The 138,769-nt window shown below is 43.5% G+C and overlaps 79 non-coding genes across 79 annotated transcripts; all 79 read right to left on the reverse strand.

Annotated features, from left to right (window-relative positions):
• Positions 1-21,242: 21,242 nt before the first annotated feature.
• trnam-cau (transfer RNA methionine (anticodon CAU)) lies at positions 21,243-21,314 on the reverse strand. The gene has a single exon. It is a non-coding gene; the product is annotated as a tRNA-Met (tRNA).
• A 280-nt stretch (positions 21,315-21,594) lies between these two features.
• On the reverse strand, positions 21,595-21,666 carry trnam-cau (transfer RNA methionine (anticodon CAU)). The gene has a single exon. It is a non-coding gene; the product is annotated as a tRNA-Met (tRNA).
• Positions 21,667-22,649: 983 nt separating this feature from the next.
• On the reverse strand, positions 22,650-22,721 carry trnam-cau (transfer RNA methionine (anticodon CAU)). Its single transcript has one exon. It is a non-coding gene; the product is annotated as a tRNA-Met (tRNA).
• Positions 22,722-23,353: 632 nt separating this feature from the next.
• trnam-cau (transfer RNA methionine (anticodon CAU)) lies at positions 23,354-23,425 on the reverse strand. The gene has a single exon. It is a non-coding gene; the product is annotated as a tRNA-Met (tRNA).
• Positions 23,426-24,020: 595 nt separating this feature from the next.
• On the reverse strand, positions 24,021-24,102 carry trnal-aag (transfer RNA leucine (anticodon AAG)). Its single transcript has one exon. It is a non-coding gene; the product is annotated as a tRNA-Leu (tRNA).
• Positions 24,103-24,529: 427 nt separating this feature from the next.
• Positions 24,530-24,601, reverse strand: trnam-cau (transfer RNA methionine (anticodon CAU)). The gene has a single exon. It is a non-coding gene; the product is annotated as a tRNA-Met (tRNA).
• Positions 24,602-24,874: 273 nt separating this feature from the next.
• Positions 24,875-24,946, reverse strand: trnam-cau (transfer RNA methionine (anticodon CAU)). Its single transcript has one exon. It is a non-coding gene; the product is annotated as a tRNA-Met (tRNA).
• Positions 24,947-25,226: 280 nt separating this feature from the next.
• trnam-cau (transfer RNA methionine (anticodon CAU)) lies at positions 25,227-25,298 on the reverse strand. Its single transcript has one exon. It is a non-coding gene; the product is annotated as a tRNA-Met (tRNA).
• Positions 25,299-25,893: 595 nt separating this feature from the next.
• trnal-uag (transfer RNA leucine (anticodon UAG)) lies at positions 25,894-25,975 on the reverse strand. The gene has a single exon. It is a non-coding gene; the product is annotated as a tRNA-Leu (tRNA).
• Positions 25,976-26,570: 595 nt separating this feature from the next.
• trnal-aag (transfer RNA leucine (anticodon AAG)) lies at positions 26,571-26,652 on the reverse strand. The gene has a single exon. It is a non-coding gene; the product is annotated as a tRNA-Leu (tRNA).
• Positions 26,653-28,450: 1,798 nt separating this feature from the next.
• trnal-uag (transfer RNA leucine (anticodon UAG)) lies at positions 28,451-28,532 on the reverse strand. The gene has a single exon. It is a non-coding gene; the product is annotated as a tRNA-Leu (tRNA).
• Positions 28,533-29,127: 595 nt separating this feature from the next.
• Positions 29,128-29,209, reverse strand: trnal-aag (transfer RNA leucine (anticodon AAG)). The gene has a single exon. It is a non-coding gene; the product is annotated as a tRNA-Leu (tRNA).
• Positions 29,210-31,000: 1,791 nt separating this feature from the next.
• trnal-uag (transfer RNA leucine (anticodon UAG)) lies at positions 31,001-31,082 on the reverse strand. The gene has a single exon. It is a non-coding gene; the product is annotated as a tRNA-Leu (tRNA).
• Positions 31,083-34,226: 3,144 nt separating this feature from the next.
• On the reverse strand, positions 34,227-34,308 carry trnal-aag (transfer RNA leucine (anticodon AAG)). The gene has a single exon. It is a non-coding gene; the product is annotated as a tRNA-Leu (tRNA).
• Positions 34,309-36,458: 2,150 nt separating this feature from the next.
• trnal-uag (transfer RNA leucine (anticodon UAG)) lies at positions 36,459-36,540 on the reverse strand. The gene has a single exon. It is a non-coding gene; the product is annotated as a tRNA-Leu (tRNA).
• A 648-nt stretch (positions 36,541-37,188) lies between these two features.
• Positions 37,189-37,270, reverse strand: trnal-aag (transfer RNA leucine (anticodon AAG)). Its single transcript has one exon. It is a non-coding gene; the product is annotated as a tRNA-Leu (tRNA).
• Positions 37,271-37,918: 648 nt separating this feature from the next.
• Positions 37,919-38,000, reverse strand: trnal-aag (transfer RNA leucine (anticodon AAG)). Its single transcript has one exon. It is a non-coding gene; the product is annotated as a tRNA-Leu (tRNA).
• A 1,446-nt stretch (positions 38,001-39,446) lies between these two features.
• Positions 39,447-39,528, reverse strand: trnal-aag (transfer RNA leucine (anticodon AAG)). Its single transcript has one exon. It is a non-coding gene; the product is annotated as a tRNA-Leu (tRNA).
• A 2,150-nt stretch (positions 39,529-41,678) lies between these two features.
• On the reverse strand, positions 41,679-41,760 carry trnal-uag (transfer RNA leucine (anticodon UAG)). The gene has a single exon. It is a non-coding gene; the product is annotated as a tRNA-Leu (tRNA).
• Positions 41,761-42,408: 648 nt separating this feature from the next.
• Positions 42,409-42,490, reverse strand: trnal-aag (transfer RNA leucine (anticodon AAG)). Its single transcript has one exon. It is a non-coding gene; the product is annotated as a tRNA-Leu (tRNA).
• Positions 42,491-43,138: 648 nt separating this feature from the next.
• On the reverse strand, positions 43,139-43,220 carry trnal-aag (transfer RNA leucine (anticodon AAG)). The gene has a single exon. It is a non-coding gene; the product is annotated as a tRNA-Leu (tRNA).
• A 1,446-nt stretch (positions 43,221-44,666) lies between these two features.
• trnal-uag (transfer RNA leucine (anticodon UAG)) lies at positions 44,667-44,748 on the reverse strand. Its single transcript has one exon. It is a non-coding gene; the product is annotated as a tRNA-Leu (tRNA).
• A 648-nt stretch (positions 44,749-45,396) lies between these two features.
• On the reverse strand, positions 45,397-45,478 carry trnal-aag (transfer RNA leucine (anticodon AAG)). Its single transcript has one exon. It is a non-coding gene; the product is annotated as a tRNA-Leu (tRNA).
• Positions 45,479-47,276: 1,798 nt separating this feature from the next.
• On the reverse strand, positions 47,277-47,358 carry trnal-uag (transfer RNA leucine (anticodon UAG)). The gene has a single exon. It is a non-coding gene; the product is annotated as a tRNA-Leu (tRNA).
• Positions 47,359-48,006: 648 nt separating this feature from the next.
• On the reverse strand, positions 48,007-48,088 carry trnal-aag (transfer RNA leucine (anticodon AAG)). The gene has a single exon. It is a non-coding gene; the product is annotated as a tRNA-Leu (tRNA).
• Positions 48,089-48,736: 648 nt separating this feature from the next.
• trnal-aag (transfer RNA leucine (anticodon AAG)) lies at positions 48,737-48,818 on the reverse strand. The gene has a single exon. It is a non-coding gene; the product is annotated as a tRNA-Leu (tRNA).
• Positions 48,819-50,264: 1,446 nt separating this feature from the next.
• trnal-uag (transfer RNA leucine (anticodon UAG)) lies at positions 50,265-50,346 on the reverse strand. Its single transcript has one exon. It is a non-coding gene; the product is annotated as a tRNA-Leu (tRNA).
• Positions 50,347-50,994: 648 nt separating this feature from the next.
• On the reverse strand, positions 50,995-51,076 carry trnal-aag (transfer RNA leucine (anticodon AAG)). Its single transcript has one exon. It is a non-coding gene; the product is annotated as a tRNA-Leu (tRNA).
• A 1,798-nt stretch (positions 51,077-52,874) lies between these two features.
• On the reverse strand, positions 52,875-52,956 carry trnal-uag (transfer RNA leucine (anticodon UAG)). The gene has a single exon. It is a non-coding gene; the product is annotated as a tRNA-Leu (tRNA).
• A 648-nt stretch (positions 52,957-53,604) lies between these two features.
• On the reverse strand, positions 53,605-53,686 carry trnal-aag (transfer RNA leucine (anticodon AAG)). Its single transcript has one exon. It is a non-coding gene; the product is annotated as a tRNA-Leu (tRNA).
• Positions 53,687-54,334: 648 nt separating this feature from the next.
• trnal-aag (transfer RNA leucine (anticodon AAG)) lies at positions 54,335-54,416 on the reverse strand. Its single transcript has one exon. It is a non-coding gene; the product is annotated as a tRNA-Leu (tRNA).
• A 1,798-nt stretch (positions 54,417-56,214) lies between these two features.
• Positions 56,215-56,296, reverse strand: trnal-uag (transfer RNA leucine (anticodon UAG)). Its single transcript has one exon. It is a non-coding gene; the product is annotated as a tRNA-Leu (tRNA).
• Positions 56,297-56,944: 648 nt separating this feature from the next.
• Positions 56,945-57,026, reverse strand: trnal-aag (transfer RNA leucine (anticodon AAG)). The gene has a single exon. It is a non-coding gene; the product is annotated as a tRNA-Leu (tRNA).
• A 648-nt stretch (positions 57,027-57,674) lies between these two features.
• On the reverse strand, positions 57,675-57,756 carry trnal-aag (transfer RNA leucine (anticodon AAG)). The gene has a single exon. It is a non-coding gene; the product is annotated as a tRNA-Leu (tRNA).
• Positions 57,757-59,554: 1,798 nt separating this feature from the next.
• trnal-uag (transfer RNA leucine (anticodon UAG)) lies at positions 59,555-59,636 on the reverse strand. Its single transcript has one exon. It is a non-coding gene; the product is annotated as a tRNA-Leu (tRNA).
• Positions 59,637-60,284: 648 nt separating this feature from the next.
• On the reverse strand, positions 60,285-60,366 carry trnal-aag (transfer RNA leucine (anticodon AAG)). The gene has a single exon. It is a non-coding gene; the product is annotated as a tRNA-Leu (tRNA).
• A 1,798-nt stretch (positions 60,367-62,164) lies between these two features.
• Positions 62,165-62,246, reverse strand: trnal-uag (transfer RNA leucine (anticodon UAG)). The gene has a single exon. It is a non-coding gene; the product is annotated as a tRNA-Leu (tRNA).
• A 648-nt stretch (positions 62,247-62,894) lies between these two features.
• Positions 62,895-62,976, reverse strand: trnal-aag (transfer RNA leucine (anticodon AAG)). The gene has a single exon. It is a non-coding gene; the product is annotated as a tRNA-Leu (tRNA).
• Positions 62,977-64,774: 1,798 nt separating this feature from the next.
• On the reverse strand, positions 64,775-64,856 carry trnal-uag (transfer RNA leucine (anticodon UAG)). Its single transcript has one exon. It is a non-coding gene; the product is annotated as a tRNA-Leu (tRNA).
• Positions 64,857-65,504: 648 nt separating this feature from the next.
• On the reverse strand, positions 65,505-65,586 carry trnal-aag (transfer RNA leucine (anticodon AAG)). Its single transcript has one exon. It is a non-coding gene; the product is annotated as a tRNA-Leu (tRNA).
• A 648-nt stretch (positions 65,587-66,234) lies between these two features.
• Positions 66,235-66,316, reverse strand: trnal-aag (transfer RNA leucine (anticodon AAG)). Its single transcript has one exon. It is a non-coding gene; the product is annotated as a tRNA-Leu (tRNA).
• Positions 66,317-68,114: 1,798 nt separating this feature from the next.
• Positions 68,115-68,196, reverse strand: trnal-uag (transfer RNA leucine (anticodon UAG)). The gene has a single exon. It is a non-coding gene; the product is annotated as a tRNA-Leu (tRNA).
• Positions 68,197-68,844: 648 nt separating this feature from the next.
• On the reverse strand, positions 68,845-68,926 carry trnal-aag (transfer RNA leucine (anticodon AAG)). The gene has a single exon. It is a non-coding gene; the product is annotated as a tRNA-Leu (tRNA).
• A 648-nt stretch (positions 68,927-69,574) lies between these two features.
• trnal-aag (transfer RNA leucine (anticodon AAG)) lies at positions 69,575-69,656 on the reverse strand. The gene has a single exon. It is a non-coding gene; the product is annotated as a tRNA-Leu (tRNA).
• Positions 69,657-71,454: 1,798 nt separating this feature from the next.
• Positions 71,455-71,536, reverse strand: trnal-uag (transfer RNA leucine (anticodon UAG)). Its single transcript has one exon. It is a non-coding gene; the product is annotated as a tRNA-Leu (tRNA).
• Positions 71,537-72,184: 648 nt separating this feature from the next.
• On the reverse strand, positions 72,185-72,266 carry trnal-aag (transfer RNA leucine (anticodon AAG)). Its single transcript has one exon. It is a non-coding gene; the product is annotated as a tRNA-Leu (tRNA).
• A 1,798-nt stretch (positions 72,267-74,064) lies between these two features.
• trnal-uag (transfer RNA leucine (anticodon UAG)) lies at positions 74,065-74,146 on the reverse strand. The gene has a single exon. It is a non-coding gene; the product is annotated as a tRNA-Leu (tRNA).
• A 648-nt stretch (positions 74,147-74,794) lies between these two features.
• Positions 74,795-74,876, reverse strand: trnal-aag (transfer RNA leucine (anticodon AAG)). Its single transcript has one exon. It is a non-coding gene; the product is annotated as a tRNA-Leu (tRNA).
• Positions 74,877-76,674: 1,798 nt separating this feature from the next.
• Positions 76,675-76,756, reverse strand: trnal-uag (transfer RNA leucine (anticodon UAG)). The gene has a single exon. It is a non-coding gene; the product is annotated as a tRNA-Leu (tRNA).
• Positions 76,757-77,404: 648 nt separating this feature from the next.
• On the reverse strand, positions 77,405-77,486 carry trnal-aag (transfer RNA leucine (anticodon AAG)). The gene has a single exon. It is a non-coding gene; the product is annotated as a tRNA-Leu (tRNA).
• Positions 77,487-79,284: 1,798 nt separating this feature from the next.
• On the reverse strand, positions 79,285-79,366 carry trnal-uag (transfer RNA leucine (anticodon UAG)). The gene has a single exon. It is a non-coding gene; the product is annotated as a tRNA-Leu (tRNA).
• A 648-nt stretch (positions 79,367-80,014) lies between these two features.
• Positions 80,015-80,096, reverse strand: trnal-aag (transfer RNA leucine (anticodon AAG)). Its single transcript has one exon. It is a non-coding gene; the product is annotated as a tRNA-Leu (tRNA).
• A 772-nt stretch (positions 80,097-80,868) lies between these two features.
• On the reverse strand, positions 80,869-80,940 carry trnam-cau (transfer RNA methionine (anticodon CAU)). The gene has a single exon. It is a non-coding gene; the product is annotated as a tRNA-Met (tRNA).
• A 1,299-nt stretch (positions 80,941-82,239) lies between these two features.
• Positions 82,240-82,321, reverse strand: trnal-uag (transfer RNA leucine (anticodon UAG)). Its single transcript has one exon. It is a non-coding gene; the product is annotated as a tRNA-Leu (tRNA).
• Positions 82,322-82,969: 648 nt separating this feature from the next.
• On the reverse strand, positions 82,970-83,051 carry trnal-aag (transfer RNA leucine (anticodon AAG)). The gene has a single exon. It is a non-coding gene; the product is annotated as a tRNA-Leu (tRNA).
• Positions 83,052-84,849: 1,798 nt separating this feature from the next.
• Positions 84,850-84,931, reverse strand: trnal-uag (transfer RNA leucine (anticodon UAG)). Its single transcript has one exon. It is a non-coding gene; the product is annotated as a tRNA-Leu (tRNA).
• Positions 84,932-85,579: 648 nt separating this feature from the next.
• trnal-aag (transfer RNA leucine (anticodon AAG)) lies at positions 85,580-85,661 on the reverse strand. Its single transcript has one exon. It is a non-coding gene; the product is annotated as a tRNA-Leu (tRNA).
• A 772-nt stretch (positions 85,662-86,433) lies between these two features.
• On the reverse strand, positions 86,434-86,505 carry trnam-cau (transfer RNA methionine (anticodon CAU)). The gene has a single exon. It is a non-coding gene; the product is annotated as a tRNA-Met (tRNA).
• Positions 86,506-87,804: 1,299 nt separating this feature from the next.
• trnal-uag (transfer RNA leucine (anticodon UAG)) lies at positions 87,805-87,886 on the reverse strand. Its single transcript has one exon. It is a non-coding gene; the product is annotated as a tRNA-Leu (tRNA).
• A 648-nt stretch (positions 87,887-88,534) lies between these two features.
• On the reverse strand, positions 88,535-88,616 carry trnal-aag (transfer RNA leucine (anticodon AAG)). Its single transcript has one exon. It is a non-coding gene; the product is annotated as a tRNA-Leu (tRNA).
• Positions 88,617-90,749: 2,133 nt separating this feature from the next.
• On the reverse strand, positions 90,750-90,831 carry trnal-uag (transfer RNA leucine (anticodon UAG)). Its single transcript has one exon. It is a non-coding gene; the product is annotated as a tRNA-Leu (tRNA).
• A 648-nt stretch (positions 90,832-91,479) lies between these two features.
• trnal-aag (transfer RNA leucine (anticodon AAG)) lies at positions 91,480-91,561 on the reverse strand. The gene has a single exon. It is a non-coding gene; the product is annotated as a tRNA-Leu (tRNA).
• Positions 91,562-91,988: 427 nt separating this feature from the next.
• Positions 91,989-92,060, reverse strand: trnam-cau (transfer RNA methionine (anticodon CAU)). Its single transcript has one exon. It is a non-coding gene; the product is annotated as a tRNA-Met (tRNA).
• Positions 92,061-94,063: 2,003 nt separating this feature from the next.
• Positions 94,064-94,145, reverse strand: trnal-uag (transfer RNA leucine (anticodon UAG)). The gene has a single exon. It is a non-coding gene; the product is annotated as a tRNA-Leu (tRNA).
• Positions 94,146-94,793: 648 nt separating this feature from the next.
• On the reverse strand, positions 94,794-94,876 carry trnal-aag (transfer RNA leucine (anticodon AAG)). The gene has a single exon. It is a non-coding gene; the product is annotated as a tRNA-Leu (tRNA).
• A 779-nt stretch (positions 94,877-95,655) lies between these two features.
• On the reverse strand, positions 95,656-95,727 carry trnam-cau (transfer RNA methionine (anticodon CAU)). The gene has a single exon. It is a non-coding gene; the product is annotated as a tRNA-Met (tRNA).
• A 2,355-nt stretch (positions 95,728-98,082) lies between these two features.
• Positions 98,083-98,164, reverse strand: trnal-uag (transfer RNA leucine (anticodon UAG)). Its single transcript has one exon. It is a non-coding gene; the product is annotated as a tRNA-Leu (tRNA).
• Positions 98,165-98,812: 648 nt separating this feature from the next.
• Positions 98,813-98,895, reverse strand: trnal-aag (transfer RNA leucine (anticodon AAG)). Its single transcript has one exon. It is a non-coding gene; the product is annotated as a tRNA-Leu (tRNA).
• A 427-nt stretch (positions 98,896-99,322) lies between these two features.
• On the reverse strand, positions 99,323-99,394 carry trnam-cau (transfer RNA methionine (anticodon CAU)). The gene has a single exon. It is a non-coding gene; the product is annotated as a tRNA-Met (tRNA).
• Positions 99,395-101,397: 2,003 nt separating this feature from the next.
• On the reverse strand, positions 101,398-101,479 carry trnal-uag (transfer RNA leucine (anticodon UAG)). The gene has a single exon. It is a non-coding gene; the product is annotated as a tRNA-Leu (tRNA).
• Positions 101,480-102,127: 648 nt separating this feature from the next.
• On the reverse strand, positions 102,128-102,210 carry trnal-aag (transfer RNA leucine (anticodon AAG)). The gene has a single exon. It is a non-coding gene; the product is annotated as a tRNA-Leu (tRNA).
• A 779-nt stretch (positions 102,211-102,989) lies between these two features.
• trnam-cau (transfer RNA methionine (anticodon CAU)) lies at positions 102,990-103,061 on the reverse strand. Its single transcript has one exon. It is a non-coding gene; the product is annotated as a tRNA-Met (tRNA).
• Positions 103,062-105,064: 2,003 nt separating this feature from the next.
• Positions 105,065-105,146, reverse strand: trnal-uag (transfer RNA leucine (anticodon UAG)). Its single transcript has one exon. It is a non-coding gene; the product is annotated as a tRNA-Leu (tRNA).
• A 648-nt stretch (positions 105,147-105,794) lies between these two features.
• On the reverse strand, positions 105,795-105,877 carry trnal-aag (transfer RNA leucine (anticodon AAG)). The gene has a single exon. It is a non-coding gene; the product is annotated as a tRNA-Leu (tRNA).
• Positions 105,878-106,656: 779 nt separating this feature from the next.
• On the reverse strand, positions 106,657-106,728 carry trnam-cau (transfer RNA methionine (anticodon CAU)). Its single transcript has one exon. It is a non-coding gene; the product is annotated as a tRNA-Met (tRNA).
• Positions 106,729-108,064: 1,336 nt separating this feature from the next.
• On the reverse strand, positions 108,065-108,136 carry trnam-cau (transfer RNA methionine (anticodon CAU)). The gene has a single exon. It is a non-coding gene; the product is annotated as a tRNA-Met (tRNA).
• Positions 108,137-110,491: 2,355 nt separating this feature from the next.
• trnal-aag (transfer RNA leucine (anticodon AAG)) lies at positions 110,492-110,573 on the reverse strand. Its single transcript has one exon. It is a non-coding gene; the product is annotated as a tRNA-Leu (tRNA).
• Positions 110,574-111,857: 1,284 nt separating this feature from the next.
• On the reverse strand, positions 111,858-111,939 carry trnal-aag (transfer RNA leucine (anticodon AAG)). The gene has a single exon. It is a non-coding gene; the product is annotated as a tRNA-Leu (tRNA).
• Positions 111,940-113,737: 1,798 nt separating this feature from the next.
• On the reverse strand, positions 113,738-113,819 carry trnal-aag (transfer RNA leucine (anticodon AAG)). Its single transcript has one exon. It is a non-coding gene; the product is annotated as a tRNA-Leu (tRNA).
• Between the last annotated feature and the right edge of the window lie 24,950 nt (positions 113,820-138,769).

Consider the following 138,769-nt stretch of genomic DNA (forward strand, 5'->3'; position numbering starts at 1 on the left):
CTAGCTGAGAGAGAGAGAACAACTATGCAGGCAGGCCTTTTTATGCCTTCTGGAAGCCCAGCCCTATTGGCCAGGTAACTAAGCCCCTTCCAGCTCCTCCATCTCCCAGAGACTGCAACAAAGAGCAAAGTGAGACGCATGCAAGGGGAGGAAGAGGAGGAGGATTGGGAGGGGTTGTCACATTACTGTCATTATTTACTCTAAGTTTGATGTTCATTATTTTATTCAGTTATCATTATGGACAAATTATGTGCAAAAATGCAATCAGTCTTTTAAAAACATTTGTTTCTATTTTCTGATACATTAACACTACTTCGTCTAACTTCAAGTTGGAAATTAGCATCATCCTGCCTTAATGAAATCTAAGCCTTAACAGCAATCAGAATTCATGTAGCTCAAGCAAATCCAAAATTAGTTTTCTCTCAATTGTTTTTAAAGAGTTCTTCAAACTGCAAAAGCAAAGCACTGGTCAACCAAACAAAGATCTATTGTCCATAAATCCAGGAAATTAAGTCCTTTACTTACATATATGCAAAAACCTGTGGACCTCAGGAAACAGGCCAATAGTCATATTCATGGTTGGGACTCCTGGGGTCATGCTGTTAGCAACCATGATCACATTTTTTTAAGTAATTGCACTGATAAAATGACAATGACATTTGATACTGATATTTGTGTCCCCCATGGGATGAATTATAACAGCTTTGGTGACCCCCTGACTTTTCCTCTGATACCATCATCAGCTCAATAATTCATTTTTTCTGGTACTTTGGTTTGTGACCAAATCCCTGTATAACTGACATTACCATCAGCCTAAGCTGTATTTTGTGTTTAGTGCTAATTAGCAGATGGCGAGCATGTTCAAGTACTGAAAACACATTTAGTCATTTCCTTTTGCTGTCAAAAATCATGCCAACTTGTTTTCAAATGTATTGTTTAAAGTTTTTTATTATTATTGAAGAGAAGAATAGGGTCTTTGGCTTACATGCCATGGGCAGACAGTGCTATTGAAAAGTAAGGGCCATGGCAGTGTCTAAGTGGACTAATCCTTTCAGCTCATTCTTTTGGTTACGGCCGGTAACTTCACTGCTCTGGTTCACTCTCATCAGCATCAGCTGCTGCAGAGGCTGTTTTCAGTGAAAAGCCGTACAAACTGTGTACCTGCTCAACACCAAACAGCAGGCAGACACAGTTAGGGACTGGATGGTAAGCATAGTGGAGCATTTTGCATCTGTAAAGACAAATATACCCCTCGTGGTAGAGACCAAAAAAACAGAGCTAAAAAGGAGAGTGAATGTTTGACTTAAGGAAGTAATAATATCTACATATCAAATTTAAAAGGTGATGACATGTCAATGTTCAGCTTCTCCAAATGGCCAAAATCAATAATTGCAGATTCAAATGGTAAATTGACTGCACCTGTGTAGCACTACTCAAGGCACTTTTTCACTATATGGCAGGAGTTAGCATGTGCCAACCTGCTTAACCAGAAGAACTAGCACACACACACACACACACACACACACACAAGGACACTTCAACATATAGACCGGAGAAGCCAGGGGTCTAACCACCAACATTTTGATTAGAGGACAACCTGCTCTCCCTCCTGAGCTACAGCCTCCCCTAACGAATGCATCAGGACACCAGCAATCTAAATGAATTTTTAGCTCAGCTGAGTTTTCTGTCAGCCGCTTTAACACAGTTACACACAGTACTGATGCTGTGAATGCTGGATTTCCTCCTAAAGCAGCAGGTCAAGTCTGAAGAACAGCACCATCTACTGGCACTGTTCGTGTCTAGTCCAAAACGTGCAATCTGTCATGTGCAAGGGAGAAAAACTATTTCTGCATGAAGAAGAAAACATAAAACTAAAAAGGCATAATCTCACATCTCTTACATCAGTGAACTTTTGCAGCAGAAGCGTTTTTTCTTGGCTCAGTATGCATGCGCCATTACTTATACAGTACCCAAACATTCTATGTGTGACACAGATTTCTTTTTCACTAAAGGATATGTCTTTTTTTTTTTTTCTCTTGAAACTTCTCTGCATGAGCCTATCAAATTACAGTAGAGAGTGACAGGAAACACTGTGGAAAGTCAATTACATCTGACAGGCCATCCAGCTAACGGCCTGACGCCACAGGCTGCCTGACTCAAACGTGTTTCCAGTTCATTTCAGGTTAGCTCTCATGTGCGGGGATTAAATCGGAGTCATCGTTCCCTTAAAATGTTAAATGATTTCGTGAAAATGTGTTTGTTACGGTGCGCGTGGGTGGTGTTGGTCATGGGGAGATGCAGAGTGAAGATTAACAAAGACGCTGAACTAATGGGACGGGAGGTAAACTAAATGTTGTCCCATGAATATCTCCACTAAAGTATAGTGCGTGTATAGAGGGAGACAGAAGCATTTGGTAAAGTGTAGTCCGTCCATGAGTGACATGTTAGGACACCTTGAGCAAATGTTTCCAACATACTGTTCTGAAACGACAAAACAAGGACATTATATCCCCCAAGACACATTATGGCGTGTCAGCGAGGGCAAGCATGTGTCTGGTTTAATACATTTCCAAATTATGACAAACATCTTGGAGCAAGCATAATTCCAGACAAAAAAATAAATAAATAACATAATAAATAACACAGCAGGGCAGCGACAAAGATAAGCAGATACAGCAGCGAGCAGGCCTGTTGTCCTGGCTCCTCCTGGGGGCTTCTTTTCAGACTCACTATGGCAGAATATTAAGATGTCCAGCTATCTCTGGTCTTTGGACTGGCTTTAGGCTCCGGCTGAGAAAGTGAATGCTGTCTGAAGAGGGGGACTTGACCTCAGGTCCTGAGGCAGACTGTATCCTTGCCTGGAATCAGCAGGTCCTTGCTGAGCGAGTCTCAGGGGCTGCCAATGTGCTGGTGGCTCCATACGCTTGACTGTTTTATACTTGTACGCAGCAAGTTTCAGAAAAGCTAAACTAAATGAATATTTTTATATTATTGTAATTCTAGAAATGTTTAAAAGATGTACCATGAAGATATTTAGGTGAAGAGGTGACAGCTACAGCTGGCTCTCTGGGTAACGCTCTGGATGTATTCGTTTTGTTTTTGTCAGTTTTATATAGATTTTCAATGCTGTTGCAGGGACATGTTTTTGTTTTTTTTTGTTTGTTGGTTTTTTCCTAAGGAGAATTGTTTGCCGAGTCACTGGAAAAATGAAATGTGATATTTTGAGGAGTATATAGTATACTTCTTGTTCAGTCCTGAACGAAGATGGGTTTTTTTTAAACTTATGGGCACAAGCTAATAACTTTGGGGTTGAGGTCTCTAAAAAAGAAAAAAAGAAAATATATATATATATGTTCCTTATATCTCCTAATTTACGCACAGCAGGCGGCTACCTTAATAAGTTCTCTAAGAACTTTGATTCATCTCTCATACATAATGCTGGATGAAGAGCATGTATGAAACATGTGGCTACACTCGTTATGAAAATTCTGTATTAAATTCTGCAGTAACGAATCAATGGAGTAACCTTCATGTTTCTTGCCTTCTCATTTAAAATCTTCAAACTAATTACTGCTCACATACCTGGGACCTGCAACACAAGCGCACTAATGTGGCTCAGCAAGTAGAGCAGGCTGACTACTGATGCTCCAGTTCCACCACTTTCACAAGAAACTGATCGCAGGTGGTCATTCAGGCTGTGTTACATTGGGCTGCATAGTTCTTACTACTTTTAAGGTGTGCGTTGCAAGTTTGGAGCGAGTGAGAGAGTGACTAAGAATGGGAGCGAAGCAGTGGAAAACTATTGGCATTAAATGTACAGTTTATTAAGAATTATGCTAACCTGTTGAGGACCCGTTTGAATTACAGGCCCACAACGATGTCTTAACTTGCATCTAAAGAAGTTGCTCACTAATTTAGTAGGGTATTTTTTTAAGATACTTTTTTTAATATCACTCAAGTAATTTTTGGGATTACTTTTATTTCTACTCGAGTTAAAATCATTTTGAAGTAACAATACGTCTACCCACCACTGTAGGCCAATACCTTGCATGGCAGCTCACTGCCTTTGGTAAATATATACAGCAAATTGTAAAGTGGACAAAAGTCCCGTATAAATTCAGTTCATTTATTGTCTAAAATGACACTGTAAATTGTTGCATTGAGCAGCCTGGTCTAAATCATGAAGAATATCAATAAAGGTGCTGTATGCTGACCATTTAGTGTACTTATGAATGCTTTAGATTAAATAAGAATGTTACCTGTTTAAATAAGAGGCAAGAAATAAAGCTAAGCATTTGCTATTAAGTACACTTGGCTGCAATATATTTGTAGTATGGTATTTGTGTGTCATCCTACTTCTTCACTTACTCTTGGTGTGCTCTGTATCCACTTTACTGAGTGCTCAGTGTTTGCATGTTGGTGTATGTGTGTGTGTCATGATGACATATTGGTTTACACATTTAATGCACCCTGTAATCAGTCTTATTTGGCAGTATCCTGATTAGCGGGCATGCTCGCAACAAGTTTTGTGAGACGATGTTGTGAAGCCTCCTTAGCGCTCTCACTGCCTTGCTGCCTCTGAACACTCTCGGAGTGCGTGTTGCTGCCACGGATGATCATTTTTCATGACGAACGTGTATCTTTAAACATTTCCTACGCTTGCCCCAACATTCTCGTGTCACTCCACAAAACTGTAAGATGGGAGTTTGTGTGCGAAGCCTGAATGAGCAAACACGCTCTATGTTTGAGTGTGATGTGTCAATTTACTTTGACTAAAAAAAAAACTATGATTTTGAACAAAATAGGAAAGGATCTTCTTGGGATCTTATGGACACAATTGTTTGTTGGATGTGGGATAAATTAACTGTAATGTGGGTATCAGAAGGTGGTCAGCATCAGTACCATAGGATGAATTTAAATAGATTTTTGTATCATTGCATTATTTTTGTCAGTAACCAACAATGCTACTGCACCCAGGAGGGTACAGCTAGTGTTACAATTTACACCCAGATGCTCATCCTCCTGAGATATGGAAGACAGAAGGTGGTGTACATGTTTATTTTTCTTTAACATAATTCAAGCAACTGGAAAGTAAGAAATACATCCTAATGTTTTTTTTTTTTTGTCAAAAAATTACTTTCATATGACAAGAATATTAAATAAATCTTCCTTTCCTGATCCTCATCTGATCTGGACACCGTAATACACTGCTGCACCAATGTTTCAGCATGTGCTCAGAAAATGATGACCCATGAAAACAGCCTCAGTACAAGGTTAATTTATCAGCTGTTCTGGTTTAGGGTTGGGGTTAGGTTTTTAGCTTTTGACTCACAGGACTATGACAACTGGACAATTCCACCTGCTAATGAGAATGTTGGATGATGGAAAGATGCAGAATATCCAGTGATTTTACATTGTGGTTCAATTGTTTTCTCAAGTTCAAGGATAGGATAGGTTCAGCTTTTCAAGTCTGTCATTAAATTATGTGACATAAGAGAGAGGGACAGGTCACTGTGACCATTCCTATTCCTCTCTACACACACCAAAAAAACATCATCATCATCATCATCATGCTCAGAAACAGTTAAAATATCACCCAGTAATATCGCTGGCTCCAGTTGCTTAAATGACAGCAAGCTATCCTGGCCATTGTTTTTGGAACAAGACATACATTAAGAGAACCATCTTGTTTTTCTGTGGACTGTAATAGAATAAAGACCTGGCAAAAGTCTTATCTTAGATGTGAAATGGGACAGTGTATGACCATTGATTCAATGGCCCTCTCTCTCTCTCTCATTGTGAAGATCCACTCAAAGACAAACTGTCCGGGAAGAATATTATAGAATAAGGAAACCATGAAGACATTTATAAAATATAGGTATATCTAAAAAGAACAAAAGGTGAGCTTCAAAATGCTCAGAACAAATTGAATGGTAAATGGACTGTACTTGTATAGTGTCTGTCTAATCTGTCTAAACACTAGCTAATGAGGTTTCTCCTCATTCTCAGTCCAAGAACGTACATAAGCCCAAAGTATTCAAGTATTCTACAGAGCTGAATTGGCTTATTGTTGAAGGCAGAACTTAATTATATATATATATATATATATATATATATATATATACACAGGGTTCACAAAAAGTTAGGGATATTCGACTTTCAGGTGAAATTTATGGAAAATGTAAAAAGTGAATGCTACAGTGATATTATATCATGAAAGTAGGGCATTTAAGTAGAAGCATGCAATGGTAGTTTCTTCATCTTAAACAATTTATTGAAAGAAAATCTAACAACAGTGGAGGGTAAACGAGGGTAAACGTAAAATTGGGACGTGGCCAAAGGACGTCCACTCCTCTCCTTTCTGTGACTCTTCCAGTCACTCTGTATCACTCTTACAACCTCCTGATGACACTCTGTGACCCTCTAAGCTCAGTGGACACTTCTGTCTGAGGACCTGTTTGAAGCCTCCAGTGTTGAGGTGCTGCTGATCAATAGTTAGGTGTCGTCTTGGTCTCATGATGTCAGAATGTGAACAGCAGGATGAGGAGGACTGTTTAAATACCAATTCTAACTGAAGCAGGAAATGTATTGGTGGTGGTTCATCCTGAAATTTCACCTGAAAGCCGAATATCTTAACTTTTTGTGAGTAGTGTGTGTGTGTATATATATATAAATAATAGACTTATTGTGATCAATAAGATTTTACAGGGTAGATGTCCAGCTTATTTCACTGGGTATTTTCAGTATGTTATGCACACCCACAACCTTCCGGTCTCTTAATGGTTTTACAAAAACAACTGTATGCCGTCTAAGTATACTGTGTAGTGTAGCGTCTTTCAGGTTTTGACATGTGTCAGAATTTCTGTGTTTTTTTATTTTCATGACTGTATAATATTGGTGCTATTTTATTACGTATATAAGTGTAAAAATGAGTAGCATATGCATGTCACTGTCTTTTCGACCCCTAGCTTAGACTCCAGGACTACAGTAGAAATAAGCCATGTGACTTTTTTGCTTCATCCTCATGAATGTTATTACTGTATGCACATGTGTGGATTATATTTTAATTTATCAAATAAAATCAATCAATAACCCTACACTCAACCCGAGAAGGTTGTTTATGACGCAAAACAGCAAGGTTCACATTCGTCTTACACCCTTAGTCGATGTTAATTTATTTTAACCACGGCAATGATTTTTACGTAACTTCCTAACAAGACAGGAAGCAGATTAGAAAACAAAGCCATTTATTTCTTTTGTTCTAGTCATATGGCTTTATTTAATAGCTGTCCTGCTGATTGCAGGCCTACTCAGACATAGAAAAATACATGAAAAGTTGGAACACTGGGTAAAATACTTAGATGGGTTTACCAAAGTCAATTCTGCATGTGCAAGTAACAATCAGTTATCTTCAAGCAGAAGTCTGGGTACTTTTACAATTTTTTGTTGAGTCACAAAGTGGGAGTAAGGAAACACATCAGCCCATGCTACTGCTTATTTTCCAATTCAAACAATCAAACTCATGCAAGCAAGCCAGCAAAACTAGACAAAACTACGCTGTGAGAGCACAGATGTATGATCAACAGGAAGCAGAGTGCACAACCATCAGGCCATGCTCTCAATTGCCATTATGATGCTTGTGCGACACAAGTTTTGGCTCTGCAAGGTGGGAAGTTTCACAATTGGGGCAGTATAAGTATACAGTACATGCACTGTACCACAGTGTACAGAACCATCACCCTGCTTTTTTAATTCTCTGTCTAATTGTCTCTAATAGCTATTATCATCACTGTTCCAATCCGATAGTCATCTCAGTTACAGCTCGAAAGACCTAATTACAGTTGGCATTTACTTCTAGAGGTGACTTGCATGTCAAAGCCAAATTATCAAATATTGTTTTGGTATGTGACAGGGGTGTGAAATTTGGATCTGAATCCCATTTGGAATATTAAACTGAGAGAACAGTCAGTGGTTTAGCAGCAGCCAGTTAAATCATTTTCGCGTCCAGAGCTCAAAATGATAAATATATCTTTGGGTTTGTTGATTGGTATAATGCTGCATACATTTCTTGACCTGAGGATTCTGGTGTTTCCCTTAATATACCTGGCCCACAAAAGTAATACGGTTTCTGTGCTCAGATTAGATTAGATTAAACAGTTTCTGTTAATGCAAACATAACACTTCCTCTTGCTGCTTTACAAATACTGTAAGGCTTCCCATCAGCCATCTGTCTTTGTGCTGAATTTCACAGAAATCTATTCAATAGTTGTTGAGATATGTCACTCTGGACAGACATTCATACCCCCCCTCTGGATAAACTTTGGTCTTTCATATAGCACCATCATCAGATCAAAACTTCTTTTTGTTCAGTACTTCACTTGGTGACCAAATACCTGCAAAACTAATGACATTCCCATCAGTCTCAGTTGTACTTTGCAGTAAGTGACTACACCTGGTATACATCAACATGCTAGCATTGTCATTGTGAGCGTGATAGCATTTAGTACAAAGCACTGCTGTGCCTATACAGCCAGACTGCACTGTGCCGTCTACTCTGCAGTCACTGGAACAGGTAAGTCATTCAAATTAGGATGTTTTACAAATAATATAACCTGAAACCAAATCCTACACAATAAGCTTGAGTGTCTTGCATTCTATCTCATTCAGAGACCTCCATGAAAATCCAAAGAATACTCTAAGACACAACTATATATTTTGTACTTTGGGGAAAAATAATGGCCCTGAGAAAGATCTATTTCAAATAAACATTAGGTGAGGTATTGTCTGTTTTCTGGTAGAAGCAGGTGGCCTATCAGAATTATTGGTTAGTGGTTGGACCTAATACATACAGTATTGAAAGAAAGACCATTATCTACTCCATATAGCAATCTAATGACAGTAAGTAACACTCTAAGTAACACTCATAGACACGACTACAGCTACACCATCAGAAAGAGATATATGCTGCTTGTACCTTTAGGAGTAACACAAGTTTGTTCCTGAGGTCAGTTCATTATATAAGTGCTACCCTTTGTACCTGTAAACTGTGTGTTCTATGCAGTTCACTTATGTCCTTACAGCCTAACTGATACAGCTGAATCTGCTTCCTCTCCGCTTACTACAAAACTGTATAATTTCTTAGGTAATATATTCCTACAAAAATGAGCTATGATGAGACTGTATGTTGTTCGATGTTTACTCTAGCTTTCACAGTACAATTACTGCCTGGCTGCACCAACTGCTCATTTAGAAATTCAAAACGCTACGGCCCATGTACTTAAACAAACGTGACATTTCTTTTTATTCCTTGCATCTGAGTAAAAATAGCTGGTTGCACGTTCTTCTCTTGCAGCAGTGCTGAATTTCTCAGCTAGAGTCAAAAGATCAGTCACTGTGTCTGCTACAACTATAATTTTTGTCAAAACAAATATGCAGTTTCTCATTCATTCATTGGATGCTGTTGATTGTCTTCACCGAATGTCTCCCCCTAAACTTGTAGAAATGCAGTCATGTTTAACAATTGTGAAATATTTAAATTATTTTACATTAATAAAGTTTATATGACAGATAAGAATATATATATATATACTATTTTATGATGTTTTGATGGTCACAAACTGGAATGCTGAAGAGGCTCCTCATATCTGAAAGATACATGTCACTCATTCCCTTTTGACCATGGTATTTGGGGAGCTGAAAAGCTAGAAGCAGCTTAGCTAAAGGCTTGTAGGACTGGTATTAACCTGGAGAATGAGCTAAGCTAAGTAGCTAACTTCAAAAAAGTTACTGTGTCTTGATTTTTTCCTTTGTTTATATGTTTAGTTTAGTTTCCAGTCCAGTCCAGTCACATGCTCAGACATCATACATCCATGATATGAACAAAAATGACGACAAGCATGGATGCGATTGATGCAGTTGTGCAGGTTTAGGGGTAGTTGGTAAGGTTTAGTTGCTACGATTACTGAAAATATCATCTGCAGCAAGGATACAACTCGCAACTGATTTACTAGGGCAAAACAAACCAAAGAAACTCTCTAGACAAAAATGTTCATTAATTTAGCCTGTATTTATTTAAGCCAGTTTGTCTTTAGTATAATTTTCTGGCTTTGTAATTTAAGCTATGTCACTCCTCTTTCCTTTTGAACAGGCTCCAGTATGATAGCACATTACCGAGACACAAGACTGTGCTTCTCTGGCTTTTCGCACTGAGCTTCCGTTCATTTAATGAGATTATTTCTGCCCCCAGAATAACTTTGCCTCCCACAAATGTTTGTACAACTCAAACTCCAATCTGCATTTACACCAATGAGCTCAGCACCATGGACAGACTAAAACATGAGTTTTAATGGGGCATTAGCTGCTGCCACCCAACCAGAAGAAGAGCTACGTTCAGTCCACTAAACTATTTCACCATGACAGACAGAAAAAGAGTTGTGGGATTCCCTCTAATGCTTTCACTGAGAAGAAAACATAGGCCATCAGTAGTTTTCAGCGGAATTCGTCTGAGCAGAATTGCTCTGTAGTGAATGTGAGCAGTGAACTGGTAGCTTAAAGAGCAGAAAGGCCTGGCTCACAGGCTTCATAGCCATCTTTTCATAGTCAAGTCAGTGAGCACGGAGAAGCTTGAGAGGTGACAGCCACTTTTTGGCAGTTGCTGCAGTAATGCGACATAAGGAGCTGGAGTGAAGAATTATTGAAGCACAAACATCAAAGGGGGGTTTCTTGAATTCTGTCAGTCTGGGACTCCAAGGAGCAATATAGCATTACCCAGGAACCAAGGCACATGAAAAAGTATTGCTCTCTCTCTCTCTCTCTCTCTCTCTCTCTGGGTTATTTTATATCATTATTAATGTTATGACTGCGTATAAATCTGAACTGTGTATGCAGCATGAATTTACTTCTACTGGAAATATAAATATAAATATACTGCATGTAGGGCTGACCCCCAATCGTAGCTGTGGCATGAAAATCTGGTTATGACTCAAAAGATCATTCCATGTAGGGGTGTTGAAAGTCTGATTTTACATGGAATTTCTTGTGAAATTAGTACAGTCTGTATCATGTCTGTACAAGATGATGTCCCTGGACTACAACAATATCAAAATGAAAAATAACACAGAACCAATGCTCTACTGTGTGCCAAAATATTACCTTTCATATTCTATGTCATAGCAACCAGAGTACCTCAGCTGAAAACTGTTTTGGAGAGGATCGTCTGATGTTTTGAGTTTTAAAAAACCAACAACATTAGCTGCTATGTTACAACCCAGTCTCACAGAGGTTTGTTAAATAATTACGAAAATTAATTGAATTTGTGGGCATGGATTTCTCTTTTTTTTCATGTCCCTGAGCACAATGTATTTCTATGGAATTATCTTTTCGTTTCTATATCTTGTCTTTTTTCCTGTCAGTAGGACTTCTGTAGGACCTCTGAGTACAGAAGCTGTGCTGTTATTTCTCATTTTATATTAATTTTTAACTATTACTGCTACATTACTCAGCATTAACCACAAGATTTTATCCTTGTTTTCCTGTCTTTATTTTATCAACACACATTATTCCGTGGCTGGTCTGGAGGGTCTTACTCTGTGATTATGATTATGTTATTAACTCGTCTATGGAAAGAGCTATAACATTTAATAATGAGTTCTGATATTTTTTTATTTTTTATTTCATCATACAATACAATGGATTGTCAAGTTAATATTTAGCCCATAAAGAATGTTTTGTAGAATTTGTCAATACTTTCACATCTTATTCCAAGGCATGGTAATACAAGAACACTTTCTTTTCTGCAAATCAGGTTTTCCTTTAAAGCTGCACCAATTATTATTTATGGATGGAGTTTTTCCTGCCCCTGTTGCCTAATATAATATCTGATGCTGCTCATGTGGGGATTCTTGAATCCTTAATTTTGAATTCCTTAATCGTCTCTCTCTTAATTAAAGAGTTTGGTCTAGACCTGCTCTTTATGAAGAGCATCTTGAGATAATGCTGTTATGAATTGGCGCAATATAAATAAAGATTGATTGACTGATGCACAGAGTATCAAATGATTATATGCAATGTGTGACAGAATTATTAACTCTGCAGTTGACCTCAGCTCTACAGAGAGCTCTTTTCAGGTATTTGTGCACAAAAGAAGTGTAGTACTATGCAAAATGTGTTTATACGTCATTGATGGGATCTTTCATGTGAACCTCAACAAACCTCTCATCCTAATTCGATGTTACTATTTATTATTTTTATTATCTTGTCTTTGGGGAAGATCTGACTACAAGGCTACACAAACAAACTGTATTTCAAGTTCTGTTGCATAGTAGTGATTGGGACATACAGGAAAAAAGCAAGACAGATGTGGCAGTTGCATAGTGATGGATGATGCAAAAGCGTGACTTGCTAAAGAAGAAAAATCAGTGATGTGCCGTTTTTTCCCCCAAAGGAAATAAATCGGGTTTAGTAGCTACATAAAATATAATGTCGAAACTTGATTATGCATGCTGACAAAGCATACGTTGTGCAGTAAGTGGGATCTTGAGATGAGGCTGAAAACAAATAAAGTTGATAGAGTAAATATGGTAATATAGTAAGGAGGTTCAATGGTGCAATACACTGCACAGGGAATGGAGATCACAAGATGAATGCAGTAAGGATGTTAAGTGTTGGGAGGATTTAGTTTAGACAAAATAAACAAAAAGCAAGTCAGAAACTCAACACAGACTAGTTTTGTAGTGTAGTCAGTATAGTAGTACAGCAGCAGGAACATAACCTAAGTAATGACTAGATGGTACAACAGCGTGAAAAAGACACGACTGTCAACATTCTGTGATATAGTGGCATTGCGAAGGTATTATTTGTATTGCACAGTCAAAAAGCGTCTGCTGAATGGCTCTTCAGAAGAGCCAGAAAAGGGGGAAGACAGATGAAGAATGGTACGACAGACAGATGTGCCTGATCACACTGAGCGTGTTCTGAAGGCTGAACAATGCAAGGTGCTCTGCATCGCTTTTGTCGTTGAAGAAAGTACAGCAAAGCACAGAGCTCTGCTTGGTTTTTAGTGCTGTGGTTGCTAGGTGAACCGTGACAAGCACAATCAGCTGTCAGTCAATAAACTTTTTACTGCGCTAAGTAGAGAAAGGCCAACATGGGGTTTAAAAAGTATATACAAAGTATTTTAGCTATTAATATTGCTATTCAAAACAGAAATTTGGGGGCATTCTGATTGCCTTGGGGTTAAGGCACCAGCCATAAACCATTCCTTCATCTCTCAGTCATCTCTCTACTGTCAACTATCATATAAAGACATTTGTCGTGTTGCTCTAATTTGTGTCCATCCATGAGTTAGTGGACACTTACATTACGTACATTTATACCTACACTAGCGCTCCTAGGTCTTTTAACAACTGTCTCGCTTTTTCCACAGTTTAGCTTAGTGCACCACCACCTATTTCACGTCTCTAACCAATTCTCCCCACTCAGCAACACACCTGCTGAAAGTTTTCTCTGGTCCCCAGCCTAATCTGACCAGTGGTGACACGTATATTCGCATGCCATCATTCAACTGCTGGCTGTCGAGGTGGTGCCCAGCAAACAATGCTGGCTTCATAGATAATTGGCAGTCTTTTTGGGGAAGACCTGGTCTGATTAGAGGAGATGATATCCATCCCACTTTGGAAGGAGCTGCTCTCTTATCTAGAAATTTGGCTGATTTTTATTAGTCCCAAAACTTGACAATCCAGAGTTGAGACCACGAGGCAGAGCTGCAGTCTGCCACCCGACTATTATAATCATTTCAATCTATTGAGTCTGTTAAGCCTAAAGTTAACAGAAAAAGGTGTTACACATAAAGATTTATTAAAATTAATAGGATAGGAAAGTTAAATGTGGACTTTAATAGTCATATTAATACCCACATTCCTCAAGATTCTGAAATTCTGAAGCCAGTTCTATTTGTGAGTGTTTGGGCCCTCCTGGCCTGTACTCTAAATTTCTGAGTTCCATTGAAATTTAGTCCTTAATACAGATTAAGTAACAGGTATCAGGTGACTTTAATATCCATGTGGATGATAATAATGATGGTCTAAGCACTGTTTTAATCTCATTTTTGGAGTCAATTGGCTTCTCTCAAGGTAGAAATGAACCCACTCACTGTTTTTCAGTGTGTACATGTTAACAGTGAAATGAGGTTCCACAAGGTGCAGTGCTTGGACAACCATTCACCTTTTACATACACTTCCTCTGGGTAATATTACCATCATCCATTAATTTCCATTGTTATGCACGTGATATCCAATTATACTTACCAATAATTCCAGATGAAGTCAGTTGACAGAAAGCCAAAAGAAACCTGAAAAATGTAGCCTTTCCTACTCTGTCAATCCAAAAATGATATTGCATTTTCCATTCCTGAAGCACTTGTCATTCATCCTAAGCCAAAAATGAGACCACAATAGGCTTGATTCACTTGGAAACCTTCTTAAAGCACTTTTTTTGAGCTTTTCATTACTGGAAATGAGACCGCTTCCCTTCTTTCCGTTTCCTTGCCCATACCTCCATCTTCATTTTTTTAGTGCCCATCTCTACCACATTCCAACTGCTTCTCTCTGTTCCCCATCCACGCTTCTCTTTCATCCACTATCTCTCTTGTCTCCAGCTGTTGCTGGCTCAGCAGATCTGCAGAGCCCTCTTTAGATTTCTTTGCTAATAAAACTCTAACACTTCATAGACAGCTGCATATTAACTCAATTACTGCATGCACATGTGTTGCTTGGCAGCTGTGGAATTTTATGCTTAGTACTGAGTGCTGAATAGACCACATCCTATTTGTGGGTGTATTTTTCATATGATAGCACAGTTAGAGAAGGACAATCATTTTCACGTTTACTCTAATTTTCATAGTGAAATAAGTGCTTCTGATTCATCACCATGAGCTGTGATGTTGTGGATGATTTAAAATTATATCATCAAGGCAGGAATTACAGCCACAACTATTAAAATGAGAACCAGGTTGTGAAAATGGTAGGATAAGGACAGCTTACGGTGGTTTAATATTTTTGTATTTGGGATTGTATTTTTGCTTAGTGTGATAACATTTGATTTCTTGTTCATATCTTCAAAATGGTTCATATCTCTAAAATCTGTACAATGTAAGTTAAAAGATTTTGTAAGTCAAGAAACAATAAAAAGGTAAAAGTATTGAAATTGTGTCACAATTAAAAAAATACAAAAACTGACATGTCCTTCAACTAAATAAACTAAATAAATACCCCAAACATATTGATCCAGAACAATTGTGATTTAGACATGAACAAAGAAATGTCTTAACACTCCATTTGTCATTTGAACTGTATACATTTTTAGGTTTTGAGATATGCTCATGTTTATGAAAATAGTGCTAAGGTGTTTTGATTTGCAAGTATTTCCCTTGTGGCTACATTGATATTTTTGCTGATAGTGATGTCATTTTCAAGATTGTGTTCAAATGATTCAGGGAGAGACACAAAATGAGAAATTCTTGTCCATGGACACAAATTAATAGGTTAAGTTTCATGACTATTTCACAAATCTTTGAGACTGAGTTGGTACAACATAAGCTAAAAGTCAATAAACCTTAATGACAAACTATAGAATCTGCATCATAAAGTTTAAAAAGTACAAAAAATATGGCATGTTTATCACATTTGAATAAATAAAAACACAAAATATTCAGCCAAATTATGTGAATGTGGAAACATGACCAAAATATTTCTCAATATAACTATCCTCATTTGAATGATCTAGGAATGTTGTCACTATTATGATTTTTATTTCAGATGAGTTTAAAAAGCCACAGGAGGTCCTTTTTTCATCTGGTAAAGAAAAGGTAGTATGACTTCATGTGGCAAACTACTCTCTGTAGTCCTCGTCTATTCAGACATCACTCTCTGCTATAGCAATTACAGTATATCTACTTTCAGAATGGAATGACCTGTGCTCTCGAGTAAAAAAAAGGGGGGGGAAAAAAGAGAAATATGGTGTTTCTTTAGACAGATGATCTTGTGTATGTAGCCAATATCAGTTCATTTCATTTCAAACCGTTATTGTTCAATCGCTGGTCAGTAACACTTGCCAAAGATCTGCTCAGACTTAATGCAATGCAAGGGTGTGGACACGACTAGAATTTGCCGCGGTTGGTTTGAATTGCCAGAGTTGAAAATGATGCAACTTGACTAGTGGTATATCTACCAAAAAACCTCAACATCACTTCAGTTCAAAGGACAGCACATACTACCAGTCTGAATTTATCAATAAACAGGATTTTACTCTGTGGCAGAAAACAGTTTGCAATAGAGACAAACATATAGGTGAGTAAAAAATGTCTAATTCTTTACTCAACTAACCCTTACCTAACTCCTGTGTGTTTCTCAGTGACAAACTATCCAGTTAAACCCAAATTAAATACCAGTTAATGTCTACCCATCTGTTTCTTACTAACCTGCCAATGACAATGATAAAAGTAGATTATTGTCACATTTTCTGCCTTACAGAATACACAAGTTAGCATTTCAATTAATTTAATTTGATTAAATATTTTATAAACAAAAAGAGTGTGGTATGAATATGATCTTATAAGCTTCATAATAAGGCCCCTTTTCTTCAATAAAGTCACTGACAACAGAAAAATGATTTTTGGAAATTCAGTGGGACTTCACGAAATACTTAACTCCAAATGTGACCTTGATATATTTTCTAAATTGACACTTTTTGGAGGGGATGAAAAACATCCTCATACCCCTGCTGTTCTCAAACAACATGGTCCCTGTCAGTTCACCATACGGTTTGTCAGCCAGGTTAAAGCAGTCGTCCCTGGAGAAGCACAAAGTATTTAACCAACAATGTGACCCTGCTCTGTTGGCCATAAGGTTTTCAAAGCAGTCACCTGTTAGTGAACGGTGCACCTGCTATGGCAGCATCTGTCCTTCTGATATGCACACACAAGTTGTACACACTCTCCCACATGTCCATAGATTCTCATTACCATGTTGCAAAAATATATGTTTAATGAATAGTTTTGCTTTCCTTTTTGGGTGCCGTTTCTAAAGGAAAATCTTGAATTTTATAATAGTGTGATATTGGTGCTATCAGTTTAAGTCGTGAGCTGAGGGTCAACCTATACAAATGGCTTAGGGGCAGTAAAGAACTTTTCTGTGGACTTTGTCAAGGTTAATCCCTGAAGGAAAATAACTTACTCGCTTTCCTAAAAGATATTATTTTAATTGTGTCAGTTGGTGTGAGATTGTGTGTTTATTATCATTTTTAGGGGTCAATCTACCAAGATAACGCATGCATTCCATGAAAACTATACATAGAACCATGAAATGCAGCCATACATGGAGCCATGAAAACAATAACAGTCACTGAAATCTGGAACAAATCATATCCACTGTGTGTCTATGACCTTGATGAGCCTCAGCAGTGTCTTGACCGTAGGGCCTCAACTTAATACCTTAACTTCAATAAAGTTAAAGCTTCTATAATCATTAACTTATATTTGGATCATATTTGAAGTAAAAAGTATTTGCAAACCTGTCTGTCATTCTATAACACACAGTTGTACAAAGAGATGCAAGTTGTAGTCCCATTTGCTACTTAAGAAAATATGTATTGCTAGCCAGGCGGTAGGAGGGGTGGGGATCATCGAATAATTCACGATATGAGACTATCCTGATACACAGTCCTCAACAATGATGGTAAGATGGCATGATGTGTTCTCCTAGGATTTCCTGATACTTCATTGAATTAATTTTTTACCTCCAAACGCCGCTGGTTTCCAGTGCCAGAAGAAGCAAAGCTGCCCCAGATCATCACTGACTCACTGCCATGCTTCACTGTAGACAGGATGTTCTTTTCAGCTATATGTCATTCTTCCTCCTCCAGACATATCACTGATCCATAGACCCGAAAAGTTCCAGTTTTGTTTCATCGCTCCACAAAACAGAATCTCAAAACCTCTTTGGCTTATTTATACGGTTTTGATCATATTGTCTTGTGCTTTTGGGTCAGTAGTGGTGTACATCGGGCGTGGAGGCCTTCAGCATTTAATATGCGCCTTACTGTAGAAACCGAAACCTCAGTACCTGCTGCCACTGTGGGGGTGTGGGCTGGTTTTGAGCTCAGCTGCAACGGAGAGAGGTGCAGGGCTGGCCCAGGAGATGGCGCAGGAGAGAGGTAAGTAGCACCAGCGCACCTGGAAACAGATGCAGTAAATTACCTCTCTCCCTATTTAAGGAGTAGCACGCCGGGACCCGAGAAGGGAGGAGCAGACGCGTGGCCAGAGCAGGAGCTAGCGGCCGGAGTGTGTGTTTTGTTGCGTGCAAAAAATAAAGACATTGGACTGTGAACCGTGTCCGGGCCTTGGTGTACGTGCTGGGAGAACCCACCAGAGACAGTCTCTTGTTACAGCCACCAAGTCTTGCTGCAGGTCTTTTGCGGTCATTCGACTGCTTTTCATTCGTCCACCTATCTCCTCAGTGGCAGCTGTTGATAGCTTCCTCTTTTGCCCACTTCCAGGTAGTGCAGCCAGTGTTCCTTTAGCTTTGAACTTTCCAACTATGCTTCCAAAAGTATCTCTAGGAACATTCAGTGCCTTTGCTATCATTTGTATCCTTTTCCTTGTTTGTGTAAGGCAGTGATCTCCTCTCTTGACTTACCCATATTTCTAACATGCAACCAAACATCACTAGGTACAAACCCCTTGCCAGTCTGGGTATTTGATGTGTTCTATCTCAAGCACACCTGATGCAGCTAATGAGGGCCTTAATTAGCTGCATCAGGTGCGCTTCAGACAACACCTGATTTGCAAATGAGTGCTTATGAGGGATTCTGTTTAAGGGGCTGAATAATTTTGAGATTGCAGTAGTCATTAAAAGTGGCATATTGTGTTGAATTTGGAGAAACCACCTGTAATATTAATTGTGTTGAGCTATGGCAATTGTATATTCTATATTTAGCCACTACCTAATTTGCAATGGGGGTTGAATAATTTTAGATCTATCTATCTATCTATCAAACATGTCCCCACCATTTTGGTGGAGGCCCAACATATGTATATAAGTATATACAAATGTATGGACTGACCCTAAAGCTGCAACCATTGCCATGGCAATCACGTCCAAGTCAGTATTCAAATGGTACTTATCAGCTTCTACCAGACTTCTACTGTACCAGACACTGTCAAAATGTGTGAGGAGTCTGCGTATACAGTGCTGGCGGCTTTCGACATTCAGGCCTAGAGTGGTGGAGGTATGACCACCAACCTGGACTGTCTGGGATCTGTTTGTGAGAAAGTCCAATATCCAATTGCAGAGTGCTAAGTTTCATGGCAGATGTCACACTGAATGCTGAGCTGAAATCAATGCATAGTATACTGATGTAGGTGTTGGCGGCTAGTTGTATGTGGAAGGGGCTGCTTGTTCTAATTAACCCATAGAGAATTATCACCCGGTAGTTTTTTTTAACAGTCTTTGTTTTTCTGACCATTCAGATTCTGTGTCTTGTTGGACTACTGCAGCTACTCACAGCAGATCTCTTGGTGATCAGCATATTCAAATCATGCCAAATACTATGAGTATGAAAATAAAACCCAGGTTGTATGAAAATAAATGAATAAATAAAAGAATTGGTCTTATCACTGAACAGGTCATTCCAATAATCTCCATCTCACAATGATATCATACCAGATACAGAATGTGTGAGTGTTTAATGTCAGTACATTTGTGGCAGCAGTTGGTAATTCTATTCACTCTCCACCAACTACTATCCCCATGCTAACACACACACACACACAACAGCTGCCATTCAGCAGATGTCTGCTGACTCTGCTTGATGTGACAGAGTTTAGCCGACTGTCTCTACATTCGTTTGAGTTGACATAAGTCATTTTCATATTATTATGCTTCTAATACAGAGTGTGTGTTCGTGTGTGTGTGAGTTTGTGTGTGTGGGCTGCAGCACCTGCTGTGGATGGTAATGTTTTTGCCCACGCTTTTAACTGTCATTTACCGCAGAGTGAGCGAAGCCTGGCTCTGATGAAGGGGCTGTGATCAGCAGCTCCTCACATCTGCACCCACAGAGGGGGGAAAAAATGGGGAAAACACATCAACTCATTTACTGTCTATATGATTCTAACAGAAAACAAATGACTCAGCACTCAATATTATTGTCTAAGCATGCTCACTTAACTAATCCCTTTGATTATCTTTTAAAGTTGAAGTACAAGTTAAAATGTCACTCCATTATAGGAGAAAGACAGTTCAGTAAATAATTGTTAAGACATAAAAAAAACTCAAAGTCTGAATCAGGAGCAATGCATCATTCCTTTGAACAAACCTGCTGTGAGAAAAGAGAGGGTGTTACTCTGATGTCATCGATGGATTTGGATATATTGGCTTTGAGGGGTTAAAAGTTTAAGCTGCATTTGTTAAGTAAGTCACTATCAGCCACACATGAGCATAATCTATGCTTCAACCTTACTGGATATCTAATGGGTCCTACTGATCACTAAGTTTTGCTTAATGTGCTACTTTTACACAGGGGAGGGACATGAGAAATGATTAGCTATGTCACTTAACATGGGACAGTTTGATTCATATTATGTTACAAGTCACCAGGGACAACAGCTTTAGCTCAGAGTAGCGACACATGCTGTATGACTTTGTATGAATGTAAAACTGGAAGAAATGAGTGAGAAGTTAAAACCAACCTTGGGACTTCAACCCATGCCTCCTGAGAAACTGGAGCCTTAATCCAGCGCCTTTGACCACTCGGCCACACTACCTGACAAGGAGCGTCTGTCATCACTAACTCAGTGACAAAGTGAGGAAGCCACACAGGGTGGATCCACGGAGATGTTTCCAAACATAAAATACCGATATTATTGCAAGGTATTACTGAACGACATAAGGTACCTGAAATGTGAATTTTGTGTCCACAGCACTGGAGAAGGAAGTCCAGCCCTAGACGCTTGTGATATTAAGCCCCTGTTCACATGAAAACATCTAAATGACAATGTGCGTGACAAACCTGGAACAGCACAGATGGGACTTGACACAATAAAGTGCTTGCAAAAATCGTAGTGAACCATTTGGCATACTGTAGAATAAACTCCATCCTATGGACATTGCCCAGTTTACTCAAAGAATGTTGAATGTAAATCCAGGAAATTGGGACAGCATGGTGCTTTATCATTCCATACAGCTCACAGTTAGCAGAGGATGGTTTCGATCCATCGACCTCTGGGTTATGGGCCCAGCACGCTTCCGCTGCGCCACTCTGCTCTCCCATTTGCTGGTTAGGGCTTGCCCACCAGTCACTTATTAACCATTTATGTCTGATAAGATATTGGAAGTCACGGCAAAACGTATTCCTTGTGTGAAAACATTACATTGCGATGCTGATAGTCTAACATATTGACTATGAAAATTGCAGTGAAGCATTTGGCATACTGTAGAACGAACAGCATCCTATGGACATTCCCAAGTTCACTCCCAGAACTTTGAATGTAAATCCAGGAAATTGGGACAGCATGGTGCTTTACCATTCCAAATAGCTCACAGTTAGCAGAGGACGGTTTCGATCCATCGACCTCTGGGTTATGGGCCCAGCACGCTTCCGCTGCGCCACTCTGCTCTCCCATTTGCTGGTCAGGGCTTGCCCACCAGTCACTTATTAACCATTTATGTCTGATAAGATATTGGAAGTCACGGCAAAACGTATTCCTTGTGTGAAAACATTACATTGCGATGCTGATAGTCTAGAATATTGACTATGAAAATAGCAGTGAAGCATTTGGCATACTGTAGAACGAACAGCATCCTATGGACATTCCCAAGTTCACTCCAAGAACTTTGAATGTAAATCCTGGAAATTGGAACAGCATGGGGCTTTACCATTCCAAATAGCTCACAGTTAGCAGAGGATGGCTTCGATCCATCGACCTCTGGGTTATGGGCCCAGCACGCTTCCGCTGCGCCACTCTGCTCTCCCATTTGCTAGTCAGGGCTTGCCCACCAGTCACTTATTAATCATTTATGTCTGTAACGATATAGGAATTCACGGCAAAACGTATTCCTTGTGTGAAAACATTACATTGCGATGCTGATAGTCTAGAATATTGACTATGAAAATCGCAGCGAAGCATTTGGCATACTGTAGAACGAACAGCATCCTATGGACATTCCCAAGTTCACTCCAAGAACTTTGAATGTAAATCCAGGAAATTGGGACAGCATGGTGCTTTACCATTCCAAATAGCTCACAGTTAGCAGAGGATGGTTTCGATCCATCGACCTCTGGGTTATGGGCCCGGCACGCTTCCGCTGCGCCACTCTGCTCTCCCATTTGCTGGTCAGGGCTTGCCCACCAGTCACTTATTAACCATTTATGTCTGATAAGATATTGGAAGTCACGGCAAATGTATTCCTTGTGTGAAAACATTACATTGCGATGCTGATAGTCTAGAATATTGACTATGAAAATTGCAGTGAAGCATTTGGCATACTGTAAAACGAAGAGCATCCTATGGACATTCCCAAGTTCACTCCCAGAACTTTGAATGTAAATCCTGGAAATTGGGACAGCATGGGGCTTTACCATTCCAAATAGCTCACAGTTAGCAGAGGATGGTTTCGATCCATCGACCTCTGGGTTATGGGCCCAGCACGCTTCCGCTGCGCCACTCTGCTCTCCCATTTGCTGGTCAGGGCTTGCCCACCAGTCACTTATTAATCATTTATGTCTGTAACGATATAGGAATTCACGGCAAAACGTATTCCTTGTGTGAAAACATTACATTGCGATGCTGATAGTCTAGAATATTGACTATGAAAATTGCAGCGAAGCATTTGGCATACTGTAGAACGAACAGCATCCTATGGACATTCCCAAGTTCACTCCAAGAACTTTGAATGTAAATCCTGGAAATTGGGACAGCATGGGGCTTTACCATTCCAAATAGCTCACAGTTAGCAGAGGATGGTTTCGATCCATCGACCTCAGGGTTATGGGCCCAGCACGCTTCCGCTGCGCCACTCTGCTCTCCCATTTGCTGGTCAGGGCTTGCCCACCAGTCACTTATTAATCATTTATGTCTGTAACGATATAGGAATTCACGGCAAAACGTATTCCTTGTGTGAAAACATTACATTGCGATGCTGATAGTCTAGAATATTGACTATGAAAATCGCAGCGAAGCATTTGGCATACTGTAGAACGAACAGCATCCTATGGACATTCCCAAGTTCACTCCAAGAACTTTGAATGTAAATCCAGGAAGTTGGGACTGCATGGTGCTTTACCATTCCAAATAGCTCACAGTTAGCAGAGGATGGTTTCGATCCATCGACCTCTGGGTTATGGGCCCAGCACGCTTCCGCTGCGCCACTCTGCTCTCCCATTTGCTGGTCAGGGCTTGCCCACCAGTCACTTATTAATCATTTATGTCTGTAAAGATATTGGAATTCACGGCAAAACGTATTCCTTGCGTGAAAACATTACATTGCGATGCTGAATGCATCCGCTGCGCCACTCTGCTTACAGTTTTAGGGTTTGGGGCTTGCGCACTAGGATTTACTAATCTGTTGTGATTGTGCAAAAATCTCGTGATTCACGGGAACTACAGATGCAAGACAGAGAACAATGTTAGCAATTGCTTCTTTTTGGATAAAACTGGTGAGCCTCAGCTTCAGCGCTCAAGACCATTCAGCCGCACTGCCTCCATTTCCAGAATTTTATATTGGTCGTCAATAGGTCTTTTGTCAACGATGGGCAAAATAGTACATTGTCTTTGTAAGCAAACAGATGAACGTGCTGCCGTCTAGTGGTTCTGAGGAAAAACTGTTCCATAGTTTGCTTCAGGGCCGGCTTTGCTAATTCACAACCAATCAAATGCTTGCCTATACTTTACACAATGTTACCATAGGCTTCAGCCCTTCCAAGCCTGGTCCTGCTTTAGAAGAGCAACAGAGGTTGCCTTCATTTTCAAGTGGCAGTGGTGGGATTCGAACCCACGCCTCCTGAGAGACTGGAGCCTTAATCCAGCGCCTTTGACCACTCGGCCACACTACCTGACAAGGAGCGTCTGTCATCACTAACTCAGTGACAAAGTGAGGAAGCCACACAGGGTGGCTCCATGGAGATATTTCAAAGCATAAAATACAGATATTATTGCTAGGCATTACTGAACGACATAAGGTACCTGAAATGTGAATTTTGTGTCCACAGCACTGAAGAAAGACATCCAGCCCTAGACGCTTGTGCCATTAAGTCCCTGTTCACTTGAAAACATTGAAATGACAATGTGCGTGACAAACCTGGACCAGCACAGATGGGACTTGACACAATAAAGTGCTTGCAAAAATCACAGTGAATCATTTGGCATACTGTAGAACGAACAGCATCCTATGGACATTCCCAAGTTCACTCCAAGAACTTTGAATGTAAATCCTGGAAATTGGGACAGCATGGGGCTTTACCATTCCAAATAGCTCACAGTTAGCAGAGGATGGTTTCGATCCATCGACCTCTGGGTTATGGGCCCAGCACGCTTCCGCTGCGCCACTCTGCTCTCCCATTTGCTGGTCAGGGCTTGCCCACCAGTCACTTATTAATCATTTATGTCTGTAACGATATAGGAATTCACGGCAAAACGTATTCCTTGTGTGAAAACATTACATTGCGATGCTGATAGTCTAGAATATTGACTATGAAAATTGCAGCGAAGCATACTGTAGAACGAACAGCATCCTATGGACATTCCCAAGTTCACTCCAAGAACTTTGAATGTAAATCCTGGAAATTGGGACAGCATGGGGCTTTACCATTACAAATAGCTCACAGTTAGCAGAGGATGGTTTCGATCCATCGACCTCTGGGTTATGGGCCCAGCACGCTTCCGCTGCGCCACTCTGCTCTCCCATTTGCTGGTCAGGGCTTGCCCACCAGTCACTTATTAATCATTTATGTCTGTAACGATATAGGAATTCACGGCAAAACGTATTCCTTGTGTGAAAACATTACATTGCGATGCTGATAGTCTAGAATATTGACTATGAAAATCGCAGCGAAGCATTTGGCATACTGTAGAACGAACAGCATCCTATGGACATTCCCAAGTTCACTCCAAGAACTTTGAATGTAAATCCAGGAAATTGGGACTGCATGGTGCTTTACCATTCCAAATAGCTCACAGTTAGCAGAGGATGGTTTCGATCCATCGACCTCTGGGTTATGGGCCCAGCACGCTTCCGCTGCGCCACTCTGCTCTCCCATTTGCTGGTCAGGGCTTGCCCACCAGTCACTTATTAATCATTTATGTCTGTAAAGCTATTGGAATTCACGGCAAAACGTATTCCTTGCGTGAAAACATTACATTGCGATGCTGAATGCATCCGCTGCGCCACTCTGCTTACAGTTTTAGGGTTTGGGGCTTGCGCACTAGGATTTACTAATCTGTTGTGATTGTGCAAAAATCTCGTGATTCACGGGAACTACAGATGCAAGACAGAGAACAATGTTAGCAATTGCTTCTTTTTGGATAAAACTGGTGAGCCTCAGCTTCAGCGCTCAAGACCATTCAGCCGCACTGCCTCCATTTCCAGAATTTTATATTGGTCGTCAATAGGTCTTTTGTCAACGATGGGCAAAATAGTACATTGTCTTTGTAAGCAAACAGATGAACGTGCTGCCGTCTAGTGGTTCTGAGGAAAAACTGTTCCATAGTTTGCTTCAGGGCCGGCTTTGCTAATTCACAACCAATCAAATGCTTGCCTAGACTTTACACAATGTTACCATTGGCTTCAGCCCTTCCAAGCCTGGTCCTGCTTTAGAACGGCAACAGAGATTACCTTCATTGTCAAGTGGCAGTGGTGGGATTCGAACCCACGCCTCCTGAGAGACTGGAGCCTAAATCCAGCGCCTTTGACCACTCGGCCACACTACCTGACAAGGAGCTTCTGTCATCACTAACTCAGTGACAAAGTGAGGAAGCCACACAGGGTGGATCCAAAACGTATTCCTTGCGTGAAAACATTACATTGCGATGCTGATAGTCCACAGTATTTGCTATTAGGAGAGGATGGTTTCTGTCCATCGACCTTTGGGTTCCACGCCAGAATGCATCCATTGCGCCACTCTGCTTGCAGTTTTAGGCTTTGATTCACGAGAACTACAGATGCACGATAGAGAACAATGTTAGCAATTGCTTCTTTTTGGATAAAACTGGTGAGCCTCAACTTCAGCGCTCAAGACCATTCAGCCGCACTGCCTCCATTTCCAGAATTTTATATTGGTCGTCAATAGGTCTTTTGTCAACGATGGGCAAAATAGTACATTGTCTTTGTAAGCTAACAGATGAACGTGCTGCCGTCTAGTGGTTCTGAGGAAAAACTGCTCCATAGTTTGCTTCAGGGCCAACTTTGCTAATTCACAACCAATCAAATGCTTGCCTAGACTTTACACAATGTTACCATTGGCTTCAGCCCTTCCAAGCCTGGTCCTGCTTTAGAACGGCAACAGAGATTACCTTCATTGTCAAGTGGCAGTGGTGGGATTCGAACCCACGCCTCCTGAGAGACTGGAGCCTTAATCCAGCGCCTTTGACCACTCGGCCACACTACCTGACAAGGAGCGTCTGTCATCACTAACTCAGTGACAAAGTGAGGAAGCCACACAGGGTGGCTCCATGGAGATATTTCAAAGCATAAAATACAGATATTATTGCTAGGCATTACTGAACGACATAAGGTACCTGAAATGTGAATTTTGTGTCCACAGCACTGAAGAAAGACATCCAGCCCTAGACGCTTGTGCCATTAAGTCCCTGTTCACTTGAAAACATTGAAATGACAATGTGCGTGACAAACCTGGACCAGCACAGATGGGACTTGACACAATAAAGTGCTTGCAAAAATCACAGTGAATCATTTGGCATACTGTAGAACGAACAGCATCCTATGGACATTCCCAAGTTCACTCCAAGAACTTTGAATGTAAATCCAGGAAATTGGGACAGCATGGTGCTTTACCATTCCAAATAGCTCACAGTTAGCAGAGGATGGTTTCGATCCATCGACCTCTGGGTTATGGGCCCAGCACGCTTCCGCTGCGCCACTCTGCTCTCCCATTTGCTGGTCAGGGCTTGCCCACCAGTCACTTATTAACCATTTATGTCTGATAAGATATTGGAAGTCACGGCAAAACGTATTCCTTGTGTGAAAACATTACATTGCGATGCTGATAGTCGAGAATATTGACTATGACAATTGCAGTGAAGCATTTGGCATACTGTAGAACGAACAGCATCCTATGGACATTCCCAAGTTCACTCCAAGAACTTTGAATGTAAATCCTGGAAATTGGGACAGCATGGGGCTTTACCATTCCAAATAGCTCACAGTTAGCAGAGGATGGTTTCGATCCATCGACCTCTGGGTTATGGGCCCAGCACGCTTCCGCTGCGCCACTCTGCTCTCCCATTTGCTGGTCAGGGCTTGCCCACCAGTCACTTATTAATCATTTATGTCTGTAACGATATAGGAATTCACGGCAAAACGTATTCCTTGTGTGAAAACATTACATTGCGATGCTGATAGTCTAGAATATTGACTATGAAAATCGCAGCGAAGCATTTGGCATACTGTAGAACGAACAGCATCCTATGGACATTCCCAAGTTCACTCCAAGAACTTTGAATGTAAATCCAGGAAATTGGGACTGCATGGTGCTTTACCATTCCAAATAGCTCACAGTTAGCAGAGGATGGTTTCGATCCATCGACCTCTGGGTTATGGGCCCAGCACGCTTCCGCTGCGCCACTCTGCTCTCCCATTTGCTGGTCAGGGCTTGCCCACCAGTCACTTATTAATCATTTATGTCTGTAAAGCTATTGGAATTCACGGCAAAACGTATTCCTTGCGTGAAAACATTACATTGCGATGCTGAATGCATCCGCTGCGCCACTCTGCTTACAGTTTTAGGGTTTGGGGCTTGCGCACTAGGATTTACTAATCTGTTGTGATTGTGCAAAAATCTCGTGATTCACGGGAACTACAGATGCAAGACAGAGAACAATGTTAGCAATTGCTTCTTTTTGGATAAAACTGGTGAGCCTCAGCTTCAGCGCTCAAGACCATTCAGCCGCACTGCCTCCATTTCCAGAATTTTATATTGGTCGTCAATAGGTCTTTTGTCAACGATGGGCAAAATAGTACATTGTCTTTGTAAGCAAACAGATGAACGTGCTGCCGTCTAGTGGTTCTGAGGAAAAACTGTTCCATTGTTTGCTTCAGGGCCGGCTTTGCTAATTCACAACCAATCAAATGCTTGCCTAGACTTTACACAATGTTACCATTGGCTTCAGCCCTTCCAAGCCTGGTCCTGCTTTAGAACGGCAACAGAGATTACCTTCATTGTCAAGTGGCAGTGGTGGGATTCGAACCCACGCCTCCTGAGAGACTGGAGCCTAAATCCAGCGCCTTTGACCACTCGGCCACACTACCTGACAAGGAGCTTCTGTCATCACTAACTCAGTGACAAAGTGAGGAAGCCACACAGGGTGGATCCAAAACGTATTCCTTGCGTGAAAACATTACATTGCGATGCTGATAGTCCACAGTATTTGCTATTAGGAGAGGATGGTTTCTGTCCATCGACCTTTGGGTTCCACGCCAGAATGCATCCATTGCGCCACTCTGCTTGCAGTTTTAGGCTTTGATTCACGAGAACTACAGATGCACGATAGAGAACAATGTTAGCAATTGCTTCTTTTTGGATAAAACTGGTGAGCCTCAACTTCAGCGCTCAAGACCATTCAGCCGCACTGCCTCCATTTCCAGAATTTTATATTGGTCGTCAATAGGTCTTTTGTCAACGATGGGCAAAATAGTACATTGTCTTTGTAAGCTAACAGATGAACGTGCTGCCGTCTAGTGGTTCTGAGGAAAAACTGCTCCATAGTTTGCTTCAGGGCCGACTTTGCTAATTCACAACCAATCAAATGCTTGCCTAGACTTTACACAATGTTACCATTGGCTTCAGCCCTTCCAAGCCTGGTCCTGCTTTAGAACGGCAACAGAGATCACCTTCATTGTCAAGTGGCAGTGGTGGGATTCGAACCCACGCCTCCTGAGAGACTGGAGCCTTAATCCAGCGCCTTTGACCACTCGGCCACACTACCTGACAAGGAGCGTCTGTCATCACTAACTCAGTGACAAAGTGAGGAAGCCACACAGGGTGGCTCCATGGAGATATTTCAAAGCATAAAATACAGATATTATTGCTAGGCATTACTGAACGACATAAGGTACCTGAAATGTGAATTTTGTGTCCACAGCACTGAAGAAAGACATCCAGCCCTAGACGCTTGTGCCATTAAGTCCCTGTTCACTTGAAAACATTGAAATGACAATGTGCGTGACAAACCTGGACCAGCACAGATGGGACTTGACACAATAAAGTGCTTGCAAAAATCACAGTGAATCATTTGGCATACTGTAGAACGAACAGCATCCTATGGACATTCCCAAGTTCACTCCAAGAACTTTGAATGTAAATCCAGGAAATTGGGACAGCATGGTGCTTTACCATTCCAAATAGCTCACAGTTAGCAGAGGATGGTTTCGATCCATCGACCTCTGGGTTATGGGCCCAGCACGCTTCCGCTGCGCCACTCTGCTCTCCCATTTGCTGGTTAGGGCTTGCCCACCAGTCACTTATTAACCATTTATGTCTGATAAGATATTGGAAGTCACGGCAAAACGTATTCCTTGTGTGAAGACATTACATTGCGATGCTGATAGTCGAGAATATTGACTATGAAAATTGCAGCGAAGCATACTGTAGAACGAACAGCATCCTATGGACATTCCCAAGTTCACTCCAAGAACTTTGAATGTAAATCCTGGAAATTGGGACAGCATGGGGCTTTACCATTCCAAATAGCTCACAGTTAGCAGAGGATGGTTTCGATCCATCGACCTCTGGGTTATGGGCCCAGCACGCTTCCGCTGCGCCACTCTGCTCTCCCATTTGCTGGTCAGGGCTTGCCCACCAGTCACTTATTAATCATTTATGTCTGTAACGATATAGGAATTCACGGCAAAACGTATTCCTTGTGTGAAAACATTACATTGCGATGCTGATAGTCTAGAATATTGACTATGAAAATCGCAGCGAAGCATTTGGCATACTGTAGAACGAACAGCATCCTATGGACATTCCCAAGTTCACTCCAAGAACTTTGAATGTAAATCCAGGAAATTGGGACTGCATGGTGCTTTACCATTCCAAATAGCTCACAGTTAGCAGAGGATGGTTTCGATCCATCGACCTCTGGGTTATGGGCCCAGCACGCTTCCGCTGCGCCACTCTGCTCTCCCATTTGCTGGTCAGGGCTTGCCCACCAGTCACTTATTAATCATTTATGTCTGTAAAGCTATTGGAATTCACGGCAAAACGTATTCCTTGCGTGAAAACATTACATTGCGATGCTGAATGCATCCGCTGCGCCACTCTGCTTACAGTTTTAGGGTTTGGGGCTTGCGCACTAGGATTTACTAATCTGTTGTGATTGTGCAAAAATCTCGTGATTCACGGGAACTACAGATGCAAGACAGAGAACAATGTTAGCAATTGCTTCTTTTTGGATAAAACTGGTGAGCCTCAGCTTCAGCGCTCAAGACCATTCAGCCGCACTGCCTCCATTTCCAGAATTTTATATTGGTCGTCAATAGGTCTTTTGTCAACGATGGGCAAAATAGTACATTGTCTTTGTAAGCAAACAGATGAACGTGCTGCCGTCTAGTGGTTCTGAGGAAAAACTGTTCCATAGTTTGCTTCAGGGCCGGCTTTGCTAATTCACAACCAATCAAATGCTTGCCTAGACTTTACACAATGTTACCATTGGCTTCAGCCCTTCCAAGCCTGGTCCTGCTTTAGAACGGCAACAGAGATTACCTTCATTGTCAAGTGGCAGTGGTGGGATTCGAACCCACGCCTCCTGAGAGACTGGAGCCTAAATCCAGCGCCTTTGACCACTCGGCCACACTACCTGACAAGGAGCTTCTGTCATCACTAACTCAGTGACAAAGTGAGGAAGCCACACAGGGTGGATCCAAAACGTATTCCTTGCGTGAAAACATTACATTGCGATGCTGATAGTCCACAGTATTTGCTATTAGGAGAGGATGGTTTCTGTCCATCGACCTTTGGGTTCCACGCCAGAATGCATCCATTGCGCCACTCTGCTTGCAGTTTTAGGCTTTGATTCACGAGAACTACAGATGCACGATAGAGAACAATGTTAGCAATTGCTTCTTTTTGGATAAAACTGGTGAGCCTCAACTTCAGCGCTCAAGACCATTCAGCCGCACTGCCTCCATTTCCAGAATTTTATATTGGTCGTCAATAGGTCTTTTGTCAACGATGGGCAAAATAGTACATTGTCTTTGTAAGCTAACAGATGAACGTGCTGCCGTCTAGTGGTTCTGAGGAAAAACTGCTCCATAGTTTGCTTCAGGGCCGACTTTGCTAATTCACAACCAATCAAATGCTTGCCTAGACTTTACACAATGTTACCATTGGCTTCAGCCCTTCCAAGCCTGGTCCTGCTTTAGAACGGCAACAGAGATTACCTTCATTGTCAAGTGGCAGTGGTGGGATTCGAACCCACGCCTCCTGAGAGACTGGAGCCTTAATCCAGCGCCTTTGACACACACTACCTGACAAGGAGCGTCTGTCATCACTAACTCAGTGACAAAGTGAGGAAGCCACACAGGGTGGCTCCATGGAGATATTTCAAAGCATAAAATACAGATATTATTGCTAGGCATTACTGAACGACATAAGGTACCTGAAATGTGAATTTTGTGTCCACAGCACTGAAGAAAGACATCCAGCCCTAGACGCTTGTGCCATTAAGTCCCTGTTCACTTGAAAACATTGAAATGACAATGTGCGTGACAAACCTGGACCAGCACAGATGGGACTTGACACAATAAAGTGCTTGCAAAAATCACAGTGAATCATTTGGCATACTGTAGAACGAACAGCATCCTATGGACATTCCCAAGTTCACTCCAAGAACTTTGAATGTAAATCCAGGAAATTGGGACAGCATGGTGCTTTACCATTCCAAATAGCTCACAGTTAGCAGAGGATGGTTTCGATCCATCGACCTCTGGGTTATGGGCCCAGCACGCTTCCGCTGCGCCACTCTGCTCTCCCATTTGCTGGTCAGGGCTTGCCCACCAGTCACTTATTAACCATTTATGTCTGATAAGATATTGGAAGTCACGGCAAAACGTATTCCTTGTGTGAAGACATTACATTGCGATGCTGATAGTCGAGAATATTGACTATGACAATTGCAGTGAAGCATTTGGCATACTGTAGAACGAACAGCATCCTATGGACATTCCCAAGTTCACTCCAAGAACTTTGAATGTAAATCCTGGAAATTGGGACAGCATGGGGCTTTACCATTCCAAATAGCTCACAGTTAGCAGAGGATGGTTTCGATCCATCGACCTCTGGGTTATGGGCCCAGCACGCTTCCGCTGCGCCACTCTGCTCTCCCATTTGCTGGTCAGGGCTTGCCCACCAGTCACTTATTAATCATTTATGTCTGTAACGATATAGGAATTCACGGCAAAACGTATTCCTTGTGTGAAAACATTACATTGCGATGCTGATAGTCTAGAATATTGACTATGAAAATTGCAGCGAAGCATTTGGCATACTGTAGAACGAACAGCATCCTATGGACATTCCCAAGTTCACTCCAAGAACTTTGAATGTAAATCCTGGAAATTGGGACAGCATGGGGCTTTACCATTCCAAATAGCTCACAGTTAGCAGAGGATGGTTTCGATCCATCGACCTCTGGGTTATGGGCCCAGCACGCTTCCGCTGCGCCACTCTGCTCTCCCATCTGCTGGTCAGGGCTTGCCCACCAGTCACTTATTAATCATTTATGTCTGTAACGATATAGGAATTCACGGCAAAACGTATTCCTTGTGTGAAAACATTACATTGCGATGCTGATAGTCTAGAATATTGACTATGAAAATCGCAGCGAAGCATTTGGCATACTGTAGAACGAACAGCATCCTATGGACATTCCCAAGTTCACTCCAAGAACTTTGAATGTAAATCCTGGAAATTGGGACAGCATGGGGCTTTACCATTCCAAATAGCTCACAGTTAGCAGAGGATGGTTTCGATCCATCGACCTCTGGGTTATGGGCCCAGCACGCTTCCGCTGCGCCACTCTGCTCTCCCATTTGCTGGTCAGGGCTTGCCCACCAGTCACTTATTAATCATTTATGTCTGTAACGATATAGGAATTCACGGCAAAACGTATTCCTTGTGTGAAAACATTACATTGCGATGCTGATAGTCTAGAATATTGACTATGAAAATCGCAGCGAAGCATTTGGCATACTGTAGAACGAACAGCATCCTATGGACATTCCCAAGTTCACTCCAAGAACTTTGAATGTAAATCCAGGAAATTGGGACTGCATGGTGCTTTACCATTCCAAATAGCTCACAGTTAGCAGAGGATGGTTTCGATCCATCGACCTCTGGGTTATGGGCCCAGCACGCTTCCGCTGCGCCACTCTGCGTGAAAACATTACATTGCGATGCTGATAGTCCACAGTATTTGCTATTAGGAGAGGATGGTTTCTGTCCATCGACCTTTGGGTTCCACGCCAGAATGCATCCACTGCGCCACTCTGCTTGCAGTTTTAGGCTTTGGGGCTTGCGCACTAGGATTTACTAATCTGTTATGATTGTGCAAAAATCTCGTGATTCACGAGAACTACAGATGCACGATAGAGAACAATGTTAGCAATTGCTTCTTTTTGGATAAAACTGGTGAGCCTCAACTTCAGCGCTCAAGACCATTCAGCCGCACTGCCTCCATTTCCAGAATTTTATATTGGTCGTCAATAGGTCTTTTGTCAACGATGGGCAAAATAGTACATTGTCTTTGTAAGCTAACAGATGAACGTGCTGCCGTCTAGTGGTTCTGAGGAAAAACTGCTCCATAGTTTGCTTCAGGGCCGACTTTGCTAATTCACAACCAATCAAATGCTTGCCTAGACTTTACACAATGTTACCATTGGCTTCAGCCCTTCCAAGCCTGGTCCTGCTTTAGAACGGCAACAGAGATTACCTTCATTGTCAAGTGGCAGTGGTGGGATTCGAACCCACGCCTCCTGAGAGACTGGAGCCTTAATCCAGCGCCTTTGACCACTCGGCCACACTACCTGACAAGGAGCGTCTGTCATCACTAACTCAGTGACAAAGTGAGGAAGCCACACAGGGTGGCTCCATGGAGATATTTCAAAGCATAAAATACAGATATTATTGCTAGGCATTACTGAACGACATAAGGTACCTGAAATGTGAATTTTGTGTCCACAGCACTGAAGAAAGACATCCAGCCCTAGACGCTTGTGCCATTAAGTCCCTGTTCACTTGAAAACATTGAAATGACAATGTGCGTGACAAACCTGGACCAGCACAGATGGGACTTGACACAATAAAGTGCTTGCAAAAATCACAGTGAATCATTTGGCATACTGTAGAACAAACAGCATCCTATGGACATTCCCAAGTTCACTCCAAGAACTTTGAATGTAAATCCAGGAAATTGGGACAGCATGGTGCTTTACCATTCCAAATAGCTCACAGTTAGCAGAGGATGGTTTCGATCCATCGACCTCTGGGTTATGGGCCCAGCACGCTTCCGCTGCGCCACTCTGCTCTCCCATTTGCTGGTCAGGGCTTGCCCACCAGTCACTTATTAATCATTTATGTCTGATAAGATATTGGAAGTCACGGCAAAACGTATTCCTTGTGTGAAAACATTACATTGCGATGCTGATAGTCGAGAATATTGACTATGACAATTGCAGTGAAGCATTTGGCATACTGTAGAACGAACAGCATCCTATGGACATTCCCAAGTTCACTCCAAGAACTTTGAATGTAAATCCTGGAAATTGGGACAGCATGGGGCTTTACCATTCCAAATAGCTCACAGTTAGCAGAGGATGGTTTCGATTCATCGTCCTCTGGGTTATGGGCCCAGCACGCTTCCGCTGCGCCACTCTGCTCTCCCATTTGCTGGTCAGGGCTTGCCCACCAGTCACTTATTAATCATTTATGTCTGTAACGATATAGGAATTCACGGCAAAACGTATTCCTTGTGTGAAAACATTACATTGCGATGCTGATAGTCTAGAATATTGACTATGAAAATTGCAGCGAAGCATTTGGCATACTGTAGAACAAACAGCATCCTATGGACATTCCCAAGTTCACTCCAAGAACTTTGAATGTAAATCCTGGAAATTGGGACAGCATGGGGCTTTACCATTCCAAATAGCTCACAGTTAGCAGAGGATGGTTTCGATCCATCGACCTCTGGGTTATGGGCCCAGCACGCTTCCGCTGCGCCACTCTGCTCTCCCATTTGCTGGTCAGGGCTTGCCCACCAGTCACTTATTAATCATTTATGTCTGTAACGATATAGGAATTCACGGCAAAACGTATTCCTTGTGTGAAAACATTACATTGCGATGCTGATAGTCTAGAATATTGACTATGAAAATCGCAGCGAAGCATTTGGCATACTGTAGAACGAACAGCATCCTATGGACATTCCCAAGTTCACTCCAAGAACTTTGAATGTAAATCCAGGAAATTGGGACTGCATGGTGCTTTACCATTCCAAATAGCTCACAGTTAGCAGAGGATGGTTTCGATCCATCGACCTCTGGGTTATGGGCCCAGCACGCTTCCGCTGCGCCACTCTGCTCTCCCATTTGCTGGTCAGGGCTTGCCCACCAGTCACTTATTAATCATTTATGTCTGTAAAGCTATTGGAATTCACGGCAAAACGTATTCCTTGCGTGAAAACATTACATTGCGATGCTGAATGCATCCGCTGCGCCACTCTGCTTACAGTTTTAGGGTTTGGGGCTTGCGCACTAGGATTTACTAATCTGTTGTGATTGTGCAAAAATCTCGTGATTCACGGGAACTACAGATGCAAGACAGAGAACAATGTTAGCAATTGCTTCTTTTTGGATAAAACTGGTGAGCCTCAGCTTCAGCGCTCAAGACCATTCAGCCGCACTGCCTCCATTTCCAGAATTTTATATTGGTCGTCAATAGGTCTTTTGTCAACGATGGGCAAAATAGTACATTGTCTTTGTAAGCAAACAGATGAACGTGCTGCCGTCTAGTGGTTCTGAGGAAAAACTGTTCCATAGTTTGCTTCAGGGCCGGCTTTGCTAATTCACAACCAATCAAATGCTTGCCTAGACTTTACACAATGTTACCATTGGCTTCAGCCCTTCCAAGCCTGGTCCTGCTTTAGAACGGCAACAGAGATTACCTTCATTGTCAAGTGGCAGTGGTGGGATTCGAACCCACGCCTCCTGAGAGACTGGAGCCTAAATCCAGCGCCTTTGACCACTCGGCCACACTACCTGACAAGGAGCTTCTGTCATCACTAACTCAGTGACAAAGTGAGGAAGCCACACAGGGTGGATCCAAAACGTATTCCTTGCGTGAAAACATTACATTGCGATGCTGATAGTCCACAGTATTTGCTATTAGGAGAGGATGGTTTCTGTCCATCGACCTTTGGGTTCCACGCCAGAATGCATCCACTGCGCCACTCTGCTTGCAGTTTTAGGCTTTGGGGCTTGCGCTCTAGGATTTACTAATCTGTTATGATTGTGCAAAAATCTCGTGATTCACGAGAACTACAGATGCACGATAGAGAACAATGTTAGCAATTGCTTCTTTTTGGATAAAACTGGTGAGCCTCAACTTCAGCGCTCAAGACCATTCAGCCGCACTGCCTCCATTTCCAGAATTTTATATTGGTCGTCAATAGGTCTTTTGTCAACGATGGGCAAAATAGTACATTGTCTTTGTAAGCTAACAGATGAACGTGCTGCCGTCTAGTGGTTCTGAGGAAAAACTGCTCCATAGTTTGCTTCAGGGCCGACTTTGCTAATTCACAACCAATCAAATGCTTGCCTAGACTTTACACAATGTTACCATTGGCTTCAGCCCTTCCAAGCCTGGTCCTGCTTTAGAACGGCAACAGAGATTACCTTCATTGTCAAGTGGCAGTGGTGGGATTCGAACCCACGCCTCCTGAGAGACTGGAGCCTTAATCCAGCGCCTTTGACCACTCGGCCACACTACCTGACAAGGAGCGTCTGTCATCACTAACTCAGTGACAAAGTGAGGAAGCCACACAGGGTGGCTCCAAAACGTATTCCTTGCGTGAAAACATTACATTGCGATGCTGATAGTCCACAGTATTTGCTATTAGGAGAGGATGGTTTCTGTCCATCGACCTTTGGGTTCCACGCCAGAATGCATCCACTGCGCCACTCTGCTTGCAGTTTTAGGCTTTGGGGCTTGCGCACTAGGATTTACTAATCTGTTATGATTGTGCAAAAATCTCGTGATTCACGAGAACTACAGATGCACGATAGAGAACAATGTTAGCAATTGCTTCTTTTTGGATAAAACTGGTGAGCCTCAACTTCAGCGCTCAAGACCATTCAGCCGCACTGCCTCCATTTCCAGAATTTTATATTGGTCGTCAATAGGTCTTTTGTCAACGATGGGCAAAATAGTACATTGTCTTTGTAAGCTAACAGATGAACGTGCTGCCGTCTAGTGGTTCTGAGGAAAAACTGCTCCATAGTTTGCTTCAGGGCCGACTTTGCTAATTCACAACCAATCAAATGCTTGCCTAGACTTTACACAATGTTACCATTGGCTTCAGCCCTTCCAAGCCTGGTCCTGCTTTAGAACGGCAACAGAGATTACCTTCATTGTCAAGTGGCAGTGGTGGGATTCGAACCCACGCCTCCTGAGAGACTGGAGCCTTAATCCAGCGCCTTTGACCACTCGGCCACACTACCTGACAAGGAGCGTCTGTCATCACTAACTCAGTGACAAAGTGAGGAAGCCACACAGGGTGGCTCCATGGAGATATTTCAAAGCATAAAATACAGATATTATTGCTAGGCATTACTGAACGACATAAGGTACCTGAAATGTGAATTTTGTGTCCACAGCACTGAAGAAAGACATCCAGCCCTAGACGCTTGTGCCATTAAGTCCCTGTTCACTTGAAAACATTGAAATGACAATGTGCGTGACAAACCTGGACCAGCACAGATGGGACTTGACAGAATAAAGTGCTTGCAAAAATCACAGTGAATCATTTGGCATACTGTAGAACGAACAGCATCCTATGGACATTCCCAAGTTCACTCCAAGAACTTTGAATGTAAATCCAGGAAATTGGGACAGCATGGTGCTTTACCATTCCAAATAGCTCACAGTTAGCAGAGGATGGTTTCGATCCATCGACCTCTGGGTTATGGGCCCAGCACGCTTCTGCTGCGCCACTCTGCTCTCCCATTTGCTGGTCAGGGCTTGCCCACCAGTCACTTATTAACCATTTATGTCTGATAAGATATTGGAAGTCACGGCAAAACGTATTCCTTGTGTGAAAACATTACATTGCGATGCTGATAGTCGAGAATATTGGCTATGACAATTGCAGTGAAGCATTTGGCATACTGTAGAACGAACAGCATCCTATGGACATTCCCAAGTTCACTCCAAGAACTTTGAATGTAAATCCTGGACATTGGGACAGCATGGGGCTTTACCATTCCAAATAGCTCACAGTTAGCAGAGGATGGTTTCGATCCATCGACCTCTGGGTTATGGGCCCAGCACGCTTCCGCTGCGCCACTCTGCTCTCCCATTTGCTGGTCAGGGCTTGCCCACCAGTCACTTATTAATCATTTATGTCTGTAAAGATATTGGAATTCACGGCAAAACGTATTCCTTGCGTGAAAACATTACATTGCGATGCTGAATGCATCCGCTGCGCCACTCTGCTTACAGTTTTAGGGTTTGGGGCTTGCGCACTAGGATTTACTAATCTGTTGTGATTGTGCAAAAATCTCGTGATTCACGGGAACTACAGATGCAAGACAGAGAACAATGTTAGCAATTGCTTCTTTTTGGATAAAACTGGTGAGCCTCAACTTCAGCGCTCAAGACCATTCAGCCGCACTGCCTCCATTTCCAGAATTTTATATTGGTCGTCAATAGGTCTTTTGTCAACGATGGGCAAAATAGTACATTGTCTTTGTAAGCTAACAGATGAACGTGCTGCCGTCTAGTGGTTCTGAGGAAAAACTGCTCCATAGTTTGCTTCAGGGCCGACTTTGCTAATTCACAACCAATCAAATGCTTGCCTAGACTTTACACAATGTTACCATTGGCTTCAGCCCTTCCAAGCCTGGTCCTGCTTTAGAACGGCAACAGAGATTACCTTCATTGTCAAGTGGCAGTGGTGGGATTCGAACCCACGCCTCCTGAGAGACTGGAGCCTTAATCCAGCGCCTTTGACCACTCGGCCACACTACCTGACAAGGAGCGTCTGTCATCACTAACTCAGTGACAAAGTGAGGAAGCCACACAGGGTGGCTCCATGGAGATATTTCAAAGCATAAAATACAGATATTATTGCTAGGCATTACTGAACGACATAAGGTACCTGAAATGTGAATTTTGTGTCCACAGCACTGAAGAAAGACATCCAGCCCTAGACGCTTGTGCCATTAAGTCCCTGTTCACTTGAAAACATTGAAATGACAATGTGCGTGACAAACCTGGACCAGCACAGATGGGACTTGACACAATAAAGTGCTTGCAAAAATCACAGTGAATCATTTGGCATACTGTAGAACAAACAGCATCCTATGGACATTCCCAAGTTCACTCCAAGAACTTTGAATGTAAATCCAGGAAATTGGGACAGCATGGTGCTTTACCATTCCAAATAGCTCACAGTTAGCAGAGGATGGTTTCGATCCATCGACCTCTGGGTTATGGGCCCAGCACGCTTCCGCTGCGCCACTCTGCTCTCCCATTTGCTGGTCAGGGCTTGCCCACCAGTCACTTATTAATCATTTATGTCTGATAAGATATTGGAAGTCACGGCAAAACGTATTCCTTGTGTGAAAACATTACATTGCGATGCTGATAGTCGAGAATATTGACTATGACAATTGCAGTGAAGCATTTGGCATACTGTAGAACGAACAGCATCCTATGGACATTCCCAAGTTCACTCCAAGAACTTTGAATGTAAATCCTGGAAATTGGGACAGCATGGGGCTTTACCATTCCAAATAGCTCACAGTTAGCAGAGGATGGTTTCGATCCATCGACCTCTGGGTTATGGGCCCAGCACGCTTCCGCTGCGCCACTCTGCTCTCCCATTTGCTGGTCAGGGCTTGCCCACCAGTCACTTATTAATCATTTATGTCTGTAACGATATAGGAATTCACGGCAAAACGTATTCCTTGTGTGAAAACATTACATTGCGATGCTGATAGTCTAGAATATTGACTATGAAAATTGCAGCGAAGCATTTGGCATACTGTAGAACAAACAGCATCCTATGGACATTCCCAAGTTCACTCCAAGAACTTTGAATGTAAATCCTGGAAATTGGGACAGCATGGGGCTTTACCATTCCAAATAGCTCACAGTTAGCAGAGGATGGTTTCGATCCATCGACCTCTGGGTTATGGGCCCAGCACGCTTCCGCTGCGCCACTCTGCTCTCCCATTTGCTGGTCAGGGCTTGCCCACCAGTCACTTATTAATCATTTATGTCTGTAACGATATAGGAATTCACGGCAAAACGTATTCCTTGTGTGAAAACATTACATTGCGATGCTGATAGTCTAGAATATTGACTATGAAAATCGCAGCGAAGCATTTGGCATACTGTAGAACGAACAGCATCCTATGGACATTCCCAAGTTCACTCCAAGAACTTTGAATGTAAATCCAGGAAATTGGGACTGCATGGTGCTTTACCATTCCAAATAGCTCACAGTTAGCAGAGGATGGTTTCGATCCATCGACCTCTGGGTTATGGGCCCAGCACGCTTCCGCTGCGCCACTCTGCTCTCCCATTTGCTGGTCAGGGCTTGCCCACCAGTCACTTATTAATCATTTATGTCTGTAAAGCTATTGGAATTCACGGCAAAACGTATTCCTTGCGTGAAAACATTACATTGCGATGCTGAATGCATCCGCTGCGCCACTCTGCTTACAGTTTTAGGGTTTGGGGCTTGCGCACTAGGATTTACTAATCTGTTGTGATTGTGCAAAAATCTCGTGATTCACGGGAACTACAGATGCAAGACAGAGAACAATGTTAGCAATTGCTTCTTTTTGGATAAAACTGGTGAGCCTCAGCTTCAGCGCTCAAGACCATTCAGCCGCACTGCCTCCATTTCCAGAATTTTATATTGGTCGTCAATAGGTCTTTTGTCAACGATGGGCAAAATAGTACATTGTCTTTGTAAGCAAACAGATGAACGTGCTGCCGTCTAGTGGTTCTGAGGAAAAACTGTTCCATAGTTTGCTTCAGGGCCGGCTTTGCTAATTCACAACCAATCAAATGCTTGCCTAGACTTTACACAATGTTACCATTGGCTTCAGCCCTTCCAAGCCTGGTCCTGCTTTAGAACGGCAACAGAGATTACCTTCATTGTCAAGTGGCAGTGGTGGGATTCGAACCCACGCCTCCTGAGAGACTGGAGCCTAAATCCAGCGCCTTTGACCACTCGGCCACACTACCTGACAAGGAGCTTCTGTCATCACTAACTCAGTGACAAAGTGAGGAAGCCACACAGGGTGGATCCAAAACGTATTCCTTGCGTGAAAACATTACATTGCGATGCTGATAGTCCACAGTATTTGCTATTAGGAGAGGATGGTTTCTGTCCATCGACCTTTGGGTTCCACGCCAGAATGCATCCACTGCGCCACTCTGCTTGCAGTTTTAGGCTTTGGGGCTTGCGCTCTAGGATTTACTAATCTGTTATGATTGTGCAAAAATCTCGTGATTCACGAGAACTACAGATGCACGATAGAGAACAATGTTAGCAATTGCTTCTTTTTGGATAAAACTGGTGAGCCTCAACTTCAGCGCTCAAGACCATTCAGCCGCACTGCCTCCATTTCCAGAATTTTATATTGGTCGTCAATAGGTCTTTTGTCAACGATGGGCAAAATAGTACATTGTCTTTGTAAGCTAACAGATGAACGTGCTGCCGTCTAGTGGTTCTGAGGAAAAACTGCTCCATAGTTTGCTTCAGGGCCGACTTTGCTAATTCACAACCAATCAAATGCTTGCCTAGACTTTACACAATGTTACCATTGGCTTCAGCCCTTCCAAGCCTGGTCCTGCTTTAGAACGGCAACAGAGATTACCTTCATTGTCAAGTGGCAGTGGTGGGATTCGAACCCACGCCTCCTGAGAGACTGGAGCCTTAATCCAGCGCCTTTGACCACTCGGCCACACTACCTGACAAGGAGCGTCTGTCATCACTAACTCAGTGACAAAGTGAGGAAGCCACACAGGGTGGCTCCAAAACGTATTCCTTGCGTGAAAACATTACATTGCGATGCTGATAGTCCACAGTATTTGCTATTAGGAGAGGATGGTTTCTGTCCATCGACCTTTGGGTTCCACGCCAGAATGCATCCACTGCGCCACTCTGCTTGCAGTTTTAGGCTTTGGGGCTTGCGCACTAGGATTTACTAATCTGTTATGATTGTGCAAAAATCTCGTGATTCACGAGAACTACAGATGCACGATAGAGAACAATGTTAGCAATTGCTTCTTTTTGGATAAAACTGGTGAGCCTCAACTTCAGCGCTCAAGACCATTCAGCCGCACTGCCTCCATTTCCAGAATTTTATATTGGTCGTCAATAGGTCTTTTGTCAACGATGGGCAAAATAGTACATTGTCTTTGTAAGCTAACAGATGAACGTGCTGCCGTCTAGTGGTTCTGAGGAAAAACTGCTCCATAGTTTGCTTCAGGGCCGACTTTGCTAATTCACAACCAATCAAATGCTTGCCTAGACTTTACACAATGTTACCATTGGCTTCAGCCCTTCCAAGCCTGGTCCTGCTTTAGAACGGCAACAGAGATTACCTTCATTGTCAAGTGGCAGTGGTGGGATTCGAACCCACGCCTCCTGAGAGACTGGAGCCTTAATCCAGCGCCTTTGACCACTCGGCCACACTACCTGACAAGGAGCGTCTGTCATCACTAACTCAGTGACAAAGTGAGGAAGCCACACAGGGTGGCTCCATGGAGATATTTCAAAGCATAAAATACAGATATTATTGCTAGGCATTACTGAACGACATAAGGTACCTGAAATGTGAATTTTGTGTCCACAGCACTGAAGAAAGACATCCAGCCCTAGACGCTTGTGCCATTAAGTCCCTGTTCACTTGAAAACATTGAAATGACAATGTGCGTGACAAACCTGGACCAGCACAGATGGGACTTGACAGAATAAAGTGCTTGCAAAAATCACAGTGAATCATTTGGCATACTGTAGAACGAACAGCATCCTATGGACATTCCCAAGTTCACTCCAAGAACTTTGAATGTAAATCCAGGAAATTGGGACAGCATGGTGCTTTACCATTCCAAATAGCTCACAGTTAGCAGAGGATGGTTTCGATCCATCGACCTCTGGGTTATGGGCCCAGCACGCTTCTGCTGCGCCACTCTGCTCTCCCATTTGCTGGTCAGGGCTTGCCCACCAGTCACTTATTAACCATTTATGTCTGATAAGATATTGGAAGTCACGGCAAAACGTATTCCTTGTGTGAAAACATTACATTGCGATGCTGATAGTCGAGAATATTGGCTATGACAATTGCAGTGAAGCATTTGGCATACTGTAGAACGAACAGCATCCTATGGACATTCCCAAGTTCACTCCAAGAACTTTGAATGTAAATCCTGGACATTGGGACAGCATGGGGCTTTACCATTCCAAATAGCTCACAGTTAGCAGAGGATGGTTTCGATCCATCGACCTCTGGGTTATGGGCCCAGCACGCTTCCGCTGCGCCACTCTGCTCTCCCATTTGCTGGTCAGGGCTTGCCCACCAGTCACTTATTAATCATTTATGTCTGTAAAGATATTGGAATTCACGGCAAAACGTATTCCTTGCGTGAAAACATTACATTGCGATGCTGAATGCATCCGCTGCGCCACTCTGCTTACAGTTTTAGGGTTTGGGGCTTGCGCACTAGGATTTACTAATCTGTTGTGATTGTGCAAAAATCTCGTGATTCACGGGAACTACAGATGCAAGACAGAGAACAATGTTAGCAATTGCTTCTTTTTGGATAAAACTGGTGAGCCTCAGCTTCAGCGCTCAAGACCATTCAGCCGCACTGCCTCCATTTCCAGAATTTTATATTGGTCGTCAATAGGTCTTTTGTCAACGATGGGCAAAATAGTACATTGTCTTTGTAAGCAAACAGATGAACGTGCTGCCGTCTAGTGGTTCTGAGGAAAAACTGTTCCATAGTTTGCTTCAGGGCCGGCTTTGCTAATTCACAACCAATCAAATGCTTGCCTAGACTTTACACAATGTTACCATTGGCTTCAGCCCTTCCAAGCCTGGTCCTGCTTTAGAACGGCAACAGAGATTACCTTCATTGTCAAGTGGCAGTGGTGGGATTCGAACCCACGCCTCCTGAGAGACTGGAGCCTAAATCCAGCGCCTTTGACCACTCGGCCACACTACCTGACAAGGAGCTTCTGTCATCACTAACTCAGTGACAAAGTGAGGAAGCCACACAGGGTGGATCCAAAACGTATTCCTTGCGTGAAAACATTACATTGCGATGCTGATAGTCCACAGTATTTGCTATTAGGAGAGGATGGTTTCTGTCCATCGACCTTTGGGTTCCACGCCAGAATGCATCCACTGCGCCACTCTGCTTGCAGTTTTAGGCTTTGGGGCTTGCGCACTAGGATTTACTAATCTGTTATGATTGTGCAAAAATCTCGTGATTCACGAGAACTACAGATGCACGATAGAGAACAATGTTAGCAATTGCTTCTTTTTGGATAAAACTGGTGAGCCTCAACTTCAGCGCTCAAGACCATTCAGCCGCACTGCCTCCATTTCCAGAATTTTATATTGGTCGTCAATAGGTCTTTTGTCAACGATGGGCAAAATAGTACATTGTCTTTGTAAGCTAACAGATGAACGTGCTGCCGTCTAGTGGTTCTGAGGAAAAACTGCTCCATAGTTTGCTTCAGGGCCGACTTTGCTAATTCACAACCAATCAAATGCTTGCCTAGACTTTACACAATGTTACCATTGGCTTCAGCCCTTCCAAGCCTGGTCCTGCTTTAGAACGGCAACAGAGATTACCTTCATTGTCAAGTGGCAGTGGTGGGATTCGAACCCACGCCTCCTGAGAGACTGGAGCCTTAATCCAGCGCCTTTGACCACTCGGCCACACTACCTGACAAGGAGCGTCTGTCATCACTAACTCAGTGACAAAGTGAGGAAGCCACACAGGGTGGCTCCATGGAGATATTTCAAAGCATAAAATACAGATATTATTGCTAGGCATTACTGAACGACATAAGGTACCTGAAATGTGAATTTTGTGTCCACAGCACTGAAGAAAGACATCCAGCCCTAGACGCTTGTGCCATTAAGTCCCTGTTCACTTGAAAACATTGAAATGACAATGTGCGTGACAAACCTGGACCAGCACAGATGGGACTTGACACAATAAAGTGCTTGCAAAAATCACAGTGAATCATTTGGCATACTGTAGAACGAACAGCATCCTATGGACATTCCCAAGTTCACTCCAAGAACTTTGAATGTAAATCCAGGAAATTGGGACAGCATGGTGCTTTACCATTCCAAATAGCTCACAGTTAGCAGAGGATGGTTTCGATCCATCGACCTCTGGGTTATGGGCCCAGCACGCTTCCGCTGCGCCACTCTGCTCTCCCATTTGCTGGTCAGGGCTTGCCCACCAGTCACTTATTAATCATTTATGTCTGATAAGATATTGGAATTCACGGCAAAACGTATTCCTTGTGTGAAAACATTACATTGCGATGCTGATAGTCGAGAATATTGACTATGACAATTGCAGTGAAGCATTTGGCATACTGTAGAACGAACAGCATCCTATGGACATTCCCAAGTTCACTCCAAGAACTTTGAATGTAAATCCTGGAAATTGGGACAGCATGGGGCTTTACCATTCCAAATAGCTCACAGTTAGCAGAGGATGGTTTCGATCCATCGACCTCTGGGTTATGGGCCCAGCACGCTTCCGCTGCGCCACTCTGCTCTCCCATTTGCTGGTCAGGGCTTGCCCACCAGTCACTTATTAATCATTTATGTCTGTAACGATATAGGAATTCACGGCAAAACGTATTCCTTGTGTGAAAACATTACATTGCGATGCTGATAGTCTAGAATATTGACTATGAAAATTGCAGCGAAGCATTTGGCATACTGTAGAACAAACAGCATCCTATGGACATTCCCAAGTTCACTCCAAGAACTTTGAATGTAAATCCTGGACATTGGGACAGCATGGGGCTTTACCATTCCAAATAGCTCACAGTTAGCAGAGGATGGTTTCGATCCATCGACCTCTGGGTTATGGGCCCAGCACGCTTCCGCTGCGCCACTCTGCTCTCCCATTTGCTGGTCAGGGCTTGCCCACCAGTCACTTATTAATCATTTATGTCTGTAAAGATATTGGAATTCACGGCAAAACGTATTCCTTGCGTGAAAACATTACATTGCGATGCTGAATGCATCCGCTGCGCCACTCTGCTTACAGTTTTAGGGTTTGGGGCTTGCGCACTAGGATTTACTAATCTGTTGTGATTGTGCAAAAATCTCGTGATTCACGGGAACTACAGATGCAAGACAGAGAACAATGTTAGCAATTGCTTCTTTTTGGATAAAACTGGTGAGCCTCAGCTTCAGCGCTCAAGACCATTCAGCCGCACTGCCTCCATTTCCAGAATTTTATATTGGTCGTCAATAGGTCTTTTGTCAACGATGGGCAAAATAGTACATTGTCTTTGTAAGCAAACAGATGAACGTGCTGCCGTCTAGTGGTTCTGAGGAAAAACTGTTCCATAGTTTGCTTCAGGGCCGGCTTTGCTAATTCACAACCAATCAAATGCTTGCCTAGACTTTACACAATGTTACCATTGGCTTCAGCCCTTCCAAGCCTGGTCCTGCTTTAGAACGGCAACAGAGATTACCTTCATTGTCAAGTGGCAGTGGTGGGATTCGAACCCACGCCTCCTGAGAGACTGGAGCCTAAATCCAGCGCCTTTGACCACTCGGCCACACTACCTGACAAGGAGCTTCTGTCATCACTAACTCAGTGACAAAGTGAGGAAGCCACACAGGGTGGATCCAAAACGTATTCCTTGCGTGAAAACATTACATTGCGATGCTGATAGTCCACAGTATTTGCTATTAGGAGAGGATGGTTTCTGTCCATCGACCTTTGGGTTCCACGCCAGAATGCATCCACTGCGCCACTCTGCTTGCAGTTTTAGGCTTTGGGGCTTGCGCTCTAGGATTTACTAATCTGTTATGATTGTGCAAAAATCTCGTGATTCACGAGAACTACAGATGCACGATAGAGAACAATGTTAGCAATTGCTTCTTTTTGGATAAAACTGGTGAGCCTCAACTTCAGCGCTCAAGACCATTCAGCCGCACTGCCTCCATTTCCAGAATTTTATATTGGTCGTCAATAGGTCTTTTGTCAACGATGGGCAAAATAGTACATTGTCTTTGTAAGCTAACAGATGAACGTGCTGCCGTCTAGTGGTTCTGAGGAAAAACTGCTCCATAGTTTGCTTCAGGGCCGACTTTGCTAATTCACAACCAATCAAATGCTTGCCTAGACTTTACACAATGTTACCATTGGCTTCAGCCCTTCCAAGCCTGGTCCTGCTTTAGAACGGCAACAGAGATTACCTTCATTGTCAAGTGGCAGTGGTGGGATTCGAACCCACGCCTCCTGAGAGACTGGAGCCTTAATCCAGCGCCTTTGACCACTCGGCCACACTACCTGACAAGGAGCGTCTGTCATCACTAACTCAGTGACAAAGTGAGGAAGCCACACAGGGTGGCTCCAAAACGTATTCCTTGCGTGAAAACATTACATTGCGATGCTGATAGTCCACAGTATTTGCTATTAGGAGAGGATGGTTTCTGTCCATCGACCTTTGGGTTCCACGCCAGAATGCATCCACTGCGCCACTCTGCTTGCAGTTTTAGGCTTTGGGGCTTGCGCACTAGGATTTACTAATCTGTTATGATTGTGCAAAAATCTCGTGATTCACGAGAACTACAGATGCACGATAGAGAACAATGTTAGCAATTGCTTCTTTTTGGATAAAACTGGTGAGCCTCAACTTCAGCGCTCAAGACCATTCAGCCGCACTGCCTCCATTTCCAGAATTTTATATTGGTCGTCAATAGGTCTTTTGTCAACGATGGGCAAAATAGTACATTGTCTTTGTAAGCTAACAGATGAACGTGCTGCCGTCTAGTGGTTCTGAGGAAAAACTGCTCCATAGTTTGCTTCAGGGCCGACTTTGCTAATTCACAACCAATCAAATGCTTGCCTAGACTTTACACAATGTTACCATTGGCTTCAGCCCTTCCAAGCCTGGTCCTGCTTTAGAACGGCAACAGAGATTACCTTCATTGTCAAGTGGCAGTGGTGGGATTCGAACCCACGCCTCCTGAGAGACTGGAGCCTTAATCCAGCGCCTTTGACCACTCGGCCACACTACCTGACAAGGAGCGTCTGTCATCACTAACTCAGTGACAAAGTGAGGAAGCCACACAGGGTGGCTCCATGGAGATATTTCAAAGCATAAAATACAGATATTATTGCTAGGCATTACTGAACGACATAAGGTACCTGAAATGTGAATTTTGTGTCCACAGCACTGAAGAAAGACATCCAGCCCTAGACGCTTGTGCCATTAAGTCCCTGTTCACTTGAAAACATTGAAATGACAATGTGCGTGACAAACCTGGACCAGCACAGATGGGACTTGACAGAATAAAGTGCTTGCAAAAATCACAGTGAATCATTTGGCATACTGTAGAACGAACAGCATCCTATGGACATTCCCAAGTTCACTCCAAGAACTTTGAATGTAAATCCAGGAAATTGGGACAGCATGGTGCTTTACCATTCCAAATAGCTCACAGTTAGCAGAGGATGGTTTCGATCCATCGACCTCTGGGTTATGGGCCCAGCACGCTTCTGCTGCGCCACTCTGCTCTCCCATTTGCTGGTCAGGGCTTGCCCACCAGTCACTTATTAACCATTTATGTCTGATAAGATATTGGAAGTCACGGCAAAACGTATTCCTTGTGTGAAAACATTACATTGCGATGCTGATAGTCGAGAATATTGGCTATGACAATTGCAGTGAAGCATTTGGCATACTGTAGAACGAACAGCATCCTATGGACATTCCCAAGTTCACTCCAAGAACTTTGAATGTAAATCCTGGACATTGGGACAGCATGGGGCTTTACCATTCCAAATAGCTCACAGTTAGCAGAGGATGGTTTCGATCCATCGACCTCTGGGTTATGGGCCCAGCACGCTTCCGCTGCGCCACTCTGCTCTCCCATTTGCTGGTCAGGGCTTGCCCACCAGTCACTTATTAATCATTTATGTCTGTAAAGATATTGGAATTCACGGCAAAACGTATTCCTTGCGTGAAAACATTACATTGCGATGCTGAATGCATCCGCTGCGCCACTCTGCTTACAGTTTTAGGGTTTGGGGCTTGCGCACTAGGATTTACTAATCTGTTGTGATTGTGCAAAAATCTCGTGATTCACGGGAACTACAGATGCAAGACAGAGAACAATGTTAGCAATTGCTTCTTTTTGGATAAAACTGGTGAGCCTCAGCTTCAGCGCTCAAGACCATTCAGCCGCACTGCCTCCATTTCCAGAATTTTATATTGGTCGTCAATAGGTCTTTTGTCAACGATGGGCAAAATAGTACATTGTCTTTGTAAGCAAACAGATGAACGTGCTGCCGTCTAGTGGTTCTGAGGAAAAACTGTTCCATAGTTTGCTTCAGGGCCGGCTTTGCTAATTCACAACCAATCAAATGCTTGCCTAGACTTTACACAATGTTACCATTGGCTTCAGCCCTTCCAAGCCTGGTCCTGCTTTAGAACGGCAACAGAGATTACCTTCATTGTCAAGTGGCAGTGGTGGGATTCGAACCCACGCCTCCTGAGAGACTGGAGCCTAAATCCAGCGCCTTTGACCACTCGGCCACACTACCTGACAAGGAGCTTCTGTCATCACTAACTCAGTGACAAAGTGAGGAAGCCACACAGGGTGGATCCAAAACGTATTCCTTGCGTGAAAACATTACATTGCGATGCTGATAGTCCACAGTATTTGCTATTAGGAGAGGATGGTTTCTGTCCATCGACCTTTGGGTTCCACGCCAGAATGCATCCACTGCGCCACTCTGCTTGCAGTTTTAGGCTTTGGGGCTTGCGCACTAGGATTTACTAATCTGTTATGATTGTGCAAAAATCTCGTGATTCACGAGAACTACAGATGCACGATAGAGAACAATGTTAGCAATTGCTTCTTTTTGGATAAAACTGGTGAGCCTCAACTTCAGCGCTCAAGACCATTCAGCCGCACTGCCTCCATTTCCAGAATTTTATATTGGTCGTCAATAGGTCTTTTGTCAACGATGGGCAAAATAGTACATTGTCTTTGTAAGCTAACAGATGAACGTGCTGCCGTCTAGTGGTTCTGAGGAAAAACTGCTCCATAGTTTGCTTCAGGGCCGACTTTGCTAATTCACAACCAATCAAATGCTTGCCTAGACTTTACACAATGTTACCATTGGCTTCAGCCCTTCCAAGCCTGGTCCTGCTTTAGAACGGCAACAGAGATTACCTTCATTGTCAAGTGGCAGTGGTGGGATTCGAACCCACGCCTCCTGAGAGACTGGAGCCTTAATCCAGCGCCTTTGACCACTCGGCCACACTACCTGACAAGGAGCGTCTGTCATCACTAACTCAGTGACAAAGTGAGGAAGCCACACAGGGTGGCTCCATGGAGATATTTCAAAGCATAAAATACAGATATTATTGCTAGGCATTACTGAACGACATAAGGTACCTGAAATGTGAATTTTGTGTCCACAGCACTGAAGAAAGACATCCAGCCCTAGACGCTTGTGCCATTAAGTCCCTGTTCACTTGAAAACATTGAAATGACAATGTGCGTGACAAACCTGGACCAGCACAGATGGGACTTGACACAATAAAGTGCTTGCAAAAATCACAGTGAATCATTTGGCATACTGTAGAACGAACAGCATCCTATGGACATTCCCAAGTTCACTCCAAGAACTTTGAATGTAAATCCAGGAAATTGGGACAGCATGGTGCTTTACCATTCCAAATAGCTCACAGTTAGCAGAGGATGGTTTCGATCCATCGACCTCTGGGTTATGGGCCCAGCACGCTTCCGCTGCGCCACTCTGCTCTCCCATTTGCTGGTCAGGGCTTGCCCACCAGTCACTTATTAATCATTTATGTCTGATAAGATATTGGAATTCACGGCAAAACGTATTCCTTGTGTGAAAACATTACATTGCGATGCTGATAGTCGAGAATATTGACTATGACAATTGCAGTGAAGCATTTGGCATACTGTAGAACGAACAGCATCCTATGGACATTCCCAAGTTCACTCCAAGAACTTTGAATGTAAATCCTGGAAATTGGGACAGCATGGGGCTTTACCATTCCAAATAGCTCACAGTTAGCAGAGGATGGTTTCGATCCATCGACCTCTGGGTTATGGGCCCAGCACGCTTCCGCTGCGCCACTCTGCTCTCCCATTTGCTGGTCAGGGCTTGCCCACCAGTCACTTATTAATCATTTATGTCTGTAACGATATAGGAATTCACGGCAAAACGTATTCCTTGTGTGAAAACATTACATTGCGATGCTGATAGTCTAGAATATTGACTATGAAAATTGCAGCGAAGCATTTGGCATACTGTAGAACAAACAGCATCCTATGGACATTCCCAAGTTCACTCCAAGAACTTTGAATGTAAATCCTGGACATTGGGACAGCATGGGGCTTTACCATTCCAAATAGCTCACAGTTAGCAGAGGATGGTTTCGATCCATCGACCTCTGGGTTATGGGCCCAGCACGCTTCCGCTGCGCCACTCTGCTCTCCCATTTGCTGGTCAGGGCTTGCCCACCAGTCACTTATTAATCATTTATGTCTGTAAAGATATTGGAATTCACGGCAAAACGTATTCCTTGCGTGAAAACATTACATTGCGATGCTGAATGCATCCGCTGCGCCACTCTGCTTACAGTTTTAGGGTTTGGGGCTTGCGCACTAGGATTTACTAATCTGTTGTGATTGTGCAAAAATCTCGTGATTCACGGGAACTACAGATGCAAGACAGAGAACAATGTTAGCAATTGCTTCTTTTTGGATAAAACTGGTGAGCCTCAGCTTCAGCGCTCAAGACCATTCAGCCGCACTGCCTCCATTTCCAGAATTTTATATTGGTCGTCAATAGGTCTTTTGTCAACGATGGGCAAAATAGTACATTGTCTTTGTAAGCAAACAGATGAACGTGCTGCCGTCTAGTGGTTCTGAGGAAAAACTGTTCCATAGTTTGCTTCAGGGCCGGCTTTGCTAATTCACAACCAATCAAATGCTTGCCTAGACTTTACACAATGTTACCATTGGCTTCAGCCCTTCCAAGCCTGGTCCTGCTTTAGAACGGCAACAGAGATTACCTTCATTGTCAAGTGGCAGTGGTGGGATTCGAACCCACGCCTCCTGAGAGACTGGAGCCTAAATCCAGCGCCTTTGACCACTCGGCCACACTACCTGACAAGGAGCTTCTGTCATCACTAACTCAGTGACAAAGTGAGGAAGCCACACAGGGTGGATCCAAAACGTATTCCTTGCGTGAAAACATTACATTGCGATGCTGATAGTCCACAGTATTTGCTATTAGGAGAGGATGGTTTCTGTCCATCGACCTTTGGGTTCCACGCCAGAATGCATCCACTGCGCCACTCTGCTTGCAGTTTTAGGCTTTGGGGCTTGCGCTCTAGGATTTACTAATCTGTTATGATTGTGCAAAAATCTCGTGATTCACGAGAACTACAGATGCACGATAGAGAACAATGTTAGCAATTGCTTCTTTTTGGATAAAACTGGTGAGCCTCAACTTCAGCGCTCAAGACCATTCAGCCGCACTGCCTCCATTTCCAGAATTTTATATTGGTCGTCAATAGGTCTTTTGTCAACGATGGGCAAAATAGTACATTGTCTTTGTAAGCTAACAGATGAACGTGCTGCCGTCTAGTGGTTCTGAGGAAAAACTGCTCCATAGTTTGCTTCAGGGCCGACTTTGCTAATTCACAACCAATCAAATGCTTGCCTAGACTTTACACAATGTTACCATTGGCTTCAGCCCTTCCAAGCCTGGTCCTGCTTTAGAACGGCAACAGAGATTACCTTCATTGTCAAGTGGCAGTGGTGGGATTCGAACCCACGCCTCCTGAGAGACTGGAGCCTTAATCCAGCGCCTTTGACCACTCGGCCACACTACCTGACAAGGAGCGTCTGTCATCACTAACTCAGTGACAAAGTGAGGAAGCCACACAGGGTGGCTCCAAAACGTATTCCTTGCGTGAAAACATTACATTGCGATGCTGATAGTCCACAGTATTTGCTATTAGGAGAGGATGGTTTCTGTCCATCGACCTTTGGGTTCCACGCCAGAATGCATCCACTGCGCCACTCTGCTTGCAGTTTTAGGCTTTGGGGCTTGCGCACTAGGATTTACTAATCTGTTATGATTGTGCAAAAATCTCGTGATTCACGAGAACTACAGATGCACGATAGAGAACAATGTTAGCAATTGCTTCTTTTTGGATAAAACTGGTGAGCCTCAACTTCAGCGCTCAAGACCATTCAGCCGCACTGCCTCCATTTCCAGAATTTTATATTGGTCGTCAATAGGTCTTTTGTCAACGATGGGCAAAATAGTACATTGTCTTTGTAAGCTAACAGATGAACGTGCTGCCGTCTAGTGGTTCTGAGGAAAAACTGCTCCATAGTTTGCTTCAGGGCCGACTTTGCTAATTCACAACCAATCAAATGCTTGCCTAGACTTTACACAATGTTACCATTGGCTTCAGCCCTTCCAAGCCTGGTCCTGCTTTAGAACGGCAACAGAGATTACCTTCATTGTCAAGTGGCAGTGGTGGGATTCGAACCCACGCCTCCTGAGAGACTGGAGCCTTAATCCAGCGCCTTTGACCACTCGGCCACACTACCTGACAAGGAGCGTCTGTCATCACTAACTCAGTGACAAAGTGAGGAAGCCACACAGGGTGGCTCCATGGAGATATTTCAAAGCATAAAATACAGATATTATTGCTAGGCATTACTGAACGACATAAGGTACCTGAAATGTGAATTTTGTGTCCACAGCACTGAAGAAAGACATCCAGCCCTAGACGCTTGTGCCATTAAGTCCCTGTTCACTTGAAAACATTGAAATGACAATGTGCGTGACAAACCTGGACCAGCACAGATGGGACTTGACACAATAAAGTGCTTGCAAAAATCACAGTGAATCATTTGGCATACTGTAGAACGAACAGCATCCTATGGACATTCCCAAGTTCACTCCAAGAACTTTGAATGTAAATCCAGGAAATTGGGACAGCATGGTGCTTTACCATTCCAAATAGCTCACAGTTAGCAGAGGATGGTTTCGATCCATCGACCTCTGGGTTATGGGCCTAGCACGCTTCCGCTGCGCCACTCTGCTCTCCCATTTGCTGGTCAGGGCTTGCCCACCAGTCACTTATTAATCATTTATGTCTGATAAGATATTGGAAGTCACGGCAAAACGTATTCCTTGTGTGAAAACATTACATTGCGATGCTGATAGTCGAGAATATTGACTATGACAATTGCAGTGAAGCATTTGGCATACTGTAGAACGAACAGCATCCTATGGACATTCCCAAGTTCACTCCAAGAACTTTGAATGTAAATCCTGGAAATTGGGACAGCATGGGGCTTTACCATTCCAAATAGCTCACAGTTAGCAGAGGATGGTTTCGATCCATCGACCTCTGGGTTATGGGCCCAGCACGCTTCCGCTGCGCCACTCTGCTCTCCCATTTGCTGGTCAGGGCTTGCCCACCAGTCACTTATTAATCATTTATGTCTGTAACGATATAGGAATTCACGGCAAAACGTATTCCTTGTGTGAAAACATTACATTGCGATGCTGATAGTCTAGAATATTGACTATGAAAATTGCAGCGAAGCATTTGGCATACTGTAGAACAAACAGCATCCTATGGACATTCCCAAGTTCACTCCAAGAACTTTGAATGTAAATCCTGGAAATTGGGACAGCATGGGGCTTTACCATTCCAAATAGCTCACAGTTAGCAGAGGATGGTTTCGATCCATCGACCTCTGGGTTATGGGCCCAGCACGCTTCCGCTGCGCCACTCTGCTCTCCCATTTGCTGGTCAGGGCTTGCCCACCAGTCACTTATTAATCATTTATGTCTGTAAAGATATTGGAATTCACGGCAAAACGTATTCCTTGCGTGAAAACATTACATTGCGATGCTGAATGCATCCGCTGCGCCACTCTGCTTACAGTTTTAGGGTTTGGGGCTTGCGCACTAGGATTTACTAATCTGTTGTGATTGTGCAAAAATCTCGTGATTCACGGGAACTACAGATGCAAGACAGAGAACAATGTTAGCAATTGCTTCTTTTTGGATAAAACTGGTGAGCCTCAGCTTCAGCGCTCAAGACCATTCAGCCGCACTGCCTCCATTTCCAGAATTTTATATTGGTCGTCAATAGGTCTTTTGTCAACGATGGGCAAAATAGTACATTGTCTTTGTAAGCAAACAGATGAACGTGCTGCCGTCTAGTGGTTCTGAGGAAAAACTGTTCCATAGTTTGCTTCAGGGCCGGCTTTGCTAATTCACAACCAATCAAATGCTTGCCTAGACTTTACACAATGTTACCATTGGCTTCAGCCCTTCCAAGCCTGGTCCTGCTTTAGAACGGCAACAGAGATTACCTTCATTGTCAAGTGGCAGTGGTGGGATTCGAACCCACGCCTCCTGAGAGACTGGAGCCTAAATCCAGCGCCTTTGACCACTCGGCCACACTACCTGACAAGGAGCTTCTGTCATCACTAACTCAGTGACAAAGTGAGGAAGCCACACAGGGTGGATCCAAAACGTATTCCTTGCGTGAAAACATTACATTGCGATGCTGATAGTCCACAGTATTTGCTATTAGGAGAGGATGGTTTCTGTCCATCGACCTTTGGGTTCCACGCCAGAATGCATCCACTGCGCCACTCTGCTTGCAGTTTTAGGCTTTGGGGCTTGCGCTCTAGGATTTACTAATCTGTTATGATTGTGCAAAAATCTCGTGATTCACGAGAACTACAGATGCACGATAGAGAACAATGTTAGCAATTGCTTCTTTTTGGATAAAACTGGTGAGCCTCAACTTCAGCGCTCAAGACCATTCAGCCGCACTGCCTCCATTTCCAGAATTTTATATTGGTCGTCAATAGGTCTTTTGTCAACGATGGGCAAAATAGTACATTGTCTTTGTAAGCTAACAGATGAACGTGCTGCCGTCTAGTGGTTCTGAGGAAAAACTGCTCCATAGTTTGCTTCAGGGCCGACTTTGCTAATTCACAACCAATCAAATGCTTGCCTAGACTTTACACAATGTTACCATTGGCTTCAGCCCTTCCAAGCCTGGTCCTGCTTTAGAACGGCAACAGAGATTACCTTCATTGTCAAGTGGCAGTGGTGGGATTCGAACCCACGCCTCCTGAGAGACTGGAGCCTTAATCCAGCGCCTTTGACCACTCGGCCACACTACCTGACAAGGAGCGTCTGTCATCACTAACTCAGTGACAAAGTGAGGAAGCCACACAGGGTGGCTCCAAAACGTATTCCTTGCGTGAAAACATTACATTGCGATGCTGATAGTCCACAGTATTTGCTATTAGGAGAGGATGGTTTCTGTCCATCGACCTTTGGGTTCCACGCCAGAATGCATCCACTGCGCCACTCTGCTTGCAGTTTTAGGCTTTGGGGCTTGCGCACTAGGATTTACTAATCTGTTATGATTGTGCAAAAATCTCGTGATTCACGAGAACTACAGATGCACGATAGAGAACAATGTTAGCAATTGCTTCTTTTTGGATAAAACTGGTGAGCCTCAACTTCAGCGCTCAAGACCATTCAGCCGCACTGCCTCCATTTCCAGAATTTTATATTGGTCGTCAATAGGTCTTTTGTCAACGATGGGCAAAATAGTACATTGTCTTTGTAAGCTAACAGATGAACGTGCTGCCGTCTAGTGGTTCTGAGGAAAAACTGCTCCATAGTTTGCTTCAGGGCCGACTTTGCTAATTCACAACCAATCAAATGCTTGCCTAGACTTTACACAATGTTACCATTGGCTTCAGCCCTTCCAAGCCTGGTCCTGCTTTAGAACGGCAACAGAGATTACCTTCATTGTCAAGTGGCAGTGGTGGGATTCGAACCCACGCCTCCTGAGAGACTGGAGCCTTAATCCAGCGCCTTTGACCACTCGGCCACACTACCTGACAAGGAGCGTCTGTCATCACTAACTCAGTGACAAAGTGAGGAAGCCACACAGGGTGGCTCCATGGAGATATTTCAAAGCATAAAATACAGATATTATTGCTAGGCATTACTGAACGACATAAGGTACCTGAAATGTGAATTTTGTGTCCACAGCACTGAAGAAAGACATCCAGCCCTAGACGCTTGTGCCATTAAGTCCCTGTTCACTTGAAAACATTGAAATGACAATGTGCGTGACAAACCTGGACCAGCACAGATGGGACTTGACACAATAAAGTGCTTGCAAAAATCACAGTGAATCATTTGGCATACTGTAGAACGAACAGCATCCTATGGACATTCCCAAGTTCACTCCAAGAACTTTGAATGTAAATCCAGGAAATTGGGACAGCATGGTGCTTTACCATTCCAAATAGCTCACAGTTAGCAGAGGATGGTTTCGATCCATCGACCTCTGGGTTATGGGCCTAGCACGCTTCCGCTGCGCCACTCTGCTCTCCCATTTGCTGGTCAGGGCTTGCCCACCAGTCACTTATTAATCATTTATGTCTGATAAGATATTGGAAGTCACGGCAAAACGTATTCCTTGTGTGAAAACATTACATTGCGATGCTGATAGTCGAGAATATTGACTATGACAATTGCAGTGAAGCATTTGGCATACTGTAGAACGAACAGCATCCTATGGACATTCCCAAGTTCACTCCAAGAACTTTGAATGTAAATCCTGGAAATTGGGACAGCATGGGGCTTTACCATTCCAAATAGCTCACAGTTAGCAGAGGATGGTTTCGATCCATCGACCTCTGGGTTATGGGCCCAGCACGCTTCCGCTGCGCCACTCTGCTCTCCCATTTGCTGGTCAGGGCTTGCCCACCAGTCACTTATTAATCATTTATGTCTGTAACGATATAGGAATTCACGGCAAAACGTATTCCTTGTGTGAAAACATTACATTGCGATGCTGATAGTCTAGAATATTGACTATGAAAATTGCAGCGAAGCATTTGGCATACTGTAGAACAAACAGCATCCTATGGACATTCCCAAGTTCACTCCAAGAACTTTGAATGTAAATCCTGGAAATTGGGACAGCATGGGGCTTTACCATTCCAAATAGCTCACAGTTAGCAGAGGATGGTTTCGATCCATCGACCTCTGGGTTATGGGCCCAGCACGCTTCCGCTGCGCCACTCTGCTCTCCCATTTGCTGGTCAGGGCTTGCCCACCAGTCACTTATTAATCATTTATGTCTGTAAAGATATTGGAATTCACGGCAAAACGTATTCCTTGCGTGAAAACATTACATTGCGATGCTGAATGCATCCGCTGCGCCACTCTGCTTACAGTTTTAGGGTTTGGGGCTTGCGCACTAGGATTTACTAATCTGTTGTGATTGTGCAAAAATCTCGTGATTCACGGGAACTACAGATGCAAGACAGAGAACAATGTTAGCAATTGCTTCTTTTTGGATAAAACTGGTGAGCCTCAGCTTCAGCGCTCAAGACCATTCAGCCGCACTGCCTCCATTTCCAGAATTTTATATTGGTCGTCAATAGGTCTTTTGTCAACGATGGGCAAAATAGTACATTGTCTTTGTAAGCAAACAGATGAACGTGCTGCCGTCTAGTGGTTCTGAGGAAAAACTGTTCCATAGTTTGCTTCAGGGCCGGCTTTGCTAATTCACAACCAATCAAATGCTTGCCTAGACTTTACACAATGTTACCATTGGCTTCAGCCCTTCCAAGCCTGGTCCTGCTTTAGAACGGCAACAGAGATTACCTTCATTGTCAAGTGGCAGTGGTGGGATTCGAACCCACGCCTCCTGAGAGACTGGAGCCTAAATCCAGCGCCTTTGACCACTCGGCCACACTACCTGACAAGGACCTTCTGTCATCACTAACTCAGTGACAAAGTGAGGAAGCCACACAGGGTGGATCCAAAACGTATTCCTTGCGTGAAAACATTACATTGCGATGCTGATAGTCCACAGTATTTGCTATTAGGAGAGGATGGTTTCTGTCCATCGACCTTTGGGTTCCACGCCAGAATGCATCCACTGCGCCACTCTGCTTGCAGTTTTAGGCTTTGGGGCTTGCGCTCTAGGATTTACTAATCTGTTATGATTGTGCAAAAATCTCGTGATTCACGAGAACTACAGATGCACGATAGAGAACAATGTTAGCAATTGCTTCTTTTTGGATAAAACTGGTGAGCCTCAACTTCAGCGCTCAAGACCATTCAGCCGCACTGCCTCCATTTCCAGAATTTTATATTGGTCGTCAATAGGTCTTTTGTCAACGATGGGCAAAATAGTACATTGTCTTTGTAAGCTAACAGATGAACGTGCTGCCGTCTAGTGGTTCTGAGGAAAAACTGCTCCATAGTTTGCTTCAGGGCCGACTTTGCTAATTCACAACCAATCAAATGCTTGCCTAGACTTTACAAAATGTTACCATTGGCTTCAGCCCTTCCAAGCCTGGTCCTGCTTTAGAACGGCAACAGAGATTACCTTCATTGTCAAGTGGCAGTGGTGGGATTCGAACCCACGCCTCCTGAGAGACTGGAGCCTTAATCCAGCGCCTTTGACCACTCGGCCACACTACCTGACAAGGAGCGTCTGTCATCACTAACTCAGTGACAAAGTGAGGAAGCCACACAGGGTGGCTCCATGGAGATATTTCAAAGCATAAAATACAGATATTATTGCTAGGCATTACTGAACGACATAAGGTACCTGAAATGTGAATTTTGTGTCCACAGCACTGAAGAAAGACATCCAGCCCTAGACGCTTGTGCCATTAAGTCCCTGTTCACTTGAAAACATTGAAATGACAATGTGCGTGACAAACCTGGACCAGCACAGATGGGACTTGACACAATAAAGTGCTTGCAAAAATCACAGTGAATCATTTGGCATACTGTAGAACGAACAGCATCCTATGGACATTCCCAAGTTCACTCCAAGAACTTTGAATGTAAATCCAGGAAATTGGGACAGCATGGTGCTTTACCATTCCAAATAGCTCACAGTTAGCAGAGGATGGTTTCGATCCATCGACCTCTGGGTTATGGGCCTAGCACGCTTCCGCTGCGCCACTCTGCTCTCCCATTTGCTGGTCAGGGCTTGCCCACCAGTCACTTATTAATCATTTATGTCTGATAAGATATTGGAAGTCACGGCAAAACGTATTCCTTGTGTGAAAACATTACATTGCGATGCTGATAGTCGAGAATATTGACTATGACAATTGCAGTGAAGCATTTGGCATACTGTAGAACGAACAGCATCCTATGGACATTCCCAAGTTCACTCCAAGAACTTTGAATGTAAATCCTGGAAATTGGGACAGCATGGGGCTTTACCATTCCAAATAGCTCACAGTTAGCAGAGGATGGTTTCGATCCATCGACCTCTGGGTTATGGGCCCAGCACGCTTCCGCTGCGCCACTCTGCTCTCCCATTTGCTGGTCAGGGCTTGCCCACCAGTCACTTATTAATCATTTATGTCTGTAACGATATAGGAATTCACGGCAAAACGTATTCCTTGTGTGAAAACATTACATTGCGATGCTGATAGTCTAGAATATTGACTATGAAAATTGCAGCGAAGCATTTGGCATACTGTAGAACGAACAGCATCCTATGGACATTCCCAAGTTCACTCCAAGAACTTTGAATGTAAATCCTGGACATTGGGACAGCATGGGGCTTTACCATTCCAAATAGCTCACAGTTAGCAGAGGATGGTTTCGATCCATCGACCTCTGGGTTATGGGCCCAGCACGCTTCCGCTGCGCCACTCTGCTCTCCCATTTGCTGGTCAGGGCTTGCCCACCAGTCACTTATTAATCATTTATGTCTGTAAAGATATTGGAATTCACGGCAAAACGTATTCCTTGCGTGAAAACATTACATTGCGATGCTGAATGCATCCGCTGCGCCACTCTGCTTACAGTTTTAGGGTTTGGGGCTTGCGCACTAGGATTTACTAATCTGTTGTGATTGTGCAAAAATCTCGTGATTCACGGGAACTACAGATGCAAGACAGAGAACAATGTTAGCAATTGCTTCTTTTTGGATAAAACTGGTGAGCCTCAGCTTCAGCGCTCAAGACCATTCAGCCGCACTGCCTCCATTTCCAGAATTTTATATTGGTCGTCAATAGGTCTTTTGTCAACGATGGGCAAAATAGTACATTGTCTTTGTAAGCAAACAGATGAACGTGCTGCCGTCTAGTGGTTCTGAGGAAAAACTGTTCCATAGTTTGCTTCAGGGCCGGCTTTGCTAATTCACAACCAATCAAATGCTTGCCTAGACTTTACACAATGTTACCATTGGCTTCAGCCCTTCCAAGCCTGGTCCTGCTTTAGAACGGCAACAGAGATTACCTTCATTGTCAAGTGGCAGTGGTGGGATTCGAACCCACGCCTCCTGAGAGACTGGAGCCTAAATCCAGCGCCTTTGACCACTCGGCCACACTACCTGACAAGGAGCTTCTGTCATCACTAACTCAGTGACAAAGTGAGGAAGCCACACAGGGTGGATCCAAAACGTATTCCTTGCGTGAAAACATTACATTGCGATGCTGATAGTCCACAGTATTTGCTATTAGGAGAGGATGGTTTCTGTCCATCGACCTTTGGGTTCCACGCCAGAATGCATCCACTGCGCCACTCTGCTTGCAGTTTTAGGCTTTGGGGCTTGCGCACTAGGATTTACTAATCTGTTATGATTGTGCAAAAATCTCGTGATTCACGAGAACTACAGATGCACGATAGAGAACAATGTTAGCAATTGCTTCTTTTTGGATAAAACTGGTGAGCCTCAACTTCAGCGCTCAAGACCATTCAGCCGCACTGCCTCCATTTCCAGAATTTTATATTGGTCGTCAATAGGTCTTTTGTCAACGATGGGCAAAATAGTACATTGTCTTTGTAAGCTAACAGATGAACGTGCTGCCGTCTAGTGGTTCTGAGGAAAAACTGCTCCATAGTTTGCTTCAGGGCCGACTTTGCTAATTCACAACCAATCAAATGCTTGCCTAGACTTTACACAATGTTACCATTGGCTTCAGCCCTTCCAAGCCTGGTCCTGCTTTAGAACGGCAACAGAGATTACCTTCATTGTCAAGTGGCAGTGGTGGGATTCGAACCCACGCCTCCTGAGAGACTGGAGCCTTAATCCAGCGCCTTTGACCACTCGGCCACACTACCTGACAAGGAGCGTCTGTCATCACTAACTCAGTGACAAAGTGAGGAAGCCACACAGGGTGGCTCCATGGAGATATTTCAAAGCATAAAATACAGATATTATTGCTAGGCATTACTGAACGACATAAGGTACCTGAAATGTGAATTTTGTGTCCACAGCACTGAAGAAAGACATCCAGCCCTAGACGCTTGTGCCATTAAGTCCCTGTTCACTTGAAAACATTGAAATGACAATGTGCGTGACAAACCTGGACCAGCACAGATGGGACTTGACACAATAAAGTGCTTGCAAAAATCACAGTGAATCATTTGGCATACTGTAGAACGAACAGCATCCTATGGACATTCCCAAGTTCACTCCAAGAACTTTGAATGTAAATCCAGGAAATTGGGACAGCATGGTGCTTTACCATTCCAAATAGCTCACAGTTAGCAGAGGATGGTTTCGATCCATCGACCTCTGGGTTATGGGCCCAGCACGCTTCCGCTGCGCCACTCTGCTCTCCCATTTGCTGGTCAGGGCTTGCCCACCAGTCACTTATTAATCATTTATGTCTGATAAGATATTGGAATTCACGGCAAAACGTATTCCTTGTGTGAAAACATTACATTGCGATGCTGATAGTCGAGAATATTGACTATGACAATTGCAGTGAAGCATTTGGCATACTGTAGAACGAACAGCATCCTATGGACATTCCCAAGTTCACTCCAAGAACTTTGAATGTAAATCCTGGAAATTGGGACAGCATGGGGCTTTACCATTCCAAATAGCTCACAGTTAGCAGAGGATGGTTTCGATCCATCGACCTCTGGGTTATGGGCCCAGCACGCTTCCGCTGCGCCACTCTGCTCTCCCATTTGCTGGTCAGGGCTTGCCCACCAGTCACTTATTAATCATTTATGTCTGTAACGATATAGGAATTCACGGCAAAACGTATTCCTTGTGTGAAAACATTACATTGCGATGCTGATAGTCTAGAATATTGACTATGAAAATTGCAGCGAAGCATTTGGCATACTGTAGAACAAACAGCATCCTATGGACATTCCCAAGTTCACTCCAAGAACTTTGAATGTAAATCCTGGACATTGGGACAGCATGGGGCTTTACCATTCCAAATAGCTCACAGTTAGCAGAGGATGGTTTCGATCCATCGACCTCTGGGTTATGGGCCCAGCACGCTTCCGCTGCGCCACTCTGCTCTCCCATTTGCTGGTCAGGGCTTGCCCACCAGTCACTTATTAATCATTTATGTCTGTAAAGATATTGGAATTCACGGCAAAACGTATTCCTTGCGTGAAAACATTACATTGCGATGCTGAATGCATCCGCTGCGCCACTCTGCTTACAGTTTTAGGGTTTGGGGCTTGCGCACTAGGATTTACTAATCTGTTGTGATTGTGCAAAAATCTCGTGATTCACGGGAACTACAGATGCAAGACAGAGAACAATGTTAGCAATTGCTTCTTTTTGGATAAAACTGGTGAGCCTCAGCTTCAGCGCTCAAGACCATTCAGCCGCACTGCCTCCATTTCCAGAATTTTATATTGGTCGTCAATAGGTCTTTTGTCAACGATGGGCAAAATAGTACATTGTCTTTGTAAGCAAACAGATGAACGTGCTGCCGTCTAGTGGTTCTGAGGAAAAACTGTTCCATAGTTTGCTTCAGGGCCGGCTTTGCTAATTCACAACCAATCAAATGCTTGCCTAGACTTTACACAATGTTACCATTGGCTTCAGCCCTTCCAAGCCTGGTCCTGCTTTAGAACGGCAACAGAGATTACCTTCATTGTCAAGTGGCAGTGGTGGGATTCGAACCCACGCCTCCTGAGAGACTGGAGCCTAAATCCAGCGCCTTTGACCACTCGGCCACACTACCTGACAAGGAGCTTCTGTCATCACTAACTCAGTGACAAAGTGAGGAAGCCACACAGGGTGGATCCAAAACGTATTCCTTGCGTGAAAACATTACATTGCGATGCTGATAGTCCACAGTATTTGCTATTAGGAGAGGATGGTTTCTGTCCATCGACCTTTGGGTTCCACGCCAGAATGCATCCACTGCGCCACTCTGCTTGCAGTTTTAGGCTTTGGGGCTTGCGCTCTAGGATTTACTAATCTGTTATGATTGTGCAAAAATCTCGTGATTCACGAGAACTACAGATGCACGATAGAGAACAATGTTAGCAATTGCTTCTTTTTGGATAAAACTGGTGAGCCTCAACTTCAGCGCTCAAGACCATTCAGCCGCACTGCCTCCATTTCCAGAATTTTATATTGGTCGTCAATAGGTCTTTTGTCAACGATGGGCAAAATAGTACATTGTCTTTGTAAGCTAACAGATGAACGTGCTGCCGTCTAGTGGTTCTGAGGAAAAACTGCTCCATAGTTTGCTTCAGGGCCGACTTTGCTAATTCACAACCAATCAAATGCTTGCCTAGACTTTACACAATGTTACCATTGGCTTCAGCCCTTCCAAGCCTGGTCCTGCTTTAGAACGGCAACAGAGATTACCTTCATTGTCAAGTGGCAGTGGTGGGATTCGAACCCACGCCTCCTGAGAGACTGGAGCCTTAATCCAGCGCCTTTGACCACTCGGCCACACTACCTGACAAGGAGCGTCTGTCATCACTAACTCAGTGACAAAGTGAGGAAGCCACACAGGGTGGCTCCAAAACGTATTCCTTGCGTGAAAACATTACATTGCGATGCTGATAGTCCACAGTATTTGCTATTAGGAGAGGATGGTTTCTGTCCATCGACCTTTGGGTTCCACGCCAGAATGCATCCACTGCGCCACTCTGCTTGCAGTTTTAGGCTTTGGGGCTTGCGCACTAGGATTTACTAATCTGTTATGATTGTGCAAAAATCTCGTGATTCACGAGAACTACAGATGCACGATAGAGAACAATGTTAGCAATTGCTTCTTTTTGGATAAAACTGGTGAGCCTCAACTTCAGCGCTCAAGACCATTCAGCCGCACTGCCTCCATTTCCAGAATTTTATATTGGTCGTCAATAGGTCTTTTGTCAACGATGGGCAAAATAGTACATTGTCTTTGTAAGCTAACAGATGAACGTGCTGCCGTCTAGTGGTTCTGAGGAAAAACTGCTCCATAGTTTGCTTCAGGGCCGACTTTGCTAATTCACAACCAATCAAATGCTTGCCTAGACTTTACACAATGTTACCATTGGCTTCAGCCCTTCCAAGCCTGGTCCTGCTTTAGAACGGCAACAGAGATTACCTTCATTGTCAAGTGGCAGTGGTGGGATTCGAACCCACGCCTCCTGAGAGACTGGAGCCTTAATCCAGCGCCTTTGACCACTCGGCCACACTACCTGACAAGGAGCGTCTGTCATCACTAACTCAGTGACAAAGTGAGGAAGCCACACAGGGTGGCTCCATGGAGATATTTCAAAGCATAAAATACAGATATTATTGCTAGGCATTACTGAACGACATAAGGTACCTGAAATGTGAATTTTGTGTCCACAGCACTGAAGAAAGACATCCAGCCCTAGACGCTTGTGCCATTAAGTCCCTGTTCACTTGAAAACATTGAAATGACAATGTGCGTGACAAACCTGGACCAGCACAGATGGGACTTGACACAATAAAGTGCTTGCAAAAATCACAGTGAATCATTTGGCATACTGTAGAACGAACAGCATCCTATGGACATTCCCAAGTTCACTCCAAGAACTTTGAATGTAAATCCAGGAAATTGGGACAGCATGGTGCTTTACCATTCCAAATAGCTCACAGTTAGCAGAGGATGGTTTCGATCCATCGACCTCTGGGTTATGGGCCTAGCACGCTTCCGCTGCGCCACTCTGCTCTCCCATTTGCTGGTCAGGGCTTGCCCACCAGTCACTTATTAATCATTTATGTCTGATAAGATATTGGAAGTCACGGCAAAACGTATTCCTTGTGTGAAAACATTACATTGCGATGCTGATAGTCGAGAATATTGACTATGACAATTGCAGTGAAGCATTTGGCATACTGTAGAACGAACAGCATCCTATGGACATTCCCAAGTTCACTCCAAGAACTTTGAATGTAAATCCTGGAAATTGGGACAGCATGGGGCTTTACCATTCCAAATAGCTCACAGTTAGCAGAGGATGGTTTCGATCCATCGACCTCTGGGTTATGGGCCCAGCACGCTTCCGCTGCGCCACTCTGCTCTCCCATTTGCTGGTCAGGGCTTGCCCACCAGTCACTTATTAATCATTTATGTCTGTAACGATATAGGAATTCACGGCAAAACGTATTCCTTGTGTGAAAACATTACATTGCGATGCTGATAGTCTAGAATATTGACTATGAAAATTGCAGCGAAGCATTTGGCATACTGTAGAACAAACAGCATCCTATGGACATTCCCAAGTTCACTCCAAGAACTTTGAATGTAAATCCTGGAAATTGGGACAGCATGGGGCTTTACCATTCCAAATAGCTCACAGTTAGCAGAGGATGGTTTCGATCCATCGACCTCTGGGTTATGGGCCCAGCACGCTTCCGCTGCGCCACTCTGCTCTCCCATTTGCTGGTCAGGGCTTGCCCACCAGTCACTTATTAATCATTTATGTCTGTAAAGATATTGGAATTCACGGCAAAACGTATTCCTTGCGTGAAAACATTACATTGCGATGCTGAATGCATCCGCTGCGCCACTCTGCTTACAGTTTTAGGGTTTGGGGCTTGCGCACTAGGATTTACTAATCTGTTGTGATTGTGCAAAAATCTCGTGATTCACGGGAACTACAGATGCAAGACAGAGAACAATGTTAGCAATTGCTTCTTTTTGGATAAAACTGGTGAGCCTCAGCTTCAGCGCTCAAGACCATTCAGCCGCACTGCCTCCATTTCCAGAATTTTATATTGGTCGTCAATAGGTCTTTTGTCAACGATGGGCAAAATAGTACATTGTCTTTGTAAGCAAACAGATGAACGTGCTGCCGTCTAGTGGTTCTGAGGAAAAACTGTTCCATAGTTTGCTTCAGGGCCGGCTTTGCTAATTCACAACCAATCAAATGCTTGCCTAGACTTTACACAATGTTACCATTGGCTTCAGCCCTTCCAAGCCTGGTCCTGCTTTAGAACGGCAACAGAGATTACCTTCATTGTCAAGTGGCAGTGGTGGGATTCGAACCCACGCCTCCTGAGAGACTGGAGCCTAAATCCAGCGCCTTTGACCACTCGGCCACACTACCTGACAAGGAGCTTCTGTCATCACTAACTCAGTGACAAAGTGAGGAAGCCACACAGGGTGGATCCAAAACGTATTCCTTGCGTGAAAACATTACATTGCGATGCTGATAGTCCACAGTATTTGCTATTAGGAGAGGATGGTTTCTGTCCATCGACCTTTGGGTTCCACGCCAGAATGCATCCACTGCGCCACTCTGCTTGCAGTTTTAGGCTTTGGGGCTTGCGCTCTAGGATTTACTAATCTGTTATGATTGTGCAAAAATCTCGTGATTCACGAGAACTACAGATGCACGATAGAGAACAATGTTAGCAATTGCTTCTTTTTGGATAAAACTGGTGAGCCTCAACTTCAGCGCTCAAGACCATTCAGCCGCACTGCCTCCATTTCCAGAATTTTATATTGGTCGTCAATAGGTCTTTTGTCAACGATGGGCAAAATAGTACATTGTCTTTGTAAGCTAACAGATGAACGTGCTGCCGTCTAGTGGTTCTGAGGAAAAACTGCTCCATAGTTTGCTTCAGGGCCGACTTTGCTAATTCACAACCAATCAAATGCTTGCCTAGACTTTACACAATGTTACCATTGGCTTCAGCCCTTCCAAGCCTGGTCCTGCTTTAGAACGGCAACAGAGATTACCTTCATTGTCAAGTGGCAGTGGTGGGATTCGAACCCACGCCTCCTGAGAGACTGGAGCCTTAATCCAGCGCCTTTGACCACTCGGCCACACTACCTGACAAGGAGCGTCTGTCATCACTAACTCAGTGACAAAGTGAGGAAGCCACACAGGGTGGCTCCAAAACGTATTCCTTGCGTGAAAACATTACATTGCGATGCTGATAGTCCACAGTATTTGCTATTAGGAGAGGATGGTTTCTGTCCATCGACCTTTGGGTTCCACGCCAGAATGCATCCACTGCGCCACTCTGCTTGCAGTTTTAGGCTTTGGGGCTTGCGCACTAGGATTTACTAATCTGTTATGATTGTGCAAAAATCTCGTGATTCACGAGAACTACAGATGCACGATAGAGAACAATGTTAGCAATTGCTTCTTTTTGGATAAAACTGGTGAGCCTCAACTTCAGCGCTCAAGACCATTCAGCCGCACTGCCTCCATTTCCAGAATTTTATATTGGTCGTCAATAGGTCTTTTGTCAACGATGGGCAAAATAGTACATTGTCTTTGTAAGCTAACAGATGAACGTGCTGCCGTCTAGTGGTTCTGAGGAAAAACTGCTCCATAGTTTGCTTCAGGGCCGACTTTGCTAATTCACAACCAATCAAATGCTTGCCTAGACTTTACACAATGTTACCATTGGCTTCAGCCCTTCCAAGCCTGGTCCTGCTTTAGAACGGCAACAGAGATTACCTTCATTGTCAAGTGGCAGTGGTGGGATTCGAACCCACGCCTCCTGAGAGACTGGAGCCTTAATCCAGCGCCTTTGACCACTCGGCCACACTACCTGACAAGGAGCGTCTGTCATCACTAACTCAGTGACAAAGTGAGGAAGCCACACAGGGTGGCTCCATGGAGATATTTCAAAGCATAAAATACAGATATTATTGCTAGGCATTACTGAACGACATAAGGTACCTGAAATGTGAATTTTGTGTCCACAGCACTGAAGAAAGACATCCAGCCCTAGACGCTTGTGCCATTAAGTCCCTGTTCACTTGAAAACATTGAAATGACAATGTGCGTGACAAACCTGGACCAGCACAGATGGGACTTGACACAATAAAGTGCTTGCAAAAATCACAGTGAATCATTTGGCATACTGTAGAACGAACAGCATCCTATGGACATTCCCAAGTTCACTCCAAGAACTTTGAATGTAAATCCAGGAAATTGGGACAGCATGGTGCTTTACCATTCCAAATAGCTCACAGTTAGCAGAGGATGGTTTCGATCCATCGACCTCTGGGTTATGGGCCTAGCACGCTTCCGCTGCGCCACTCTGCTCTCCCATTTGCTGGTCAGGGCTTGCCCACCAGTCACTTATTAATCATTTATGTCTGATAAGATATTGGAAGTCACGGCAAAACGTATTCCTTGTGTGAAAACATTACATTGCGATGCTGATAGTCGAGAATATTGACTATGACAATTGCAGTGAAGCATTTGGCATACTGTAGAACGAACAGCATCCTATGGACATTCCCAAGTTCACTCCAAGAACTTTGAATGTAAATCCTGGAAATTGGGACAGCATGGGGCTTTACCATTCCAAATAGCTCACAGTTAGCAGAGGATGGTTTCGATCCATCGACCTCTGGGTTATGGGCCCAGCACGCTTCCGCTGCGCCACTCTGCTCTCCCATTTGCTGGTCAGGGCTTGCCCACCAGTCACTTATTAATCATTTATGTCTGTAACGATATAGGAATTCACGGCAAAACGTATTCCTTGTGTGAAAACATTACATTGCGATGCTGATAGTCTAGAATATTGACTATGAAAATTGCAGCGAAGCATTTGGCATACTGTAGAACAAACAGCATCCTATGGACATTCCCAAGTTCACTCCAAGAACTTTGAATGTAAATCCTGGAAATTGGGACAGCATGGGGCTTTACCATTCCAAATAGCTCACAGTTAGCAGAGGATGGTTTCGATCCATCGACCTCTGGGTTATGGGCCCAGCACGCTTCCGCTGCGCCACTCTGCTCTCCCATTTGCTGGTCAGGGCTTGCCCACCAGTCACTTATTAATCATTTATGTCTGTAAAGATATTGGAATTCACGGCAAAACGTATTCCTTGCGTGAAAACATTACATTGCGATGCTGAATGCATCCGCTGCGCCACTCTGCTTACAGTTTTAGGGTTTGGGGCTTGCGCACTAGGATTTACTAATCTGTTGTGATTGTGCAAAAATCTCGTGATTCACGGGAACTACAGATGCAAGACAGAGAACAATGTTAGCAATTGCTTCTTTTTGGATAAAACTGGTGAGCCTCAGCTTCAGCGCTCAAGACCATTCAGCCGCACTGCCTCCATTTCCAGAATTTTATATTGGTCGTCAATAGGTCTTTTGTCAACGATGGGCAAAATAGTACATTGTCTTTGTAAGCAAACAGATGAACGTGCTGCCGTCTAGTGGTTCTGAGGAAAAACTGTTCCATAGTTTGCTTCAGGGCCGGCTTTGCTAATTCACAACCAATCAAATGCTTGCCTAGACTTTACACAATGTTACCATTGGCTTCAGCCCTTCCAAGCCTGGTCCTGCTTTAGAACGGCAACAGAGATTACCTTCATTGTCAAGTGGCAGTGGTGGGATTCGAACCCACGCCTCCTGAGAGACTGGAGCCTAAATCCAGCGCCTTTGACCACTCGGCCACACTACCTGACAAGGACCTTCTGTCATCACTAACTCAGTGACAAAGTGAGGAAGCCACACAGGGTGGATCCAAAACGTATTCCTTGCGTGAAAACATTACATTGCGATGCTGATAGTCCACAGTATTTGCTATTAGGAGAGGATGGTTTCTGTCCATCGACCTTTGGGTTCCACGCCAGAATGCATCCACTGCGCCACTCTGCTTGCAGTTTTAGGCTTTGGGGCTTGCGCTCTAGGATTTACTAATCTGTTATGATTGTGCAAAAATCTCGTGATTCACGAGAACTACAGATGCACGATAGAGAACAATGTTAGCAATTGCTTCTTTTTGGATAAAACTGGTGAGCCTCAACTTCAGCGCTCAAGACCATTCAGCCGCACTGCCTCCATTTCCAGAATTTTATATTGGTCGTCAATAGGTCTTTTGTCAACGATGGGCAAAATAGTACATTGTCTTTGTAAGCTAACAGATGAACGTGCTGCCGTCTAGTGGTTCTGAGGAAAAACTGCTCCATAGTTTGCTTCAGGGCCGACTTTGCTAATTCACAACCAATCAAATGCTTGCCTAGACTTTACAAAATGTTACCATTGGCTTCAGCCCTTCCAAGCCTGGTCCTGCTTTAGAACGGCAACAGAGATTACCTTCATTGTCAAGTGGCAGTGGTGGGATTCGAACCCACGCCTCCTGAGAGACTGGAGCCTTAATCCAGCGCCTTTGACCACTCGGCCACACTACCTGACAAGGAGCGTCTGTCATCACTAACTCAGTGACAAAGTGAGGAAGCCACACAGGGTGGCTCCATGGAGATATTTCAAAGCATAAAATACAGATATTATTGCTAGGCATTACTGAACGACATAAGGTACCTGAAATGTGAATTTTGTGTCCACAGCACTGAAGAAAGACATCCAGCCCTAGACGCTTGTGCCATTAAGTCCCTGTTCACTTGAAAACATTGAAATGACAATGTGCGTGACAAACCTGGACCAGCACAGATGGGACTTGACACAATAAAGTGCTTGCAAAAATCACAGTGAATCATTTGGCATACTGTAGAACGAACAGCATCCTATGGACATTCCCAAGTTCACTCCAAGAACTTTGAATGTAAATCCAGGAAATTGGGACAGCATGGTGCTTTACCATTCCAAATAGCTCACAGTTAGCAGAGGATGGTTTCGATCCATCGACCTCTGGGTTATGGGCCTAGCACGCTTCCGCTGCGCCACTCTGCTCTCCCATTTGCTGGTCAGGGCTTGCCCACCAGTCACTTATTAATCATTTATGTCTGATAAGATATTGGAAGTCACGGCAAAACGTATTCCTTGTGTGAAAACATTACATTGCGATGCTGATAGTCGAGAATATTGACTATGACAATTGCAGTGAAGCATTTGGCATACTGTAGAACGAACAGCATCCTATGGACATTCCCAAGTTCACTCCAAGAACTTTGAATGTAAATCCTGGAAATTGGGACAGCATGGGGCTTTACCATTCCAAATAGCTCACAGTTAGCAGAGGATGGTTTCGATCCATCGACCTCTGGGTTATGGGCCCAGCACGCTTCCGCTGCGCCACTCTGCTCTCCCATTTGCTGGTCAGGGCTTGCCCACCAGTCACTTATTAATCATTTATGTCTGTAACGATATAGGAATTCACGGCAAAACGTATTCCTTGTGTGAAAACATTACATTGCGATGCTGATAGTCTAGAATATTGACTATGAAAATTGCAGCGAAGCATTTGGCATACTGTAGAACAAACAGCATCCTATGGACATTCCCAAGTTCACTCCAAGAACTTTGAATGTAAATCCTGGAAATTGGGACAGCATGGGGCTTTACCATTCCAAATAGCTCACAGTTAGCAGAGGATGGTTTCGATCCATCGACCTCTGGGTTATGGGCCCAGCACGCTTCCGCTGCGCCACTCTGCTCTCCCATTTGCTGGTCAGGGCTTGCCCACCAGTCACTTATTAATCATTTATGTCTGTAAAGATATTGGAATTCACGGCAAAACGTATTCCTTGCGTGAAAACATTACATTGCGATGCTGAATGCATCCGCTGCGCCACTCTGCTTACAGTTTTAGGGTTTGGGGCTTGCGCACTAGGATTTACTAATCTGTTGTGATTGTGCAAAAATCTCGTGATTCACGGGAACTACAGATGCAAGACAGAGAACAATGTTAGCAATTGCTTCTTTTTGGATAAAACTGGTGAGCCTCAGCTTCAGTGCTCAAGACCATTCAGCCGCACTGCCTCCATTTCCAGAATTTTATATTGGTCGTCAATAGGTCTTTTGTCAACGATGGGCAAAATAGTACATTGTCTTTGTAAGCAAACAGATGAACGTGCTGCCGTCTAGTGGTTCTGAGGAAAAACTGTTCCATAGTTTGCTTCAGGGCCGGCTTTGCTAATTCACAACCAATCAAATGCTTGCCTAGACTTTACACAATGTTACCATTGGCTTCAGCCCTCTCAAGCCTGGTCCTGCTTTAGAACGGCAACAGAGATTACCTTCATTGTCAAGTGGCAGTGGTGGGATTCGAACCCACGCCTCCTGAGAGACTGGAGCCTAAATCCAGCGCCTTTGACCACTCGGCCACACTACCTGACAAGGAGCTTCTGTCATCACTAACTCAGTGACAAAGTGAGGAAGCCACACAGGGTGGATCCAAAACGTATTCCTTGCGTGAAAACATTACATTGCGATGCTGATAGTCCACAGTATTTGCTATTAGGAGAGGATGGTTTCTGTCCATCGACCTTTGGGTTCCACGCCAGAATGCATCCACTGCGCCACTCTGCTTGCAGTTTTAGGCTTTGGGGCTTGCGCTCTAGGATTTACTAATCTGTTATGATTGTGCAAAAATCTCGTGATTCACGAGAACTACAGATGCACGATAGAGAACAATGTTAGCAATTGCTTCTTTTTGGATAAAACTGGTGAGCCTCAACTTCAGCGCTCAAGACCATTCAGCCGCACTGCCTCCATTTCCAGAATTTTATATTGGTCGTCAATAGGTCTTTTGTCAACGATGGGCAAAATAGTACATTGTCTTTGTAAGCTAACAGATGAACGTGCTGCCGTCTAGTGGTTCTGAGGAAAAACTGCTCCATAGTTTGCTTCAGGGCCGACTTTGCTAATTCACAACCAATCAAATGCTTGCCTAGACTTTACACAATATTACCATTGGCTTCAGCCCTTCCAAGCCTGGTCCTGCTTTAGAACGGCAACAGAGATTACCTTCATTGTCAAGTGGCAGTGGTGGGATTCGAACCCACGCCTCCTGAGAGACTGGAGCCTTAATCCAGCGCCTTTGACCACTCGGCCACACTACCTGACAAGGAGCGTCTGTCATCACTAACTCAGTGACAAAGTGAGGAAGCCACACAGGGTGGCTCCATGGAGATATTTCAAAGCATAAAATACAGATATTATTGCTAGGCATTACTGAACGACATAAGGTACCTGAAATGTGAATTTTGTGTCCAGAGCACTGAAGAAAGACATCCAGCCCTAGACGCTTGTGCCATTAAGTCCCTGTTCACTTGAAAACATTGAAATGACAATGTGCGTGACAAACCTGGACCAGCACAGATGGGACTTGACACAATAAAGTGCTTGCAAAAATCACAGTGAATCATTTGGCATACTGTAGAACGAACAGCATCCTATGGACATTCCCAAGTTCACTCCAAGAACTTTGAATGTAAATCCAGGAAATTGGGACAGCATGGTGCTTTACCATTCCAAATAGCTCACAGTTAGCAGAGGATGGTTTCGATCCATCGACCTCTGGGTTATGGGCCCAGCACGCTTCCGCTGCGCCACTCTGCTCTCCCATTTGCTGGTCAGGGCTTGCCCACCAGTCACTTATTAATCATTTATGTCTGATAAGATATTGGAAGTCACGGCAAAACGTATTCCTTGTGTGAAAACATTACATTGCGATGCTGATAGTCGAGAATATTGACTATGACAATTGCAGTGAAGCATTTGGCATACTGTAGAACGAACAGCATCCTATGGACATTCCCAAGTTCACTCCAAGAACTTTGAATGTAAATCCTGGAAATTGGGACAGCATGGGGCTTTACCATTCCAAATAGCTCACAGTTAGCAGAGGATGGTTTCGATCCATCGACCTCTGGGTTATGGGCCCAGCACGCTTCCGCTGCGCCACTCTGCTCTCCCATTTGCTGGTCAGGGCTTGCCCACCAGTCACTTATTAATCATTTATGTCTGTAACGATATAGGAATTCACGGCAAAACGTATTCCTTGTGTGAAAACATTACATTGCGATGCTGATAGTCTAGAATATTGACTATGAAAATTGCAGCGAAGCATTTGGCATACTGTAGAACAAACAGCATCCTATGGACATTCCCAAGTTCACTCCAAGAACTTTGAATGTAAATCCTGGAAATTGGGACAGCATGGGGCTTTACCATTCCAAATAGCTCACAGTTAGCAGAGGATGGTTTCGATCCATCGACCTCTGGGTTATGGGCCCAGCACGCTTCCGCTGCGCCACTCTGCTCTCCCATTTGCTGGTCAGGGCTTGCCCACCAGTCACTTATTAATCATTTATGTCTGTAAAGATATTGGAATTCACGGCAAAACGTATTCCTTGCGTGAAAACATTACATTGCGATGCTGAATGCATCCGCTGCGCCACTCTGCTTACAGTTTTAGGGTTTGGGGCTTGCGCACTAGGATTTACTAATCTGTTGTGATTGTGCAAAAATCTCGTGATTCACGGGAACTACAGATGCAAGACAGAGAACAATGTTAGCAATTGCTTCTTTTTGGATAAAACTGGTGAGCCTCAGCTTCAGCGCTCAAGACCATTCAGCCGCACTGCCTCCATTTCCAGAATTTTATATTGGTCGTCAATAGGTCTTTTGTCAACGATGGGCAAAATAGTACATTGTCTTTGTAAGCAAACAGATGAACGTGCTGCCGTCTAGTGGTTCTGAGGAAAAACTGTTCCATAGTTTGCTTCAGGGCCGGCTTTGCTAATTCACAACCAATCAAATGCTTGCCTAGACTTTACACAATGTTACCATTGGCTTCAGCCCTTCCAAGCCTGGTCCTGCTTTAGAACGGCAACAGAGATTACCTTCATTGTCAAGTGGCAGTGGTGGGATTCGAACCCACGCCTCCTGAGAGACTGGAGCCTAAATCCAGCGCCTTTGACCACTCGGCCACACTACCTGACAAGGAGCTTCTGTCATCACTAACTCAGTGACAAAGTGAGGAAGCCACACAGGGTGGATCCAAAACGTATTCCTTGCGTGAAAACATTACATTGCGATGCTGATAGTCCACAGTATTTGCTATTAGGAGAGGATGGTTTCTGTCCATCGACCTTTGGGTTCCACGCCAGAATGCATCCACTGCGCCACTCTGCTTGCAGTTTTAGGCTTTGGGGCTTGCGCTCTAGGATTTACTAATCTGTTATGATTGTGCAAAAATCTCGTGATTCACGAGAACTACAGATGCACGATAGAGAACAATGTTAGCAATTGCTTCTTTTTGGATAAAACTGGTGAGCCTCAACTTCAGCGCTCAAGACCATTCAGCCGCACTGCCTCCATTTCCAGAATTTTATATTGGTCGTCAATAGGTCTTTTGTCAACGATGGGCAAAATAGTACATTGTCTTTGTAAGCTAACAGATGAACGTGCTGCCGTCTAGTGGTTCTGAGGAAAAACTGCTCCATAGTTTGCTTCAGGGCCGACTTTGCTAATTCACAACCAATCAAATGCTTGCCTAGACTTTACACAATGTTACCATTGGCTTCAGCCCTTCCAAGCCTGGTCCTGCTTTAGAACGGCAACAGAGATTACCTTCATTGTCAAGTGGCAGTGGTGGGATTCGAACCCACGCCTCCTGAGAGACTGGAGCCTTAATCCAGCGCCTTTGACCACTCGGCCACACTACCTGACAAGGAGCGTCTGTCATCACTAACTCAGTGACAAAGTGAGGAAGCCACACAGGGTGGCTCCATGGAGATATTTCAAAGCATAAAATACAGATATTATTGCTAGGCATTACTGAACGACATAAGGTACCTGAAATGTGAATTTTGTGTCCACAGCACTGAAGAAAGACATCCAGCCCTAGACGCTTGTGCCATTAAGTCCCTGTTCACTTGAAAACATTGAAATGACAATGTGCGTGACAAACCTGGACCAGCACAGATGGGACTTGACACAATAAAGTGCTTGCAAAAATCACAGTGAATCATTTGGCATACTGTAGAACGAACAGCATCCTATGGACATTCCCAAGTTCACTCCAAGAACTTTGAATGTAAATCCAGGAAATTGGGACAGCATGGTGCTTTACCATTCCAAATAGCTCACAGTTAGCAGAGGATGGTTTCGATCCATCGACCTCTGGGTTATGGGCCCAGCACGCTTCCGCTGCGCCACTCTGCTCTCCCATTTGCTGGTCAGGGCTTGCCCACCAGTCACTTATTAACCATTTATGTCTGATAAGATATTGGAAGTCACGGCAAAACGTATTCCTTGTGTGAAAACATTACATTGCGATGCTGATAGTCGAGAATATTGACTATGAAAATTGCAGTGAAGCATTTGGCATACTGTAGAACGAACAGCATCCTATGGACATTCCCAAGTTCACTCCAAGAACTTTGAATGTAAATCCTGGAAATTGGGACAGCATGGGGCTTTACCATTCCAAATAGCTCACAGTTAGCAGAGGATAGTTTCGATCCATCGACCTCTGGGTTATGGGCCCAGCACGCTTCCGCTGCGCCACTCTGCTCTCCCATTTGCTGGTCAGGGCTTGCCCACCAGTCACTTATTAATCATTTATGTCTGTAACGATATAGGAATTCACGGCAAAACGTATTCCTTGTGTGAAAACATTACATTGCGATGCTGATAGTCTAGAATATTGACTATGAAAATTGCAGCGAAGCATTTGGCATACTGTAGAACGAACAGCATCCTATGGACATTCCCAAGTTCACTCCAAGAACTTTGAATGTAAATCCTGGAAATTGGGACAGCATGGGGCTTTACCATTCCAAATAGCTCACAGTTAGCAGAGGATGGTTTCGATCCATCGACCTCTGGGTTATGGGCCCAGCACGCTTCCGCTGCGCCACTCTGCTCTCCCATTTGCTGGTCAGGGCTTGCCCACCAGTCACTTATTAATCATTTATGTCTGTAAAGATATTGGAATTCACGGCAAAACGTATTCCTTGCGTGAAAACATTACATTGCGATGCTGAATGCATCCGCTGCGCCACTCTGCTTACAGTTTTAGGGTTTGGGGCTTGCGCACTAGGATTTACTAATCTGTTGTGATTGTGCAAAAATCTCGTGATTCACGGGAACTACAGATGCAAGACAGAGAACAATGTTAGCAATTGCTTCTTTTTGGATAAAACTGGTGAGCCTCAGCTTCAGCGCTCAAGACCATTCAGCCGCACTGCCTCCATTTCCAGAATTTTATATTGGTCGTCAATAGGTCTTTTGTCAACGATGGGAAAAATAGTACATTGTCTTTGTAAGCAAACAGATGAACGTGCTGCCGTCTAGTGGTTCTGAGGAAAAACTGTTCCATAGTTTGCTTCAGGGCCGGCTTTGCTAATTCACAACCAATCAAATGCTTGCCTATACTTTACACAATGTTACCATAGGCTTCAGCCCTTCCAAGCCTGGTCCTGCTTTAGAAGAGCAACAGAGGTTGCCTTCATTTTCAAGTGGCAGTGGTGGGATTCGAACCCACGCCTCCTGAGAGACTGGAGCCTAAATCCAGCGCCTTTGACCACTCGGCCACACTACCTGACAAGGAGCTTCTGTCATCACTAACTCAGTGACAAAGTGAGGAAGCCACACAGGGTGGATCCAAAACGTATTCCTTGCGTGAAAACATTACATTGCGATGCTGATAGTCCACAGTATTTGCTATTAGGAGAGGATGGTTTCTGTCCATCGACCTTTGGGTTCCACGCCAGAATGCATCCACTGCGCCACTCTGCTTGCAGTTTTAGGCTTTGGGGCTTGCGCACTAGGATTTACTAATCTGTTATGATTGTGCAAAAATCTCGTGATTCACGAGAACTACAGATGCACGATAGAGAACAATGTTAGCAATTGCTTCTTTTCAGATAAAACTGGTGAGCCTCAACTTCAGCGCTCAAGACCATTCAGCCGCACTGCCTCCATTTCCAGAATTTTATATTGGTCGTCAATAGGTCTTTTGTCAACGATGGGCAAAATAGTACATTGTCTTTGTAAGCTAACAGATGAACGTGCTGCCGTCTAGTGGTTCTGAGGAAAAACTGCTCCATAGTTTGCTTCAGGGCCGACTTTGCTAATTCACGACCAATCAAATGCTTGCCTAGACTTTACACAATGTTACCATTGGCTTCAGCCCTTCCAAGCCTGGTCCTGCTTTAGAACGGCAACAGAGATTACCTTCATTGTCAAGTGGCAGTGGTGGGATTCGAACCCACGCCTCCTGAGAGACTGGAGCCTTAATCCAGCGCCTTTGACCACTCGGCCACACTACCTGACAAGGAGCGTCTGTCATCACTAACTCAGTGACAAAGTGAGGAAGATATGGAGACATGGAGATATTTCAAAGCATAAAATACAGATATTATTGCTAGGCATTACTGAACGACATAAGGTACCTGAAATGTGAATTTTGTGTCCACAGCACTGAAGAAAGACATCCAGCCCTAGACGCTTGTGCCATTAAGTCCCTGTTCACTTGAAAACATTGAAATGACAATGTGCGTGACAAACCTGGACCAGCACAGATGGGACTTGACACAATAAAGTGCTTGCAAAAATCACAGTGAATCATTTGGCATACTGTAGAACGAACAGCATCCTATGGACATTCCCAAGTTCACTCCAAGAACTTTGAATGTAAATCCAGGAAATTGGGACAGCATGGTGCTTTACCATTCCAAATAGCTCACAGTTAGCAGAGGATGGTTTCGATCCATCGACCTCTGGGTTATGGGCCCAGCACGCTTCCGCTGCGCCACTCTGCTCTCCCATTTGCTGGTCAGGGCTTGCCCACCAGTCACTTATTAACCATTTATGTCTGATAAGATATTGGAAGTCACGGCAAAACGTATTCCTTGTGTGAAAACATTACATTGCGATGCTGATAGTCGAGAATATTGACTATGAAAATTGCAGTGAAGCATTTGGCATACTGTAGAACGAACAGCATCCTATGGACATTCCCAAGTTCACTCCAAGAACTTTGAATGTAAATCCTGGAAATTGGGACAGCATGGGGCTTTACCATTCCAAATAGCTCACAGTTAGCAGAGGATGGTTTCGATCCATCGACCTCTGGGTTATGGGCCCAGCACGCTTCCACTGCGCCACTCTGCTCTCCCATTTGCTGGTCAGGGCTTGCCCACCAGTCACTTATTAACCATTTATGTCTGATAAGATATTGGAAGTCACGGCAAAACGTATTCCTTGTGTGAAAACATTACATTGCGATGCTGATAGTCGAGAATATTGACTATGAAAATCGCAGCGAAGCATTTGGCATACTGTAGAACGAACAGCATCCTATGGACATTCCCAAGTTCACTCCAAGAACTTTGAATGTAAATCCAGGAAATTGGGACAGCATGGTGCTTTACCATTCCAAATAGCTCACAGTTAGCAGAGGATGGTTTCGATCCATCGACCTCTGGGTTATGGGCCCAGCACGCTTCCGCTGCGCCACTCTGCTCTCCCATTTGCTGGTCAGGGCTTGCCCACCAGTCACTTATTAATCATTTATGTCTGTAACGATATAGGAATTCACGGCAAAACGTATTCCTTGTGTGAAAACATTACATTGCGATGCTGATAGTCTAGAATATTGACTATGAAAATTGCAGCGAAGCATTTGGCATACTGTAGAACGAACAGCATCCTATGGACATTCCCAAGTTCACTCCAAGAACTTTGAATGTAAATCCTGGAAATTGGGACAGCATGGGGCTTTACCATTCCAAATAGCTCACAGTTAGCAGAGGATGGTTTCGATCCATCGACCTCTGGGTTATGGGCCCAGCACGCTTCCGCTGCGCCACTCTGCTCTCCCATTTGCTGGTCAGGGCTTGCCCACCAGTCACTTATTAATCATTTATGTCTGTAAAGATATTGGAATTCACGGCAAAACGTATTCCTTGCGTGAAAACATTACATTGCGATGCTGAATGCATCCGCTGCGCCACTCTGCTTACAGTTTTAGGGTTTGGGGCTTGCGCACTAGGATTTACTAATCTGTTGTGATTGTGCAAAAATCTCGTGATTCACGGGAACTACAGATGCAAGACAGAGAACAATGTTAGCAATTGCTTCTTTTTGGATAAAACTGGTGAGCCTCAGCTTCAGCGCTCAAGACCATTCAGCCGCACTGCCTCCATTTCCAGAATTTTATATTGGTCGTCAATAGGTCTTTTGTCAACGATGGGCAAAATAGTACATTGTCTTTGTAAGCAAACAGATGAACGTGCTGCCGTCTAGTGGTTCTGAGGAAAAACTGTTCCATAGTTTGCTTCAGGGCCGGCTTTGCTAATTCACAACCAATCAAATGCTTGCCTATACTTTACACAATGTTACCATAGGCTTCAGCCCTTCCAAGCCTGGTCCTGCTTTAGAAGAGCAACAGAGGTTGCCTTCATTTTCAAGTGGCAGTGGTGGGATTCGAACCCACGCCTCCTGAGAGACTGGAGCCTAAATCCAGCGCCTTTGACCACTCGGCCACACTACCTGACAAGGAGCTTCTGTCATCACTAACTCAGTGACAAAGTGAGGAAGCCACACAGGGTGGATCCAAAACGTATTCCTTGCGTGAAAACATTACATTGCGATGCTGATAGTCCACAGTATTTGCTATTAGGAGAGGATGGTTTCTGTCCATCGACCTTTGGGTTCCACGCCAGAATGCATCCACTGCGCCACTCTGCTTGCAGTTTTAGGCTTTGGGGCTTGCGCACTAGGATTTACTAATCTGTTATGATTGTGCAAAAATCTCGTGATTCACGAGAACTACAGATGCACGATAGAGAACAATGTTAGCAATTGCTTCTTTTCGGATAAAACTGGTGAGCCTCAACTTCAGCGCTCAAGACCATTCAGCCGCACTGCCTCCATTTCCAGAATTTTATATTGGTCGTCAATAGGTCTTTTGTCAACGATGGGCAAAATAGTACATTGTCTTTGTAAGCTAACAGATGAACGTGCTGCCGTCTAGTGGTTCTGAGGAAAAACTGCTCCATAGTTGGCTTCAGGGCCGACTTTGCTAATTCACGACCAATCAAATGCTTGCCTAGACTTTACACAATGTTACCATTGGCTTCAGCCCTTCCAAGCCTGGTCCTGCTTTAGAACGGCAACAGAGATTACCTTCATTGTCAAGTGGCAGTGGTGGGATTCGAACCCACGCCTCCTGAGAGACTGGAGCCTTAATCCAGCGCCTTTGACCACTCGGCCACACTACCTGACAAGGAGCGTCTGTCATCACTAACTCAGTGACAAAGTGAGGAAGCCACACAGGGTGGCTCCATGGAGATATTTCAAAGCATAAAATACAGATATTATTGCTAGGCATTACTGAACGACATAAGGTACCTGAAATGTGAATTTTGTGTCCACAGCACTGAAGAAAGACATCCAGCCCTAGACGCTTGTGCCATTAAGTCCCTGTTCACTTGAAAACATTGAAATGACAATGTGCGTGACAAACCTGGACCAGCACAGATGGGACTTGACACAATAAAGTGCTTGCAAAAATCACAGTGAATCATTTGGCATACTGTAGAACGAACAGCATCCTATGGACATTCCCAAGTTCACTCCAAGAACTTTGAATGTAACTCCAGGAAATTGGGACAGCATGGTGCTTTACCATTCCAAATAGCTCACAGTTAGCAGAGGATGGTTTCGATCCATCGACCTCTGGGTTATGGGCCCAGCACGCTTCCGCTGCGCCACTCTGCTCTCCCATTTGCTGGTCAGGGCTTGCCCACCAGTCACTTATTAACCATTTATGTCTGATAAGATATAGGAAGTCACGGCAAAACGTATTCCTTGTGTGAAAACATTACATTGCGATGCTGATAGTCGAGAATATTGACTATGAAAATTGCAGTGAAGCATTTGGCATACTGTAGAACGAACAGCATCCTATGGACATTCCCAAGTTCACTCCAAGAACTTTGAATGTAAATCCTGGAAATTGGGACAGCATGGGGCTTTACCATTCCAAATAGCTCACAGTTAGCAGAGGATGGTTTCGATCCATCGACCTCTGGGTTATGGGCCCAGCACGCTTCCGCTGCGCCACTCTGCTCTCCCATTTGCTGGTCAGGGCTTGCCCACCAGTCACTTATTAATCATTTATGTCTGTAACGATATAGGAATTCACGGCAAAACGTATTCCTTGTGTGAAAACATTACATTGCGATGCTGATAGTCTAGAATATTGACTATGAAAATTGCAGCGAAGCATTTGGCATACTGTAGAACGAACAGCATCCTATGGACATTCCCAAGTTCACTCCAAGAACTTTGAATGTAAATCCTGGAAATTGGGACAGCATGGGGCTTTACCATTCCAAATAGCTCACAGTTAGCAGAGGATGGTTTCGATCCATCGACCTCTGGGTTATGGGCCCAGCACGCTTCCGCTGCGCCACTCTGCTCTCCCATTTGCTGGTCAGGGCTTGCCCACCAGTCACTTATTAATCATTTATGTCTGTAAAGATATTGGAATTCACGGCAAAACGTATTCCTTGCGTGAAAACATTACATTGCGATGCTGAATGCATCCGCTGCGCCACTCTGCTTACAGTTTTAGGGTTTGGGGCTTGCGCACTAGGATTTACTAATCTGTTGTGATTGTGCAAAAATCTCGTGATTCACGGGAACTACAGATGCAAGACAGAGAACAATGTTAGCAATTGCTTCTTTTTGGATAAAACTGGTGAGCCTCAGCTTCAGCGCTCAAGACCATTCAGCCGCACTGCCTCCATTTCCAGAATTTTATATTGGTCGTCAATAGGTCTTTTGTCAACGATGGGAAAAATAGTACATTGTCTTTGTAAGCAAACAGATGAACGTGCTGCCGTCTAGTGGTTCTGAGGAAAAACTGTTCCATAGTTTGCTTCAGGGCCGGCTTTGCTAATTCACAACCAATCAAATGCTTGCCTATACTTTACACAATGTTACCATAGGCTTCAGCCCTTCCAAGCCTGGTCCTGCTTTAGAAGAGCAACAGAGGTTGCCTTCATTTTCAAGTGGCAGTGGTGGGATTCGAACCCACGCCTCCTGAGAGACTGGAGCCTAAATCCAGCGCCTTTGACCACTCGGCCACACTACCTGACAAGGAGCTTCTGTCATCACTAACTCAGTGACAAAGTGAGGAAGCCACACAGGGTGGATCCAAAACGTATTCCTTGCGTGAAAACATTACATTGCGATGCTGATAGTCCACAGTATTTGCTATTAGGAGAGGATGGTTTCTGTCCATCGACCTTTGGGTTCCACGCCAGAATGCATCCACTGCGCCACTCTGCTTGCAGTTTTAGGCTTTGGGGCTTGCGCACTAGGATTTACTAATCTGTTATGATTGTGCAAAAATCTCGTGATTCACGAGAACTACAGATGCACGATAGAGAACAATGTTAGCAATTGCTTCTTTTCAGATAAAACTGGTGAGCCTCAACTTCAGCGCTCAAGACCATTCAGCCGCACTGCCTCCATTTCCAGAATTTTATATTGGTCGTCAATAGGTCTTTTGTCAACGATGGGCAAAATAGTACATTGTCTTTGTAAGCTAACAGATGAACGTGCTGCCGTCTAGTGGTTCTGAGGAAAAACTGCTCCATAGTTTGCTTCAGGGCCGACTTTGCTAATTCACGACCAATCAAATGCTTGCCTAGACTTTACACAATGTTACCATTGGCTTCAGCCCTTCCAAGCCTGGTCCTGCTTTAGAACGGCAACAGAGATTACCTTCATTGTCAAGTGGCAGTGGTGGGATTCGAACCCACGCCTCCTGAGAGACTGGAGCCTTAATCCAGCGCCTTTGACCACTCGGCCACACTACCTGACAAGGAGCGTCTGTCATCACTAACTCAGTGACAAAGTGAGGAAGATATGGAGACATGGAGATATTTCAAAGCATAAAATACAGATATTATTGCTAGGCATTACTGAACGACATAAGGTACCTGAAATGTGAATTTTGTGTCCACAGCACTGAAGAAAGACATCCAGCCCTAGACGCTTGTGCCATTAAGTCCCTGTTCACTTGAAAACATTGAAATGACAATGTGCGTGACAAACCTGGACCAGCACAGATGGGACTTGACACAATAAAGTGCTTGCAAAAATCACAGTGAATCATTTGGCATACTGTAGAACGAACAGCATCCTATGGACATTCCCAAGTTCACTCCAAGAACTTTGAATGTAAATCCAGGAAATTGGGACAGCATGGTGCTTTACCATTCCAAATAGCTCACAGTTAGCAGAGGATGGTTTCGATCCATCGACCTCTGGGTTATGGGCCCAGCACGCTTCCGCTGCGCCACTCTGCTCTCCCATTTGCTGGTCAGGGCTTGCCCACCAGTCACTTATTAACCATTTATGTCTGATAAGATATTGGAAGTCACGGCAAAACGTATTCCTTGTGTGAAAACATTACATTGCGATGCTGATAGTCGAGAATATTGACTATGAAAATTGCAGTGAAGCATTTGGCATACTGTAGAACGAACAGCATCCTATGGACATTCCCAAGTTCACTCCAAGAACTTTGAATGTAAATCCTGGAAATTGGGACAGCATGGGGCTTTACCATTCCAAATAGCTCACAGTTAGCAGAGGATGGTTTCGATCCATCGACCTCTGGGTTATGGGCCCAGCACGCTTCCACTGCGCCACTCTGCTCTCCCATTTGCTGGTCAGGGCTTGCCCACCAGTCACTTATTAACCATTTATGTCTGATAAGATATTGGAAGTCACGGCAAAACGTATTCCTTGTGTGAAAACATTACATTGCGATGCTGATAGTCGAGAATATTGACTATGAAAATCGCAGCGAAGCATTTGGCATACTGTAGAACGAACAGCATCCTATGGACATTCCCAAGTTCACTCCAAGAACTTTGAATGTAAATCCAGGAAATTGGGACAGCATGGTGCTTTACCATTCCAAATAGCTCACAGTTAGCAGAGGATGGTTTCGATCCATCGACCTCTGGGTTATGGGCCCAGCACGCTTCCGCTGCGCCACTCTGCTCTCCCATTTGCTGGTCAGGGCTTGCCCACCAGTCACTTATTAATCATTTATGTCTGTAACGATATAGGAATTCACGGCAAAACGTATTCCTTGTGTGAAAACATTACATTGCGATGCTGATAGTCTAGAATATTGACTATGAAAATTGCAGCGAAGCATTTGGCATACTGTAGAACGAACAGCATCCTATGGACATTCCCAAGTTCACTCCAAGAACTTTGAATGTAAATCCTGGAAATTGGGACAGCATGGGGCTTTACCATTCCAAATAGCTCACAGTTAGCAGAGGATGGTTTCGATCCATCGACCTCTGGGTTATGGGCCCAGCACGCTTCCGCTGCGCCACTCTGCTCTCCCATTTGCTGGTCAGGGCTTGCCCACCAGTCACTTATTAATCATTTATGTCTGTAAAGATATTGGAATTCACGGCAAAACGTATTCCTTGCGTGAAAACATTACATTGCGATGCTGAATGCATCCGCTGCGCCACTCTGCTTACAGTTTTAGGGTTTGGGGCTTGCGCACTAGGATTTACTAATCTGTTGTGATTGTGCAAAAATCTCGTGATTCACGGGAACTACAGATGCAAGACAGAGAACAATGTTAGCAATTGCTTCTTTTTGGATAAAACTGGTGAGCCTCAGCTTCAGCGCTCAAGACCATTCAGCCGCACTGCCTCCATTTCCAGAATTTTATATTGGTCGTCAATAGGTCTTTTGTCAACGATGGGCAAAATAGTACATTGTCTTTGTAAGCAAACAGATGAACGTGCTGCCGTCTAGTGGTTCTGAGGAAAAACTGTTCCATAGTTTGCTTCAGGGCCGGCTTTGCTAATTCACAACCAATCAAATGCTTGCCTATACTTTACACAATGTTACCATAGGCTTCAGCCCTTCCAAGCCTGGTCCTGCTTTAGAAGAGCAACAGAGGTTGCCTTCATTTTCAAGTGGCAGTGGTGGGATTCGAACCCACGCCTCCTGAGAGACTGGAGCCTAAATCCAGCGCCTTTGACCACTCGGCCACACTACCTGACAAGGAGCTTCTGTCATCACTAACTCAGTGACAAAGTGAGGAAGCCACACAGGGTGGATCCAAAACGTATTCCTTGCGTGAAAACATTACATTGCGATGCTGATAGTCCACAGTATTTGCTATTAGGAGAGGATGGTTTCTGTCCATCGACCTTTGGGTTCCACGCCAGAATGCATCCACTGCGCCACTCTGCTTGCAGTTTTAGGCTTTGGGGCTTGCGCACTAGGATTTACTAATCTGTTATGATTGTGCAAAAATCTCGTGATTCACGAGAACTACAGATGCACGATAGAGAACAATGTTAGCAATTGCTTCTTTTCGGATAAAACTGGTGAGCCTCAACTTCAGCGCTCAAGACCATTCAGCCGCACTGCCTCCATTTCCAGAATTTTATATTGGTCGTCAATAGGTCTTTTGTCAACGATGGGCAAAATAGTACATTGTCTTTGTAAGCTAACAGATGAACGTGCTGCCGTCTAGTGGTTCTGAGGAAAAACTGCTCCATAGTTGGCTTCAGGGCCGACTTTGCTAATTCACGACCAATCAAATGCTTGCCTAGACTTTACACAATGTTACCATTGGCTTCAGCCCTTCCAAGCCTGGTCCTGCTTTAGAACGGCAACAGAGATTACCTTCATTGTCAAGTGGCAGTGGTGGGATTCGAACCCACGCCTCCTGAGAGACTGGAGCCTTAATCCAGCGCCTTTGACCACTCGGCCACACTACCTGACAAGGAGCGTCTGTCATCACTAACTCAGTGACAAAGTGAGGAAGCCACACAGGGTGGCTCCATGGAGATATTTCAAAGCATAAAATACAGATATTATTGCTAGGCATTACTGAACGACATAAGGTACCTGAAATGTGAATTTTGTGTCCACAGCACTGAAGAAAGACATCCAGCCCTAGACGCTTGTGCCATTAAGTCCCTGTTCACTTGAAAACATTGAAATGACAATGTGCGTGACAAACCTGGACCAGCACAGATGGGACTTGACACAATAAAGTGCTTGCAAAAATCACAGTGAATCATTTGGCATACTGTAGAACGAACAGCATCCTATGGACATTCCCAAGTTCACTCCAAGAACTTTGAATGTAACTCCAGGAAATTGGGACAGCATGGTGCTTTACCATTCCAAATAGCTCACAGTTAGCAGAGGATGGTTTCGATCCATCGACCTCTGGGTTATGGGCCCAGCACGCTTCCGCTGCGCCACTCTGCTCTCCCATTTGCTGGTCAGGGCTTGCCCACCAGTCACTTATTAACCATTTATGTCTGATAAGATATAGGAAGTCACGGCAAAACGTATTCCTTGTGTGAAAACATTACATTGCGATGCTGATAGTCGAGAATATTGACTATGAAAATTGCAGTGAAGCATTTGGCATACTGTAGAACGAACAGCATCCTATGGACATTCCCAAGTTCACTCCAAGAACTTTGAATGTAAATCCTGGAAATTGGGACAGCATGGGGCTTTACCATTCCAAATAGCTCACAGTTAGCAGAGGATGGTTTCGATCCATCGACCTCTGGGTTATGGGCCCAGCACGCTTCCGCTGCGCCACTCTGCTCTCCCATTTGCTGGTCAGGGCTTGCCCACCAGTCACTTATTAATCATTTATGTCTGTAACGATATAGGAATTCACGGCAAAACGTATTCCTTGTGTGAAAACATTACATTGCGATGCTGATAGTCTAGAATATTGACTATGAAAATTGCAGCGAAGCATTTGGCATACTGTAGAACGAACAGCATCCTATGGACATTCCCAAGTTCACTCCAAGAACTTTGAATGTAAATCCTGGAAATTGGGACAGCATGGGGCTTTACCATTCCAAATAGCTCACAGTTAGCAGAGGATGGTTTCGATCCATCGACCTCTGGGTTATGGGCCCAGCACGCTTCCGCTGCGCCACTCTGCTCTCCCGTTTGCTGGTCAGGGCTTGCCCACCAGTCACTTATTAATCATTTATGTCTGTAACGATATAGGAATTCACAGCAAAACGTATTCCTTGTGTGAAAACATTACATTGCAATGCTGATAGTCTAGAATATTGACTATGAAAATTGCAGCGAAGCATTTGGCATACTGTAGAACGAACAGCATCCTATGGACATTCCCAAGTTCACTCCAAGAACTTTGAATGTAAATCCTGGAAATTGGGACAGCATGGGGCTTTACCATTCCAAATAGCTCACAGTTAGCAGAGGATGGTTTCGATCCATCGACCTCTGGGTTATGGGCCCAGCACGCTTCCGCTGCGCCACTCTGCTCTCCCATTTGCTGGTCAGGGCTTGCCCACCAGTCACTTATTAATCATTTATGTCTGTAAAGATATTGGAATTCACGGCAAAACGTATTCCTTGCGTGAAAACATTACATTGCGATGCTGAATGCATCCGCTGCGCCACTCTGCTTACAGTTTTAGGGTTTGGGGCTTGCGCACTAGGATTTACTAATCTGTTGTGATTGTGCAAAAATCTCGTGATTCACGGGAACTACAGATGCAAGACAGAGAACAATGTTAGCAATTGCTTCTTTTTGGATAAAACTGGTGAGCCTCAGCTTCAGCGCTCAAGACCATTCAGCCGCACTGCCTCCATTTCCAGAATTTTATATTGGTCGTCAATAGGTCTTTTGTCAACGATGGGCAAAATAGTACATTGTCTTTGTAAGCAAACAGATGAACGTGCTGCCGTCTAGTGGTTCTGAGGAAAAAGTGTTCCATAGTTTGCTTCAGGGCCGGCTTTGCTAATTCACAACCAATCAAATGCTTGCCTATACTTTACACAATGTTACCATAGCCTGGTCCTGCTTTAGAAGAGCAACAGAGGTTGCCTTCATTTTCAAGTGGCAGTGGTGGGATTCGAACCCACGCCTCCTGAGAGACTGGAGCCTAAATCCAGCGCCTTTGACCACTCGGCCACACTACCTGACAAGGAGCTTCTGTCATCACTAACTCAGTGACAAAGTGAGGAAGCCACACAGGGTGGATCCAAAACGTATTCCTTGCGTGAAAACATTACATTGCGATGCTGATAGTCCACAGTATTTGCTATTAGCAGAGGATGGTTTCTGTCCATCGACCTTTGGGTTCCACGCCAGAATGCATCCACTGCGCCACTCTGCTTGCAGTTTTAGGCTTTGGGGCTTGCGCACTAGGATTTACTAATCTGTTATGATTGTGCAAAAATCTCGTGATTCACGAGAACTACAGATGCACGATAGAGAACAATGTTAGCAATTGCTTCTTTTCGGATAAAACTGGTGAGCCTCAACTTCAGCGCTCAAGACCATTCAGCCGCACTGCCTCCATTTCCAGAATTTTATATTGGTCGTCAATAGGTCTTTTGTCAACGATGGGCAAAATAGTACATTGTCTTTGTAAGCTAACAGATGAACGTGCTGCCGTCTAGTGGTTCTGAGGAAAAACTGCTCCATAGTTTGCTTCAGGGCCAACTTTGCTAATTCACAACCAATCAAATGCTTGCCTAGACTTTACACAATGTTACCATTGGCTTCAGCCCTTCCAAGCCTGGTCCTGCTTTAGAACGGCAACAGAGATTACCTTCATTGTCAAGTGGCAGTGGTGGGATTCGAACCCACGCCTCCTGAGAGACTGGAGCCTTAATCCAGCGCCTTTGACCACTCGGCCACACTACCTGACAAGGAGCGTCTGTCATCACTAACTCAGTGACAAAGTGAGGAAGCCACACAGGGTGGCTCCATGGAGATATTTCAAAGCATAAAATACAGATATTATTGCTAGGCATTACTGAACGACATAAGGTACCTGAAATGTGAATTTTGTGTCCACAGCACTGAAGAAAGACATCCAGCCCTAGACGCTTGTGCCATTAAGTCCCTGTTCACTTGAAAACATTGAAATGACAATGTGCGTGACAAACCTGGACCAGCACAGATGGGACTTGACACAATAAAGTGCTTGCAAAAATCACAGTGAATCATTTGGCATACTGTAGAACGAACAGCATCCTATGGACATTCCCAAGTTCACTCCAAGAACTTTGAATGTAAATCCTGGAAATTGGGACAGCATGGGGCTTTACCATTCCAAATAGCTCACAGTTAGCAGAGGATGGTTTCGATCCATCGACCTCTGGGTTATGGGCCCAGCACGCTTCCACTGCGCCACTCTGCTCTCCCATTTGCTGGTCAGGGCTTGCCCACCAGTCACTTATTAACCATTTATGTCTGATAAGATATTGGAAGTCACGGCAAAACGTATTCCTTGTGTGAAAACATTACATTGCGATGCTGATAGTCGAGAATATTGACTATGAAAATCGCAGCGAAGCATTTGGCATACTGTAGAACGAACAGCATCCTATGGACATTCCCAAGTTCACTCCAAGAACTTTGAATGTAAATCCAGGAAATTGGGACAGCATGGGGCTTTACCATTCCAAATAGCTCACAGTTAGCAGAGGATGGTTTCGATCCATCGACCTCTGGGTTATGGGCCCAGCACGCTTCCGCTGCGCCACTCTGCTCTCCCATTTGCTGGTCAGGGCTTGCCCACCAGTCACTTATTAACCATTTATGTCTGATAAGATATTGGAAGTCACGGCAAAACGTATTCCTTGTGTGAAAACATTACATTGCGATGCTGATAGTCGAGAATATTGACTATGAAAATTGCAGTGAAGCATTTGGCATACTGTAGAACGAACAGCATCCTATGGACATTCCCAAGTTCACTCCAAGAACTTTGAATGTAAATCCTGGAAATTGGGACAGCATGGGGCTTTACCATTCCAAATAGCTCACAGTTAGCAGAGGATGGTTTCGATCCATCGACCTCTGGGTTATGGGCCCAGCACGCTTCCGCTGCGCCACTCTGCTCTCCCATTTGCTGGTCAGGGCTTGCCCACCAGTCACTTATTAATCATTTATGTCTGTAACGATATAGGAATTCACGGCAAAACGTATTCCTTGTGTGAAAACATTACATTGCGATGCTGATAGTCTAGAATATTGACTATGAAAATTGCAGCGAAGCATTTGGCATACTGTAGAACGAACAGCATCCTATGGACATTCCCAAGTTCACTCCAAGAACTTTGAATGTAAATCCTGGAAATTGGGACAGCATGGGGCTTTAACATTCCAAATAGCTCACAGTTAGCAGAGGATGGTTTCGATCCATCGACCTCTGGGTTATGGGCCCAGCACACTTCCGCTGCGCCACTCTGCTCTCCCATTTGCTGGTCAGGGCTTGCCCACCAGTCACTTATTAATCATTTATGTCTGTAACGATATAGGAATTCACAGCAAAACGTATTCCTTGTGTGAAAACATTACATTGCAATGCTGATAGTCTAGAATATTGACTATGAAAATTGCAGCGAAGCATTTGGCATACTGTAGAACGAACAGCATCCTATGGACATTCCCAAGTTCACTCCAAGAACTTTGAATGTAAATCCTGGAAATTGGGACAGCATGGGGCTTTACCATTCCAAATAGCTCACAGTTAGCAGAGGATGGTTTCGATCCATCGACCTCTGGGTTATGGGCCCAGCACGCTTCCGCTGCGCCACTCTGCTCTCCCATTTGCTGGTCAGGGCTTGCCCACCAGTCACTTATTAATCATTTATGTCTGTAAAGATATTGGAATTCACGGCAAAACGTATTCCTTGCGTGAAAACATTACATTGCGATGCTGAATGCATCCGCTGCGCCACTCTGCTTACAGTTTTAGGGTTTGGGGCTTGCGCACTAGGATTTACTAATCTGTTGTGATTGTGCAAAAATCTCGTGATTCACGGGAACTACAGATGCAAGACAGAGAACAATGTTAGCAATTGCTTCTTTTTGGATAAAACTGGTGAGCCTCAGCTTCAGCGCTCAAGACCATTCAGCCGCACTGCCTCCATTTCCAGAATTTTATATTGGTCGTCAATAGGTCTTTTGTCAACGATGGGCAAAATAGTACATTGTCTTTGTAAGCAAACAGATGAACGTGCTGCCGTCTAGTGGTTCTGAGGAAAAACTGTTCCATAGTTTGCTTCAGGGCCGGCTTTGCTAATTCACAACCAATCAAATGCTTGCCTAGACTTTACACAATGTTACCATAGGCTATAGCCCTTCCAAGCCTGGTCCTGCTTTAGAAGAGCAACAGAGGTTGCCTTCATTTTCAAGTGGCAGTGGTGGGATTCGAACCCACGCCTCCTGAGAGACTGGAGCCTAAATCCAGCGCCTTTGACCACTCGGCCACACTACCTGACAAGGAGCTTCTGTCATCACTAACTCAGTGACAAAGTGAGGAAGCCACACAGGGTGGATCCAAAACGTATTCCTTGCGTGAAAACATTACATTGCGATGCTGATAGTCCACAGTATTTGCTATTAGGAGAGGATGGTTTCTGTCCATCGACCTTTGGGTTCCACGCCAGAATGCATCCACTGCGCCACTCTGCTTGCAGTTTTAGGCTTTGGGGCTTGCGCACTAGGATTTACTAATCTGTTATGATTGTGCAAAAATCTCGTGATTCACGAGAACTACAGATGCACGATAGAGAACAATGTTAGCAATTGCTTCTTTTTGGATAAAACTGGTGAGCCTCAACTTCAGCGCTCAAGACCATTCAGCCGCACTGCCTCCATTTCCAGAATTTTATATTGGTCGTCAATAGGTCTTTTGTCAACGATGGGCAAAATAGTACATTGTCTTTGTAAGCTAACAGATGAACGTGCTGCCGTCTAGTGGTTCTGAGGAAAAACTGCTCCATAGTTTGCTTCAGGGCCAACTTTGCTAATTCACGACCAATCAAATGCTTGCCTATACTTTACACAATGTTACCATTGACTTCAGCCCTTCCAAGCCTGGTCCTGCTTTAGAACGGCAACAGAGATTACCTTCATTGTCAAGTGGCAGTGGTGGGATTCGAACCCACGCCTCCTGAGAGGACTGGAGCCTTAATCCAGCACCTTTGACCACTCGGCCACACTACCTGACAAGGAGCGTCTGTCATCACTAACTCAGTGACAAAGTGAGGAAGCCACACAGGGTGGCTCCATGGAGATATTTCAAAGCATAAAATACAGATATTATTGCTAGGCATTACTGAACGACATAAGGTACCTGAAATGTGAATTTTGTGTCCACAGCACTGAAGAAAGACATCCAGCCCTAGACGCTTGTGCCATTAAGTCCCTGTTCACTTGAAAACATTGAAATGACAATGTGCGTGACAAACCTGGACCAGCACAGATGGGACTTGACACAATAAAGTGCTTGCAAAAATCACAGTGAATCATTTGGCATACTGTAGAACGAACAGCAACCTATGGACATTCCCAAGTTCACTCCAAGAACTTTGAATGTAAATCCAGGAAATTGGGACAGCATGGTGCTTTACCATTCCAAATAGCTCACAGTTAGCAGAGGATGGTTTCGATCCATCGACCTCTGGGTTATGGGCCCAGCACGCTTCCGCTGCGCCACTCTGCTCTCCCATTTGCTGGTCAGGGCTTGCCCACCAGTCACTTATTAACCATTTATGTCTGATAAGATATTGGAAGTCACGGCAAAACGTATTCCTTGTGTGAAAACATTACATTGCGATGCTGATAGTCGAGAATATTGACTATGAAAATTGCAGCGAAGCATTTGGCATACTGTAGAACGAACAGCATCCTATGGACATTCCCAAGTTCACTCCAAGAACTTTGAATGTAAATCCTGGAAATTGGGACAGCATGGGGCTTTACCATTCCAAATAGCTCACAGTTAGCAGAGGATGGTTTCGATCCATCGACCTCTGGGTTATGGGCCCAGCACGCTTCCACTGCGCCACTCTGCTCTCCCATTTGCTGGTCAGGGCTTGCCCACCAGTCACTTATTAACCATTTATGTCTGATAAGATATTGGAAGTCACGGCAAAACGTATTCCTTGTGTGAAAACATTACATTGCGATGCTGATAGTCGAGAATATTGACTATGAAAATCGCAGCGAAGCATTTGGCATACTGTAGAACGAACAGCATCCTATGGACATTCCCAAGTTCACTCCAAGAACTTTGAATGTAAATCCAGGAAATTGGGACAGCATGGTGCTTTACCATTCCAAATAGCTCACAGTTAGCAGAGGATGGTTTCGATCCATCGACCTCTGGGTTATGGGCCCAGCACGCTTCCGCTGCGCCACTCTGCTCTCCCATTTGCTGGTCAGGGCTTGCCCACCAGTCACTTATTAATCATTTATGTCTGTAACGATATAGGAATTCACGGCAAAACGTATTCCTTGTGTGAAAACATTACATTGCGATGCTGATAGTCTAGAATATTGACTATGAAAATTGCAGCGAAGCATTTGGCATACTGTAGAACGAACAGCATCCTATGGACATTCCCAAGTTCACTCCAAGAACTTTGAATGTAAATCCTGGAAATTGGGACAGCATGGGGCTTTAACATTCCAAATAGCTCACAGTTAGCAGAGGATGGTTTCGATCCATCGACCTCTGGGTTATGGGCCCAGCACACTTCCGCTGCGCCACTCTGCTCTCCCATTTGCTGGTCAGGGCTTGCCCACCAGTCACTTATTAATCATTTATGTCTGTAACGATATAGGAATTCACAGCAAAACGTATTCCTTGTGTGAAAACATTACATTGCAATGCTGATAGTCTAGAATATTGACTATGAAAATTGCAGCGAAGCATTTGGCATACTGTAGAACGAACAGCATCCTATGGACATTCCCAAGTTCACTCCAAGAACTTTGAATGTAAATCCTGGAAATTGGGACAGCATGGGGCTTTACCATTCCAAATAGCTCACAGTTAGCAGAGGATGGTTTCGATCCATCGACCTCTGGGTTATGGGCCCAGCACGCTTCCGCTGCGCCACTCTGCTCTCCCATTTGCTGGTCAGGGCTTGCCCACCAGTCACTTATTAATCATTTATGTCTGTAACGATATAGGAATTCACGGCAAAACGTATTCCTTGTGTGAAAACATTACATTGCGATGCTGATAGTCTAGAATATTGACTATGAAAATTGCAGCGAAGCATTTGGCATACTGTAGAACGAACAGCATCCTATGGACATTCCCAAGTTCACTCCAAGAACTTTGAATGTAAATCCAGGAAATTGGGACAGCATGGGGGTTTACCATTCCAAACAGCTCACAGTTAGCAGAGGATGGTTTCGATCCATCGACCTCTGGGTTATGGGCCCAGCACGCTTCCGCTGCGCCACTCTGCTCTCCCATTTGCTGGTCAGGGCTTGCCCACCAGTCACTTATTAATCATTTATGTCTGTAACGATATAGGAATTCACAGCAAAACGTATTCCTTGTGTGAAAACATTACATTGCAATGCTGATAGTCTAGAATATTGACTATGAAAATTGCAGCGAAGCATTTGGCATACTGTAGAACGAACAGCATCCTATGGACATTCCCAAGTTCACTCCAAGAACTTTGAATGTAAATCCTGGAAATTGGGACAGCATGGGGCTTTACCATTCCAAATAGCTCACAGTTAGCAGAGGATGGTTTCGATCCATCGACCTCTGGGTTATGGGCCCAGCACGCTTCCGCTGCGCCACTCTGCTCTCCCATTTGCTGGTCAGGGCTTGCCCACCAGTCACTTATTAATCATTTATGTCTGTAAAGATATTGGAATTCACGGCAAAACGTATTCCTTGCGTGAAAACATTACATTGCGATGCTGAATGCATCCGCTGCGCCACTCTGCTTACAGTTTTAGGGTTTGGGGCTTGCGCACTAGGATTTACTAATCTGTTGTGATTGTGCAAAAATCTCGTGATTCACGGGAACTACAGATGCAAGACAGAGAACAATGTTAGCAATTGCTTCTTTTTGGATAAAACTGGTGAGCCTCAGCTTCAGCGCTCAAGACCATTCAGCCGCACTGCCTCCATTTCCAGAATTTTATATTGGTCGTCAATAGGTCTTTTGTCAACGATGGGCAAAATAGTACATTGTCTTTGTAAGCAAACAGATGAACGTGCTGCCGTCTAGTGGTTCTGAGGAAAAACTGTTCCATAGTTTGCTTCAGGGCCGGCTTTGCTAATTCACAACCAATCAAATGCTTGCCTATACTTTACACAATGTTACCATAGGCTTCAGCCCTTCCAAGCCTGGTCCTGCTTTAGAAGAGCAACAGAGGTTGCCTTCATTTTCAAGTGGCAGTGGTGGGATTCGAACCTACGCCTCCTGAGAGACTGGAGCCTAAATCCAGCGCCTTTGACCACTCGGCCACACTACCTGACAAGGAGCTTCTGTCATCACTAACTCAGTGACAAAGTGAGGAAGCCACACAGGGTGGATCCAAAACGTATTCCTTGCGTGAAAACATTACATTGCGATGCTGATAGTCCACAGTATTTGCTATTAGGAGAGGATGGTTTCTGTCCATCGACCTTTGGGTTCCACGCCAGAATGCATCCACTGCGCCACTCTGCTTGCAGTTTTAGGCTTTGGGGCTTGCGCACTAGGATTTACTAATCTGTTATGATTGTGCAAAAATCTCGTGATTCACGAGAACTACAGATGCACGATAGAGAACAATGTTAGCAATTGCTTCTTTTTGGATAAAACTGGTGAGCCTCAACTTCAGCGCTCAAGACCATTCAGCCGCACTGCCTCCATTTCCAGAATTTTATATTGGTCGTCAATAGGTCTTTTGTCAACGATGGGCAAAATAGTACATTGTCTTTGTAAGCTAACAGATGAACGTGCTGCCGTCTAGTGGTTCTGAGGAAAAACTGCTCCATAGTTTGCTTCAGGGCCAACTTTGCTAATTCACGACCAATCAAATGCTTGCCTATACTTTACACAATGTTACCATTGACTTCAGCCCTTCCAAGCCTGGTCCTGCTTTAGAACGGCAACAGAGATTACCTTCATTGTCAAGTGGCAGTGGTGGGATTCGAACCCACGCCTCCTGAGAGGACTGGAGCCTTAATCCAGCACCTTTGACCACTCGGCCACACTACCTGACAAGGAGCGTCTGTCATCACTAACTCAGTGACAAAGTGAGGAAGCCACACAGGGTGGCTCCATGGAGATATTTCAAAGCATAAAATACAGATATTATTGCTAGGCATTACTGAACGACATAAGGTACCTGAAATGTGAATTTTGTGTCCACAGCACTGAAGAAAGACATCCAGCCCTAGACGCTTGTGCCATTAAGTCCCTGTTCACTTGAAAACATTGAAATGACAATGTGCGTGACAAACCTGGACCAGCACAGATGGGACTTGACACAATAAAGTGCTTGCAAAAATCACAGTGAATCATTTGGCATACTGTAGAACGAACAGCATCCTATGGACATTCCCAAGTTCACTCCAAGAACTTTGAATGTAAATCCTGGAAATTGGGACAGCATGGGGCTTTACCATTCCAAATAGCTCACAGTTAGCAGAGGATGGTTTCGATCCATCGACCTCTGGGTTATGGGCCCAGCACGCTTCCACTGCGCCACTCTGCTCTCCCATTTGCTGGTCAGGGCTTGCCCACCAGTCACTTATTAACCATTTATGTCTGATAAGATATTGGAAGTCACGGCAAAACGTATTCCTTGTGTGAAAACATTACATTGCGATGCTGATAGTCGAGAATATTGACTATGAAAATCGCAGCGAAGCATTTGGCATACTGTAGAACGAACAGCATCCTATGGACATTCCCAAGTTCACTCCAAGAACTTTGAATGTAAATCCAGGAAATTGGGACAGCATGGGGCTTTACCATTCCAAATAGCTCACAGTTAGCAGAGGATGGTTTCGATCCATCGACCTCTGGGTTATGGGCCCAGCACGCTTCCGCTGCGCCACTCTGCTCTCCCATTTGCTGGTCAGGGCTTGCCCACCAGTCACTTATTAACCATTTATGTCTGATAAGATATTGGAAGTCACGGCAAAACGTATTCCTTGTGTGAAAACATTACATTGCGATGCTGATAGTCGAGAATATTGACTATGAAAATTGCAGTGAAGCATTTGGCATACTGTAGAACGAACAGCATCCTATGGACATTCCCAAGTTCACTCCAAGAACTTTGAATGTAAATCCTGGAAATTGGGACAGCATGGGGCTTTACCATTCCAAATAGCTCACAGTTAGCAGAGGATGGTTTCGATCCATCGACCTCTGGGTTATGGGCCCAGCACGCTTCCGCTGCGCCACTCTGCTCTCCCATTTGCTGGTCAGGGCTTGCCCACCAGTCACTTATTAATCATTTATGTCTGTAACGATATAGGAATTCACGGCAAAACGTATTCCTTGTGTGAAAACATTACATTGCGATGCTGATAGTCTAGAATATTGACTATGAAAATTGCAGCGAAGCATTTGGCATACTGTAGAACGAACAGCATCCTATGGACATTCCCAAGTTCACTCCAAGAACTTTGAATGTAAATCCTGGAAATTGGGACAGCATGGGGCTTTAACATTCCAAATAGCTCACAGTTAGCAGAGGATGGTTTCGATCCATCGACCTCTGGGTTATGGGCCCAGCACACTTCCGCTGCGCCACTCTGCTCTCCCATTTGCTGGTCAGGGCTTGCCCACCAGTCACTTATTAATCATTTATGTCTGTAACGATATAGGAATTCACAGCAAAACGTATTCCTTGTGTGAAAACATTACATTGCAATGCTGATAGTCTAGAATATTGACTATGAAAATTGCAGCGAAGCATTTGGCATACTGTAGAACGAACAGCATCCTATGGACATTCCCAAGTTCACTCCAAGAACTTTGAATGTAAATCCTGGAAATTGGGACAGCATGGGGCTTTACCATTCCAAATAGCTCACAGTTAGCAGAGGATGGTTTCGATCCATCGACCTCTGGGTTATGGGCCCAGCACGCTTCCGCTGCGCCACTCTGCTCTCCCATTTGCTGGTCAGGGCTTGCCCACCAGTCACTTATTAATCATTTATGTCTGTAAAGATATTGGAATTCACGGCAAAACGTATTCCTTGCGTGAAAACATTACATTGCGATGCTGAATGCATCCGCTGCGCCACTCTGCTTACAGTTTTAGGGTTTGGGGCTTGCGCACTAGGATTTACTAATCTGTTGTGATTGTGCAAAAATCTCGTGATTCACGGGAACTACAGATGCAAGACAGAGAACAATGTTAGCAATTGCTTCTTTTTGGATAAAACTGGTGAGCCTCAGCTTCAGCGCTCAAGACCATTCAGCCGCACTGCCTCCATTTCCAGAATTTTATATTGGTCGTCAATAGGTCTTTTGTCAACGATGGGCAAAATAGTACATTGTCTTTGTAAGCAAACAGATGAACGTGCTGCCGTCTAGTGGTTCTGAGGAAAAACTGTTCCATAGTTTGCTTCAGGGCCGGCTTTGCTAATTCACAACCAATCAAATGCTTGCCTAGACTTTACACAATGTTACCATAGGCTTCAGCCCTTCCAAGCCTGGTCCTGCTTTAGAAGAGCAACAGAGGTTGCCTTCATTTTCAAGTGGCAGTGGTGGGATTCGAACCCACGCCTCCTGAGAGACTGGAGCCTAAATCCAGCGCCTTTGACCACTCGGCCACACTACCTGACAAGGAGCTTCTGTCATCACTAACTCAGTGACAAAGTGAGGAAGCCACACAGGGTGGATCCAAAACGTATTCCTTGCGTGAAAACATTACATTGCGATGCTGATAGTCCACAGTATTTGCTATTAGGAGAGGATGGTTTCTGTCCATCGACCTTTGGGTTCCACGCCAGAATGCATCCACTGCGCCACTCTGCTTGCAGTTTTAGGCTTTGGGGCTTGCGCACTAGGATTTACTAATCTGTTATGATTGTGCAAAAATCTCGTGATTCACGAGAACTACAGATGCACGATAGAGAACAATGTTAGCAATTGCTTCTTTTTGGATAAAACTGGTGAGCCTCAACTTCAGCGCTCAAGACCATTCAGCCGCACTGCCTCCATTTCCAGAATTTTATATTGGTCGTCAATAGGTCTTTTGTCAACGATGGGCAAAATAGTACATTGTCTTTGTAAGCTAACAGATGAACGTGCTGCCGTCTAGTGGTTCTGAGGAAAAACTGCTCCATAGTTTGCTTCAGGGCCAACTTTGCTAATTCACGACCAATCAAATGCTTGCCTATACTTTACACAATGTTACCATTGACTTCAGCCCTTCCAAGCCTGGTCCTGCTTTAGAACGGCAACAGAGATTACCTTCATTGTCAAGTGGCAGTGGTGGGATTCGAACCCACGCCTCCTGAGAGGACTGGAGCCTTAATCCAGCACCTTTGACCACTCGGCCACACTACCTGACAAGGAGCGTCTGTCATCACTAACTCAGTGACAAAGTGAGGAAGCCACACAGGGTGGCTCCATGGAGATATTTCAAAGCATAAAATACAGATATTATTGCTAGGCATTACTGAACGACATAAGGTACCTGAAATGTGAATTTTGTGTCCACAGCACTGAAGAAAGACATCCAGCCCTAGACGCTTGTGCCATTAAGTCCCTGTTCACTTGAAAACATTGAAATGACAATGTGCGTGACAAACCTGGACCAGCACAGATGGGACTTGACACAATAAAGTGCTTGCAAAAATCACAGTGAATCATTTGGCATACTGTAGAACGAACAGCAACCTATGGACATTCCCAAGTTCACTCCAAGAACTTTGAATGTAAATCCAGGAAATTGGGACAGCATGGTGCTTTACCATTCCAAATAGCTCACAGTTAGCAGAGGATGGTTTCGATCCATCGACCTCTGGGTTATGGGCCCAGCACGCTTCCGCTGCGCCACTCTGCTCTCCCATTTGCTGGTCAGGGCTTGCCCACCAGTCACTTATTAACCATTTATGTCTGATAAGATATTGGAAGTCACGGCAAAACGTATTCCTTGTGTGAAAACATTACATTGCGATGCTGATAGTCGAGAATATTGACTATGAAAATTGCAGCGAAGCATTTGGCATACTGTAGAACGAACAGCATCCTATGGACATTCCCAAGTTCACTCCAAGAACTTTGAATGTAAATCCTGGAAATTGGGACAGCATGGGGCTTTACCATTCCAAATAGCTCACAGTTAGCAGAGGATGGTTTCGATCCATCGACCTCTGGGTTATGGGCCCAGCACGCTTCCACTGCGCCACTCTGCTCTCCCATTTGCTGGTCAGGGCTTGCCCACCAGTCACTTATTAACCATTTATGTCTGATAAGATATTGGAAGTCACGGCAAAACGTATTCCTTGTGTGAAAACATTACATTGCGATGCTGATAGTCGAGAATATTGACTATGAAAATCGCAGCGAAGCATTTGGCATACTGTAGAACGAACAGCATCCTATGGACATTCCCAAGTTCACTCCAAGAACTTTGAATGTAAATCCAGGAAATTGGGACAGCATGGTGCTTTACCATTCCAAATAGCTCACAGTTAGCAGAGGATGGTTTCGATCCATCGACCTCTGGGTTATGGGCCCAGCACGCTTCCGCTGCGCCACTCTGCTCTCCCATTTGCTGGTCAGGGCTTGCCCACCAGTCACTTATTAATCATTTATGTCTGTAACGATATAGGAATTCACGGCAAAACGTATTCCTTGTGTGAAAACATTACATTGCGATGCTGATAGTCTAGAATATTGACTATGAAAATTGCAGCGAAGCATTTGGCATACTGTAGAACGAACAGCATCCTATGGACATTCCCAAGTTCACTCCAAGAACTTTGAATGTAAATCCTGGAAATTGGGACAGCATGGGGCTTTACCATTCCAAATAGCTCACAGTTAGCAGAGGATGGTTTCGATCCATCGACCTCTGGGTTATGGGCCCAGCACGCTTCCGCTGCGCCACTCTGCTCTCCCATTTGCTGGTCAGGGCTTGCCCACCAGTCACTTATTAATCATTTATGTCTGTAACGATATAGGAATTCACGGCAAAACGTATTCCTTGTGTGAAAACATTACATTGCGATGCTGATAGTCTAGAATATTGACTATGAAAATTGCAGCGAAGCATTTGGCATACTGTAGAACGAACAGCATCCTATGGACATTCCCAAGTTCACTCCAAGAACTTTGAATGTAAATCCAGGAAATTGGGACAGCATGGGGGTTTACCATTCCAAACAGCTCACAGTTAGCAGAGGATGGTTTCGATCCATCGACCTCTGGGTTATGGGCCCAGCACGCTTCCGCTGCGCCACTCTGCTCTCCCATTTGCTGGTCAGGGCTTGCCCACCAGTCACTTATTAATCATTTATGTCTGTAACGATATAGGAATTCACAGCAAAACGTATTCCTTGTGTGAAAACATTACATTGCAATGCTGATAGTCTAGAATATTGACTATGAAAATTGCAGCGAAGCATTTGGCATACTGTAGAACGAACAGCATCCTATGGACATTCCCAAGTTCACTCCAAGAACTTTGAATGTAAATCCTGGAAATTGGGACAGCATGGGGCTTTACCATTCCAAATAGCTCACAGTTAGCAGAGGATGGTTTCGATCCATCGACCTCTGGGTTATGGGCCCAGCACGCTTCCGCTGCGCCACTCTGCTCTCCCATTTGCTGGTCAGGGCTTGCCCACCAGTCACTTATTAATCATTTATGTCTGTAAAGATATTGGAATTCACGGCAAAACGTATTCCTTGCGTGAAAACATTACATTGCGATGCTGAATGCATCCGCTGCGCCACTCTGCTTACAGTTTTAGGGTTTGGGGCTTGCGCACTAGGATTTACTAATCTGTTGTGATTGTGCAAAAATCTCGTGATTCACGGGAACTACAGATGCAAGACAGAGAACAATGTTAGCAATTGCTTCTTTTTGGATAAAACTGGTGAGCCTCAGCTTCAGCGCTCAAGACCATTCAGCCGCACTGCCTCCATTTCCAGAATTTTATATTGGTCGTCAATAGGTCTTTTGTCAACGATGGGCAAAATAGTACATTGTCTTTGTAAGCAAACAGATGAACGTGCTGCCGTCTAGTGGTTCTGAGGAAAAACTGTTCCATAGTTTGCTTCAGGGCCGGCTTTGCTAATTCACAACCAATCAAATGCTTGCCTATACTTTACACAATGTTACCATAGGCTTCAGCCCTTCCAAGCCTGGTCCTGCTTTAGAAGAGCAACAGAGGTTGCCTTCATTTTCAAGTGGCAGTGGTGGGATTCGAACCCACGCCTCCTGAGAGACTGGAGCCTAAATCCAGCGCCTTTGACCACTCGGCCACACTACCTGACAAGGAGCTTCTGTCATCACTAACTCAGTGACAAAGTGAGGAAGCCACACAGGGTGGATCCAAAACGTATTCCTTGCGTGAAAACATTACATTGCGATGCTGATAGTCCACAGTATTTGCTATTAGGAGAGGATGGTTTCTGTCCATCGACCTTTGGGTTCCACGCCAGAATGCATCCACTGCGCCACTCTGCTTGCAGTTTTAGGCTTTGGGGCTTGCGCACTAGGATTTACTAATCTGTTATGATTGTGCAAAAATCTCGTGATTCACGAGAACTACAGATGCACGATAGAGAACAATGTTAGCAATTGCTTCTTTTTGGATAAAACTGGTGAGCCTCAACTTCAGCGCTCAAGACCATTCAGCCGCACTGCCTCCATTTCCAGAATTTTATATTGGTCGTCAATAGGTCTTTTGTCAACGATGGGCAAAATAGTACATTGTCTTTGTAAGCTAACAGATGAACGTGCTGCCGTCTAGTGGTTCTGAGGAAAAACTGCTCCATAGTTTGCTTCAGGGCCAACTTTGCTAATTCACGACCAATCAAATGCTTGCCTATACTTTACACAATGTTACCATTGACTTCAGCCCTTCCAAGCCTGGTCCTGCTTTAGAACGGCAACAGAGATTACCTTCATTGTCAAGTGGCAGTGGTGGGATTCGAACCCACGCCTCCTGAGAGGACTGGAGCCTTAATCCAGCACCTTTGACCACTCGGCCACACTACCTGACAAGGAGCGTCTGTCATCACTAACTCAGTGACAAAGTGAGGAAGCCACACAGGGTGGCTCCATGGAGATATTTCAAAGCATAAAATACAGATATTATTGCTAGGCATTACTGAACGACATAAGGTACCTGAAATGTGAATTTTGTGTCCACAGCACTGAAGAAAGACATCCAGCCCTAGACGCTTGTGCCATTAAGTCCCTGTTCACTTGAAAACATTGAAATGACAATGTGCGTGACAAACCTGGACCAGCACAGATGGGACTTGACACAATAAAGTGCTTGCAAAAATCACAGTGAATCATTTGGCATACTGTAGAACGAACAGCAACCTATGGACATTCCCAAGTTCACTCCAAGAACTTTGAATGTAAATCCAGGAAATTGGGACAGCATGGTGCTTTACCATTCCAAATAGCTCACAGTTAGCAGAGGATGGTTTCGATCCATCGACCTCTGGGTTATGGGCCCAGCACGCTTCCGCTGCGCCACTCTGCTCTCCCATTTGCTGGTCAGGGCTTGCCCACCAGTCACTTATTAACCATTTATGTCTGATAAGATATTGGAAGTCACGGCAAAACGTATTCCTTGTGTGAAAACATTACATTGCGATGCTGATAGTCGAGAATATTGACTATGAAAATTGCAGCGAAGCATTTGGCATACTGTAGAACGAACAGCATCCTATGGACATTCCCAAGTTCACTCCAAGAACTTTGAATGTAAATCCTGGAAATTGGGACAGCATGGGGCTTTACCATTCCAAATAGCTCACAGTTAGCAGAGGATGGTTTCGATCCATCGACCTCTGGGTTATGGGCCCAGCACGCTTCCACTGCGCCACTCTGCTCTCCCATTTGCTGGTCAGGGCTTGCCCACCAGTCACTTATTAACCATTTATGTCTGATAAGATATTGGAAGTCACGGCAAAACGTATTCCTTGTGTGAAAACATTACATTGCGATGCTGATAGTCGAGAATATTGACTATGAAAATCGCAGCGAAGCATTTGGCATACTGTAGAACGAACAGCATCCTATGGACATTCCCAAGTTCACTCCAAGAACTTTGAATGTAAATCCAGGAAATTGGGACAGCATGGTGCTTTACCATTCCAAATAGCTCACAGTTAGCAGAGGATGGTTTCGATCCATCGACCTCTGGGTTATGGGCCCAGCACGCTTCCGCTGCGCCACTCTGCTCTCCCATTTGCTGGTCAGGGCTTGCCCACCAGTCACTTATTAATCATTTATGTCTGTAACGATATAGGAATTCACGGCAAAACGTATTCCTTGTGTGAAAACATTACATTGCGATGCTGATAGTCTAGAATATTGACTATGAAAATTGCAGCGAAGCATTTGGCATACTGTAGAACGAACAGCATCCTATGGACATTCCCAAGTTCACTCCAAGAACTTTGAATGTAAATCCTGGAAATTGGGACAGCATGGGGCTTTACCATTCCAAATAGCTCACAGTTAGCAGAGGATGGTTTCGATCCATCGACCTCTGGGTTATGGGCCCAGCACGCTTCCGCTGCGCCACTCTGCTCTCCCATTTGCTGGTCAGGGCTTGCCCACCAGTCACTTATTAATCATTTATGTCTGTAACGATATAGGAATTCACGGCAAAACGTATTCCTTGTGTGAAAACATTACATTGCGATGCTGATAGTCTAGAATATTGACTATGAAAATTGCAGCGAAGCATTTGGCATACTGTAGAACGAACAGCATCCTATGGACATTCCCAAGTTCACTCCAAGAACTTTGAATGTAAATCCTGGAAATTGGGACAGCATGGGGCTTTACCATTCCAAATAGCTCACAGTTAGCAGAGGATGGTTTCGATCCATCGACCTCTGGGTTATGGGCCCAGCACGCTTCCGCTGCGCCACTCTGCTCTCCCATTTGCTGGTCAGGGCTTGCCCACCAGTCACTTATTAATCATTTATGTCTGTAACGATATAGGAATTCACGGCAAAACGTATTCCTTGTGTGAAAACATTACATTGCGATGCTGATAGTCTAGAATATTGACTATGAAAATTGCAGCGAAGCATTTGGCATACTGTAGAACGAACAGCATCCTATGGACATTCCCAAGTTCACTCCAAGAACTTTGAATGTAAATCCTGGAAATTGGGACAGCATGGGGCTTTACCATTCCAAATAGCTCACAGTTAGCAGAGGATGGTTTCGATCCATCGACCTCTGGGTTATGGGCCCAGCACGCTTCCACTGCGCCACTCTGCTCTCCCATTTGCTGGTCAGGGCTTGCCCACCAGTCACTTATTAACCATTTATGTCTGATAAGATATTGGAAGTCACGGCAAAACGTATTCCTTGTGTGAAAACATTACATTGCGATGCTGATAGTCGAGAATATTGACTATGAAAATCGCAGCGAAGCATTTGGCATACTGTAGAACGAACAGCATCCTATGGACATTCCCAAGTTCACTCCAAGAACTTTGAATGTAAATCCAGGAAATTGGGACAGCATGGTGCTTTACCATTCCAAATAGCTCACAGTTAGCAGAGGATGGTTTCGATCCATCGACCTCTGGGTTATGGGCCCAGCACGCTTCCGCTGCGCCACTCTGCTCTCCCATTTGCTGGTCAGGGCTTGCCCACCAGTCACTTATTAATCATTTATGTCTGTAACGATATAGGAATTCACGGCAAAACGTATTCCTTGTGTGAAAACATTACATTGCGATGCTGATAGTCTAGAATATTGACTATGAAAATTGCAGCGAAGCATTTGGCATACTGTAGAACGAACAGCATCCTATGGACATTCCCAAGTTCACTCCAAGAACTTTGAATGTAAATCCTGGAAATTGGGACAGCATGGGGCTTTACCATTCCAAATAGCTCACAGTTAGCAGAGGATGGTTTCGATCCATCGACCTCTGGGTTATGGGCCCAGCACGCTTCCGCTGCGCCACTCTGCTCTCCCATTTGCTGGTCAGGGCTTGCCCACCAGTCACTTATTAATCATTTATGTCTGTAACGATATAGGAATTCACGGCAAAACGTATTCCTTGTGTGAAAACATTACATTGCGATGCTGATAGTCTAGAATATTGACTATGAAAATTGCAGCGAAGCATTTGGCATACTGTAGAACGAACAGCATCCTATGGACATTCCCAAGTTCACTCCAAGAACTTTGAATGTAAATCCTGGAAATTGGGACAGCATGGGGCTTTACCATTCCAAATAGCTCACAGTTAGCAGAGGATGGTTTCGATCCATCGACCTCTGGGTTATGGGCCCAGCACGCTTCCGCTGCGCCACTCTGCTCTCCCATTTGCTGGTCAGGGCTTGCCCACCAGTCACTTATTAATCATTTATGTCTGTAACGATATAGGAATTCACGGCAAAACGTATTCCTTGTGTGAAAACATTACATTGCGATGCTGATAGTCTAGAATATTGACTATGAAAATTGCAGCGAAGCATTTGGCATACTGTAGAACGAACAGCATCCTATGGACATTCCCAAGTTCACTCCAAGAACTTTGAATGTAAATCCAGGAAATTGGGACAGCATGGGGGTTTACCATTCCAAACAGCTCACAGTTAGCAGAGGATGGTTTCGATCCATCGACCTCTGGGTTATGGGCCCAGCACGCTTCCGCTGCGCCACTCTGCTCTCCCATTTGCTGGTCAGGGCTTGCCCACCAGTCACTTATTAATCATTTATGTCTGTAACGATATAGGAATTCACAGCAAAACGTATTCCTTGTGTGAAAACATTACATTGCAATGCTGATAGTCTAGAATATTGACTATGAAAATTGCAGCGAAGCATTTGGCATACTGTAGAACGAACAGCATCCTATGGACATTCCCAAGTTCACTCCAAGAACTTTGAATGTAAATCCTGGAAATTGGGACAGCATGGGGCTTTACCATTCCAAATAGCTCACAGTTAGCAGAGGATGGTTTCGATCCATCGACCTCTGGGTTATGGGCCCAGCACGCTTCCGCTGCGCCACTCTGCTCTCCCATTTGCTGGTCAGGGCTTGCCCACCAGTCACTTATTAATCATTTATGTCTGTAAAGATATTGGAATTCACGGCAAAACGTATTCCTTGCGTGAAAACATTACATTGCGATGCTGAATGCATCCGCTGCGCCACTCTGCTTACAGTTTTAGGGTTTGGGGCTTGCGCACTAGGATTTACTAATCTGTTGTGATTGTGCAAAAATCTCGTGATTCACGGGAACTACAGATGCAAGACAGAGAACAATGTTAGCAATTGCTTCTTTTTGGATAAAACTGGTGAGCCTCAGCTTCAGCGCTCAAGACCATTCAGCCGCACTGCCTCCATTTCCAGAATTTTATATTGGTCGTCAATAGGTCTTTTGTCAACGATGGGCAAAATAGTACATTGTCTTTGTAAGCAAACAGATGAACGTGCTGCCGTCTAGTGGTTCTGAGGAAAAACTGTTCCATAGTTTGCTTCAGGGCCGGCTTTGCTAATTCACAACCAATCAAATGCTTGCCTATACTTTACACAATGTTACCATAGGCTTCAGCCCTTCCAAGCCTGGTCCTGCTTTAGAACGGCAACAGAGATTACCTTCATTGTCAAGTGGCAGTGGTGGGATTCGAACCCACGCCTCCTGAGAGACTGGAGCCTTAATCCAGCGCCTTTGACCACTCGGCCACACTACCTGACAAGGAGCGTCTGTCATCACTAACTCAGTGACAAAGTGAGGAAGCCACACAGGGTGGCTCCATGGAGATATTTCAAAGCATAAAATACAGATATTATTGCTAGGCATTACTGAACGACATAAGGTACCTGAAATGTGAATTTTGTGTCCACAGCACTGAAGAAAGACATCCAGCCCTAGACGCTTGTGCCATTAAGTCCCTGTTCACTTGAAAACATTGAAATGACAATGTGCGTGACAAACCTAGACCAGCACAGATGGGACTTGACACAATAAAGTGCTTGCAAAAATCACAGTGAATCATTTGGCATACTGTAGAACGAACAGCATCCTAAGTTCACTCCAAGAACTTTGAATGTAAATCCTGGAAATTGGGACAGCATGGGGCTTTACCATTCCAAATAGCTCACAGTTAGCAGAGGATGGTTTCGATCCATCGACCTCTGGGTTATGGGCCCAGCACGCTTCCGCTGCGCCACTCTGCTCTCCCATTTGCTGGTCAGGGCTTGCCCACCAGTCACTTATTAATCATTTATGTCTGTAACGATATAGGAATTCACGGCAAAACGTATTCCTTGTGTGAAAACATTACATTGCGATGCTGATAGTCTAGAATATTGACTATGAAAATTGCAGCGAAGCATTTGGCATACTGTAGAACGAACAGCATCCTATGGACATTCCCAAGTTCACTCCAAGAACTTTGAATGTAAATCCTGGAAATTGGGACAGCATGGGGCTTTACCATCCCAAATAGCTCACAGTTAGCAGAGGATGGTTTCGATCCATCGACCTCTGGGTTATGGAATGCATCCGCTGCGCCACTCTGCTTGCAGTTTTAGGCTTTAGGGCTTGCGCACTAGGATTTACTAATCTGTTATGATTGTGCAAAAATCTCGTGATTCACGAGAACTACAGATGCACGATAGAGAACAATGTTAGCAATTGCTTCTTTTTGGATGAAACTGGTGAGCCTCAACTTCAGCGCTCAAGACCATTCAGCCGCACTGCCTCCATTTCCAGAATTTTATATTGGTCGTCAATAGGTCTTTTGTCAACGATGGGCAAAATAGTACATTGTCTTTGTAAGCTAACAGATGAACGTGCTGCCGTCTAGTGGTTCTGAGGAAAAACTGCTCCATAGTTTGCTTCAGGGCCGACTTTGCTAATTCACAACCAATCAAATGCTTGCCTAGACTTTACACAATGTTACCATTGGCTTCAGCCCTTCCAAGCCTGGTCCTGCTTTAGAACGGCAACAGAGATTACCTTCATTGTCAAGTGGCAGTGGTGGGATTCGAACCCACGCCTCCTGAGAGACTGGAGCCTTAATCCAGCGCCTTTGACCACTCGGCCACACTACCTGACAAGGAGCGTCTGTCATCACTAACTCAGTGACAAAGTGAGGAAGCCACACAGGGTGGCTCCATGGAGATATTTCAAAGCATAAAATACAGATATTATTGCTAGGCATTACTGAACGACATAAGGTACCTGAAATGTGAATTTTGTGTCCACAGCACTGAAGAAAGACATCCAGCCCTAGACGCTTGTGCCATTAAGTCCCTGTTCACTTGAAAACATTGAAATGACAATGTGCATGACAAACCTGGACCAGCACAGATGGGACTTGACACAATAAAGTGCTTGCAAAAATCGCAGTGAATCATTTGGCATACTGTAGAACGAACAGCATCCTATGGACATTCCCAAGTTCACTCCAAGAACTTTGAATGTAAATCCAGGAAATTGGGACAGCATGGTGCTTTACCATTCCAAATAGCTCACAGTTAGCAGAGAATGGTTTCGATCCATCGACCTCTGGGTTATGGGCCCAGCACGCTTCCGCTGCGCCACTCTGCTCTCCCATTTGTTGGTCAGGGCTTGCCCACCAGTCACTTATTAACCATTTATGTCTGATAAGATATTGGAAGTCACGGCAAAACGTATTCCTTGTGTGAAAACATTACATTGCGATGCTGATAGTCTAGAATATTGACTATGAAAATTGCAGTGAAGCATTTGGCATACTGTAGAACGAACAGCATCCTATGGACATTCCCAAGTTCACTCCAAGAACTTTGAATGTAAATCCTGAAAATTGGGACAGCATGGGGCTTTAACATTCCAAATAGCTCACAGTTAGCAGAGGATGGTTTCGATCCATCGACCTCTGGGTTATGGGCCCAGCACGCTTCCGCTGCGCCACTCTGCTCTCCCATTTGCTGGTCAGGGCTTGCCCACCAGTCACTTATTAATCATTTATGTCTGTAACGATATAGGAATTCACGGCAAAACGTATTCCTTGTGTGAAAACATTACATTGCGATGCTGATAGTCTAGAATATTCACTATGAAAATCACAGCGAAGCATTTGGCATACTGTAGAACGAACAGCATCCTATGGACATTCCCAAGTTCACTCCAAGAACTTTGAATGTAAATCCAGGAAATTGGGACTGCATGGTGCTTTACCTTTCCAAATAGCTCACAGTTAGCAGAGGATGGTTTCGATCCATCGACCTCTGGGTTATGGGCCCAGCACGCTTCCGCTGCGCCACTCTGCTCTCCCATTTGCTGGTCAGGGCTTGCCCACCAGTCACTTATTAATCATTTATGTCTGTAAAGATATTGGAATTCACGGCAAAATGTATTCCTTGCGTGAAAACATTACATTGCGATGCTGAATGCATCTGCTGCGCCACTCTGCTTACAGTTTTAGGGTTTGGGGCTTGCGCACTAGGATTTACTAATCTGTTATGATTGTGCAAAAATCTCGTGATTCACGGGAACTACAGATGCAAGGCAGAGAACAATGTTAGCAATTGCTTCTTTTTGGATAAAACTGGTGAGCCTCAACTTCAGCGCTCAAGACCATTCAGCCGCACTGCCTCCATTTCCAGAATTTTATATTGGTCGTCAATAGGTCTTTTGTCAACGATGGGCAAAATAGTACATTGTCTTTGTAAGCTAACAGATGAACGTGCTGCCGTCTAGTGGTTCTGAGGAAAAACTGCTCCATAGTTTGCTTCAGGGCCGACTTTGCTAATTCACAACCAATCAAATGCTTGCCTAGACTTTACACAATGTTACCATTGGCTTCAGCCCTTCCAAGCCTGGTCCTGCTTTAGAACGGCAACAGAGATTACCTTCATTGTCAAGTGGCAGTGGTGGGATTCGAACCCACGCCTCCTGAGAGACTGGAGCCTTAATCCAGCGCCTTTGACCACTCGGCCACACTACTTGACAAGGAGCGTCTGTCATCACTAACTCAGTGACAAAGTGAGGAAGCCACACAGGGTGGCTCCATGGAGATATTTCAAAGCATAAAATACAGATATTATTGCTAGGCATTACTGAACGACATAAGGTACCTGAAATGTGAATTTTGTGTCCACAGCACTGAAGAAAGACATCCAGCCCTAGACGCTTGTGCCATTAAGTCCCTGTTCACTTGAAAACATTGAAATGACAATGTGCATGACAAACCTGGACCAGCACAGATGGGACTTGACACAATAAAGTGCTTGCAAAAATCGCAGTGAATCATTTGGCATACTGTAGAACGAACAGCATCCTATGGACATTCCCAAGTTCACTCCAAGAACTTTGAATGTAAATCCAGGAAATTGGGACAGCATGGTGCTTTACCATTCCAAATAGCTCACAGTTAGCAGAGAATGGTTTCGATCCATCGACCTCTGGGTTATGGGCCCAGCACGCTTCCGCTGCGCCACTCTGCTCTCCCATTTGCTGGTCAGGGCTTGCCCACCAGTCACTTATTAACCATTTATGTCTGATAAGATATTGGAAGTCACGGCAAAACGTATTCCTTGTGTGAAAACATTACATTGCGATGCTGATAGTCTAGAATATTGACTATGAAAATTGCAGTGAAGCATTTGGCATACTGTAGAACGAACAGCATCCTATGGACATTCCCAAGTTCACTCCAAGAACTTTGAATGTAAATCCTGAAAATTGGGACAGCATGGGGCTTTAACATTCCAAATAGCTCACAGTTAGCAGAGGATGGTTTCGATCCATCGACCTCTGGGTTATGGGCCCAGCACGCTTCCGCTGCGCCACTCTGCTCTCCCATTTGCTGGTCAGGGCTTGCCCACCAGTCACTTATTAATCATTTATGTCTGTAACGATATAGGAATTCACGGCAAAACGTATTCCTTGTGTGAAAACATTACATTGCGATGCTGATAGTCTAGAATATTCACTATGAAAATCACAGCGAAGCATTTGGCATACTGTAGAACGAACAGCATCCTATGGACATTCCCAAGTTCACTCCAAGAACTTTGAATGTAAATCCAGGAAATTGGGACTGCATGGTGCTTTACCTTTCCAAATAGCTCACAGTTAGCAGAGGATGGTTTCGATCCATCGACCTCTGGGTTATGGGCCCAGCACGCTTCCGCTGCGCCACTCTGCTCTCCCATTTGCTGGTCAGGGCTTGCCCACCAGTCACTTATTAATCATTTATGTCTGTAAAGATATTGGAATTCACGGCAAAATGTATTCCTTGCGTGAAAACATTACATTGCGATGCTGAATGCATCTGCTGCGCCACTCTGCTTACAGTTTTAGGGTTTGGGGCTTGCGCACTAGGATTTACTAATCTGTTATGATTGTGCAAAAATCTCGTGATTCACGGGAACTACAGATGCAAGGCAGAGAACAATGTTAGCAATTGCTTCTTTTTGGATAAAACTGGTGAGCCTCAACTTCAGCGCTCAAGACCATTCAGCCGCACTGCCTCCATTTCCAGAATTTTATATTGGTCGTCAATAGGTCTTTTGTCAACGATGGGCACAATAGTACATTGTCTTTGTAAGCAAACAGATGAATGTGCTGCCGTCTAGTGGTTCTGAGGAAAAACTGTTCCATAGTTTGCTTCAGGGCCGACTTTGCTAATTCACGACCAATCAAATGCTTGCCTAGACTTTACACAATGTTACCATTGGCTTCAGCCCTTCCAAGCCTGGTCCTGCTTTAGAACGGCAACAGAGATTACCTTCATTTTCAAGTGGCAGTGGTGGGATTCGAACCCACGCCTTAATCCAGCGCCTTTGACCACTCGGCCACACTACCTGACAAGGAGCTTCTCGCCTCTCTATTAATGTGCTTGGACACAGAGCTCTGTGAACAGCCAGCCTCTTTAGCAATGACCTTTTGTGTCTTGCCCTCCTTGTGCAAGGTGTCAATGGTCGTCTTTTGGACAACTGTCAGGTCAGCAGTCTTCCCCATGATTGTGTAGCCTACAGAGCTAGACTGAGAGACCATTTAAAGACCTTTGCAGGTGAGTTAATTAGCTGATTAGAGTGTGGCACCAGGTGTCTTCAATATTGAACCTTTCCACAATATTCAAATTTTCCGAGATACTGAATTTGGGTTTTTCATTAGTTGTCAGTTATAATCATCAAAATTAAAAGAAATAAACACTTGGAATATATCAGTCTGTGTGTAATGAATGAATATAATATATAAATTTCACTTTTTGAATGGAATTACTGAAATAAATCAACTTTTTCATGATATTGTAATTATATGACCAGCACCTGTATAGTGCCAACCAAAATTTTGTTGGTTGATACTATGCAAAATCGCTGCATGAGAGTGGCATTTAGGTTATACCTTGGAATACATACAAACATATTTTTTTCGGTTTGTAATGTGAAATGTCTAAAGGCAGGTTGTAATTCAACATCTCCCGCACACAGCAGTGCCTGAATAAAAGAGCAAGAGTCCCACACATACACATTTTTGTTGTTTGTCTTCCAGCCAGTCACAGAGACTCTTGTTATTTACATCTGTATATATTTTCTGCAGCTCCCCTTCCCTGTTTTCTCTGGATCTCTTTGTCCATTCGTGTTCTCCAAGATGCACTTACCTGTTTATGTTTTTCTGTTTGTCTTTGCTTCGCTTTCACTTCTTCTATTCATCTCTGACATGGCTTCACTTCGAGATAGGCCTCCATATTTCTTTGCTTCCTACTTCCTCTCACTTGCTACAGTCAGACAGTTCATGAAAATGAGCTGTCAGCATCTCTGGTGTGGTGGTGTGGAAGGAGAGCTGCCTCTCTTTCACTCTCTGCCTCTGTTTTCATCTTTCTCTCGGTGTGGTGGAAGGAAAGCTGCTTTTCTTTATTTTTTTTTCACTCTGTGCTACAGGGGAACTTGATGATGCAAATAAGCAAAGAGTCAAAGATCCACAAATACGCACAAAATGTAGTAACCCAAAGACATTCATGTGTTAGCCTTTGCATTTTATGAATAAAGCACATTATTTTGATGTGTTTTAGGTGGCTCAAACCTCCAAACAACCTGACTGTGCTGCTTTGTTCACCTACTGCTGTATGTGGATGAACTGGAGCGCATAAATCTCTCATAAATATACAAGTTGGCAGATAAATAGAAGGAGACAGATAAGACATTCATCATACTTTCTAGGTTGTTTGCTACAAATAGAAAAGTTTGGCAGACTGCGGTGCACAAAATAGTTTTGGGTTTTGATGTGCTGGTGTCTGTATTTTAGAATGAGATTGATTTGTAGTGGTGTAGCTGTTTACATGATGAGTAATTTGTCAAGGCCAGGTGGAAGACCAATGCAAGCTTTATTGTAATCTATTTCTCAGCTAGGGAAAGTTGGCTCACAATTCCTGATTTCCGCTTGTAGCAAGAGGAAGCAGCTTATGATAAATTACAGTGAATATAGTTCTATCAGCAGGAAGCACAACCTCTGGATGTAAAATGACCTTATTTAACTAAAAAAAATCCAAGTTATTTTTTTTGATGGAATTCATACAGTATCTGGCTGCTTTTCTGTTCTTCATTGCTCAGCAACACAGCCTCATGAATTTGTTTATTTGTGATGTCTTGAGGTTGTTTGCATTATATATATGCAGCCTTCTTTATCTCAAATAGGGCTTATATAATAGGAACAACCTAACATCGTCATATCTGGACCAAAAGAACTTAATGTGACTTTTAACAATCACATTTTTTTTTCGTAACTTTAAATGTTTTTTAAAGCACACACCAAGTTTACCTACCTACAGCTATGGACAAAAGTTTGATCAAAGAGTGCTGTACTTTCTTTGTGTGTTTGTTTCACAAATTGCTCAGCACAGTGCCAGTTAGTCCTGAACAGAAAGAGCTTAGAACCAGTACACCAAACGGCACATGCTGCTTGTTGTGACCTGAACTGACAGCTTGTACAGCAAAAAACCCACATGCCATGTGTACCAACAGCAGGGTAAACAACAGAGACTGGTAAATGCACATCTTTCACATGGCTGAATACAATAGATATTCTATTGTCTATGCCAACACTTGCAAGCTGTCAAGGACAATGAGAGAAATTGGTGTAATTCTACAGTTTTGACAAGTATATAACTAAAATCAGTATCCAACAAAGTTAGCCTGCAAACAGTCTTTAACATCTTTTAGGCATTGAGAGTGTTGTCTACACAAGAAGTGAAAAAGACACTGAACTTTTAAATGGCAGTGAAAAATGACTGTAACCATTCTAATCACTTCACTGATCTTTATGACTTTTCCTCTTGTGCCACCTTAGACTGTATATACAAATGGATGACATGACAGCTCCCCTAAGGTGAAGCAAAAATATCCCCAGTGGGTCATAAACCCTCTCCCCTCTATGTCAGTATATGGGAGATAGGCCTGACGTTGGGTGAGAGACACCCTGGCCTGGTCACCAGGAAATCGCACGGCTGACACATATAGTGGGGCAAAAAAGTATTTAGTCAGCCACCAATTGTGCAAGTTCTCCCACTTAAAAAGATGAGAGGCCTGTAATTTTCATCATAGGTACACTTCAACTATGAGAGACAGAATGGGGGGAAAGAATTTATTTGCAAATGATGGTGGAAACTAAGTATTTGGTCAATAACAAAAGTTCATCTCAATACTTTGTTATATACCCTTTGTTGGCAATGACAGAGGTCAAACGTTTTCTGTAAGTCTTCACAAGGTTTTCACACACGCTGGTATTTTGGCCCACTCCTCCATGCAGATCTCCTCTAGAGCAGTGATGTTTTGGGGCTGTCGCTGGGCAACACGGACTTTCAACTCCCTCCAAAGATTTTCTATGGGGTTGAGATCTGGAGACTGGCTAGGCCACTCCAGGACCTTGAAATGCTTCTTACGAAGCCACTCCTTTGTTGCCCGGGCGGTGTGTTTGGGTTCATTGTCATGCTGAAAGACCCAGCCACGATTCATCTTCAATGCCCTTGCTGATGGAAGGAGGTTTTCACTCAAAATCTCACGATACATGGCCCCATTCATTCTTTCCTTTACACGGATCAGTCGTCCTGGTCCCTTTGCAGAAAAACAGCCCCAAAGCATGATGTTTCCACCCCCATGCTTCACAGTAACTATGGTGTTCTTTGGATGCAACTCAGCATTCTTTCTCCTCCAAACACGACAAGTTGAGTTTTTACCAAAAAGTTCTATTTTGGTTTCATCTGACCATATGACATTCTCCCAATCCTCTTCTGGATCATCCAAATGCTCTCTAGCAAACTTCAGACGGGCCTGGACATGTACTGGCTTAAGCAGGGGGACACGTCTGGCACTGCAGGATTTGAGTCCCTGGCGGCGTAGTGTGTTATTGATGGTAGCCTTTGTTACTTTGGTCCCAGCTCTCTGCAGATCATTCACTAGGTTCACTAGGTGCAGATCATTCACTAGGATTTTTGCTAAGATCTTGCGTGGAGCCCCAGATCGAGAGAGATTATCAGTGGTCTTGTATGTCTTCCATTTTCTAATAATTGCTCCCACAGTTGATTTCTTCACACCAAGCTGCTTACCTATTGCAGATTCAGTCTTCCCAGCCTGGTGCAGGTCTACAATTTTGTTTCTGGTGTCCTTTGACAGCTCTTTGGTCTTGACCATAGTGGAGTTTGGAGTGTGACTGTTTGAGGTTGTGGACAGATGTCTTTTATACTGATAATGAGTTCAAACAGGTTCCATTAATACAGGTAACGAGTGGAGGACAGAGGAGCCTCTTAAAGAAGAAGTCACAGGTCTGTGAGAGCCAGAAATCTTGCTTGTTTGTAGGTGACCAAATACTTATTTTACCGAGGAATTTACCAATTAATTCATTAAAAATCCTACAATGTGATTTCCTGGATTCTTTCCCCCCATTCTGTCTCTCATAGTTGAAGTGTACCTATGATGAAAATTACAGGCCTCTCATCTTTTTAAGTGGGAGAACTTGCACAATTGGTGGCTGACTAAATACTTTTTTGCCCCACTGTAGAGACAGACAACAATTCACGCTCACATTCACACCTATGGGCAATTTAGAGTCGCTAATTAACCTTACCTGCCAGAGTACCTGGAGTAAACCCACGCAAGCACGCCGAGAACATGCAAACTGCACACAGAAAGGTTCAAGGCTCAAACCACAAACCTTCCGGCAAGCGGATTTGAAGATGGAACCTTCTTGTTGCGAGTGCTAACCACCGTACCGCCATGCTGCCTTCGGCCAACCAACAACAAAAAAAGTACATATCCCAAAGATGGTTTCTGTCATTTGAGGTAGTTTTTATTACACTGATGTATGCTCAAATGTTTGTTTTCCTGATCAGTTTGGTTTTAATTAGTTATTTGGTACTATTAAAAATGTTGTAGGGTGTGACTTCATGATTGACAGCTAATCCAAACCTGTGATTGGGTTGGACAGATGTATGGGTGGGATACAGTGTCTGCAGCCCTGATCACTACAGCGCAGCCTCTGACTCAAAATGACATTGTCGGTAAAATATGTCAGCGCTCATATATGGGATACTTTGGCTTCATTCTTTGTACAGTTGAGGGATATGTGTCATCCATCTATATGTACAATCTATGAGTGTCACCATGACCTTGATATTTTAGTTCTTTATTGAAATGCATAAAACTATTGACAGGATTTCTGTGAATAAATTGGAACACATTCATGGTCACCAGAGAATTGATACTTTGGTACTTTGGTTTATGACCAAATACCTGCTAAAGTAATGACATTTCCGTCAGCCTCTGCGGTACTTTTCAACACGTTGAATATGGAAAGTATTAAACCTGAATAGCATTATCATTGTAAGCTTGCTAGCATGCTAATGTGAGCATTTAGCTCAGCACAGCCTCACAGAGTCAACCTGATAAAATGCAGCTGAAGGAAAAAAAACAGGATACACATCACTCTGGACAGGATTTATATTACACGAGGACTAGTGGTTTTACAGAAGACAGTAGGTCATTGCAGCTGAAGAATTAAGAATTAAGCACACATACCCCCTGGATAGGATTAAAATCACTGATGAGTTAATGTTAAAAATTGCCCTAACTTCCCTAGAGAAACAAATCCAGTCCAAATTGGGCTTTAGTCTGCTTTTTTATACACAGTCTGTTGACATAAGCAAGAAAAATACATCTTTCCATATTAGTAAGAAAAGACCAGTACTTCTCAACTGTGTCCTTTGTTTTGAGCCTCGCGACTGTTTGAAATTTTTAAACTAAAAAGGTGTCCATCAGCTGACTCAGCCCCAATCAACCATACGTTTAATGAATACTAAATGCACAATGAAACCAATTGACTCATCCATTTCATCCATCCATTCATCTGGGAATATCACTGTTGAATTAAAGCATTCAAAAGACTGACCTTCCAGCCACAGACCTGCCTCTATAAACTTGTAGCTGACACTACCCCTTATTTGAACTCAGACAAAAGTTTTGGCCTTCTTCTGTGGAGGGCAACTTCACAAGCAGTGCCACTAAATTCTCTTTCACCTCTGATAGAGCCTCAGACTGTTTGTGTGTGTGTGTGTGTGAGGGAGAAGATATTGTTCAGGTTTGTGCATTCATGCAGGCCTTTTTCAGCAGACTATCTCAGATTTTTGTGGAGCATCATTGTGTATGCATGTATATGTGTGTATGTTTGTGGGTTTGTGAGAGCGAGTTCACACCTGTGTGTTACTGTCTCAATAGCCAATTTCCCTGAAGTCATCTCTCATCCTTCTGATGGTCTTCAGTCCAAGGATGCAGGCTCATACTCTAGAGTGGCTTTTATACCATCGCCACCAAACGACTGCTCAAACAAACTGAACTGCCTTAGTTTTCTCAAACATTATTTTTTTATGGTTTCTCTGCTTCATTAGATGGAACAAATGTGGTGGGGGGGGGTCAGGAAAGATAGACAGAATGGCATGCATTTAAACTCAGGATGATCTGAGCATCGACAGGATACTGCAGCTTGGCCTGATGAGGGATAAGGTCACCTTGGAATTTCAGTGTTCTTTGCTATTGCCATCAGCTGTTTATGAGAATGAAGCCAGAGGCTGGAATGTATGACGATGAGCCAGTTGATTCCAGTGTCAACAATCCATTAAATGGCCAATATCAGGTGTCATTGCAAGCATAGATATGATGGTGCCAATGGTAATTATGACAGGAGCAAATATAAGGAGGAACTCAGATTATGTAGTATAAAGAGCAGTGAAGTCCACATATGGAAAGGGAGGAGCAGGTCCTTCAGGTCCCATGCGAAGCCATCTGTCAAAACTGATAAAAAATTATGTCACGTATCTAGTGGAACACTTCCTCAAGTGTCATAGTCATTTCAACCAAAACCACCATCTTTTGCCTAAACCTAATCAAGTAGTTTTGGTGCCTAAACCTAAGCAAATTGCAACTGTTTCTTATTATTATCATGACAAAGAATGTCCGGTAACATTTTGTATGTCTCTGCGCTGTGGACATACAATGCAGTGGACATAATATGAGATAATATGCATCGACTAGCCGACGGGTAGACGCAGGTGGCCCCATCTGAAACATTATAATGACAGTGATAACATTCAGGCCATCTAATGGGCAGATAACATCTGAAGTGGGCGAGTGAGCATGCATGATAGAAGAGGTACCCACTCATACAAACATTGCTCCATATCTCTCTAAGTGGTCACACACTTTACAGGCTCCTTTCTACATTAGGAAATTGCTCAAACAGCAGATTAAATTGGGAAATATCAGTGGTGGCCTAAATGTGCTTGCTCTGCTGTAGTTGGGTTCATTTGGTTCGGACTAAGGAAGAGCATGATACATTCTTGCCTTTTAGCTCTTATACAGTTCATGTTCACACTGGCTTTTTACAAACAAACCAAGAGGATTAATCATGAAGTCATATGGACTGTGAGGTAACCTGATTGGACAGTTTTGGTGTTTGTCATCAGCACATCATCAGGACACAAGTTAGGAAATCAAATTCTGACAGTAGGTCATGTAGCACTTTAATCCATCTTATGTATCACACAGAGCGTGCAAAGAAGTAAATGATGAGAGGCATTATTTACATTATTAGATTCCAAATTAATCACATATTATGTTGATGACTAACAGGTAGAGACGGGATGAAAAACAGGAATTTAGACCATACATATAACAAGACGATTACTGTGGGATCACTATTAAATTTTTCCATTTTTCAATGGACTCACATTAATGAAGTGTCAGACAAGCACCGCAGGCCACAGTTTTATTGTCTGATCGATCAGGAAAAATCCCTGCCAAATGATTTATATAAACGTATACTCGCCTTTTACAGATCCATTATGATTACTTCCTAAACAGCTCACAATGACCAGATCGATTTATTAGTAGTTTAAGCTTTTGAAATCATTCTGAAATCCCAAATCTACTATCTATGAAATCCTGTTGGTGGTCCATCTGCTTTCACACCACGAATAAACCACCAGAGTGGTTGTTTGGTCTGCAGTAGAGTTCCATTGAGCCGCTGTGGCTCAGAGGTGCAGTGGGTCGTCCCGCAATCGGTGATTTCACGGCTCCTGTGAGTCAGCGTGGGCAAGACACTGAATCCCAACTTGCTCCTGAAGCAGCTTTCAGTGTCTGAATGTGTGTGAAAGAACAGTCTCCTTCAGCGTAGATTCCTTCTGTGTAAATGGGTGAATGAGGATGTGATGTAAAAGTCGATAACATAATGTAATGTCAAAATGACTAGAGAGGGGCTATACAAATACGGTAACCAGTCAATCAGGTTAGTTTAGATATCATATAATATCATCAATTATGGCTGCAAGTTCAAGTATATTTTTCATGAATGTGTTGTGGGCAGTGGGTCTTGTTATATTTCACTTCTGTCATTCTGATGGGATTGTGTTCTACATTTTCCACATTTCTAAAGGGCCCCCAGAGTCCACTGTCATAGAAAAGGATTTAACATTTTTTAGCCTTTTTTGTCTTTTACCATCCCATCATTTGTGTTTTGGGCTTATGTGTGAAACGTGAATGTGTAGGCTTTCTTTTAGCATATGGCCTCGACACATTAAGTGTAGTTTTGTTGTTTACCCACTCTCCCTGTCCATCAGTTGCACCTAAATTTCATAGATATTTCTGCGATGCAAGATTGGGCAGGAAAACATGCTGAAAATTACATCTTTTCATACAGTGATTAGATCTTTGTAATGACAAACATTTAAAAAAAAAATAGCAACACAGTTTGGAATAATTAAGGAGAACAAGAGGTTGGTATTCAGTTACGAATATCCTGTTTAGATATTGGAAATGAGTTATAATACAGCAAATAAGTAAATCCAGGGTCAGTTATTAAGTGGCAGTCCTTTTGATACTCATCAGAACTCCAGCCGTCTGAATACGTGACGTGTACAGACAAAGATTATGTAAAAAGAATTCAGACCTGCATGTGTCATACTTTAAAATAAGCATCAGACATTAAGTACTGTAATGTGGGAACAGGAATATCTCACGCTGAATCACACCACACAGCGGTGCATAGATTGACTTTGCACAACCCATAGGGAAGGTTGGCTTGTGCCACCCAATTCTGCACGTGCCACCCATTCAAAGCAGTTTGTTTGAACTTAAAGTTGCCTGCTACACTGTGCTGTATTACGCATTATGTCTAGTTTCTGATCTGTTTTTAAAATAAACTACCTGAGAAACTAAAATAATGTTTTGCTTGTCTGTACACTCTAATCAGTCTGAATTTTAACTGGCATAAAACGGTTGCATAGAATAAACTCTGCTCTCCTAAAAAGCTTGTTTTTTGTAGTTTGATAGAACAGAACTGAGAGTTTGCCTCTTCTAGCCTTATTTCAGATTTATAGATTTAGTTACAGTTATGCCACCCAATTATGCATATGACCCACTCATTATAATATTTCTGTCTAGAGCTACTGGACAACAATGAAAGCACTGCTTTGGCAGTCACAGCATTAGCTTGCTTTCTCTTTTTTTCTGTCCATATTTGCTCATTAATTACTACCTGACCCCGTAGTTTGAGATCCTGTTATTTCAAGTCTCAACATCAGTCACCCTCAGCGTGTTCCCTGCAGTGTATCCCCCACACCCACCTAGCAGGGTATACGTGCTCATCTCCTCCTCCTCCCTGCTAGACAATCTACTGAGCCATCCCAGCCTTTTGCCTCTTTCATGCTCCTTTCAACTTGTGAGAGTGAGCATTTGGCTCAGGCACAAGTGCACCATTTCATACTGACTAAGATCCATAGCGTAGAGCACAATGAGCATGCTATTATAAAATCGAATGATAAGACTGGGCATGCATATCTCTACATACCTAAACAAAGTTTATTCTAGAAGATTTTTTTTAGTCTGCTTTGTTTTGAGCTTCATATAGATGTCCTAAGGAGTGCTCTGATGGTTGATCGATTAATGCTCACCTGTAATTTCACTTCAGCTTTAGTGATGTGGGAGTGTTGTCTGGCAGAATCCATCATTGAGCTCAGACAGTACAGCAAAAACAGATATTATTTATTATTACTCTTTGCAGGCCTGTATACCAATATGAATACATTCTTCTGTCAAAAACTTGCTAACCTTCTGCTACAATCAGGAGTGTTGCTTTTTGCTGTCAGGAGATCGTTAAAAGAGATAATATATACCACAGTGGAGGCAAGAATCTGGTCACAAATTTCTAGAGGCCATATGAGGATCACACAACTGGCCAGACCCGACAAGTTTGCGTCCAATCCTGTTTTGTAATGTGGCCTCAAATTATATTTTTAGAGTTTCCGTGTAATTTGGCATTCAGTATATTTATTAGTATATAAACACATCAGAGTCATTAATAGCAGAAGCCACATGCACATTTTGCTAATCTGCCTTTCTTCTCTCCAAATCTGATGTAAAACATGAATCTTAAATAGGAAGTACAGCATACTGTGTTATTTCCACTAGAAGTGATTTTAATTGCATGCATAAGCAATGTAGCCTTAATGAATTCCATTTTAATGCTCTTATTAAATGGCATGCATTTCAAACAAAGAAACTTTAAAAATGATATATACTTTGCTGTAGGCTGCTTATGACCTGAACTTAGATTGAACTTATAGCTTATTTTAGAATGTCTGAATGTTCTAAATACTACAGTGGCCAAATGAACTGTGAGTTACTGTAGTTTCTTTTGGAAGTCAATAACTGTACTGAAAAGTGCTGATTTAACACACATTTGGTATTCATTCAATTTATTTGGACCATGGATCAATACTAATAAGTTCTGCTTATTAGATATACCTGAGTGGCGTCAGTTCAATAAACCTACTTACTTCCATAACATACTACCTCACAAAAAGTGCTGTATAGTTTGAACTCACGTGATGAAATTAATGTCCCTCTATTTTCAGAGGCTTGAGTCTGTTGTCATGGCACGTAAGGTAATGTTCACAATGAGCTCCATCAGTACCAAAAGTTTAACTTGCTGATATTTAAAACCAACACCCTCATAATCCTCTTGTTAGAGGAAACGAAGTGTTGACATGAAACATGCTTTTGAGTTTCATATTTCATTTGTGAAATGAAATACAAATTTAGAATCAAAACCAAATGTCATTGAAACCTGTGAAATATCTGCCAGTATAAGTGGCTGTTTCTCTGGTGGAAAAATGCCTTTCCTTTGCCAGTCTGCAGATCTCTCTGCAGAGCTAAAAGTGGCAAGAAATGTTTTCATGTTTTCTTTTTCTTGGTTTACAGCTTTGTGTACTTTTACTGTGAAACATATTTGCAGCAAACATAATCAGAAAGCGAGGAAAACTGATTAGTCTAGAGTGACATTTGAGATGGAGAGCTCTTCCAGCTGCAGAATATGTTTGTGTGATTGCTCCGAATCAATAAATATGTTTGGAGCAGCCATTTTCCTTATATCATAGCAAGCATGCTTCATTGGTCTCAGGGTTAATTTGGGCATTTGGGCATTTGCTGAGCTAGAAATGGACAACAAATGGAAATGAAGACAGATGTCCCGTTGTACCATTAATATTAACATTGTTGCTCTTCCTGGAGGGAATTGTTATCTTGTAGAATGGCGGGATGAAGAGAAGCAAAGGGTAAAGTTTATATTAAGCTATTAATATGGAGTTGTTGAGGTCAATGGAATGTTGGAGTTGATCAGTCTCTTTTAACCATATAGTCCAATAGGTATGGCAGCATTCTACCAGTTGTTTACTGTTTTATGTTGCTATTATAAGTGTTGCCTTTGTTATTCAAAGGTTGTGATCCGTCAATCCCTTATCTAGTCTGCTTATCCTTAAAGGTCGCGGGAGGAGCTGGAGCAAATCCCAGCTGACATTGGGCGAGAGGCCGGGTACACCCTGGACCTGAACCCTTGAATCGGCCGACATCCAAGCCAGTAGCCAAAACTGAGCAAAGTGGCACCATAATATTTCGGTGTTTGCACCATTTCTGGGGCAATTGGGCTATGAGAAACAATTAATTACGCAAAGATTAAATGCACAATCTTGCAATAATGTGCAATTTAGCAATGAAATCATTGTCTGAAATGAAGGCATTCATAATATAACGAAGGAGTTATTTTTTATGCAGGACAGAGAAGCCACAAGTTTAAAGCTGTAGAAAAGAGGCCACCTCTTGCTTTGACAGAGAGTGTAATTCAATGTACAAAACATAAATCAGCTTTTAACAGTCATTAACACTCTTGACAGACATATCAGGTCACAGCAGCTTTCATGCAGGCTCTGTTGGCACTTTTCCTCCTCACTTCTTCCTCACAAACATCATTTAGCAGTCCACTGTAAAAGATTTTTATAGTTTAAGAGGAAATCCAGCCTGAATCATTGCCATATGAAAGCAATAATCTGCTTTGAAAGGGCTTTAAATGCCTCATTCACTCCACTCAGTTTTTTAAGGAATGCTTTCAGGTGTATTTTTCATATCAAGTCTGACTATTCTGCACTCTAAAAGAGGGAAAAACTGCACTAAGACGATTATATTTGATATACGGCTGTCCAATCCATCATGACTAAACCTGTTAGAAATGAAAACTGAAAGTGTTTGAATAACAGAGGTGCTGCCTGGGAAAAAAAAAAAGAAAAACCCTCTTATTTTCCAAACTTCTAAAGAATAAAAACTCATCTTGAGAAAGGTGCGTGTGTACTTTTTAGTGAGGTTTAGTTGGGCTTCAAAGAGTTCTAGGGCCATAAAACTTTGTCTTGTTCATAACATTATCATGACAAAAAGGTTTATAGAGTATTAAATGACAGTGTTATTCTTGTAGCTTCTGTGAACATTAAAACTCACTGAAGTGTCATAATTGTGAAAAGAGCAGTCTTAAAACAGCAGATAACTATAATTTTTCTCTCATTTTGGTAGCGATGGATGGTTATGTCTATATTTAGCGCTACAGCTCTGGATGTGTACAATATGTGTGTCAAAGTGTGTACCTGAATTCTTAGCTCACTCTCCTCACTTCATTGTGTGTGCTGAATCCTACAAATAAAATTCCACAAAGAGGACAGAAGAGTGTGCCTATTAAGCAATTTGTGCCAATGAATACCATCATTCATTTAAAGAAATTATGTTAACTGGGATTCTTCTGCACAGTCACTCAAACGCATGCAGAGAACACTTTAATCTGCTGTTTACTCCAGGAAAATTATGCCAGGTTTTTCATTATTCAGACATGAAAAATCACTGTTCTATCTGTGCGGCACTGTTAAAACTGAGTCTGTTTTTATGTTTACTGTAATTACATTTATAGTACCAGTGCAGTGCCTGATCAAAATATGCTTGTAAGAACGGCCTGGTTGCTTGGACTCTATTTCTGCTTTCTGCTGACCCTCAGTTGATCTTCACAACCAGACATTAGCCCCACCAACTCAAAGTCCGCTTTAATCCAAATGCTAACGTCCAACTTGTAATTCTGCCACAAGCTATACATGTTTGAGCAATAAAAGCAAAAAAAATTGGTGGTGGTATGTGTGTGTGTGTGTGTGTGTGTGTGTGTGTGTGTGTGAAAATGTTGGAGCAAATGACGCAATGAGGCCACCAGCAACCAAAGGGTGGGACCCAGACACTGGGAAGACCTTTCGACTCTGCTTGTGTCTGTGAGTAGCTCTTTCGGTGGGGAAGGGCACTTTTTCATTCCTATCCTTTGTTTCTGTCACTGCCCTGGTGTGTCTCAGTATCTTCCATATCAGAAATCTAGGACCAGGCCTTGACACACTATTCTAATGTATCATGTTATACAATGAAATGCTTTTCCTTGAAATGATATTGTCTCTCCGAATGAAAAGGGCCATTGGTGACTGAATAAACTTTTCCTGTTGTTCCTGGTTCAGACCTTTACACTGACTGCCATTAGGTCTTCTTCTTTAGTGCTTATCATACACTGCCAGAGGAATAACGGACCAATGTCCCTTTGGAACAACATTAACACAACAATGTTCCCCGGTCCTTGGGGTTCTTTTATTTGTACAGGCACAGGTACATTAATGCTGTTCAGGAAGTTCCAAAGCCTCCTTAAGTCACCCACAACAGCAATATGGAGTCTCAGTTGGGAAATGAACACAACAGCCTTTCAAAGTCTGCCAAAACACAAGCTACACTTTGCTGTCAGCCTTTGGCTGTAATCAAACTCAAAGTCAAAGCCAGCATCAACCAAGTACAGCCATGTAGCACATTTTCACACATCAAATCCTTCAAATGATTCATGGACTTTTGACGGAAGCGCAAACTTTTTCATGCCAAGACAGGTGAATTCATCTTGGTGTCTGCATCAAAACTACACCCACCATTATTTTTTTACACACTGCTGTTGATGGAACTGGAAGCACAGTGTTTCTTTTTCACCACAATGAAGCCAGGAGTAGATCTGTGGCTCAGCTCCAGTCCATCTGTCCATATCTCTAATTATCCATCTCAAACAGCATCTCAGATGGTGCTGGTTAGGCTTTCGCAGATCTTGATTAAACAAATTTTGAGGAAAAGTTTTTATGAAACTTTGCTTGAAACTTGAAGCCGGCCTTGTCTAGTCTGGATGTTACTCAACTATGTTAGTGTAACAGCAAAAGAGTGCATTCACTTCAACTAATACACAATCTCAGTACAGTCCTGCAGTCCAACTTCACACGACAGACAGTTGCAGTGTACTATTATAGGCATCTGTAACTTCCTTGGAGTATCAGATGCCCTCTATAAACTAGACTTGTGGGTAGAAAAAAGTATCACAAAAACCAAAACAAAATAGTCTCTTTCCTAATGCTGAAATTTAACTTTTTGTCTCAATTCAAAGACAATTTACAGAAGGTTGAAAATACACAATAAAAGCAGTTTTGAAGAGGTGAGTTTTGATTAAGGGGGGGGGGGCAGGGAGAACATGCAAACTCCACATAGAAAGACCCCAGGTTCAAACCAGGGAACCTTCTTGCTGTGAGGCAACTGTGCTAAGCGCCACACCACCGTGCTTGTGCTTTCTCCATATATTTAAAAAATTCTTTTTACACTTCAATTCTATTTTATGCCCTTTCATGCATGTAAACGTGTGTGTTGTGCTCTGAGCTCTGTTGTTGGGTGACCTACACTCACAATACTGTGCCTGAAAGTATCCTGTGTGGACGGAGATGGAGCTCTGGAGCTGCTACAACACACATACCTCACCTTTGTGAGGACTGAGACAGAAACAGGGTATTTTTCTGTATTTTAGTGAAAAATATATATATGTTAGAACACATTTAGGATTTGGATGGAGAATGAGAGGAAGCTGATTGTGCTGCAAGAGCAGCTCTTATGGATGTTTGTCATGAAAAGTGGCCACTGTTGAAAGCCACTGTACTCTGCAGTACGCTAATCCAGCTCCAGCTCTCCATGCTTGAATATACTTATTTTTTACCAGAATTCCAGAATTTAAACGAAAAAAGGACTTTGGGTTTGAACAGTGCTCCACCATGCACCATGCTGGTAATGATAGACCCACTGGTGAGTTCAGTAGAGTCAGAGGTTAATGTAAGGTCAGCCCCTGTTAAATTCTGCCTGCAGCTCTGTCTTGGAACAGGTGACACAAAACTCAACATTTTTGCCCTCTGCACCACGTCAACGTAGGTTGTTCTGTCTTCTGCGCCACTGTTACTGCCAAACATCCATCTCACTTTCCCTGGAAGTGAATGGCAAGCATTGAATTTTCTGCTCGACCTTCAGACCCTCTGGTTCTGCTATGAGGAGGAAGGACGTCATTAATAAGATAAAAAAAAAAGATGGAGGGAAGGAGAGAGAAGAGGGATCCATGGAAAGGGAAGAAGTTAGGTTTTAGTTTTAAGCACGCACACCCACCCACCCACCCACCCACCCACACACAGTCCAGGGTGTTTGTTATTATGCCCACAATATTAATGTACATATGAGTGTCGACTGTGTATGTTTACTATTTTGTATGTACTAAAAATGGCACGGTTATGCATGTGTATGTGCAGGCATTCATTGTTTCAATGTTCCTCAGCATCCCCGTCTCATCTACATTTCAACTATCCATCTCTTTTTCTATCTCACTCTCTCTCTCTGCTTTTCTCTCTCTCGCTCTCTCGGTCATCCATCTCATGTGGAGGGCAGCCGTTCAGGTTCAGGCTGATCACCACAATTCATCACATAACACATGAGCTGGGAAGGAAATTACTATCAGTCACAGTGTATGTGAGTGTTAGGGAGGGGTAGAACTGCATGCAAGTGTCCACAGGTTGAAGCTGCATCAAAGTTACACAAAGGGTGATTACTGTTTGTGTTATGATTGATATTTTATTTCAAATAATAGGGGTAAAAAGAAATATGTTGATATTTTGAGTCATACTAATACTAGAGACTATTATGTATTTTAAATGTGGTATTTTGGAGCATCTTTGGTATCACACAATTTGTTTCCACCTGCTGTAGGCAGTGAACTTTTCCATTTCAGTTTAAAGTGTATCCTGAAACACATTTCAAACAATTAACTGCAAGTGACACAAATCTTTTTATCGTAATCCATATTGTAATCCCCTCGTGCTTATTTTCATGTCGTGCAAACTTTGAATTGCCAAACTTCATTCACTGAGGAGACTAGTCTAATCATTTTTATGTCATTTAGAAAACTGAACATATCATGAGTGAGTTTTAGATGTTTATGTAATGCCTTTTGAGGTAGTGTTCTGTCCTGTTTTGACAAATACAGGAGACCACTGGTGGCTGATACATGTTAAAGTAGCAGTTAGTAGCAGTTATTATTAGCAATAAACATTTGAACAAAAGGGGCCAGGAAGAAGGCCCCTGTTCTGCAGTTGCTCCATTTCAATACTGCAGTTGTATCCATGATCAATGCGACAACAGCTTGTTTCTGGTATTAAGCATTACCACATTAATATGTTCACTGATATTTCCATTGCCATTTATGCATAAGTCACAAAGAACTTTAGGCATAAAGCAGTGGAATTGGGGTTGGTTTGTTATGTCCAGTCAGGTTTGTTTAGTTTAGTTATGTTCTCTGTTATTTCCTGTTTTATTGTGGCGTTCAACTACCCTTGTGTCGAGTGTTCAGGTGTTTTTAGTCAGTGTTACTGAGAGGTTACAGGTTTGTATCTGTTAGTATTTTTTTGATAGTGTCTGCTTTTTGGCATCATTAAACTGCTCCTTTTACAATTCGTTTTGCCTCGTGTCGAGCTTTTGAGTCCATCTTCCTGTGTGTGCTTCTGGCCGTAAGATGGTTTTGTTAACTATCAACCACAACATCTGGACCCTTATTTTGTATGAACGAAAATACCAATGAATCTCCTTGAATTTGATGTTCACTTACACCGTCTTTCTACCTGTGTTCACTCCCAGGCCAGTACATTGAAGTAGAAAATCTTTTGTGACCATTAACATAGTAAACGCTTGTCCTCAGTCCTAGAGATCTTTAGCAGCAGCACCAAGGTGTTAAATAGATGAGTTACAGTGGCATTAATAGCCACATCATTCTCTCTCCAGCTCTCTCAGGCCCTGCTGCAGTTTCTGTCATTCAGCTTCTCCAGCATGTCCTTCCTGTCAGAAGTGGACTCATGCCTCTTTTACTTTGTTATTGGGGAAGGTCCAATGCCCCCCCTTAAGGATCTCACATTTCTCTGCCCTGCTACAGTTTCACCTATTGGGAGGGATCCAATAAACTCTGTACTGATCTCACTCACTGGTTCTTCCCCCTCGTCTTCTCTCTTCCCCTCTCTGTCTTTGCTCAGTGCACCTCAGGTTTTTAAGATCTCAGGACTCAGAGGGTGATTTCATCCTTCACTGGGCCATGAAAGCTCTTTATGAGTACATCACCATCACCAGCACATTAATCGCCTCTGCCATATTGATTTGACTGTTCTATTGTGCATGCCAGCATATGGAGGAGAAGGGGAGAGAGAGAGAAGGGGAGGAAGTATAGGGGGTGCTGGAGAGAGAGAGAGAGAGAGAGATTGGGGATTGAAATAGGGAGAGCATTAGGATCTGGTAATTAGGCTTGTTTAATGGGGTGGTTTGAAACTTAAGGTGAAAGGAATTAATGCATGCATGTGTTTGGTTTGGTCTTGAATAAAGCAAACCTTATGCAGCAGAAATGTATTTTCATACTAGACATTACTTACATAACTTCTTTACTTATTCTTGCCAGGGAGGACTGGATGTTGGTGACCAAATCATCACCAAGATTTGCTGCAGGACCTCCCTTAGAAAAGCTAATCATGTCACAGTCCGTCTCCTGTTTCACGGACCCGGGCCTTTAGTCCCTATCCGGCTGTGAATGGATGTATTATCTGAACAACCAATCGGAACTTAGAAATCAAATGTAGGCTAAATAAGTGGTCGCCATGCACGCAATACAACTGCATTACTTTTATTTAGAAGAAGATTTACACATGCTGAGTTTAGCTAGCTGTTAGCACCCAAAAATGTCAGCTACAGCTACAAAGAAAGGCTGATACGGAAGGTAGAGTTTTCAACAAGATATGGACTAATAAGTATTTGTTTACTGAAGTCAAAGTTCCTGGACTTATTACCTGTTGCCAACCCGTCTCGTCTCTGTCCCGGTAATCATCTCAGCCCTCTGTCTCTGACGATGAGTTTTGTCCCTGTCCCTCCTGGATCCTTTTTCCTCGTGGCTCCCTGGCTTTCGGCTACTTCAATTTCCCTGGGCTGGCTTCCTGATCCTCTGCCTGCTCCCTCTTGGTTTGTCTGTCTCATCCAGTGCTCACCTGGTTCCGGACCCACTGCTTCACTGTGCTCTGCTCCTGCTGCAGTCCTCACAGTAGTCCGCCAGCTCCGGCTGAACTGTCCTTTTGTGAGTTCATTTACCTGCTTGCCAAGCGTAATAATGGAGGAGTTTTTGCTGATGTCCAGTGTGTTGCATTTGGGTCCTAAACACACCCGTTAGGTAGCAGGCCACCATTAGCACCAGGACAAAAACTAGTGACGCATTAAGTTAAAATACACATAAAGTTGCATAGATTTCACATCAGGGGTTGACTAGAGTACCATGCAATCATGTACTTTTATCTTGTGGTCATTAAGGCCTTAGGTTAGAGTAGATCTATTTACCAATGCATATACTTTAAAAACAAAAAAACACACATCTTCAGTCCTTGCATACTGTGGTGTGGTTGCAAAGAGAAGTGATTAAGTATAAGAAATTGCTGTATAAAATGTAGCTATCATGGGAAAACATGCACATAACTTGTACCGTTTTATTATGTATAGTCAAAGATTCCTTATGTCTGTGTTCTAAATGTTGAACCATATTCTAATTAGTCAATTACCAGGTAAGTTTGTAATTTCTTGTTACTACAGAATAGATTGATTGCTCAATAGCGGAGGGCGTACAATTATGTTCCACCGCTACACTGATTCATTCACTGCACTGTCAAAACACTCAGGTTTTCCTCTGCTCCATGTTCTTTTTCTTGTGCTGTGTATTTGCAGTGGACAGACAGGTGGCTGAACAAGTATTCCACTGCCAAGTCAATTCATTCGCTGAAGAAGCACACGCTGAAGACGATCATGGAGCAGATAAAGCAGGCAGAGGACTGGCGAGTGGAATGATTATTCAAATGCTACACTAACACAACACTAAGAAGGAAATGTTTTCCTCTTCTACTCTTTTCTCTCATACTAATCACTCACTTCAATCCAGTGCCAGTCCTCCACTAGTGGTGAATTACAGTATCGTAGCTAAACAAATACACAAACAATGGATGGAGAAGGCTTTTCACTTAAACTTGAGAGCAATTGTTTGACCAGTGAGAATTTGGATGGACAAGAGTATTGACTGGTCAGGGGACATCAACCCTAATCTAATCTTTTAGGTTCCTGTGGTTGTGGTTCGCCTGGATGTGGTTCGCTAGCTTCCATGGATTATTGCTGCGAATCATCTACCATCGCCACTTTTCACTTTTACCATTAGACATGCTGTTCATTGTTGCCATAATGCTCATTATTGGTAATATTTCTATTACCAGTCATATACACTGTTGTTGGAATCAAATGTTTTTTACCTCTTCTCATGAAATGATTGTGACAACGTGATTTATTCTTGATAAATAAAGTGTATATCTTCTCAACTTTATTGATCAAACTCTTCCAAACATATCACAGTGAAACTTAAACCACAATGAACCTTTGTAAACTGTGTATTCAGGCTTTAACTAAATTGGGGGTATTGAACAATTATTCCAACTTTATGGGCAACAGTGTAGTTATTATGGTTGTTGTTTGCTGTGCTTCTACCCCCCTCTCTCTGTCCCACCCACACCCAACATGGACCACAACGGAAAGCTGCCCACCTCTGAGCCGGGTTCTGTCTGAGGTTTCTTCCCATTAAATGGAGACTGGGGGTTTCTTGACATAGTCGCCTGATGCTTGCTCGTATGGGGATTCTTGATTCCTTAAATTTGAATCGTTGGGTCTCTCTTAAAGAGTTTAGCTCTTTTATGGAAAGAGTTTTAAGATAACATTTTTGAATTGGCGCTATAAAAATAAAGATTTAACACTAGACAGTACAGCATTGCATACAGTTCTTCCCAAAGTTGTGGCATTGATGTAATCTAGGTGTTTGGTTGCCAGCTACTCAGAGTAAGCAAAGACAGTCTACACCGGACGCAGGGACTCATATGCGTACGTTGAGTATGATGACTGCTTTACAGTCATCATACGACTTCATCTGCCACATTTATAGCCAGGGTGGTGACACCAGAAGCTAACTGGGAGTCCGGAAAGTTAGGTATGGTTGTTGACCCTTCCCTGATGTCCCAGTATGTCCTAGGTGCAGAATTTAGATTTTAAACTACATATTTGCTGGAACAAAGAGCATGTTATGTGTTTTAAGTGAAGGTGCTGGAACAAATCCCATGGGTTGACAACATTAAATACACATTATCTGAAGAAGTGACTGGTGACTATTTAGCCTGGTGGGGCCACTGGCACCAATGGCTTCTGCTTATACTTGTGTCTACAATTATTGTAAACTATGTCTACAATTGACTTGGAAGTGAGATGACAAGGTCTTTCAGTTGAATTATGTATGGAGATGGGGTCAAGGTGTGTGTTACAAAAATCGGTGAGTCAGCTGTTTTAAAAAAAATAAATAAATAACAAAAATGCCTTGAGTTGCAAAAGTTATTTACAAAAACAGTGAGGAAAACAGAAAAAACAAAAAAAAATCCCTGTCACCTATCTGGTTTACAGCCACCCTCACACTGACTCCTCGCGAGCTTTCGTGGACCAGAGGCTTATAAATGTTAAGCCCCTCCCCCTGGACCAACCAACCGCTGATCAATCAATTATCTTCCCTTTAAACAATCAACTTCACTGGCAGTTCTTACATGAACCAAAAATATCACACAAATATCACTACATGTAGGCATCACCACTTCCCAGTCAAAGGCCTTAAATAAACCCTAAAGCTTTGACACAACTCCATCAGTTAGGTAACATCACCTATAACCTGGTTAGAGATGGTATCTTCCGCCATCAGCACACCTGCACGGGACCTCTGTAGCCTCTATATAAGCCAGCACTATGCATCAGCTCTGATTCAGACCCCGAAACGTGTGCTGTCCACAATCAGTGACAGTCTTCGTCACAGTGTGTTTAGCCTAGCTTAGCAAAAAGAAATAGAGAGAAAAAGCTTGCTTTATTATTTATAAGTCCTTCCAATCCCTTACTGTAGCACCCAAACAGAAATGAAAAGAATGATGATAGTAGGAAAAGCAGGTGTTCTTACTAACATTAGTGTTGATTCTGTTTTATGTCCCAAAAAATCATGACTGTGTGCAACTGAAACTGAAGAGGTTAATGGAATTCTCCAACAATTTTTTTATTGCGCACATCTCTCCTGAATTGGCTGCACTGTGAACAGAAAAATAGACGTGGACTGTCCATCATGAGTACAAAAAGAAACAGGCACCTCATGTTATTAATTTATAAAGCTCAGCAGTTGAAGCTTCCTGACTACCTGTAATCATTTACATCCATTAACCTCAGTACACAATCCAGTGCCTACCTAACTTTAGAGATCCCTCACACCCGTACTAATCTTGGCAGCTCGGGGTTCAGGTATTCCATTTATGCACCTTTTTAAATGGAGTGAGCAATCTGCCCTCAAACTGGAGTCACTCATCATCATTAGAGAATTTAACACCTCATTACCTGAAGTCTTTGTTGATTTGTGTAACCTCTCCTTTTTTCTTGATAATTTTGTACTGTGTAAATGTGTGTGTTTTTGTGAATTTTGCTTGTTCTCGGGTCTCTCTTGTGAAAGACATCTTAATTTCAATGAGACTGCCAGACTAAATAAAGATTTAATGTTATATGAGTATGATGTAAAGTTGGTGGAGTACTTCTAACACTAACGAGTCCAGACTGACCTGGAATCAGTCCAGCTATGTTCACAACACTAGCTGCCTAAATCATTTTTAAATCTGGCTCCACAAGTGTAATGTCTCCCATCTATGAGATGAGAATAAAACGACAGCGGGATGCTGATATTGAGAAACTGGCAGCTTGCTGATGATACCTGACCAGGCCAAATTGATGTGTTGGCCAAACAGTGTTATGCCTTGTCAAGTATGCTTAGTTTAGTTCATGTGTTTTCTCTTATTTCCTGTTTTATTGTGGCGTTCAACTTTTCCCTCTCATTTCAGCTTCATGCCCTTGTGTGTTTCCCCGCTCCTGTGATTGTCTGCACCACCCTGATTGTTTCCAGCTGTGCTCCCTTCCCTGGTGTACCTGTCGTCTGCGCTGTCTCCTGTCCTGTGACTGATCGTCTTGTACCCTTGTGTCAAGCGTTCCAGCGTCTTTAGTCAGTGTTTTGTCAGTGTCAGTATCTTGTGAGTGTTTTTGACTCTAGTCAGGATTGCATTTATTGATAAGTATTGTTTTGATAGCGTCTGTTTTTTGGTGCCTTGTCCTTGTTGTTTTTATGTGCAACATTAAACTGCACCTTTTACAATCTGGTTGTCCATCTTCCCCGTGTGTGCTTCCGGTCGTAACAAAAAGCATGAGAATAAGACTTGATGGAATTCAGTTTTTGATAGAGAGGGAAATGGAGCAGCAAATTGTTGATATTAACTCCCTCTACTGTCCTGAAAATAAGGCTGTGCAGGTGTATTACATTTGTCTTGTAGCTGGTCAAAATTCATGAGCTGTTGTAACAGAGATGACTGGAGTTGGTTACTCCTCTCTCCTTTCACTTTAGAAAGAAAAAAGTTTTCTCATTTGCTGACACAGAAAATGGGATTGTTCCAAAGTGGGGTTATGGCTGATGGGAAAGGGATTATGGTTAAGATGTTGTTTCATTTCTGTGCTTAAGGAAGAGGACAAAACATTGGTTTGATTTCTAAGAGAGGCGTAATCT

The sequence above is a fragment of the Pempheris klunzingeri genome, chromosome 9 (genome assembly GCF_042242105.1).
Source record: "Pempheris klunzingeri isolate RE-2024b chromosome 9, fPemKlu1.hap1, whole genome shotgun sequence".
Classification (NCBI taxonomy): Eukaryota; Metazoa; Chordata; class Actinopteri; order Acropomatiformes; family Pempheridae; genus Pempheris; species Pempheris klunzingeri.